A 144,179-nucleotide genomic window follows, 5' to 3' on the forward strand; every position below is an offset into this window, starting at 1 on the left:
TGGTTTTACGAGCAAAGAGACTGCTACCTATGACAAAGTCATTTTCCATTGTCTGTGAAGTCTCCGTTGTGGCTAATCTGCCCCACTCTTGCATTTAAGTTCCCCCATCAGAAGTGTGACATCATACCTTGGAATGTCATCAAGTACTGCTTGTAGAGAGCTTTAGAAGTTGTCTTTCGCTTCTTTTTCTGTGTTGTCAATTGGTTCATAAGCACTCACAAAGGAGACCTTCATGTACCAGGAGTTGAGTCTGGAAAACAGTAGACATTCGTTGATAGGCTTCCACTGAAGGATTGAATTGGCAAACTTCTAACTGATGAGAAGAGCTACTCCCTCGTGATGGTTTTTATCATTTAGTCCAGACCAAATAATGCCCTCCCCTGAGTTTAGTAGTCTCCGTTTTCCTGTTCCTTTTCACCTGACTTCACTCATGGACAGCAGTGATAAGTTGTGCTGTTTAGTCAAAAATCTACACCTATAAGAATTATATGATCTGAAGTACTAATGTTTTAAAAGAAATCATTAATTTGATATCATCTACGAGGGGTGATCAAAAAGTTCGCGAACTATCTCTATATTTAAAAAACCACAATTCAGATCAGAATGAAATTTGGCACATATATAGCTATACACAAGTTCTATAAATAGCAGATGTTAAATAATGTTTTGCTCAGTGTTTGTGACGTCACAGTGTGAAAATGACGTCAGTATATAGGTCACTTGTGACAAAAAATGGTTGACTCAGTCGTACTCGAGCAACGAACGGCTGTAAAGTTTAACGTATATCTCGTAAATTCCTTTGCAGTAGAACATGATAATTTGTACAAGGTTTATGAAGACAAAAGACTTACCAGAAGTTCAATCATTAATTGGATTGAATGTTTTAGTGAAGGCAGGGAGATGGTTAAAAATGATGTTTGTTCTGTTGCCCAGCGAAAGCAAGCCGGTAAAAAGATGTGTCCTTAGTTGAGCAATTTGTTTTAAAAGATCGGCAAATTACAGTAAGAAAAATAGTTGAATATCTGAGCAATAATATAATTATCAAATCCCTAAAATATCGTTTACTTTAGACTTTAAACATATGAGATATGAAAAAATGAAGGCGCCCATACTTTTTCCAGATTGGATAAACGACGCTCCCGAGACAGAGGACTCGGGTTGTGATGGTCGCCATGCTAATTCTGGGAAGGGATATCCTTATCCACTCATCCTATTGCCGAGACTAAGCCATTTCTGACAGATGATCTGTTCTTGTTATAAAAAATTACTTGCATGGTAAGAAATATAAGACTCGGAAAAATCTCTTAGCTTCTGTGAACAGATCTCTACGAAGCATGTCAAGTGACCGCCTGGATCACGTGATTCGCGCATGGGCAAAACGATGGCAGATATGCATTAAAATCGGAGAGGACTACTTTAAAAAATATTGAACACTAAAACTTAAACCTTATTTCTTTTAAGGAAGTAATTCAATTAGTTCGCGAACTTTTTGATCACCCCTCGTATTACAAAGCTATGACGTTACATGCACAACCACCTTTTGTTAGATATTGTCATAAATGGTAATAAATCAAATTCAAAACATCAAATTATCTCTGAGTGGGATATGACTCTAGCCTTAGTACATAAATCCTCGAACCGCTTAACTGCGTAACGCAGTGGAGTAGACTGTGACGTCATAGCTAGATATGACTCCTGTTCCAACGGGAAAAGAGCATTCGGCACACCTCGGCCAATTTGTACCTTATCGTTTGATGAAGGCAACGGAATCTTCCGAGGTTTGCCAAATAATAATAAAAAGATAAAAACGATAGAACCTCTAACGCATGTCTTGGTCACTGGTTTATACAAAAGTAAAAAAAGTTTCAAGGATGGCTAGATTGGTTATCCAATTGAAGAGACGTTTGGTAGACATAAGACAACAAACTGAAAAGTCAGGAGCTGGATGTCAGAAGAAAAGAGCACCGTTTAACTACGCATGTATTTGGGTTGGGAAATTGTGTATTTAAAAAAAAAAAAAGAATAACGCCATACACATGTATTTTGTTAACTCTTGTATGTGTGAGATAGATACCTGCCTGGGTAATTAACAGAAAATAAAATGCAGTGTCAAATTTATGGTTATGAACAAATTAACAAACACCAGGAACTACGTTTTGACATTGTCAGTGCAGCCGCCAACAGCCTTTTTTGTTAGATTCGTTTAACCAAGAGAAAAAAATGTTATTTATGCAGGTACTTTAATGAAATATTTTATGTACCATTCAAAAATTGTTGATTACTGTGCACGAGATTTTTTGACTTCAGAATATTAGCGAAAAAGAAATAGAAAATGTTTGTGTTTTCTGGGCAAACCTCGTAAATCATGACATTTAACAAAAGTTCCATGCTTTCATACTTTGAATCTATCAAGCCATCCACTTTTTTTTAGCTTTTGGCAAATAAATGGTCTTACAATTCTCGTATACATGCTGAGGTATATGTGGTTTGCATTTTTAAATAAATATGTTCTTGAAAGGGGCCTAGACATAGTTCCGTTGTTTGTATTTTAAATTTCTATGTTTAATCAAAAACTAAATTCAGTTTAATGAATTAAACTTACACAAATATTCTTAAAATTCAATGACAACGACATTCTTTTTTTACAAAATGTACATCATGACAAATATTTGATTTTGTAAACAGGCCATGGGCTGTTATTGTTAATGTTTACGTTTTACTGGGTGTGTTCCATTTGTTTACCCTGTACACATCACTGAGCACGAACTTACAATACTGGTGAGTTGGTTTTGCTTTCCCAAACTTGTTCTCTGAATTCCTTGATTATAGTTTTAATATTGTTTATTAATGCACAACATTTCTAATTTTCCTGAGTATTAAGAATAAAGTTTACTTCATGAAAGTGTAAGGTTATGTGTCAATCAAATGCGTCCCAAAATTCGTAGTTTTAATAATTTGCAGATGAAAGTTTTTAAACACGCTTCTATTATATTTCTGCGTGAAATGCCCTAGCAACATATAAATCATGATATTATACTGAAAATTTTAGAGAATATTTACTTCAAATTTGTGTCCCAGCCCCTTAAAAAAATGATAATCTTCTTGTCATTAAAATAGGGCCAAACCTCTTAATCTAAAACTCGATTTGACTGAGAAAGACATCTGAGGCTTTGACATATCAAGGGTAAAATACTTGAAAATAAGTGGTTGGGATTTCCAATTCACTTTAACATAATAATATTCTTGGTATTCAATAAGGTATTGGACATAATCAATCAATCAATCAAAGTTCAACTGTAATGTATTAAGAATAAGTAGCTACCAGATCTATTGTTTATGTTCATTTGACTGTAAAGTATTAATTTTGATTAAAGTACAGCTAAACCTCATTATATTAGTTCCAATGGGACCAAGAAAAAGTTTGAGATGTCCAAGGATTTGAGATATCAAGGGTAAATTACTTAGGGAATACTAGTATGTGTTTGGAACTTCCAAATCACTTCAACATGTATGTGGTTTTTGAGATATCAGTGTTTGAGATATCGAGGTTTGACTGTACAAGGAATACATCTGAAAAACACCGCTGCATATCTGAATTGGATTAGCTAGGAAATATTGCACTCTGTCCCCTTACTATAAACTCTGTCCCCTTACTATAATTCATTGAGACAAACTTTTTTATTTCTTATTTATGAGCTTTTTTATACAAGTAACAATGATAACAATGCTATGTTTAAATAAACATACTATGTGCACACGAGAAATAAGAAAGAGATCTACTTTGTTCCCTGATTAATAGTAAAATGTTGATGTTGTACAATAATATTGGATTCTTAAACAATGTAAGGAATGATTTCTAACATATATTGCATAATAAATAATAAAGTTTGTGAGATCTACATATGTACAAAAACTTAAATAAAACAAAAACTAACAAGAAAACAACTGTAAATTGGTCATCTTGAAAAAAAAATGCTTGAGATTCCTCTTTATCAATATAAATTTTCAACTGATCAAATACTGATCAGATTTGTATTGATTGACAAGATAAAACCAGCAAACCTCATTAAGGAAGAGGAAGGAAACTGACTGTAACAAAAGTTTCGAAAACAATTTTCTATTTCTTAAAAACATGTTCATTTTCTCCCTCGTCATTTTAGAAATATCATTTAAAAAAAAAATACTATGTCAGTGCTTGGTTTGGTATGTTTCCCAATATAAAAAAATTCCAGCATCCTTTGCCTCAAACAATCCTAGCATTCTTTGTCTCAAATAATCCCAGCATCCTTTGCCAGCTGATAAAACAAGCTGTCAGTTTTTTGTAGTAATGTCTGGGGACTATCAAATTCTCTTACTACACCCTGCTCCAGTACCATAATCCTAAACCAACCAAAATGCAAAGAATTAAATCAATATTCTTTTCTGATTATTACTAAGGAATGTTTCTTTATAAAAGAATTAAACCATGTTATAATATCAACAAAAGGTAAAATATTTAACAATAGGTAAAATATTTAACAAGAAACCCTGTGGCCACAATGCTCATCTGAATCACTTTGGCCCTGCTGTTCTTCATCAGTAAATGTTTTCCCTAATATACATGCATTCCTATGCAAAACTAGTCCTTACACATTATGGCCTCATACTTAAAATATTGTTATTCTAATTGAACAGTGAACGGATGGACAGATTGACAGACAACAGGTGATTAGAAAAGTTCACTTGAACCATCTGTTTAGGTGAGTTAAAATCAAAATATCCTAAAACGGTATTATGAAAGAAATCCTCAATCAAATTATCATTTGTTTGTTTTATTTTAAAAGTTGGGTTTTGAAACCATCGATATCACTTTGAACATAACAAAATGAGCATGCAAATTTATTAGTATAAATTTGAGTATTTATAACCTTTACAATTGTTGATTTTTTTCATGTTACTTTATACCTGTCATAATCTATTACTGTGTTCAGACGATGTGCTATGGTCAGAACTGTGCAATCACGGAACTCCTGTTTAACAGTATTCTGGATGAGTTCATCCGTTTTCATGTCAACTGCTGCTGTAGCTTCATCCAGAATGAGAATTTTGGTCTTGCGTAAGAGTGCTCGAGCTAAACAGAGAAGCTGCTTCTGTCCAACACTACAACCAATCAAATCCCAGAATAAACTTAAGTAATACATTGTTTCTCTTCATGAAATTCATTGTGAATTTGTTTCTTATAACTATTATGTTTCTTCTCTTAGCCCTATAAAAAACTTGCTATTTTTGAAAGCAGTAATTTTGAACATCAGCAGGCAACAGGAAATATATATAATAAAAGGGAGGATATCCATGAAAACTGCATGTATCATTGGAAAGTACGGAATATTGCCATTAAATTAAATGGTAATGTTAAATTATTTTATATTTTATTAATCCAACTTTTTAGATAAATGTATCATAAAAAATTCTCAATTAAATTTCTGGGAACACTATAATTTAAAAATTCTGAGACATAAAATTTAATTTTACATTTATTAAAATACAATTATTTATAAAACAAGATCAACGTTGTTGACAACATTTTTTCAATTTTTCTACACCTGAGATTTTGCCCCCCTTCTCCGCAGTCATACTCCAGGCCAGTGGGCAATGTCTGGACAAAGTCCTTCAGATGAGCATGCTCCAGGGCCTCCCACAAAGTCTGGTCAGTGTATCGACTCATCGGGTCCAAGTTCATTCTCAGGGTCCCAGAAAATAATACTGGGTCCTAACAGACCAAGCAGTGATTAGAAACATTTACTTGTAAGGTAAATTTACAAGAGGAAGAACAGAGACGTAAAGAATTATTACATAATATATATATATTTATAGCAAAACACTTAAACCAACTCATGCACTTATAATGAATTTAGGCTTATAGCGAGGTGATTTCCATTTCCTTTGGTTTTGAATAGTATTAAGAACTTAACGGATATAACGAATTACAATTAAAACAAAGCAAAATTGTCCTTCCCTGGCGATTTGCTATAAAAGTGTTTTACTGTATCTAATCAGCATAACAATTACAAAACACAAAAGTAAAGATCCCTAAAATCATTAGCTTGTACATAGTGTATGATTGGAAATATAAATACTTTTCTAAAACTAAAATAAGACGGTAGTCAAGAAGTACCTGTGGAAGTATGGTTAATCGTGACCTGGAGTCGTGCAAACCCATGTGAGAAAGATTTTCTTTATCAATGATAATAGAACCAGATGTTGGTTCAATTAACCGGAAAAGTGCCAAGGTCAAGGAAGACTTTCCGGCTCCTGTTCTTCCCACTATTCCAACCTACAGTCCAAAGAAAATGGCTAAACAATCAAACAACATGGCTAAACGATCAAACAACAAAAGCTAAACTTATTCTTAAAAAGTTTTTTTCTTAGAGTTGTTGATAATTTGCAAAACTTAATACAATTTCATTTTTAGGATAATTATAAATTTTGAATTATTTTCGGTTACTCTGTGAAATTGTTTCTTGATAGCTAGGGCCTTTTAGTCTGTTTTTATATTGGTAAAATTGACCTCTTTGTGTCTTTTCTTATTATTAATCTAAAATTTCTTAAAAATAAACCTTTTTTAAAATATAAAATCGTTTTCGTCAATTTACCCCATTATTAGAAATAAAAAGCAATATGTAGATTGAAGTAAAATATTACCTTTTCTGAGACATTGACCTTGAAATTGACATTTTTCAGTACCAGGTCAAGGCCACTTCTGTACCTAGTGGAGTAGTTTCTGAACTCCACAACACCTTTTGTCGGCCAATCATGTGAAGGTCGATGATAGGGATTTTCAAGGCCAGCCTGTATATCATAATCTTTTATCAACACTGATGCACATACAATATTCAAGTGAAAATCTGACTCCATGATTACAGTTGAAGTGAACTACAGATGAACTTTGGCTCAAAGTCAACAGGTTTATCTCAAATACCATGGATATGTTCAAGTGATTTCAAAGTCCCAACTACTCATTCTTTAAGTATTTTACCATGGATATCTCGAATCCTTGGATATTTTGATATTTTAAGTTTTTTCCTCGGTCCCATCGAGTTTAAGATAACGAGGTTTAACTGTATTTAGCCATAATGTACATTTGTGTATTCATTTTCACTCAATAGCTTTTACAGAAATGCCAAACAGAGAAGTATACAGTGTAGTTAAACTTTCCAAAATGATATGTATAGTGACTTGACTCAACAGTTTTGCATGCTCTGATTAATAAGGCTGTGACTTAACCTCGGTTGGTGTCTTGGTGTATTCCGATACCCTCTCCACGGCCACAATGTTAGTCTCCAGCTCCGAGAACATCCTCACTAGCCAGTTCAGATTCTCAGTGATCTATAGGTCAATTAATCAAAGTGTGCTACCAGTAAACTAAGAGAGCACTGTAAAAATATTTCAGTGTTATAGGATGGTCTCAGAAAAACCAAGCTCTTCTGGCCCTGACTTTTCTAATATCTCATCACAAAAAGTAGATATCATACATATTTCATTACCCTCAGAATAAGGTATTAATTTTCTGCATTCCGTACTATAGTAAAAGCTTCTTCATATGCATTCAGGGCTTTCAATGGGGGACGGGGGAGGGGGATTAAGGAAGCAATTTATCACTGTTTCAATGATCAAAATTTGTTGCTTTAAGTTTCACTAGTTAACAGATAGTCTTACCTGTAGAGCATAGGAAATAGAGAGTCCAACTATTCCTCCCGGTATCGTATCTCTGGCCAGAACAGCAAAAATGACTGCCGCCAGAACTACAAAATTTCCCAGGAGATCCAACCTGAATCCAAGCCACCTACAAAGAAAGTCTCCATATAACTTAGTCTCACAGCTTTATTGATGACACAACAAAGGATTTAATGCAATTTTCACAAATGACTCTTTCTTGGCACAGGGGGGAAGTGATGCAAAATAACAATATAAGTGGAATAAGCATTTTTAAAAATGGAACAATTAACATTTTTACACCAAGGATGCCATACTTAATATTTTGAGGATGTAACATAAGACATCCCTATTTAAATGTAAAAAAATTACTGACAAAATTGTTTTTAAAACTATTTTAATAACCAATGCTTTCAATAATGCTTCACCTATTAGCAGTGTTACTGGCAAAAGTGAACACCTGGTTTTTATCTACTCGTTTTTGGGACTCAAGAATAAACTCGTTCTGTAATCCAAAGGCTCGAATGACACTCGCTCCAGTGACGGTCTCACCAAAATGGCTGTAGATAGGAGAACGCGTCTTCGACTCTAATCGTTTTAGCTGACGGGAGGTTGCAATGTAAAATCTCTGCAAAATAAAAGTAGGGTTTATCGGTCTAAAAAAAAAAGCTCAAAGTATTATCTATATGAACATATAATTCAGCATTGGAGAAAATCACGAAAGTTTGTATTATGAAAGAAGGCAATGACTGTAGTGTTTGCACTCTGTTAACTGTATGAAGACTTATGAAGACAAAAATTGCTGCTTTACATGTATATAATTATATGTTTCTGGTTCTTGATGCCAAGAAAAGTATACCTGTGCAAGAAAATAAAGAATCCCCAAAGGCAGAATAACTGTCATAAATATGGGAGTACTGAATGAGATGACGATTAATGCTCCCAAAACCATCAAAACGCTGTCCACAAACATGAAAAATGTATTTGGCAACTCTCCATCAATGGTGCTGATGTCATCAGAGAATCTATTTACAATGCGACCCACAGGGGTCGTATCAAAGAAGGACATAGGTGAGCGCACAATGTTCAATAGCATTTTCTGGTGGAGAATCCTTGAGGCGATAACGTTGCGGACCACAGAGATGAACAACATGATTACTATGAATGCAACTGAAAAGATAAAACAAACCTCATTTCAAATACCACGTATCTCATAATTGTCTTTCAGAGATTTCAATGTTTTTATAAACAAGGACAATTTTTCACAGTTTTTGGTTACTATTGTCTATAATCTCAAATATTAATTCAAATATACACAAGACTGTAATTTTTTCAAGCAGATCGTCTTGCACAAAAATAAAGTTCATTACTTATATTGAAAGCATGTAAATTACTTGTATTCTAAAAACAAATTATATATATATAATCCCCCCCAAAAAACCAAATAAAATAGATAAAACATAATGATATCGAGAATACAATTACCCTGCACTGCTCCCAAGCCACCATAAATACCGAAGTAGAAGTCATTCCTCTCCCTGCGCATTGAACTGTTTCCGAGGACGGAGGAATTCTTGAGAGTGGCATTCTCTGTCCAGTAACTTACCCAAGTTGTGGAAAATATACTAACAGCAATAAACACAACATACAGTGCTAATATTAATACGAAATAAGGTGTTCCTAAGGCTCGAATGTACTCCAAGTACACACTTAGCTTAACCTGAAACAGAAATTTATTGGCATTTGAATTGACTATTTTACTGTCTATAGTTCTTAGCTTTTAAGTGAGTTCAAACATCTGTTCATTTTTCTGTTATTTTGACACTCTCTTAATATAAAATAGAGATAACTTTAACTACAATGCAGACAAATATAACATAATCAAATGGTCTGAGTAGAAAATCTGACACAGATTATAGTTAAAAATAAAACTTTATTAAAAATATCAAATCTAGCATTATCTCCCTTACAAAGGTTCATGCCTCATTAATTTGGGAGACGTTTGTCTCCAATTTTCATTTGTTTAAAAAAAAGACATTCCTTAATTTTGAGGGTATGATTTCTTGTAAAATCTTAATCTTCCCTACTTTATTAATATTCATATATAAAATCTTTATAGTTTTGATGAAATCATGAAAAGGAAATTGTGGTGTTACAGATATTATCCGTTCCGGTTCTGATTTTATAGTGTTTCAGATTATGTTTTGTGTACGTCCGAGAAGATCCCGCATTTTATTAACGAGAATTTTGCCTCTTATTTCATTGTTATTAGACAGTCCAAAGAGTAAGTTTTATGTGCAAAATGTATAACACTACTTAGTTATCAAATATGTAATATAAAGCCACACTAGTTGTCATCAAACAGTTTTTGCATATTTTAATGAAACATGAAATTGGAAAGCGCACATGGTCATGGCATTATGTGAAAACTGGATTAGATATTATCATCTGTATTATTTTGTTACATTTCCATGACCTTTACATGAAGTTACTTGTACTTATTAGTAAACTGATATATTCTACAATGAACATTTATCTGTGAACGTCATGTTTACTGTCGTAAATCCTTATTTTCTCGAAATTTTGAATTTTGGCATTATGTAAAACATGGAATGTTAGTTTGTAGCAACTTTGTCAATTTGATGTTTATAATTTTAAGTTGTTTGCCTCTAATTACCACTTTGTAAGATGACTTTTTTTTTTTTATTATTGTAGTCTCTTACCCTCTGAAGTAAATCTATGAATGAAGAGGCCAATAAACATCTTCAAAAATCTTTGGGACTGGTTTGTGCACAGAAATCATTATGAAATTTCATTTCCCCCCCACAGTTAGCAACTAGTCTTACACTGCCTATTTCAGCCTTTTCCTCTTCTATAAGTTTGTGGGTTTCTGTAGGTTTATTCTTTTTCTCCATTGTTTTGTCGTCATTCTGTGTCACACTTTGCTGACGTGTCACACTTCGCTGACGAATTAAAGTCGTCTTCTTACTTTCAGATTCTGACACTCTGATCAAATTTGAAAATTTCCATTAAAATTCTTCAATATTTTTTCCAACGTTCCTTTTTATTGTACAAAAGAAATAAACACTGGCTTTATAGAGGAGCAATGATTCTTATGTTTCAACTTAAATACTGATAAAGATTAAGTCCCCTGAATATCACCTGTCCTCACTGTCATCCTCCGACGTTACGGACGTCACAGATATCAGTCGTTGTAGGATTCTCTCCTTGGCTTCCTGAACTTTTCAATTAAAAATAAAATTATAGAATACTTTGTCAGCATAAATTATATTTTTTCAATCAGATGGTGTATTTTTGAGGAGTTGTTATTTTTCTAATATTTGATTCATGCACAGCATTGTTCAATAATTTTTGAAGGAGGAAGAATTCTTTCATAATTAAGTGGGTTCTGAAAATGTTCCAAAGAATAGTATTTTCTAAATATAAATTTAATTCTTTTAATCTGTATTCATAATATCTGGTGACAGGTCACTGGATCAGTAAATTACAGTGTACATGTACTATATGTTATATATGAATGGTTTGTAGTATTCGTTTACTGTGGGTAGTCATGGTAACAGAATGATGTGAGCCATTGTGTGACTAAGTAAAACCACAACACTGCTTTAAATTAAATATATATATATATATATATATATATATATATATATATATATATATATATATATATATATATATATATATATATATATATATATATATGGAAAAAATTGTTTTGTTATTCTTGTGTTTTGTTTAATTAATGACCACTTAAGGACTCCTATCAGACATATCTGAGCCCTCCGATTGAATATCTTAAGTGTTGAACTCACTAGTAAGAAAGCTAGAAAATTTTTGTCCTAGACTCTAATTTTTGAAAATACTGTATTTGTAAATCTAGTGTACTTGTAAGGCTTATTGTACCTAGGAAAATTATTTAGCACATGATTTATTGGTGACAAACAAAACAATAGGCCCATGGGCCACAATACTTACCTGAGTGATTTGACCCTGCTGTTGAGACTGCATCAGATTTTTTCCCAATATACAATGTACAACTGTATTCTAATGGAAAACTTTTGTGACCCCATCCCATATATTGATGTGCACAATTTACATCATACCCTGCCTCAGGAAGATTTCATTTCAATTTCATCTTTTCTGCCCAAGTGGCTTTTGAGATTTGTTCTATATATATCAGTGTAAAACTTTGATTCCCTATTGTGACCCCACCCTACCCTTCATGGGACATGATTTGAACAATTGACAATCTCACTACCTCAAAAGCTTTTACATTAGTTTCAGCTTTTCTGGTCCACTGATTCTTGAGAAGATTTTCTAGATTTTTCCCATATAGTTCAATGTAAAAATTTGATTCCCCATTGAGGCCCCAACCATCAGGGGGAGGGGGAGGGGGAAGAATTGATTAATTTAGAATCTACACTACCTTAGGAAGCTTCCACATAAGTTTCAGCTTTTTGAATCATTGGTTCTTGAAAAAAAGAATTTTTAATAAACCCACCTTATTTTTCCCTGTTCTTGATTATCTCCACTTGGAAGGAGGCTTGCCTCTTCATTTTAACAATTTAGAATTCCCTTTACCCAGGGATACTTTGCACAAGCTTTAATAAACAGTGACCAGTGGTTCTTGAGGAGTTGAAAAAGTGATAAGTGTACAGACAGACTGATGGTAGCCGGACAAGTAGTCAAAAAACACATTAGAGCTTTCAGCTCAGATGAGCTAAAAAGAAACTCAGCATACAATTATTGCCACCCTCATGCTACCCTTTAGATAGGGACAAGAGTGGAAACAAACAATTTACATACAGAAACCCAATTATGGCATTATTTCGATCAATACATTATAAGACAAAACAAGATGAATACTATCCCAGATTACACAAATCTAAATCGTAAGACACTCTCCATAAAAACCCACCTTCTTGATCCTCCTCTGTTTCCTCTTTCTCTTTGTCAGCAGTGAGGTACGTGCTGAGGAACTCGGCGAATGGTCCAGCATGGTCCACTAGCTCTTCATATGTCCCAACTTCTGATACACTGCCATTGACCAGCACTACAATCTTATCTACTTTTGGCAGCCAGTGTATTCCATGAGTGACCAATACTCTTGTCTACAAATATTGTAGTCATTTAATTGAAGGCAAATTTGTTTATAAGTATATACACAAATTTTAATAATGTGGTATTAAAATATTTCATATCTAAATATCTAAACATTTGATTCAGATGAAGAAATGTACACATAAATAAAGAAAAGAGTTAGAAACAATGAATATCTTGGAATAAAAATAAACAGACATATGTTACAAAATCTGGAGCACCAGGCAATACATGTATATTGCAAACCAACTTTTGTCATGTCTGAGTGCAAGAAGTATCTGTGTTTCACAAGTTCCTTTTTACTCACAAAAACTCCGTTCCGTGAAAAATCATTTAAATGTATTTACGTATAGTTGTGATCTTATTTGAAATACTTTCTCAATTTCAAAAATTAATAGTTGTTGATTAATTTTATAGAGACGAATTGCAAATAAAAGTTATTATGGCCCCGCAAGGATTTGCGGGTGCCCTATAGTAATCACTCTGTCTGTCTGTCTGTCTGTCATTCTTCCGTCCACAAATTTTCTTTTTTCTAATAACTTTTTTTGTAGTTGAACAATTAAGTTCAAATTTGATATGTTGGTTGAAGAGGCAGTAAGACATATTTTGATGCTCTCTGTCATCCAGTTTGGAGCTGGGGTGGTGGGGTAGATTCCTTAACTTTACATTAGAATGAATGCCAGGGCAAAGAGAGATAACTGCTGAGAATGTTCCTATTGTAAACTATGAAAGCTGCAACTAGTCCCGTGGGATTAATTAACTTTCCTCTTGAAGAAAATCCAAAGCTTTATCTGTTTCTGTCAAATTGAGATTAATTTACACCTCTGTCTGCAAATGAAGTTTGTTTTGAAGTTAATGTCAATTCTGAATGATGTTTACATTCTCTGAAATGTGGATTGAAATAATGTTCATACTTTATTTTGGTAAAATACACAATGAGTTATGATTTTATTGAATTCTAAAAACAAGATATACATAAAAATATGTTTTTTTTTTAAAATTTTTGTTTGTTTTTTTATTTATTTATTTTTTTTGCTGCCGTATGTAAATTCAAGAATACTATTAATTTTAACAGGTAGTCCTATAATAAATTCATTCTATCATTTCTAAAAAAGTTCTTATTGTAAACTTGGAAGAAAAGGATGAGAGAGCAGTACAATTAATCCCCTGGGATTAATAATCTTGTCTGGGGCAGAAAATTTTTCAGGCTTATCTTTATTTGTCACTTTAAGATAAATTAACCTTTGTCTGCAACTTTGTCTGCAACTGATGTTTGTTTTGAAGTTAAGGTCAAGCCTGGATGATATTTGCATTCACCAAAGGCTGGCATTTTATAAAACATTTTATAAAACACATACTTATTCTAATTTAAATATACATTTAATTGAGTTATGGATATGATGTTTTTACTGCCTTATGTAAATACAGGGATACTCTTTACAGGTTGTTGGATGAAATATATGGAGATAACGAACAGTATTCAAGCTCAAAAGTCCATTATACAATACAAAATAGGAGCAGAGCAAACACGGACCTCCAAACATCAGAGGTGGGATCAGGTGCTATGGAGGAGTGAGCATTACCTGCCGACCGGCCACACCCGCCGTGTGCTCCTTGTCATGATCGGGAAATAACGGAAAAATCCGTCGACAATTCAGTGTGTAAATAATGGCCTAACAATCAGTATGAAAAACGTCAGTCAGCACCTGACTCAATGATAAATTGTATTTGCTGACAAGGTCATTGTATCGACCATAGAACTTACGAAATGATGACTTTAAACGAGACAGCTGATATTCTTGCCTCATCAACTTATTTGTCAATAACTTACCTCGTTTTAGAAATTGTACATACGTAGAGCATGCTCTTGCGTATCGAATCAACTGAGAGATATATACCCCGTATGCAGGTGATGAAGGTATATTGCTGCATAAGTAAAGGAAGTTGACGATTGAAAAGTTAAAGTCATCACGTTTATCATAAAGCTTGGTTGTTAGATTACCATTAACGTCTTTTTCAAGTAAAATATCCAAATATGAAACAGATGTGTCAGACTCTGTGGTATCTTTTATCTCAAGTTCTCCAGGATATATCGTATCGACATAAGAATGAAAATAGCCATTGTTAATTGACAATACGTCGTCGATATATCTAAATGTCGAGTTGAACGCCACAGCAAGTGTTTTCTTCTTTTCACGTACAAGATTTTGGACAAATTCTGCTTCATACGAATACAAAAAAAGGTCTGCTAATAACGGGGCGCAATTGGTACCCATAGGAATTCCAATAGATTGTTGGAAGACCTGGTCTCCAAAAACCACATAGATATTGTCAATCAGAAACTCAAGCATCTTTTTAATGTCAACTTCAGAGTACTTGTGTGTACAATCAGAATGTTTTTTAACAAAATAATTTTGCAAATGACCAATGACAAGGTAAGTATATTTACGAGTTCCATTTTTATTGAAAAAGCAGCTGTCAATGATATCAAAAAGCATTGACTTTAATTTATCGTGGGGAATGGTTGTGTATAAAGTTGAAAAGTCGTAAGTTTTAAAGCTGTTGATCTTGGTAAAATCTTGTGATTTCAAATTTTCCAAAAGTTCCTTGGAATTTTTCAGTATCCACATCTGATTTACACCACTTCTCGAATATATTGTTGCCCAGTACTCTTGAAGTTTCTCCTTCACCACTGTTAATATCTTAGTGAGGAGTAAAGATAGAGGCTTGGTTGAACATTTACTGGAACCCGCTATGTATCTTTGTTTGTAAGGATTTTTATGAAGTTTTGGAATCCAATATAAATATGGTAATTCGAATTCATTTTGGTTGTTTGGAATATTAAAAATATTCAAAACTGACATATGATTTTGAAGAATTTCTTCCTTAGAAAGGGAACTATGAGTATAAGTTGGATTACCACTTGTAGAATTAAATCCAAGTTCCTCTAAAATACATTAAATATAATGGGCCTTACAAACAAAGACAATGTTGTTACCTGCTTTGTCAGCAGGGACCAGTACGTACTGATCATGTAATCTATCTAATTCTTTTTTCACTTCTGCATTATTGAATACAGAAGGATAGATGGTTTTCATATTGCCTCTCAATCTTTTAATACTTAGGAATTATCTTGAAATTTTATAAATAGAGTTGTTATTGCATATTCTTCTTCATATATTTTTTTAATTTTTGTAATCAATTAAAATTCTCATTCTGTAAGCTGCACCCTTATATTTCTACCCCTTGGCGGGGCCCTTGCTGACTGGTCAGTTTTCTAGTTAAGAATAATGGTTGCTGTACAATAATCTCTATTCATTCCTTTTTTGACAATTAATCTGACAATCTTCTTCTTGAGGCCCTCTTTAGTCTTTATGTTAACCTTATTTTGAAGCATTCCTGTATTTCCTATAACTTCATCAAACAAATGCTTGCCAACATGGGAATCTACAGCAGACAAAGGATCATCTAGGAGATAAATGTCTGTGTCATGGTATACAGCTCTGGCCAAACTCACTCTCTGCTTTTGTCCACCACTAAGGTTTACACCCTGAAGAAAATTCCAAATATTTTTCTTGCATCAAAATTAATCTGATTGCTTCACACAGGTAACTCATGAAACTTCTTACAACAGAGCTATATTTTGTATTTTGATGTCAAAAACAATATATAATTTTCTAAGATGTTCGAAGTCGCCCGCGTGGCACAGTGGTTAGAGCGTCTGCTCTAGAGTCGCGAGGTAAGGAGTTGATCCTTACGTCCGGGTTCGAATCCCACTGTGGGACGTGGAGACCGGTCCTTCGGATGAGACCGTATAAATCGAGGTCCCGTGTCGCAGTAGGTGTTGGCACGAAAAAGACCCCTCACTGCTCAATGACCGTAAGTGCCGAGCATTGGACAAAATTTGCAGCTCTCCACCGGCAAGTGGTGGCGTCTCCATATGAGTGAAAAATTCTCGAGAGCGACGTTTAACAACATACAAACAAACAAACAAAGATGTTCGAAAATGATCTGCAATATTATATTTCATGTCGAGTTAAAAATAAAAATTTTGATGAATATTACTGATGCTTTCCTTTTAATTAATCTGACAAAAAATATTTTTAAAGACATAAAACAGATCACCAACATTTTATATCTTTAAGTTTGCAACTTTAGGTACAGGCCCTATTGAATACCGTTCGGTATCCACACGTGAGAATCTTCCACAATTTCAACCTCAAGGTGTTGGTCTCCAGTTTTTCTTTGTTTTGTAAAGAATATTTTTGGAAACAGTTTGAATGATCAAAAGTCAACATAAAATTAGCTTCACAGAAAATTAACATACATTTTCTCCTATTTCTGTCTGGTCCCCAGATGGCAGTATATCAATGTCTGGCTGTAGAGCACACTCTTTGATAACTTTCTGGTAGAAAGCAGATCTCATTGGCCGACTGAATAAAATGTTGTCTTGCACACTGTTGTTCTGAATCCAGGCTTGTTGGGGAACATACGCCATAGTACCCTGTTGTAAAGAGGGTCATTAGTGTCTCTGTCAAACTTTTTTAACAATTTCCTGACTATAACAACATAAAACAAACTTTAAATTAGACCGAAAGACTTACATTTCATTTTGACATTTTATTGTATTTTTTTAAACATCAATCAAAAGAAGTACTGTTTTTATACTTTTTCTGCATACATTTTTGTACCTTTCTTTCAAACAGTTTTTAAATGTACCAGTATTTTTCATTTCTGTTCATGAATACAATTTACTTTACCCTGACGTTAATTTGACCTTTGACCTTGATCATTTCTCCCAACATGGCCGACAGTATGGATGACTTTCCTGATCCCACCTGTCCTACTATGGCCACTAAACTACCCTCCTCAACAGTCAGATCAATGCTAGAAAGCAACATTCAAAGATGACTATAGAAACACTTTCAAAAATAATATGCTGCATATTAAAAAAAATAAGAACTTTGATAGCAGTATTTGTACCTATTACATGTACATATATAAAGTGACAGCATTTTTAATCTTACTTTTTCAAGCATTCACCAACTTCAGGATCCCACATAAAGCTGCCTTGATTTATGACTATTGCATCATCTGAAACAAAACCCTAACCATATACATTTCATGTAAGACACACATTCAAATAATTAAAGTCTTCCGTCTTCAGTGTAAGACCTTGTTATTCTAAGCTAGGTTTCTTTTTCACTTTAATGGCTCATTTTTGCACATAATTATGACCATAGATGTCTCTCGATCTACTCTCCTTGAAAATTAGATGGATGACTTATTTTTTTGCTTTGCAACAAGCTTGTCTAGTTACATGATATATTTGTGTTTGCTTCAATGGTACTCTTAACAATACATGTATTATGATAAAAAAGGATACGTACCTCCAATACGACTGTGTGTTACACACTCAGGGTCCAGATCTGGATTGTTCAGGAAATTGTTCAGCCTATTGAGTGAGACAACAGCTTTCACCACCTCTGTCATTATGTATGGTGCCATATTCACAGCAAAACGTAGAATATTAAGCAAGGTAATTCCAACAAAGGCCACTTCCGGAGACAAGAAATGTGTGTCAATGGTATAAACATAAACACCGAATGTTAGCATTGAAACCTGGCAAAAAAGTCATTACCATGAAAGATAGCTAGAAAAATAGATGAAATTTGAACACATTAATTTTATCATAACTTCAACTTACTTAATATTTGCTACAAATTATTTTAGTGAGATTGTCATTTGGTATTTATATGCAAGGTATGATTTTCAAAAATTTGATTTTTGTTCTTTATAATCTTTACATATACAAAAACACAAGAATTAAATATTTGTGAGCAGGTGATCTCACATAATTGAAGGAAGATAAAGTTCTTGCAAATAAAAAGTAATTCAGATTTTAATGTGTGTTACTTAAATCATTGATTTAGGTACATGAATGTAAATATTGCAATTTACAGGTACGATAATATATTATTGAAGGATGTCGTGTTTACCATATATGGAGCCAATATCCATGACAAACTGAAGAAGAGACCAATCATGCTCTCCTTTTTTAAGATACTTAACTCCACATTACGAATTGCCTCTATCTTGTCTTTGAAGGACATTTCCCAGGCATATAATTTCAGAATCTATATAAAGAAAAAGGGTTAGGTTTAATTATATATATAATAACAGTACATGTTCTACATAATGTAAACCAATCCTACCAAAAAAAAAAAAAAAGAATATGACACATGCATCAGTGCTATCTTAATTAGGAATGACTAAATATTACGTACAGTGTACAGTGTTTATAATGAATATTAAAATTCAAATAAAGAATTAAAAAAAAGGTTGACAGGTTGTTTCTGTATTGATATTACATGTAAATGATGTATATTCTGTCAATACGAAATAAGTCATTGATTAAATGACTAACATGTCCTTACAGGACCAATACTGATGCTGGTAATAGACAGAACAAGTACACGACGTATACATCATTTAAAATCCTGTGGTGCACAAAATATTTAGTCAGATGAAACTTCCCTACCAGTAAATAAAAGAGACAATGAAAGCACAAGATGTAGATTACATGCAAACATCCATATGTGCCAGTTTAGTTTTAAATCACTTGCATGTATATAAATTTTAATACTACGTAATTAATCCCAAATAATTGTCTGATCAAAATGTAAAATGAGTGGTGCACAATGGCACTATGTAAAAAAAAGATTCTTTGAATGTCTCAGTAAATGTCATTTAGTGGTATAGGAAGAGTTGCGGATAAGAGATGGGTAGCCCCAATATTAGACAAAGAGTTGCCGTGTTTATGTTTTGCTATGGAAAACCCAAAATTCTGGCCAATCAAAATATAAAATAAGAGATGAACAATGGCACTATGCAATAAAGGTTCTGTGAAAGTCTAATTAAATTTCATTCATTGGTATAGGAGGATCTGTGGATAAGAAAATGGTACTCCTAATGTTATGGACGTATAGACACCCCCATCCTGATGTACCTCCTGCTTTTCAAGAGCGGATTGGGGTGGGGTGGGGGTGGGGGAGTATATAACAAGAGGCTCATGGGCCACAATGCTCACCTTGGTCAATATGGCCCTGTCGGTCTTCATCAGCAGATTTCTTCTTCTATATATTCATAAGTTAAACTTTGATCGCTCTCAGGTGTCATGTTTTGAACAAAAATGAATCTAAATTATCTGGGGATCCTTCCATATTCATGAATTTGTTGTTCTTGAGAACAGAATTTTAAAGACATGTGCCACCTTGACCTGGGGGTCATGATTTGAGCAAAATTGAATCTTACATTACCTGAGGATGCTTCCATATCAATGTGACTAGTCATGACCTTGCTGTTTTTGAGAAGATTTTCAAAGAATTTTTTCCGATATATTCCTATGTAAAACTTTGATCCCCAATTACAGCCCCACCCTACCCCAGGGATCATGATTTGAATAAACTTGAATCTACACTATACAACGAAGATTTCACACAAGTTTCAACTTTTCTGGCCTAATGGTTCTTAAGAAGAAGATTTTTGAAAAATAACACCAGATTTTCACCAATTCTTAATTATCTCTCTTAGAAGAGGATGTGGCCCTTCTTTTGAACAAACTTGAATATCCTTCACCCAAGGATGCTTTGTGGCAAGTTTTGTTGAATTTGGTCCAGTGATTCTTGAGAAATAGTTGAAAATGTCAAAAATTTTACAGACGGACAGACAGGCGGACAGACGGATGCCAGACAAAATGTGATTATGTCTCATGTGAGCTTAAAATGTTCAGACAGACATGCAGATATGGTGATTCTTGTACACCCTTAACAACTTTGTGTTGGGTTTGAAATGAAACACAAAGTCAAGTCTCACTAGTATTACCCCTGCTCTCACGTGAATTTGGAACAGATAGATGCATGGATAAACAGAAAGTTGATATCGATTCTTAAAAAAATGAATCCTATTATATGGCATTCCAAAACAAAGAGTGTGCTAACAAAAAAGAGTAGTTGCAAATCAAAAATGCGACAAAAATTTAACTGACAGACACACACACAAGGGTTAAACAGTATACTTCCCTCTCCTTCAGGGTGGGGTTATAATAATAATACCTTGATACCATTCAGAACTTCTGTCAGGAGTTTTATTCGATTGTCTTTTTCTTTCATCTTGGATTTCTGCAATGTCTGCATTTTACTCATGATGAATCCATTGAAAGGAAACAAAAGAATAATGAATCCTAGACCAGCAAACATGGCATATTTAAAAGTGTCATACAGGAAGTAGAGGGCGACACCTGTCTGAAGCAAAGATGACCAGACTAACCACAGATAAGGGATCAAATGTTGAATATTCTCTGTGTCCACTGACATCAAGTTAACAATTTCACCCACAGTTGAACCTTTCTTTGCTTCGTTGTTCATTGTTAAAGCCTAAATATTGAAGAAATCGGAAATTAGTACCCCATTAAAAAATTTTCTTGATTCTTTTAAACTCACTGCTTGTATAAGGAAAAAATAAAGCTAGATCCACTTCCTTCTTATTTGAACTGCCTTGGCATAGTAAAACTTTAAAAGTACAACTTCCTCTCACCCCACCCCACCCCGTACCCAAGCTTCGGGAACCACAGAAAGGACATACTTTAAAGTTTAAAACAGCGTTTAAAGAAATCTGCCATCTTGTAAAACATGCAACAAAAAGAGCTCCTTTGACCTTTTTATGCACAGCTGACACTAAACAAGCCCTGATTCTGAGTCCTAATGCCACACTCCAGTAGAATAGCTGATGGAAGAAAACAGACTGCAGAAGCACGGTCAGGAAAAAGCCGGCCGCCAACACATAGCCTTTCCAATCTTCCCTCCATGTGGTGTCAGTGGGGTCATTCTCAGAAAACTGGATTAGGTACCTGAAACAATAGACTACAATTTGACAATGAATCCATTTTTTAACACTGAAAACTCTCTTTTTTCATTGAGTCATATAAATTCTGATTACTGTTCAATCTACAAAGAGAAAATCACAAAGAATTTTTGGATTGGCTTCAAGTGTCCTAAATGAATTTTTCATATGATGATAAATTTCCACAGAAAAATTGTGACTGTGTACACAGTGTAAACTATCCCCACAAGAAAATAAGTACACCTCAGTATTACTGTTATGGGTGAATTTAAAAAAAAATTACCACCAAATTGAAATTTAAAAAAAAAATTCAACTACCCATAACATATTTTTCACTTATATCATCATATTGTAAATGCATTCTAGTTAAAACTCCCGAAGTTGCAATAGAATAGACAATTGGATAAAAAAGTTTCAGAATTTTTATTAATAAAACTTTATTTGAAAAAAGAAAATATAGAGGATATTCAATGTTTTGTAGATGAATATGGAATTTATTTCACGAGTTGGACAGGATGTTTTGATATTTTCACTCGTGCTTCGCACTCGCGAAAATATCAAAACATCCTGTCCCACTCGTGAAATAAATTCTATATTCATCTACAAAACATTGAATTTTCTGTTTATTACATTTTCTTAGATTTTCCCTTTGCCTCTGTGTGCCATAGGCTGTGACGTCATAGTTGAGCGGTTGAAACGTCATAGCCAAGAGATTGCGAGATTGAAAAACATTGTAAACATGAATTTTTAACGATATATTTGGAAAAACTTTGGCAGTTTAACTATTAGTCTCTGTTGGGATGGCTCATTAACTCTATCTTATAAAAGACCAAGGATTTTTTAAAAACACTCTTTGTGAAGGGAAAGAAAATCGTAACTTTTGGCGCACTTCTGACATTCTTACACTGTGAGAATACCATTTTTGATATCCTTTTACACTTTGTAAGAATATCACTTTTATTCAATAAATAATTTACAGTATTTCACTGTTGAAAATGTAATAAATCACTATATCCTAAAAGGCTCTCTAAAATACAAAAGAAATTATAGTGTTTTATGCTTCCAAATGGTATCAGGGATATAAATGATTAGATCTAAACCTTGATTAAGTTTCTTTTCTTATATATGTGGAAAAAAGTTAGCTCTTTGATTGTTATTTTACATTATCTTTTTCAATTCTGGTTTAAAAGGTTTTAATATGAAAGAAACATGATATCTCTCAGTTGATTCGATACGCAAGAGCATGCTCTACGTATGTACATTTTCTAAAACGAGGTAAATTATTGACAAATGAGTTGATGAAACAAGAATATCAGCTGTCTCGTTTAAAGTCATCATTTCGTAAGTTCTATGGTCGATACAATGACCTTGTCAGCAAATACAATTTATCATTGAGTCAAATGCTGACTGACGTTTTTCACACTTATAATTGTTAGGCCATTATTTACACACTGAATTGTCGACGGATTTTTCCGTTATTTCCCGACAATGACAAGGAGCACACGGCGGGTGTGACCGGTCGGCAGGGGATGCTCACTCCTCCATGGCACCTGATCCCACCTCTGATGTTTGGAGGTCCGTGTTTGCTCTGCTCCTATTTTGTATTGATTAATGGACTTTTGAGCTTGAATACTGTTCGTTATCTCCATATATTTCATGAAACAATAAAATTCCTCCCAAATCATTTTTGTCCATTTAAGTCAGTTCTTTAAATTAAAGCCAAAAGACAATTTTGACATGCAAGTTTTCTTACAAAAAATACTAGATTTTGAAGTGACCCTTTGTTACATTATTGTGTTGCACTCCTGACATCTGATATCCGATTTTATTTAACATTGTTTAAAAAAAATTATAACACACAATAACCCATTCTTAGTTTGTAAATCAGTTCGTTGTTTTGATATTTTTTATCATTTACGGCAAGTTTTTCATATTTTCAAGACTTCAGAACATGTTTTTTTGGAATGTGTAATATATATACAATATATTTAAAAATATACGTTAAGTGATGAAAACTATTCTCTGAATTAACTGTAAAATGTCTGTAATTAGTTGATAGACATAATGTTTTGAACATCAAATTGTATCAAACATTTTTTTCGATTTCTTTTTAATAAAGATAGATGAAGATCATTGATAATTATAAAAAAGTTTTGTTACACTCCTGACTGCAGTAAAATTAAAAATTAAAACCACGTAACACAAAAATTCACAAAGTGTTGGGAATATCTAGTGGTAAGGAAATTGTGCATTATTTACAGTCCAATAATTCATAATTAAAATACATGAAAATTATTTAAACTTGACTTTATATCTTGAATTATTCTCTATTTATGTAAAAAAAAAAACTAGCTAAAATATATATTCAGAAGATAAAATATATGTTATAGTATATTTTCCTTCCCAGGACAAACACTGTAAGCAACCAGAAACATTCTACACATCAATTTTTTCTTTATATTTATTTACATTTGATCAGCAATAATTCTATCATATTTGTTGCACTCCTTACCAAGAGCATGGGAGTCTTTAAAGTAGAATTGTGAAATGAAAATTATATTAGAAATTGTTCTGTTGTTTCAGTGACGTTGAGGTGGAATTACTTGAACTTTATAACAATTTTTCAGTGTGTTTATTTTTCACATTCTTAGAAAAAATCAAAGAAAAGATAAAAGACATCTGAATTGATAAAATTGAAAGAGAAGGATTTTCATCATAAAACTGTCAATAATTTAGTACTAAATTATTCAAATAGATCATTATTAATTAAAGAATATTTCTTAGCATGAGTAGAAGTCTTCTCATCATATAACTTGAATCTTTAAAAAAGTGTGTTGCACTCCGACCATAGAATTATAGATCTGAAACACAGGTATACCCTGTAATTGATAAATCTATATGGTAAAAATGTTCTCTGCATCTTTATTTGCCAAAATAAAATCAGAGAATCATATACTGATAAAAGTTTTTTCATGCTTGGGAACAAAACATCAAATGTTGCACTCCTGACATTATTGAGTATGCACAGATACTTGACTCTCATTAATGCTGCTTGTGATTTTTATAACATTTTTAAGTTTTTTAAAAATTGTATATCAGTTATTGTTTTACACTTTGAAAATTCTTTTTTTGACTTAATTGTCTTTCAGATTTTAAAAATGGATGTTTTTTTTGATAACACTACATTTTTTCTGTTGCACTCCTGACATGGTATAACATTTTTTTTCAACATCAGTCATGACCACAACTTGATCAAACAAAAGTTGCTACAGTCTACATTTAAAGCTCAATATTTCCAACATAAACCATTAGCATTTATTTCACAGATCTTTAAATAATACTGAATTATCAAAATGTCACAAAAAGGTGTTGCACTTTTGACATTTTTAGCATAATTTTTGGGCATATCTGTTTTTTGCGAATTGAGATATCACTGAGATATTTGGCAGGTATTTAGACACTCTCTAAAGACATATTCTTTGACAAAGAAATTTATTCTCATTGCCTGTACTTTTAGTGCAGGTCAAAAAAAATATGTGTTTGGTCATTTTTTTTAAATTACCCTTATGTGGGTCTTTTTTCTCCTTATTTACGCCATGTTGTAAAATTTCAGAGCCCTATGGGGTCTAATTTGTGTAAAAGGCAATAATTCTGTCAAAATTGAATTAATGCTAAATGAGGATATTTTCAAACCTTGTTTGGATTATACATATAATCATAAATGTCATATTTAGGTCCATAATCATCACTCAATAATAGATATTTTGTATACCAAGTAGGTTTTACGTGACTGATTACTTACTTCAAAAGTTGAGGAAGAACAAAAACAAGAATATCATAAAAGAGCTTGAAAATCTGTGCATGAAGCAGTTCCCATCCAAACGTTTTAAAGAGCACTTTTAACAGAGAGGGGCCTGGAACATTGGTTTCTTTCTTTGATTTTTCTGCTTCACTTTTAGGCAGAAGTGGTGATTTCTCTGACGTTTCCTCCTGTATGCTGGTATAGTGACTTGAATGCTGAGTCACAGTGGTGGGGCCTGACACAACAGAAACTGTCAGGGATTTTCTGGAAAGGGAGATAATTCTTATTAAATGTTAAATCCAAACTGTATGTAAATTTTAAATTGGCTGTTCTTCATGTACGACTCATTTCCTTTTTTGATATTTTTTTTCTATGCTTCATTTGAGTATAGAAGAGATTAAATCCTATTACGTGTCTTGCGTACATTTCTGAAATAAAATCTATGACCTCATTTTATAACAGATTTGCTCTTACTTATTTTTTTGTTCGTGAAATTTGTCCTTTTCTCTCTCCCATTTAGCCTCAAATCTCGGTATGACAGTTTTGGACTGTTCTCTTGGATTTAATAAAAAGATATCCTCTGTCACCGATGTTTTGTAGCCAGAAATCATCAAACTGTTAACACAAAAAAGAATGTGAAACTAAAAAAATTTAAAAAGATGAATTTGAAATTATTTCTAATATCTTAGGTGAATCTGAAATTACTGAATTTTCTTTCATTTTACTGTGACCTGTTTATCCACCAAAATGTTATTCGAGATAGAAATGACGCTCGTAGCTCTGGACATTCTTTCTGTAAAATAGAAGTAAAATAAGTGAGTCTGGTAGACTTATTTTTTTTCCACGTGGGATTGTTTTTGCCATGTACCTGATGTATGCAGTATGTCACAGATTTTTCATAGAAATTGTCACAGTGTACTTTAAAAAATACATGTAACATTAATGGTGATCATGACCGTCCTAGAAATCCATGTTAATTTTCTACTCATGGATTGAAAAGAAATTGCTGGTGACCCCATGGAAAAAAAAGTATGTTTTCAGTATGTAAAGTTAGTAATCTGCATTTAAATGTTGCTTTTTCATTTCATTATTACTCATTCATAATTATAAAATTCCTTGACATGAAATAACATGTACATGTATGTTTATATATGGGTCTCAAATAATTTTGACAAAGAAATCAATTTTTTTTTAAAACAAAGCTATGATGAATTGTACGAGTTCATTCTATATACATTATAATTCATTTATAATTATATAATTTAATTTAATACATCTTCACATTATCATAGTTTTATGAAATAAAACAGCATTTCTATATAATTCACTGCAAATGCCTTATATTATTATCGTAGGTAAAAGTGTACACTCCGCTTACAATACACGTACCTCTGTTTGAGGTTTGCTGGATTTGTCTGCTGTGCAGTAAAGGATCCCCTGAAGAATGGCCAGACCAAAATAAACATTAAAGACACTAAAACTCAAAGGCTTATCCTTGTATTCCTGTAATAAGGTAGAAAGACAGTGTTACAAGTCAAATACAGTGAGTATTTCTAACATACATGTACATGTATATGACTCTAAAGTTTGTAGAAATTGATTGTTAAGGAGCAAGTACTGTGAATTATTTGCAACAACTTTAATTTGTGATTTATCAGTTTGAAAATGGTTCACTCTAGTACTAATTGATGTAGAGAAGAAATACACTTAAATGAATCATTTGCAGCCACAAATATTCACAAGCTATAGATTGTGAAACTTGCTCGGAAATGTCTCGCAAATGAAAGTGTTAATTATATGTTTATATTCATAGCATATATAAAAGATTTACTGCACAAGTGGTTCACAGAGCATTTGGTGCAAACATGAATGTATAATTTCTATGTATAATATTGTACGTATTACATGTATATTTAAATTAAATCATATACTTCAGAAATGTCCATGCAATCTAACAATAAAGCAATAAAGGCACTAAATTATAAAATCTGCTAAAATATACATAAGACATGATACATATTCAATACAGAGAGTATTTACAATGCGTTTGCTATTATATGTATATTTTGTTACCTTTGTGTTGATCATATGGTAGAATGGAATAATACATGTAATAATATTAATGGTCCAATACATGAACAGCACCCCTGAAGTCACAAATCCTTTCTGTCTCTCTAGGAATATGTACAGCAAAACTAAAAGCTAAAACATCAAAAATTAAAAAAAACCTACTATATATGAACTTTAAAAAGCGGGCTTCAAATTTTAGCGGCTTTGGCGGGGAGAGCAATGCGCTAATTCATGAATACCGTTAATAAATCATTTATAAATACAATACTGTAAACCAACTTTTATTCGCGTCGAACTTTTATTCGCGATTCTTTAGTTTGACATCAATCTGCGACGATTAATTTTCGCGACTGAGGAATTATTCTATACAAATGCTAAGCAAAATAAATGGTTCGCGGCGATTAATATTCGCGAGTTAAAATAGGTTGCGAAACTCAAGAATATTTCTCGCACGCGAATAAAAGTTGGTTTACAGTATACGGCACGGACGTATGTAGCGCTAATTCATGATTACGCCAACCACTCATATCCACTGATTATGTTAAATTTTGAATCCGTCAATTTATGTACACATACAGTATATAGGAAAAGTAAACAAGGCATAATACAATCAGTCAAAAAATCAGTCCAAAGGTCACAAGAAGAATATCTTTTTCCATAAATTTATGCGATAATTTTAATGACAAGATTTTGAGGAAGCAATTTTCCCATGACAACGTTATGTTTTCCAGGTGTTTCAAATTTTTTTTTCAGCGTTTTTACTTACTTTGATTAATACAGCTTTGAAAACCTAATACGTTCTTTCACTGTAAAATTGCCACAAATTACTGGGACATCTACAAGCTTAGAGCAATGCAAAGACTTACCAGCGTAATTGCTTCTATACATGGCCCAATCAACCAGGCTTTCAAAAAAGAGTTTGATGCTGACCAATCATGAGTCGTTGATACTATTTCTATAATTACAGGGGTAAGGGAACATAGAGTTAAAACCTGAAAACCAAAAATATTCATAGTAATTATTCATAAAGTCAAACAAGACAGTTAATTAGTATGTTTCAAACAGAAATACAGTGTTTCTTATTTGTGGGCACTCTAATCTTTTTTTCTCAAATATTTATTAGAATTTAAAATTTCTACTTTGTTTTTCTTTTACTCACATGACACAATAATAATTATACTTTCAATTGATGATTTTAGTATCAATTTATCAAGACAAAATGTGCTGCTTGACTGCTTTATAACATCTTATTTGCTTAAAATGTACTTAATTTTAAAATCGAATTAAATCAAATTAAAAAAATCTAACTCACTGCTTTTGCGACAAACTTGAGAGTTATGGGGTTGGGACAGTCTTTTTGTATTGTCAAGTAATAGATATAAAAAGGGGAGGTAATCCACAGCCATCCACTGGCCACCCAGATCAACACAGTAAACTGAAAGCAGTCTGTGAATTCTGGCCAGCTGTTCCTCCATGTTAGGGTGGTATTCTGAAAAATACAAGAAAATTAAATAATAATTCAGCATGCTTTATAATGGATCCAATGAAATCAAGATCTAGCTAAATAATAATATGCCCAACTTATTAAGTTTATCATTATTTAAAAGATTGAGCGAGAAACATTTCTACAAATAAATTAAATATATTGGCACAGCTTGATGTTGATAGAAGAAAGAGTGAGCTGGTAGTTCACAGAAAAAAAATATAACCATTAATTGACAGGGTTGCAGTGGAGAGAAGCAAGTGACAGGAAGATTCTACTGATAAGCGTATTTAACCCTATACCTTGCAATGTACTGGAGTTGTCTATATACAAGAAAATTGGGCTAAGAATTTCTTGCAAGTCAAACCTTTTTCAAGATCCCTGCAGGTTTTTTTAATTCCATTTGCCCTGGGCTACTTTTTATGCCCCTGTACATATGTAATCAAAGATTGGGGGGCATAAAGTTTTTGCCCTGTCTGTCTGTTTGTCCGCAAAAACTTCAACCTTGCCCATCACTTTTTATTGGTTGGGGCTATGGCTTTCATATTTTATGTGTGTATTCCTTGTGACAAGACCTTTCTTTGTGTACATTCAAATCTGACCTTTTGTCCTTGGAGTTTGACCCACTTTTGCTAAATTTTATCAGACTTCAACCTTGGCCATAACTTTTCAATGGTTGGTGTTAGGGCTTTCATATTTAAGATTTATATATTTATTGACTCATGGCTGTCTTTACTGAAAACTTCAAGCAAAATATCTATATTTTCATTCCTCTGGCCTATTAAGCATGTTTCAAAGTTAAGATGCCAATAAAGTGTGCGTTGGGAGGGGGGGGGGGAGTATACGTACACAGACCCAAGTATTAACAGAATTTTTTACGGTGTAAATTTTACAATCTTAAATTAAAACAAGAAGGGGATCCTGTATCACCTGCATACCATGACCAGATATTTTTAAAATATTGCCCAATTATAGAATTATTCTAATACTTAGAGGATCAGCATCCATTTTTGAAAAATGGTTTAATTGTTACCAATTGTTATCTGAACTCGGAATACATTCGCTGAATTCACTGAACCATGTAGTATTTTGACATTATAATCTAAGCATATCTTGGATTTGTAGTTTTTGCAGTATTCAATGTATTAAATTATCATTGCACAAGTAAAAAATTATTAGTTCTCTAAATAATTATACTTAGGGCCTATACAAATGGTGCCTGTTTTGGACTGCGCAACAGTTGAAATTGAAACCCCGTAGCGGAGGTTGACAGTAGTTTTCTGAAGAGTGTCAATTTCAACTGCTACTCTCTAAAACAGACACTATTTATTTGATTATACTGAATGTCATATGATTTAGGACGTAAGCAAACAAATTCGGAAATCGTTTAGAAAAACTTTCGAACTCCCCGCTTCTATTATATTCTTCGAAAAGGATTTAACGACCTATTTAATTTTTTTTTGTGTTTGATACTCAGGGACTCCTTTATCATCGAAAGTTTCTATATTTTTGCACTTGCAAGCATTTTTCGTCTGTCGTTTTCAATCAAGGTACATTGGAGGCGAGCTTAGATTGACGTCAAGTTTATTTGGCTTCTTTCAAACGCACAACTGACGTTTTTGGAATTCTACGGCGAACCGTACGCGCATAATTTACACGCATGTGACATTATCGTCGTGTTCATCGATGTCAAGTGTGTTGCTAAGGCTTAGGGTAACATATACATTTATTGACTGCGTTCGAGGGCAACATGCGTTTTGCCGGACCCAAGAACCAAACTGTTTGCCTGAGGCCGTTAGGCCGAAGGCAAACAGTTTGGTTCGAGGGGTCGACAAAACGCATTTTGCCCGAGAACACAGTCAATAAATGTTTTGTTATACCTTTTACTTTTTATTTTGACATAACATGATGTAAATTTTGTTTACCCGCACTGCGGTTTCAACTTGGTCGATTCCGTAAAGTTCTGTCGAACTCCAATGAATGCAAATGAGATACAGCTGACCCCGCCCATACTGTGAAAAAGCGGTCCAACATCTTATCGACAGGTCCATTATCTCGCTCTGCGGTCAAACATTGATTTTTTTATGACCACTCAGTAAAACATTGGAAATGTTAGACTTTTTTTTGAGTATAGAATTATATAGGAAACAATTTTTAAAGGTTTAACAATACGAATTGTTAATTGAGGTTAAACCAATCAGATTTCAGTATTTAACATGAAAGTATAATAAAATACGATACTACAGATATACAGAATGAAAGATATGGAGATAACGAACAGTATTCAAGCTCGAAAGTCCATTAAGCAATATAAAATAGGAGCAGAGCAAACACGGACCTCCAAAACATCAGAATTGGGATCAGGTGCCATGGAAGAGTGAGCATCCCCTGCCGACCGGTCACACCCGCCGAGTGCTCCTTGTCATGATCGGGAAAATCCGTCGACAATTCCGTTGACAATTCCGTGTGTAAATAATAGTCTAACAATTAGTATGAAAAACGTCAGTCAGTATTTGACTCAATGATAAATTGTATGTATTTGCTGACAAGGCATTGTATCGACCATAGAACTTACGCAATGATGACTTGAAACGAGACTGCTGATATTCTTGTTTCATCAACTTGTTTGTCAATAATTTACGTCGTTTTAGAAATTGTATGTACGTAGAGCATGCTCTTGAGTATCGAATCAACTGAGAGATATAAACCCCGTATGTAGGTGATGAAAGTATATTGCTGCATAAGTAAGGGAAGTTGACGATTGAAAAGTTAATTAAAAGTCATCACGTTTATCATAAAGCTTGGTTGTTAGATTACCATTAACGTCTTTTTCAAGTAAAATATCCAAATATGAAACAGATGTGTCAGACTCTGTGGTATCTTTTATCTCAAGCTCATCAGGATATATCGTATCGACATAAGAATGGAAATAGCCATTGTTGATTGACAATACGTCGTCGATATATCTAAATGACGAGTTAAAGGCCACAGCAAGTGTTTTCTTCTTTTCACGTATAAGATTTTGGACAAATTCTGCTTCATATGAATACAAAAAAAAAGTTCTGCTAATAACGGGGCGCAATTGGTTATGTTTTTCTTTAATTGAACATTATCAAAATTTATAAATTTATTTAAATTTTTAAATAATGTGTGGAATTCAATTATATCACTTAATAACTTTGATATTCTGGAAGAACTCGTTCAAATAAAATATTGGCCTTCATTTCCTCTAATTATGACCTTATACCATGTATTGTAAACACTAGGAAATATTGTACATACTCAGTCTGGTGGAAAATAAATTTGAGCCAACATGTCCAAAATTTTCAATACATGTTCCAATATACTAGATTTTTTTTTATAGAAATGTGATACCAATTTTATCATTTCTAGGAAACACCATGTTGGCTTTAATGTTATGTGCAGTACATGTACATCATTTACAAAGTATCAAATCCTTATGTGTCAAATTAACCACAAAATTATAATGTACATGAGGCCTACATATTATCAAGGAAGTTTTTTTCTACTTTAAAATAACATCTGAGTGATATGACCATTCCATTGCAGAACAATTGAAAAGCATACACTGTACTGTACAAGATTTACATCAAAGAATGAATAAAAAAAACCCCGTAGATTTTCTTGTTCCTTGCAAAACATGAAAATTTAATCACTATTAGGTTACTTAGTATTTAGAACATGCATTTTACATGAACTAAATATTCCAATATCGATTTTGTCTAATGTCAATTAAGTAAGCCACATGTGAAAGTTTAAAAATACCGTCTGCTCCCTATACTATGTAATCATGTATACAGGTCTGCAGTTTATGGTGTTTGATCCACCCCACTTACCCATAAAACTGATCCATTGCAGAAATCCTCCATCCCAGCACTTTTTCATGTGTACATAAGAAAGCACTTGGTATGCAGATGAAACCCAGTACTACATATTGCACCATACAGACACAGCAAAACGTGTATCCGTTCCGCTACAGTTTTTCAGTATTACTCTCTCATCGCTAAGAAGACGAGTGATTCCCGTGTACTCTGGAAGACAGCATCCTTTACAATACGATGCTAGAGTTACCTGCCCTTAGTAAATGTGTTCGAACGCGCACTCATCAGTTTTTCGAAAGAAACACAACGAAATAATGCTGTCTATCACTGACATCTAAGTAAAGGATTTTTGTTTTATGCATATTTTAAGTGTCTTCATGGTGAAAAGTGTTGATGTACACTCTTAACGCACTTTGAAAATAGATTTCAACGTGCGTTAATTGATTTTGTCCTAAATTTACGGAAGCGTATTGCTGCCACGTAATATTTATTTCAAATTTGGTAATTCCGACTTTAAAATTCGTTTTTCTAACAGTTGGTAATTCCAACTTTAATCTTGGCTTTTCGAACTTTAACGTCTGTAATTCCAACTTTAATCTTAGCTTTTCCAACTTTAATTTGAGCTTTCTAGCCCTTTTCCTTAGCTTATTTCTTTATTTTGAATAAAAATTATTACCAACTTTATTAATGTAAAATACACTCAAATAGATTCGTGAGCAATTAATCTGCGTCGATTGTTTTTTTTACCTTGACCTTCCCTATGACCTTACATATAACTTCCAACTTTTAATTAAAAACCCTTGTATTTCTTTTGGTCCATCTTATATAATTATATTGAGAAGAACTTCATATAGTGTACAACTCCGTACATGACAGGATTTCAACCAAACCTGTTAATAAGAGATGAGACATATTTTGTTTTGTTTGAGAGAATAAGCTTATTAAACAAATGAGATCATTATTAGGTATTTGATATATAGGATGAATCAACACTATGTAACATGTACATGCTGCAAATACAACTGAACTAAATATATCAATTTTGTATATGAAAACACTATGAAATAATTCCCTCTATAATCATAATTTTATAATTAAATCGTTTCTTTCCATTGTAATTACATGTAAAAAGCATACATGTAGAAAGTATCTAAATATATCACATAGAGCCGTACAAAGATGGGAAAGTCAAGATAAAGTTGGAAAAGCCAACTTTAAAGATGGGAAAAAACGCCAAAATTAATGTTGGAATTACCAATTTTAAAGTTGGAAAAGCGAAGATTAAAGTTGGAATTACCAACTTCGAAGTTGGAAACTTGGAATTGCCAACTTTAAAGTTGGAAAAGCCAAGATTAAATCTGGAATTACAATTCTAATTTTAACGCACTTTGAAAAAAAATTTCAAAGTGCGAAATTTATTCCCACAGTGCACATGTCTACAGAAATCTACTGAATACGTACTTTTCCTTTCTATGGGAATTGGATTGCATAACACGTACGGGCTTCATTATTAAAATAATGCATTAAAGGGGAAGCATTATAGGTACACGTGGATTTCTGATATACTCTATTAAATATATTCCCCAGAAAAACTAAAACGGCGGTCAATGTAGACTACTGTGACTACAACTACAATGTAGTATTAAATAACTGGGGGAACAATTTTCACACTTTTTCCAAACATTGAAAATGTTCATTAAAAGGCATGTGCCCCTTTTGGTTAAAACACACATGTAGTCAGATCATTCCTTGATAGCGTATTAATAAAATATATTAGTGAGAAAAAGTTGGAACCTATCCCCACCCCCTCCACGAAATAGGTATTTCTACTTCGGATAATGGATGGATGATATATTTTTCTTGCCAATTTGTTTCTGGAAAGTTGTGAAGTGCCCCCCTCCCCTCCCCCAATCTTTTTTTCTTCTTCAAAAACCACGTATTACGTGCTTGTTTTGAAAATCAGTTCAATTGTGATTTTCTTTGAGAGTCTCATAGAATTATTAAGGTAAACGCCTAAAACAACACCGTTTATTCATAATTACACAAATATACCTGTTATCATACGTATGATGGCATATTTCCAGCCCCCCTCTTCCACTTGTCCGATAATTATGTCGACTTGTCAGATGTTTTTGTTAACTTTTCACTTATTCACGTTTAAAAATTCAACATCAAATGCGCCCATGCCCATTTTAGGCCATCAATGGACAGTATATTTTTCTGACAAGTCGACATAAGTATCTGACAAGTCAATATAAAGATCTGTCAAGTCAACATAAAGATATATTATCTGATAAGGCAACGTAATTTTCTGACAAGTCGACATAACATTCTATAATTCAACATCATTTTCTGACAAGTTTACAATAACTTCTGGCAAGCCGACTTATCAGAAAATTACGTCGACTTTTTAGATTATTAATGATATCGACTTGTCAGAAAATATACATGTATTTACTTGTCGGAAAATCATGTCGACTTGTCAGATGTAGATGTCAGTTTATAGTGGCGTTAACATGCTGTAATAACAATTAAGATACCAAGTTCCTGGTCGTACGGAAGCGCAAAGGTCTCTACACTTGTGTTATTTCTTGTATATGGTCCTATTTGTTATGGTCATATCAACATATGAAGTGTTTAAACTCCTTATTTAAACACAAATTATGGATTGTATTAAGTTGTTTGAATATAATTTAAGGCACCTTCCTTTACTTGATTATTTTATTGCTGTAAGTTAAATCGACTTAAAATGATATTGATTTGAAAATATCTATCAAAGCAAGAGATTATATTAAATCTATATAATAAAGTCGATATGTAATAATAAATATAGAGCAATATCGGTATAAATATATTAATATTTCCTGAAAAAAGTGAGAAAATATTATCAGAATTAACTTTGCGCGAGCGGGAATTCTTATTAAACGTCACTCGGAATTCGTAGACAGCACCAGTATCATGTGTTTGCTATCGTATACGATTATAGTGTGTTGCATATATTATTTATGAGATTCAGAAATGTTTTGAAGAAGAAGGATAGAGAGACATCAGCAGTTACTAGTACACAGTACTGTACTCTACTGTACATGTAGATTATAGGTGTAGACATAGGGGCTACTTGTCCCCCACCGACACTTTAAAAAAAATTCAATAATGGCAATATACAGAATTATGACCTTTGTAGCATAGGGACCATAAGAAAAATTTGGATTAATTGCCACTTTGTAGTGTAACAATTGAAACAACGTACCAATAGTTTATAGTTATAATTTTAGCTGCTTTAATAATTATTTAACTTTTAATCAAGAAACTTATTATTTGATACACCTTGAATTGTACTAATCTGATAAAAGTAAAGTTGATGTCACATACTGATAAAATTTAATAAGTATGCTCTGCATGTGTACACTTTCTAAAGGGAGGCAAGCTATTGACAAATAAGTTGAAAACACAATGATATCAACAGTCTCGTTTTAAGTCAACGTTTATCAAATTCTATGCTCGATACAATGACATTGTAAGCAAATACAGTCTATCGTTCAGTCAATTGTTGACATATGTTTTTCATACAAATTATCAGGCCATTATTTTCACCTGAATTCTGTTTGCCCGATCATGACAAGGCGGGCGTAAACAGGGGACAGGGGATCCTCCATGCTACCTGATCCCACCCCTGATGTTTTAGAGGTCCGTGTTTGCTCTGCTTCCAATTTGTATTGTTCCAATGAATTTTTGACCTTTGTTACCATTAGTTATCTTCATTATTCATTGGAATGTTTTGAGATGTGGAAATTTGGACGACACGTGCGCCATTGCCTTTTTTTCACCACTTACATAAAAATGTATCTTTAAAGAAATAGGATAAGATTAAAACATAAATTTGAAATCCCTTTGCTGAATTAAAATCAAGTAATATCATATTTCTTCCTTGGAACATGTTACATCTTTATTATTTGGTTGCATTTCAGGCTATAATTACTTTTATTTTTGAATTCATAACTTTATAAAATTTATTATTTTAATTATTTACTTGAAATACTTTGTTTTCATGGTAACGTATGTAAAAGTTGATTTCCAAAATATGTTTATCATGCATTTAAAACATCAGGCCTTTAATTTTTAGAAACAGTCATTGTCACTTTTTTGCATTGCTGCAAACATTAACCATATGCCTCTAAGTGTGTTAAAAACGCCATATTTCAAACTTAAAGGCATGTTGCAATAGTAGCCATATGACACAGCAACAATTTCCCCTGATTTGACTTAACGGTATCAAAGACTTTTATCATAGAGAGTTTGGAGAAATTCTGAGAATATGCGTGCAATAGCTCCTGTATAAAAGTTTAATTCATTACAAAGATACAGAGAATGCCTCTTTGATTGCCATGAATAGTTATATGTTACTAATTTTATTTCTAACTGACCTGCAACATTGATACTATAGGACCTTTCTTTTCTTTAAAACATGCGCGGATCTAGCGGGGAGTCAGGTCCTCCTCCAGGGATTTTAAGACTTTTCAAATTTGTATGGTAAAGCTGTAAGGAAAAGATGTTCTTATGACCTCACAGAAAACATAGACCCCCTGGTAAAATGGGAACGAGAGTCGAATCATTAATGTTAATACATATGAAGGAAAGCGGACCCCCCTCCCCCCCGAAAAAAGGAGAGTTTTTTGGGGGATTTAGACAAGTTGATTACGTTTTTTTCTTAAAGCTTCTGCATAAAAAGTAAAACATCTGAACAAAAGAATAAAATTCAGAGATTAACTTTTTTTTAGTGGAATGGAACCCCCACCCCACTCCCGAAAAAAAAAATCCTAGAAATTTAATAACACCTATTAGAAGAGATAAGATTGCAAGCCGTATTCTACAATGTACAAAACAAAAAGACATATCCCTGACCGGAAAGAACAGTGATAGAAGAATTTTTCCATATTATGTAATTTTTTCCTCGTGTCATTTCAACTAGCAGTCCCATGTTGAACTGTTGAACCTCATTTTATGTCCTATTGTATTCGTTTGTTTATCATTACAAGTAGGACGGAATGGGAAATCTTGTCTTACTTTTAATCCCCTTTGTAGGTAATTCTGAATTTCTTAATTAATTAACAATTTTGACGTTATCTTAATCCAAAAGTGTTTATTTGAAGTTTCATCACAATTGGACAGCACTTTAACCATGTTTGATGAAAAAAAAAGTTGTTTATCAACTGTTACCGAAAAGATGAAAACGTTGATTATGGAACGTCTGGACTGTCTTATCATGACAAATTTAAATTTATGATGTACATTTATCATTTTGTGATGTGCTTTTGTCATTATGTGGTGTGCATTTGTCATGATGTGATGCGTTTTTATTATTATGTGATGTGCTTTTTTCATTACGTATTGTGCATTTGTCATTATGTGATGTGATTTAGTCATTATGTGGTGTGCAGTTGTCATTATGTGATGTGTGTTTGTAATTAGTTGATGTGCATATTTCATAGGATCAGGTACTTTCAAAAGTCATTACGTCGTGTTCAAAAGTCTTTATATATGGTGCAAATATCTTTACGTGTAAAACCACATTCCATGATGACAAATGCAGATCCCATAATGACAAAAGCACATCACATACTGACAAAAGCACACCACATAATGACAAATGTAAAATGAAAAAAAAACCCACATCACACAGTGATAATTGCACATCATGAATATAATTTTGCTATGATAAGACAGTCCAGGCATTCCATAGTTGATCATAAATCATTTTTTGAAGTTTTTCTCAGTTCAGTTTTGCATTAGCAGCAGTTACTAGTTTCTTTCAAAATTACCTTTTTTAATGAATTTAGTACATTCCGAGTCGTTTTTCTTTCTTTAAGAGATAATTCTTATATTTCTCATGTATCACTTGATAAATAATTGTGTCTTTCATGTGCCTTGTCAGTGTTTAAATATTTCTATGTTCTTACATGATTACGATTACATAAAGATAGACCATTAAATTCCATTTATTTCATTTTGAAGGATTGTGTATATCTGCCCTGGCGGATGATGATCATGATGGTAGGTTATGGCGGAAATAATAAAATACTGTATTGCATCACAAATATAAATAACATTGTGTTTTCCAGGCAAAGTGCAGTTATAGAAAATTTGCTTCTTAAACTTTAATATATATATATCTTTTGCCATTATATGTACTTCAATTATAACCCAGCAGATACACAGCATTGAAAAAAAATTTGAATCAACGTTGATTATATAATTATGTTGACACAACGTTTAGTTAATGTAAGATTTTGAAAATTTGGTTCAACATTGACATCTTAACGATGATTCAATGTTGAAAATCAATGTTGATTAGACATTGAATAAAAGTTAATTCAACGTTTTTTTTTTTTTTTTTTTTTTTTTTTTTCGGGGGGGGGGGGTGTCATTTTTAATAAATCTTGGTGTAAGTCTTGGTGTTGGAGTCTTGGGAGTGGTGTTGGTCTTCGTGGGTGGTGTTGGACTCCTGGGGTGGTGTTGGTTCCTAATCAGTGTTCTCTCCTGGATTATGTTGGTCTTCTGAGTGGACAGAGTGGTCCGGCTTTTTAGTTGATTACCCCTGCAATGTATGATTTGATGTAATAAATATTTGTATAATGAAACTTTCAGTGAAAATTGACGAACACTAAAATAAACAAAATCTTGCGCTTATTCCAAATTACATGTATGAATAATCAATCCAAAGACAAATGTATTAAATATGAATTATTACATAAATACATATCTGCAAAAATTAGCCAACTATGCAATGGACTAGTCTTCAATGTGTGATCTTCATGGATTCTTTAAAGAAACTCGCGTCAGTTGAAATTCGAAAACATCCATAATCACGATCAATTAAAATAGATAACAAATCGAGTTATAATTTTTAAAACCTTAAAACAGTTGAATATATAAAATCTTTAAAATTCTCAAAACTTACCATCGTCGCAAACCACGGTTTTGAGTCCACAAGCTACTCTGTTATGGTCCGACAATGTTATAGTCCGACACTATTATAGTTCGAATTATTTATCATTGAAAAATAGGATTCCCGCTAGGCGAAGATCTGACGTTGAATCAATGTTGACAATTCAACTCAATTTGAATTCAATATTGAACCAACGTTACATTTTCAACGTTGAATCAATATTGAATCTAGATTTATCAACGTCTAAGCCCAACTTCAACACTAATATTAAACGTTAAAACAACATTATGTGCCTGCTGGGTATATTGATTGATTGTATGTTGTTTTACGTCCCATTCGAGAATTTTTCACTCATGTAGAGACGTCACCATATACCGGTGAAGGGCTTCAAATTTTGACCTTTACTCAGCACTCAGGGGCATTGAGCAATGAGGGATCTTTATCGTGCCAACGCCTGTCGTGACACAGGACCTCGAGTTTTAAGGTCTCATCCGAAGGACCCGCAACTTTCACTTCAAGTGCCGAGCGCATGGCGAAGGAACAGTTGCTACCCATTTTTTATCGACTTAGGTCAGTCGCGGCCGAGATTCGAACTCACGACCTCCCGATCACGGAGCGAGCGCTCTACCGACTGAGCTACTGTGAACGGTCCTGCTGGGTATAACTTCTACTTGTACGTCTCTTGTTTACCTGTAATCTTCTCTAGGATAAAAACCAATATTATGCTCTTAGAGTTGATAAACTGAGAAACGTTCTTCAATAATGCAGAGTTAGGTAGTAGAAATTATTTGAGGTGATAAGGTACAAGATGCTTCTCTGTTAAATTGAAGATTTATTCAATATTATAATTTTTCTGATTTTTTTTTTTTTCAAACAAACTTTTATAATGATTATTTAAAATAGGAAAGGTACACTTTTCTTAAATTTTCCGTGAGCAATGAAAATCTAAGATTGACAGGATTGTACTTGTACTTCGTGTTTATGTACAGCAAGCAAATTCTTCAAAAATGAAAAAAAGGTTCCATTTAATACATGTAAAAATCATTATGTAACAATTGTTATAATAAAATACCGGTTGCTAGGACAACTAAGAATTCTTCTCCCTAGGACATCATTTGAAAGAATAAGTGTATACATGTAAATATCTTAAATCTGATATACATTTTAGATTCTGGTTGTCTAGGTAACAGTCCCAAAAATCAGTAAGATCAGGGAAATAAAAATATATTTCAGAATTGTTTAATTTTGTGCATTGATTGTTACAATTTCAGACGAAAAACTTCTGAGCTAAACAATTTAGCATCGTACATTGTAAAATTGTGTTAATTTTGCAAATCAATTATTCTAATTTAACTAAAAATTCTACCAGATATATGACATCTCATAAAGTCTTAGATAATTGGGGACGATGCTAGAACAATTGGTAAAATTGATCCAGCTACAAACGTATGCAGGTCCGTCCTGTAGGATAAATGTTTGTTTTTGATGAAGTGACCATTATTTCGAACAGAATGTCACAGAAACTCAGATTGCATACATCACAGGTGCAGGGCTCACCAAACTCATTACTGCCGCCATAGAAGATGCCATTGCAAAGGTATTCTTTACATGTATAATCATATATTGTATCTGACTGGCCCAGTCAGGATATGTTTATCAGAGTTGTTTTGGCACTTTAGGCAATAAAAAATATATATACAGTTCAACTGTACGTAAGTCAAACCCATATCACACGTAATCTACAAAATCATTTTAACTCTGATTTACTCCTCTTAATTTCAAAATAGTCCTAGACCCAAGATCATGAAGCATGCTTAAACTTACTATGGAATATTTTTAATTCGTGGGGGTCAATGTTCGTGGGCAAGCAACAAATTGTTGGTTCATGGGTACGTAATTTCGTGGGTAACTCGTATATATAAGAAGAATCTATGAATAAATATGTTGACAAAAAATGGTTCGTGGGAATGTCAATTCGTGGATAAGGGTGACCTACCTACGAAATCCACGAACATTGGTCCCTCATTTTGAACGTCTTGATTTTCTAAATTATTTCAGCGAAATAAAGATTTTTTTACTTAAGCTGTTTCATGATCCTGGGCCCTGATATCCTGTAAATATTAGATGGGGATATTTTTTTGGAAATTGCACCGATATATGCTAATGATTTACTGTATATTATTTCAACAACTAATGATATGCATGGTCCTTTACATCCTCACAACGTCAGAGGTCCTGGGTGAACTCGTTGTCGTTGGACCCCTGACAATTTTCATTCGATATCTTGTGGGCTGACAGCAGCGACGTCTTTTGCAGAAAATTACAAATCTTGATTGTTTTTCTTACTTCTCAACCAATCACCTTAAGCCTTTTGGTGATAAAAAAATGCGTAATACGTGCATTTTTTGGTGTCAACTGATTCCTTTCTGTATACATTATCTGTCTACTTTAATTTGATTGGTGCTTCTCAATGAGAGAAGAAAGCCCGAAGATATCGAATAAAATTTGTCAGGGATCTAAAGGCAACGAGTTGACATAGGATCCTTGACATTGTGAGGATGACTGGGAAGGAACTAAATGCATACATTATGTATTAAGTTCTTAGTGATTTCGAACACACTGCATGAATAGCATTTTCAACCTTCATTTGGATGAATGCACATGTATGGAAGCCAAAATAAAACTACGTGTACTTTAGGTGTAAAATTTAATCTTCCAAGAAACATCTACAACAAAATACAAAATCTAATTTAAGGGCAGAGTTCTTTTATTCTTCTTAATTCCCTACGAAAATATCTTACTTTTTTAATCCACGTTATTCTGACCACATTATGTTTCTAAAATTGTCACCTTTCCAGATGTCACAACAACGACAACAGCAACAACAACAAGAATAGAAGGTAAAAATAAATAAATCATTCACTTGACTTACAGGTAAAGCTAAGTATACTATTTCTTAGATAAATTTCTTATATACATTGACTACTTCGATGTTTAGGTCACATGAGTCATTCAGGTGACCTATTGCTATCCGCTTTCGTCCGTCGTCGTGCGTTTTGTGTTAACATTTGAAAATTTTCAGCTTCTTTTCTGAAACCGCTAAACCAATTTCAGCCAATTTTAGCATATGGCATCTTTGGGTGAACAAAACAAACTTTATGAATTCAATGGTCCCTGCCCCCTGGGCCTGAGGGGTCGGGCTAAAACCATCAAAATTAATGCAATCTTTAAAAATCTTCTTCTTTACTCCTGGACATCTAGCAGTCAAACTGTTGGCATGATTGTAATAAGCATTGAGCCCTCTACCAAAATTGTTTTATACATGTACTTCTATGGATCCTTTACAGTGTTATGTAATACTCAGATGAACGTTAAGGCCCTTGGGCCTCTTGTTTTAAAAAGGAATCTTTAAAGGAATCTACACATGCCGGCAGGGAACTTGCATTAATATTGCTTATGCAATGTTCAAAGAATGGTTCATCTTATATATTTTCATACCCCCTGTAAACGAAGTTTGGGGGGATATAGGAATCACCTTGTCCGTCTGTCCGCTCGTCTGTGCAATCTTGTCCTGACCATAACTTTTTAATGGACAATCACTGGAAGGTCATACTTACTAAAGGGATTGCTTATGAGCCGACGGTGTTTCATGACTTTGACCCAAAATCATTCTGCAAGTTCAAGGTAACTGGCAGAAAAGTATAAAATTCTTGTCTTGGCTATAACTTTGCAATGGAGAATAACTGGAAGCTTATACTTGATACAATTGATGCTTATGATCAAAGAATTTGACTATCTTATAAACATGGTCATTCCATTAAGTTCAAGGTCACTGGCAGAAAAAGTATAAAATGTATGTCTCCAGACCATTACTTTGCAATGGAGAACCACTGGAAAGTCTTACTCGGTAAAGAAATTGACTATGACCCGAGGGTGTGTCATGTCCTTGCCCCAAGGTCATTCCGGCAAGTTCAAGGTCACTGGCAGAATAAGCATAAAATTCTTGTCTGGGCTATAACTTTGTAATGGAGAGTCTTACTTGGTATAGGAAGTGCATGTGACCCAAGGGTTTGTCATGACCTTAATCCTAGTGATTCCAGCAAGTTTCAGGTCACTGGCAGAAAAAGTATAAAATACTTATCTGCGCTATAACTTTGTGATGGAAAAAAACTAGAAGCTCATACTTAGTAAAAAGGATTGTCCTTCGGGTTTGTCATGATCTTGAGTAAAGGTCATTTAGGCAAGTATATAGCCACTGGCCAAAAATGTATAAACTTTTGTACGGGCAATAATTATTTTAATAGAAAATCACTAGAAGGTCACACTTGGTACAGGGATTGATTATTTGAGGGTGTATCGTGACTTTGACCCACAGTCATTCCAGCAAGTTCAAGGTCACTGGTATAAAAAGTGTAAAATTCATAACAGGTCTATGATTCTTTACTGGAGAAACATTGCATGTTCATATACACTGAAAGATTACTTAATGAAAAGAAGAAATGTCTTTTTTTTCTTTTTTTTATGAAATCAAGGTCTTTTTGGCAAGTTTAAGGTTACATTTACAAAATTTGATTGGGAAATTTAAAAAGATGCGGCGGGGGGAATTATTTTGTGAGCTCGCTCACAATACCTCTAATTTATTGGATATTTGCACATTTTCTAGTCTCTTCCATTCCACGTACAAATGTCACAACCTCATTAACAACCCTGGGGATGACAACAACAACGACAACAAATATAACGACAGAATCAACAACAGAAAAAGGAGGTAATGAAAAAATAACCTTTCTTGTAAGTTTCTGATAAAGTTAGGCTACAGGTTTTTTTTTATTTCTTGGTCTACGGATCCGCTGACCCAATTTTCGAGGAATTGGAAAAAAATAAAATGCAAATTTCTTATTGTTATTAATTCTGCCGACTTATTTCAACAAGGAAAATTGGGAAAAAAATATAAAGTACGTTTTTCAATTTTAGAAATGTTTTGTTTGTTTATATATTGTTAAACGTCCCTCTCGAGAATTTTTCACTCATATCGAGACGCCATCACTTGCCGGTGGAGAGCTGCAAATTTTGACTTATACTCGGCACTTAGGGCCATTGAGCAGTGAGGGATCTCTTTCGTGCCAGCACCTACTGCGATACGGGACCTCGGTTTATACGGTCTCATCCGAAGTACCTGTCTCCACGTCCCACAGTGGGATTCGAACCCGCGACGTAAGAATCAACTGATCTTACTAAAATTATTCAAAGAGGAAAATGTAATAAATGTTTCCCTGAAAAGCCTTTTGTACTGTGCAGTTCTTAAAATCTCAACAGGAATCAGCATGGGATCGTATCTTTTGAGCTATAAAAATAAGTGATGTTATAAAAAGATGCGGCGGGGGTATTATTTTGTGAGCTCGCTCACAATACCTCTAATTTATTGGATATTTGCACATCTTCTAGTCTCTTCCATTCCACATACAAATGTCACAACCTCATTAACAACAACCCCGGGGATGACTACAACAACGACAACAAATATAACGACAGAATCAACAACAGAAAAAGGAGGTAATGAAAAATTAACCTTTCGTGTACGTTTCTGATAAAGTTAGGCTACAATTTTTTTTATTTCTTGGTTTACGGATCCGCTGACCCAAATTTTCGAGGAATTGGAAAAAAATAAAATGCAAATTTCTTATTGTTTTTAATTCTGCCGACTTAATTCAACAACTTGATGCAAAATTGGAAAAAATATATATTTTTTCAATTTTACAAATGATCTTAATATTAAAATTATTTAAAGAGGAAATTTTAATAAATATTTCCCTGAAAAGCCGTTTGTACTGCAATCTTCTTAAAATCTCAACAGGAATCAGCATTGGATCGTATCTTTGAGCTATAAAAATAAGTGATGTAATACATCTGGGGGAGATGACTACCGATGTTTGTAAATAGTTATCAATTTACTTTCATGCAATTTTAGACACTATACTGTGCACTGATCATAAAATCAATAACAGTTATCATGACAGTTGATGAGTTGGTAATGAACTTAACTGTTCATCCTCACAAACAGTTCAGGGTTGGACTAATACCCCGAAACGCCTGAATTCCCTATCATCCATCTTTTTTCAATTTATATAATCGAGAAAACTTTTTCATTTATTTGTTTTAATTGTGCAGTAACACATACTATTGCTTCACTTAAGTATATTTAAGAAAATAAAATTGTTTAGAAAAATTGTTCATTATAAGATATATTTTCTTTACAAAGATCAATCATAAATGACTTAAATAATAAATGTTCATCAGTTTGATACATGTTGACCATATTCTACCCAGACTCTTAATTGGAATTGAATTACAAAATTTCATAAATTCATCTAACTTTTTTTGGTTTTTTTTTTGGGCTTTGTTTGGTTTGGAGACAAATTCTATCTATTATATATAAAGTGTTTAAAATGGAGGAACTTAGCTGTGGGAGTATACGCAAGACTCCCAGATTTTCAAAACTTCTCCCTAATTTTATTTGCTAGAAGAGAGAAGTGGAGTCTCCCCAGATTTTTACGCCAAGTTGGCCCCTGAAATTAAAGTTTATTTTTTATTCATATTTTTTTAAAACAGGAAACAAATGCTGTGAATGCATATATCATTCTCGTAGATGACAAGCCTGGTATATGCATCAGGAAAAGGAGGTGTCTGAATGAAATAATTACCCATAATATGATTTAGGATCGTTTTTGCTTCCTAACATTGTGTGCGTGTACCTGCATTTCTGTCATCAAAAACGAAAGCTTCATTTTATTTTTACTTTAATTTCTCCTGACCGACCTTGATTTTTAGAGAAAAAAAAATCTGTAAACCAAGAAATAAAAAAAAAACTGTGGCCTTAAGTTAAAATTCCATACACTTGTGTATCAATATTAAATTCTTCATTAGACAGTAAGAAATACGAAGGTACATGTATGATATGATATCATTGATTATATTTATATCTAAATTACATTTTTTTTTATAACAAAGGGAATTTTGTTTTACCACAATTCATGATATTGTCCTTGAATATCAGTTTCACAGTAACAAGCCATTTTTTACGTGCAAAATTATAAATAGCATGAAGAATAGGTATATGTAAAAAAAAAATGGCATGGGAAACCATTTATCAGAAAGAATGCTTCATTCCTGCAACATTACAAACTACAACTACAAATTAAATACATACTTATCTTGTAGTCTTTGGATATTTTTATTACCAGAGCTTCTAGCATTCCATTTAATTTCCTTACTGCATAGGCATCCAGTGCCCAACTTGTAATGAAGCGCTTGACTGTGTGTGGGACCAAGTCTGTTATCCAGAAGAAGACTGTATGATACGACATTATCCAGGAACGAACTTTACCACGCATTGTACTAGGGTAATATTTTATGAATATTGCCTATAATTAAGGTAAATAATTTAAATTACAAAGAAAACCCTTGACATTTTTGGCGTCTTCATAAGGTGTAAAGAGCTCTTGAGGGACTGACAATTTCAAATGGTATCCCCAGTTTCATGTCGATCTGACTAAAAATCAGATGTTTGATACTCTCCGAAATTTTGTACAAAGCAACTTTCGAAATTTCGGAGTGTATCAAACATCTGACGCTGGGGCCATAGATCTTAGACAAGCTCACTTTTGATCTTAGACTCACTTTTACAAAAGGAATTATTAGTGGAAGAGTGAAACTGAGTTAAAAGTGAGCTCATAAAAGTTTTATGGCCTCGGAGCCTAATTTTAATCTGATCGAGGTTTATGTCATATTTGCTTTATCACATTTTAAAACGTCAAGCATAATAACAAAACAAATATGTACACTGATTTTTGAAACATTATCTTTTCACATACCCCGCTATTATAATGTCAACAATTAACCATATGCGTATATGATATGAAGGAAAGTTAAGAGATCGACGTATGTTTTTAGAATTATTAGACATTTCTAGACCTGAGTATTTCTATGCTATACACAACTTTGAACAAAGCTAAATAAGTACATGTAAATGTAACATTTAATCTTATTTTTTGTAAGATTCATTTGAAATTAAAAAATAAATCCAAATGGCTCACTTACATACTGAAAAGGACAAGCATATAATAGATGTTTGGTGTTTTTGACAGAAAGAGGATTGCATTTTCATGAAGAAGTATCTAACGAAAGGCGAGATATTCTGCTGTGGTGATCGCCCTTGCCTGTATAGTTATCTGGGCATATAACACGATTATACATGTATAATAAAATTATGATGTCTGTTGTTATGCTTTATTAAGAAAAATGCACTTTATGAAAAGATATGCTTAATTATAAGCAACCGGTTCAGTTTTCTGAATCAAAAGTAATAGACATTCTCTATCATAGATAGCAGCTTTGGTAATATTTTAAACACGGTTGGTAGTTTATAAGTGATATCAAAAGAAGATTCTATTGAACTGGAATTATATGAAGCGAATCGAAATATTGGCAACAACAAAAATCTATGATGTAAGAATTAATAACGAGATGTTCTTCTTTTTCTCGCTTCTCAGGAAGCGGGAAGGCATATTATTAAGAGCTGATAAGGTCATTGTAACGACCAAAAAACTTGCGAAATGATCACTTCAAACGAGACTGTATATATTCTTGTTTCATCAACTTATTTATCAACGGCTTGTCCGTTTTAGAAATTGTTCTTTCGTAGAGCATGCTCTTGCGTATAGAATCAACTGAGAAACATAAAGCTCATATGCAGGTGATTAAGGTATATTGCTACATAAATAAGGGAAGTTAACGATTTAAAAGTTGAAGTCATCATGTTTATCATAAAGCTTGGTTGTTATGCTACCGTTAACGTCTTTTTCTAGTTAAATATCCAAATATGAAACAGATGCGTCAGACTCTGTGGTATCTTTTTATTTCAAGCTCATCAGGATATATCCAGTAGGCATATGAAAGGAAGTAACTACTGTTAATTGATAATACGTCGTCGATATATCTAAATGTCGAGCTGAAGGCCCCAACAAGTGTTTCTTTCTTCTTATGTAGAAGTTTTTGAATAAATTTTGCTTCATATGAATACAGAAATAGGTTTGCTAACAACGGGGTGCAATTGCTACCCATGGGAATTCCAATAGATTATTGGAAGACATGATCTCCAAAAGCTACATAGATATTGTCAGTCAGAAACTCAACTTAGAGTACTTTTGTGTGCTATCAAAATGTTTTTTAACAAAATAATTTTGCAAATGACCATTGAAACGGTAAGTATATTTACGAGTTACTTTTTTATTGAAAAAGCAACTGTCTATGATGTCAAAAAGCCTGGACTTTAATTTATCGTTGGGTGTAGTTGTATAAGGTGTTGAAAAGTCGTACGTTTTTATGTTATTGATTTTTGTAAAATTTTGTGATTTCAAATTTTGTAAAAGTTCTTTGGAGTTTTTAACTATCCATATCCGATTTACACCGCTTCTCAAATATACTGTTGTACAGTACTCCTAAAGTTTTTCCTTCACTGCTGTAAATAATTTAGTGAAAAGTAAAGAAAGAGGCTTTGTAAAATGTTTACAGGAACCAGGTATGTATCGTTCTTTCAGGGATTGATTGATTGATTGTATGTTGTTTAACGTCCCTCTCGAGAATTTTTCACTCAAATGGAGACGCCACCACTTGCCGGTGGAGAGCTGCAAATTTTGTCCTATGCTCTGCACTTACGGCCATTGAGCAGTGAGGGATCTTTTTTCGTGCCAACACCTACTGCGACACGGGACCTCGGTTTATACGGTCTCATCCGAAGGACCGGTCTCCACGTCCCACTGTGGGATTCGAACCCGCGACGTAAGGATCAACTCCTTACTCCACGACTCTATATTGCAGGGATAGTGTAATTGAAAATATTAATAGTAATTGACTGTAATTTATTACTAGCACAGTTTTTGAATTAATTGGAAGTAATTTGTAATTGATTATCTTTTTTAATTACTTGTAATTCAATTAATTAAACTTAAAAATACCATTTAATTTCAATTATTTTTCAATTTCATTTCAATTACGTTGCATAATACACATTTATGATTCAAAGTCGCCTAAACATCCTCATTTTACTGTCTTTTTTTCTCATAAAACATCCTAAATCCTTGAGTTATACAAAGTGTTAATATTTACATGCAAATAAAGAATTGGTTTCATATTAAAAGTCTAGTTTCCAAATTATTTATTTTCATAATGTAAATTTAGAATTTTATTTGTTTAGTGTTTCTATAAAATTTAGTTTTACCCTCCTTTTCAGCTATGAAACATTCAATTCTTTCTTATTTGATAAATATTGTCAAAGGATAGAGATAATTGCTCTCAAAATCACAACTGTAATTTGCAATCAAAACAAATGAACCCAACAAAGAGATATTCATTCCATGATTTGGATGATTAGCCAATAGAATTGATTATTTCAATTAAAATTGATCCATTAGCTTTAGAAAAGCAAAACTTTCGATTCAATAATTATTTAACACCTACACCAATTTTTAAGAATGAAATTTTGTATCTAAAAAAAGTTACCTACAAGTACAAATGTATTGGTTATGAAGTAAAAATGTACAATATCATTGACAATTTGGAATGTTCAGGTTACCTACAAATGAATAATTTTTTTTGGGGGGGCGGGGGGTTCAGTTGTGACTCATTTACTCTAAATACTCATTTTTAATCAAATGTCATATAAGGTATGCAATTTAATTCTGCAGGTTTTGTGTGGAGTAAACTACTCAAACTGATCAAGGATATTTCATAAATGTTTTGTAAATAAATTTAAAGTTAAAACACCACAAAGATACACAATGCCTAAGGTAAAATAAATTCATTTCTTGACATATTGTTTGTGCAGTGGTTCAGCTTATTCACGAACGTTCTGTATATTTATTTACAATGGTTATGAAATATACCAAAAAGGAAATAAATAAAATGTATTTTGTAATTTAATTAAATACTTTTGCAAAGTAATTGTAATTTAATTAATGACTTTTGAAAGTAATTGACCTCATCCTGGCCTGCTTTGTTTGTAAGGATTTTTATAGGGTTTTGGAATCCAGTATAGATATGGTAATTCAAATTTATTTTGATTATCGATATTATAAATATTTAAAACTGACATATGGTTTCGAAGAATTTCCTCCTGTATATGTACATTCCAAAACTTTTATGATTGATATTTATGAACAATTAACCTAACTTTCAATATTGACTACCACACTCTAACTGGATACAAGAAGCTACCAAGTATGTATTGCTATAAAGTTAACAAAATTGAACATTTTCCCTCCTTGGTAACCATAGCAATAGTGTCTTTTTCCATCAAACTTGATCAACATATGATATTTACCTTTAGTTCTATCATATAAGTCTAATTCAAGTTAAGACAAAATATGTTTCTTAATTGAAAGGTAACTAAATTCCTAAAGCAGCATAAAAAATCACTTTAAACCACTGCAATGATTTTCTACAAATTTTGTGGGATTAAACTGTGTCATTATGGCTACCGATGAAATTTCTTAAAGAATAATATTGCCAATAGCTTGATACAAGCAAATATTTTTATTGCTTTTCTTTTGTTGTTGATGAGTTTGATCATGTAACACCTGTCATTAGTGAATACTGAGCGATTTTCAGCAATTAAATTGTATTCAAAATATGCCCATGGTTACCAATTACATAGAGATATATTCTAAATTGTTTCTTTATAGCATAAGTGGCAGCATTGTGCAATGTTTTCGTTAGAGTAGTTTCTTTGTTATTCTTAGTCTTTAATAAGGCTTAATAAAGATTTAAAGTATCTGAATGTCTTAATGTCTCAAACTTTTCCGGCTTTTACCATGGCAACCAAGACACAAAGCAACAAAATTGTATTTGGTAAATATTTCTGGTGTAATAATGGGCAAAGTTTCATCAAAACGGTGACCATGCATGCCAAAAGAGTTTAAGTGGTTACTGAGAATAGCTCTTTACTCTTTATTCATGTTTTAAATAAAAAAGCCATGGAAATTATTAATTGAAAAGAAATCATCATGATGATGAAAGTATCATGTCTTAAGAGAAATCATGTTTCTGGAACATGCTCTCTTGGATGAGTACACTTCATAATGTAGATAAGACATTCACTGCCGGGATATCAGAGTTGAAATAAATGTCTTACTTTATATATATCATGGATCTCTTATGCTGTTTGATTGGACAACCCCGCGGTAAGCCTCATGGTGTCCTATTTAGACTATTTGGATATTAATACATGTAGGCTATAATGAAGAAGAAGCTGGTTTTTATTTTGATCTCCTTTGCAGGTAATACAAAATTTTGCACAATTCTTTTAAAGTTCTGTTTTGCGGAAAATTATTTCTGAATTTTGTCATTACTCAAAATTGTTATCAAATAATTGATGCAACAGCCTACACTTTCCTCTAGAAATAACAAACTAGTAGATTTTATCACCACCATTACGTCATAGTATATATTTCTGATATACATGTACTGAACTTTTATATCGACAGTGGTCATTTGGCCATTAAAACTTATATTCAAGTAATAGTATCATATATATCCTACACTATATTATTATCACTGATAATATAAAAGGTTACGTATACTTCTATCCGATAAAAGTACACCTACAACTTCACATCACTCTCTTTTTCTCTCCCTTAAAATCACACTAATAATAATCATGAGGATATTTATTCATATGTAATATTTTGTTTCATGTGGAAGGTTTGTGCCTTACGGCAATGGCGGACGATGATGATGATGATGATGATGATGATGATCACGGTAAGTTTGAAAAGGAATCTGATACCTAAAGTTTTTAATCTCTGATTGTAGTACTCATTTATTAAATTTTACCGTTAATATGTAATTAAACAGCTGACATGGTTAAATAATAGCTAAGCATTTAGCAGTTAATTTCTTTGCGCCTTCTCCCATCCTACATATATGAATAAAAAATAATCAATCACTCAAAGTTGCTTTTAAAATCAAGACATGTTAAGGCATGACGAAACGTTCCACAGTAATACTTAATTTGTGCATTGCTAGCTTAATAAGTTTTTCTCCCCCCTCCCCTAAAAAGAGGTACGTTATCATGCATTAAACAAGATTCATTTGAGAAACTTTAACCAAGAGATACCATATGGGGACATCAGTGTTTTACAAATATATCTGGTTTTACTATCATGTTAACATTGAATAATCTGCACATTCTGAGGATATTTAAGTATTTTAAAACGATTAATCATCGTCTTGTTTCTCTTGAGAGAAAGATTTTAAAATATTGTTTCTTTTATATTATAATTATCATATATGATCATCAGGTCCAGCTTAATCTCTTGCATTACCTATATACCTTGAATTAGCTATATATAGCTTTATTAAAGTTTTCAAAATAGCTTGATGGAGCTACATCACGGCCAGGAACACGTTAAGTTCCTAGACAGTACCGTTGTCAGAAACCTTTAAAGTTAAGCACTAAAACTGGTTCGTTGTCATGAACATACAGGTGAGGTTATGATAAAATCCGTCCGGTGTCATGACTTGAGAAGACAGGTTGTGAGAAGTTTTTCATTTTTCAAGTTAAATTTTCTATAACAATGTCTGAAATTGCAATGGGAAACAGGGCTGATACTTTATTTGGTGCTGTATGAATTTCAGCCGTTAAAAACAAGTAATAAAAGAGGAGTTTGCGTTGGCGATATTAAACCCTGTTGAAAACACATGTGGATTTTATTCATTTTCCTTCCGAGATGTTATATTTTTTGTAAATAGAATATAATATACACACCAATTGGTGCAGACAGTATCAAGATATGTTGTATGCCTTTACAGAAAAATTGAGAACAAATTAAAACTGAAAATTTTGATTTATTTAAATTTTTGTCCGTTGTCATGACAAGATACGAAAATTCAGTCCGTTGTCATCGGTCCGTTGTCGCTACTGTATTGTATACACTACGAAGGACAATCTTATGTTGTTTTAGGTATCGTTAAGCATGCCATCAAAAAGAGAGGTGTGACGGTACAAATTGTCGTTTTGTACATATTGTCGTCGGCGACAAAATGTACCTACCCTGACTGCACATATCGTTGTCCATCGATACATATTGTCGCCGACGACAATTTGTACCGAGACGAACCTTTTTCTTCCTCCTGCGTAATGGAAGACAAAATGTACAGTCAAGTATCGGCACGTTTTGTCGTCGACGACAATATGTACTGTGACTATTGGCACATTTTATCGCCGATGTGGTGTGTTGAATATTTACTACGGTCGTGAAGAGAGAGAGAGAGAGAGAGAGAGAGAGAGAGAGAGAGAGAGAGCTAGACAGACAAAAGGACAAAGTGTTTGGCTGATAAATAAGTAAACAAGTTGTATTTATTTAGCATTACTCGCAATACTGTAGGGAGAAATGGTGTTGCTCAGAAAACTGTGTCCAGCATTAGTTTACATGACTCTGATATGTCAAAATACCATAATTCTTGAGATATCTGAAAAATCAGTCTATTATTTATTCTCGTTATATATACATGGATATGAGATTGAAAGTTATTTGTTCAGTAGAATTGTTATCTGGAATTCATCTTTTTGCTTAATTCTCATACTTGTAAGTGCCTATATATTGGTGTAGGGGTTGACACATTTTTAGCTCACTGAGCTGATAGCTTCAGTGAGCTTTTCTGATCACATTTCTTGTGTCGTCCGTCTGTCTGTCTCTAAACTTTTCACATTTTCAGCTTCTTCTTAGGAACTACTGACTAATTTCATTTTCAACCAAACTTACCAGAAAGCAAATATGGATAAAGGGAGTCAAGTTTGTTCAAATTAATGGTCATGCCCTCTTTCAAGAAAGTACATGTATAGTTAAGAATTAATGAAAATTTAGTGACATCTTTAAATAATCTTCTCGAGAAGCATTGTGTCAGAAAAGTTGAAACTTATGTGAAAGCTTTATTATTAAGTGTAGATTCATTTTTATTCAGATCATGTCTGTGAAAGGGTGGGGCTACAATAGGTGAGCAAAGTTTTAATGAAATATCTAAGAATAATTCTTTCAAAATTTTCTTCTCAAGAACTTCTGGATCAGAAGAGATGATACTTATGTGAAAGTACATACATGTAGTATACTTTTAATTTTTTTAGATTCTGGCACGAAAAAGATCTCACACTTTTCAATGGCCCTGAGTTCCGAGAATAGGTCTAAATTTTTGGCCCTCCAACGGCAAGTGGTGATGTCTCCTTATGAGTGAAAAATTTTCTAGAGGGATATTAAAACAACAAACAAACATAAACAAAACCAAAATCATGACCCCCATAGGTAGGATGGGGCAACAATTGGTGATAAAAGTTTTCCGTTAGAATATACGGTATACTCTTTAAAAATCTTCTCAAGAACCAATGGCGGATCTATATCTAGCACTGGCGCATCCCACCCCCTCCCCAATCCCACCCTGCCCCCTCCGTTTGTTTTTTTTTTTTTTTTTTCCATTTTTCTTTGACTTTGTAAATTCTGATTTTTTAACCTGTATATACTCTCAATTTTGTCCACAGGTAAAATTTCATGATAAAATAATATACTTAACTTATACAGTAACACTCCTTCACACACAAACGATTTTATTTTTTGTTTGTCAAAAAAAAAAAAAAAAAAATCTGAACCACCCCCCTTTCCTCGTTCTGAAATTTTTGGATCAAATATTGCGAACAGCAGTAGGCCCGTGATTAGCGATGTTTATATGGAAGCATCCTCAGGTAGTGTAGATTCAAGTTTCTTTTAATCATGACCTGTGGGCCTAGGTTGGGGCCACAAAGGGCGATCAAAGTTTTACACGGGAATATATAGGAAAATTCTTTAAACTTTTTCTTCTCAACAACAGCAAAGCAATGATTAGTCATATCTATATGAAAACATTGCCATGCATTGTCAATCGACATGTACTGATGGACGGCAATATGCTCAGTGAGTGTTTGTACACATTGTCACCGGCGACAATATGAATAGGACGACAAAATGTACCGTCACAATCACATGAATCACGCTGCATGAAATAGCATACGTCAATGTGATTTACAAACCAATTACATTCACAAATCCACCAAAAACAAGAGGCCTATGGGCCACATCGCTCACCTGAGCACTTTGGTTCGGAAATAGCAGAAATCACTTAGGTATTCAAAAGTTTAAATATTAAAGTGGAGGGGGGGGGGGTATGATTTAGACAAACTTGAATCTACACCACCTAAAGATGCTTTTGAAGTAATATGACTGATAATGGCTTTGTTTTTTAAAGAAGAATTTTTTTTATTGATATATCCTTTATAATCCTTTGTTTAATTATGATCCCCTGTTTTGCTCCTCTGTTGGGTCATGATTTGAACAAATTTGAATCTACATTACCTGAGGATGCTTTTATTTTATTATGACCAATCAAATCTTTGTTGTTCTTGAGAAAAAGATTTTTTAATGATTTCCCCTATGTATTCCTATGTTAAACTTTGATTTGAATAAACTTGAATCTACACTACCTGAGGATGCTTCCATATAAATATGACCAATCATGGCTTTGCTGTTCTTGAGAAGATTTTAAAAGATTTTCCCTATGTTATCCTATGTAAAATTTTGATAGCCCACTGTGGCCCCATCCTACCCCCGGAGGTAATGATTTGAACAAACTTGAATCTACATTACCCGAGGATGTTTCCACATCAGTTGCATATTATCGACCGTTGTATTGCCCGATTTTTATCTCTCTTTTTTTCGTCGGCCGACCAATTTTATGCATGTCAATCGGGTCAAGTTATTTTTTTTTCGTCTGTGGCCGATTCAATTGAAGCACTCATTGAATAGTCCGTCCACCAACCTTCGATCATCGGCCGACCATCGGCATATAGTTTTTAAAGTCGGTCGTCAGTCGGTCGACATTTAGGAATTGGGTTTTCGTACAACTGTTGACCGAAGATGAAAATCAAACTGCAGCCTAGCGAACGATGATCGGGTGACGGTTGGCCAACTTATAAGTATTAATTTTTTACTTTTAAAAGTATCAGTGTTCCTAGGAATTAATATGACTACTCTGCGTCGCCCGATACTAGTGTCGGCCGATCATGTTTTTTTCAGGCGACGATACGAAAATAATCTGGTCGCCCGACCATCGGCTTAAATGTGACCTAAGCATAACATTTTAATTTTGTTATACTGATGATATACAAGGAATTGTATATGTTTACATACTAGCTAGGACGCAGGTTCCTAAGAGAAAATGAATTGAAAATAAAAACATCACAGAATAGTTAGCACGTTGGTGTGAGCTGCTTTAAGACGACCCCGAGATTCAAATATACATGTATTTGTAATATGCTTTGTTTTCTTTTAAATTAAGCATATATTTGATCATTTCTGTTGCATTTTATTGATTTACTTACATGTTAAGAAAAATGACACCGGATCAGATAAACTTAACATGTACTGACAACGGACTTTTTGCTTATAAACTGTGATTTCTTAAAACACGTTAGCTACAAAAGGCTGTCAGTTGCCTAATACATTGAAAATGAAGTTTCTCTTCATATTTTAGAATAAAGATACCATTTCGATGAATTAATTATAAGAAATATATAATTTTCCAGCTCATAATCATGGCTTCACACATGGGCATGTGATCGCCAACCAAAACTCCTCAAAATGTATTGTGGATATCAAATACATAAATCTTTATATGGAATACTGAATGTTGTATCTGTTTCCCAAAATACAAATTTATTCTTGGAATTTGTCAAAAACGTTAAAATTTAGGCATCATGCATAAATTCTTATATATATTGCATGACACCGGACGGATTTTATCATAACCTCACCTGTATGTTCATGACAACGAACCAGTTTTAGTGCTTAACTTTAAAGGTTTCTGACAACGGTACTGTCTAGGAACTTAACGTGTTCCTGGCCGTGTATATGCAGTTTTGCATAAAAATGTCTTTGGTAAAAATAGAGAAAAAGTCGCAAGTATTAGACTATTTATATATGTAATGTAGACTATCAAAAAAGTAACCCAAATCAAAGATGGTTCTAACATTGCAGCATTTAAATACTTTTATTTTTACTTTCATAGTAAATTTGTTTGGATAACTAAACACCCCTTGTGTGCGTTGAGGCATGGATAAGTATGACAACGGTACTGTCTAGGAACTTAACGTGTTCCTGGCCGTGTATATGCAGTTTTGCATAAAAATGTCTTTGGTAAAAATAGAGAAAAAGTCGCAAGTATTAGACTATTTATATATGTAATGTAGACTATCAAAAAAGTAACCCAAATCAAAGATGGTTCTAACATTGCAGCATTTAAATACTTTTATTTTTACTTTCATAGTAAATTTGTTTGGATAACTAAACACCCCTTGTGTGCGTTGAGGCATGGATAAGTATGAATGCTTCACATTTAACTAGAATTATTAGCATTACCAATCAATCAACTTGTTGACCAGAACTGACCTCCTTTCATTCAAGAAGTAACTGTGTGGTTACAAATCAGTTGCCTTATATAGCCCTATAAAATTTTTAGAACTCTGAGTACAAAGTCTCTCAAGATGACGCAATTTGAGGAAATTATATAGTTTTCAAAAGAGTTCTAGGTTGAATACTTTCAGTGTACCAAAATGCTACTTTTTGTACATACTGAAAAAATAAAATATTTAAGAAAAAAAGTGTGGTAAAATTGCTTGATCAAAGGGACACCGTGACGCACAAACGGGAAAATTGACAAACAAAAATTTTTTGCATGACCCGTGCATTTTTTTGTTCAATTCCTGAAAGTATTAGGTTTCAGAAAATTACAGGTTTCGGAACCTAAAAAATCTACCTTTATGGAAAAAAAAAAATTTTGTATGGCCCAACACAAAAATATTCCTTTACTTCTTCCTCCTTATAGTACGCGTGCGCAGAAAAGTTGAAGAAGTTACCATTGTCTCAAGCACCAAAAAATGATTGTCGGTACACCAAAATTTTTGAAACAATATTCAAAAAAAAAATTTTTAGCACATATTTCACACCTTTGCATGCTCCAATTCAATGTTGTTTACAAGTTTACGCTAAAAGTGGCGTGACCTTGACATGCACGGTAACAACGAAACGGTAGATACAACCTTGTTTTTCCGGCACTTATATTGTGCGGTCTTTTCTTGTTATGCAGTGCAGTTTAGTTGTCATATCTTCGCTGAAATCATAATTTTCATAAATCTTTCGCTTTATGATAGAGATATCTTACAAGAAACAAATGAATTTGACTGATTATGTAAGTTATTCTGAAGAGCTTAGTAAGCTATATAGCTAATTTAAGCTATATATTGATAAATCAATTAAGAGACTGTGCTGGACTTGATCGTATCATGCTACATGTAATACTTACATTGATCAGTGACATGTAAACAAAAGTTTCTTCAGTCTGTAATGACAGCAAAATGGCCATGGTGGTGATGTTAATGGAGTAATTTACACATACTAAATCACTGATTTTCATTCATTCGTTTCATTCATTTATTTATTTCGCTCACACCAACATCAGTAGTACATGAGGTACAGTATAGAAGTAAGTCGTCATAACTGTGAAAAAATAATAAATAAATACATGATACAAAGCATAAATGAAAGGCATATACATATATACAGAGTATAGCAAAAAACATACAATGAGAAAAGAAAAGAATGGGATGATGACATATAAATTGTGGAGGACAGACGGTGTCGTTTATATTATATACGAATATACAAAGCTTTTTTTTTTTTTTTTTTTTTTTTAAAGATTTTGAATTTTTGGTTGACATAATTTCAGAAAACTTACGGTAAGTGTATTTGGCGCTTTACAAAATCTGGGGTGTAAAAGATTCTTCCTGATGCTGTTCAATGTTTTACATTTATATATTTACATTTTACAAGTTTAAAAGCACCAATAATATACTTAATGTTTGAATTATTCGCTGCCCTATATCGTTACATTTTTATTAACGTCTCTGTAACTCATTGTGACCACAGGTACTTGTGGACAGGACCCCCCCCCCCCCCCCCCCGAATATATCTCACAAGTCAAAAAAATATTTTTATGTATTTTTTTTCATAAATTATTTTTCTAGTACACATTTACAATGTATTCCATAAGAAAAATCCAAAAAATAACGCAGAATTAACGTTTTACTAAAAAATCAAACCTGCGGTATTATAAAATAGAGAAGGTAAGTTACTTCCATCTGTTTACACTTGACCCCTCTTGGATATCAGGCCCGAAATATCATTTACCTAATATATGTCACCAAAATGTGTCATGATATCTTGTTTCGGTAGATATTTTTGTCTTTTATCGTGCTATTTAATTGCCCAGGCATTCCATAATAATCCGAGTATTCATCGTCAAACTTGAAAAATGCAACAAGATTTGGAAATGTTAAAGTAGAAATTACGGAAGTGATGCAAAAACGACACCTAGCGTGTAACTCTCGAGTTCCGAGTGTTATAGAACTAAGGGAAAAGTCAGAGGTCTACGAAAAAGTTCGGGAAAATTTTGATAAAGAAGTTGATTCATTAGAATTAAATTCTGCTTAAGATTTTCGAGATGAGCGAGGGTAGTCGTCAATATTCCCTTTTAAGGATGTTATCACTGATACCAAATAGCGGTTTAAAAACCACTCTTAAAAAATCACTCTTAAAAATTTTGTAAATTTGACGTTTTGATGAGTTATTTATATCACTGCGCCATTTTTGGATAAATTGGTCGCTTAATCTTTGCTTCACAGCATCAAGTACCCAATTCCTGCCACTGGAACTTTGTTCATACCAAATGTTTGAGAATCCACAACAGGTTAAAATTTTATAAATAAAATCCACCCATGGATTTTTTGGACCTCCTTAAAAATATTGAGACATAGATATTTATACAAAACACAATCTATTTTGTTTTCTGAAGAATTCGAGGCAAGTAATTTTAACCAGTAAGAGATCATTCTTGTAAAAACATTAATATACAATGGGAATCGCTCAGTCTCTCCATACACCATAAGGTGTACGGCTCTTTAAATGGAAAATATGTTTTATAAGTTTTAAATGTACCCGCTCAATGATGTCAAAGTTTTCATATCCCCAAATTTCTTTAAAACTTTTGAATCATTCATTCATTTATTTCATTTTAAACTTGTATGAATTAAACTTGTTAGAATAAACCTCTGTTCTTATTTCCTTCAGCCTAAGGACAGTTGATTTAATTTTTAAAGCGCTCGACTGACTTGGACTAAAACACGAAATACATGTACAACTTATCCAGAGCTAGATAAATATAAAATACATGGTTACTGTCTTGAAATATAAGCGATATTTGGGCGAGGGTAAGAAAACGTGATAGAGGGCGAGGCTTGCCGAACCCTCTATCACGTTTTCGACCCGAGCCCAAGTATCGCTTATATTTCAAGACAGTCTCCATGTATTTTGTTTATCCTGCAACACACTTTTACAGGACCTCCAAAACAGGCTTTTTTCAACCGATTTAGGTACATCTCTGCAGTTGAAACTAAGACGCCATGGCGTAAACATTGCAATATTCATGACGTCACAATGCTTTTAGAACGTTGGAATACGTGCACGAGGCTTTATCAGGGCATTGACCGAATAAAGCTTTGGTTTATTAGGTTACCTTTATAAGGTCAATACAAGGTGCTTCATCTTCCTTTTAATCAATTTCAACATTATTTCTAACAGGATGTCACAAGGACTCGGACTGCAGACATCATTCGTGCCACACTAATTACAGGCCGTTCTGCCATCACCATAAATGCCACTGTAAAGGTATATGTCTGATAGTGAAATGTCAGTGTAAAGGTATACGCGTATGTCTGATAGGGAAATATCAGTGTAAAGTTAAACGCGTGTGTCTGAAAGCGAAATGACAGTGTAAAGGTTTACGCGTATGTCTGATAGCGAAATGTCAGTGTAAAGGTATACACGTATGTCTGATAGCGAAATGTCAATGTAAAGTTATATGTATGATTGCAAAATGTCAATGGAAAGGTATATGTCTGATACCGAAATGTCAATGTAAAAGTATACGTCTGATAACGAAATGCTACTATAAAGGTATCTGTATGGTATCTGCCAATGTAAAAGTATCTGAATGGAATCTATATGAGTGAAATGCCACTGTAATTGCATAAAGGTGGTAGTGAAATGTTATTGTGAAAGTATAGCTATGTTCAACTAGTGCGTTCCTAAACCACCACTGTAAGATGTAAAAATCCGTGCTTATGAAGTGTTTATATGATTGTATGTACAATATCATACTAAATACTAATGAATCCTCATATGGTCTTTCAAAATTTTAATCATTTCAATGTTAAATTATGTTACATATTTTCAGTTAGGACATGGAAAAAAAAATTGAACAAGTGATTTATAATATAGAGTCAACATAATTTCAGCACATATGTAGAATCGAAGTTTGAAGCGATACCTTGCAGTATGATACAAATATCTTAAATGAAACACATGACTTCGACTCTTTCTGTAACTTTAAAGAAAAAAGGGGCTAATGCAAAAGCTTAAATAATGCAATTGTTTGTAGAGTAATTCAAAGGAAATTATACAGGTTACTAGTTTTTTTTTTATCTTGTAAGAATTTACTATACATTTTCACTGCAGCCTTGCCAACAACCACCAAGCCAACTACCATCCAGCAGTGTTCCAGAAGCACTGAATGTTCTGGTTGCCCGAATCAGAAAGTTGGACAATGTCATAATCACAGGTGTACCTGCATAGGTTTGTAGGTTTGTTTGTTTAACGTCCGTTCGAGAAGTTTTCGCTTATATTAAAACGCCGATGGAAGGCTGAAAATTTAGATTTGTTCTTCGCACTAATGGCCTTTGAGCTGTGAGGGATCTTTTTTTCGTGCTAGCACCTACTGCGACACAGGACCTTGGTTTATATGGTCTCAGTCAAGCATTGCATGTACGATATTTTGAATTTTTGACTTCCTTAGAAAATTTGGGGCCTATCAATGAATAGAGTCAAGGTCGATTCATTGTGTCACATTCTGGAATACGACTACATGAGGGTCGTTCAATGGGTAGTTCAAAAGGTCATCAAAAAATAAAATAATAAACACAAAATTCAGTTTCTTTATATATCTAGTAAGCCTTATAACTATTCCCTGTTAACATTTGTATATGTCTCAAGTCTCTTTATTCATAATTAGAACACCTCTGCATACTCTTTTTTGGGGGTAAACCAAAAAGGCACTGATGGATAGAACAAACCACGTCAGATCTTAAACGGTAGTGTCTTTGATGCTATTCTTACGTTTTTTGGTACAAGAAAATGACGGAAATCTATCCAATACGGGGTATGGCAAAACTCTGTAAATGTTCCTATCTTCAATTTTTCTTTTCTTCTCTAAGCCTATTTGCAGCAGCATGTCAGCTACAATAAAATCACCCTGGGTATTTGAACTTTCCTTGCAGAAAATATGATTATCTTTCCTCAATACGAAGGACATTTAAAAAGTTCTGAGAAATTTTTGATGAAAAATTTAATGTTTAATGGAAGTAAGTGAGTTTGAGATCATTGAAAAGATCAGAAAATATAAACACATACTGTGACGTAACTTTGTAAATTTTATGACCTAAAAACTCCGAAAATGACGCCAGAATCCTGCGTGTTTAGCTAACTGACCATAAAAGACATGCTTTCAGCAAAATTTTAACGCCAACTTTCATTCATTACTGTAGATTCCTTATTTTACGCGGGTACTTAATATCGCGAAATGGCCCTTAAACGTCAAATCGCAAGAACAATAATTCGGGAATGGATGGTTGATCAACTGATTTTACATGGATTTCAGCACAATAAAAATAAAAACGAGTAATTTTATTTCGCAAGAGATGGTTCTCGCGTAATTACGCGATAATTAATTCCTCGCGAATATTTAGGAATCTACAGTACTTGGGTGTCCGCAAACGGACACAATGGCCAGTTGGAAGAAAGTTTTCATACATGTAGACTAAAGTCTATCATTTGGAGTATTATTCAGGAGCTCTCGAGTTTCTAAGGTGGTTTAAGAGTGTGAAAGGCAAAGCATGTTATTATGGAAATTGCACGAAATATTTGGTAAAAAAACGTTGCTGTGAGAAAGTGACAAGGTTGACACTCACATAAGAATAGTGGGTGGTGTTGCAGAACATGCTGGAATTACTTCGTCAGATCTTGTAACCAGTTGCGGGAAAGATTAGAGCTAAGGAGAGGTTTTGCTAAGGGTGTTCCATATTTTCTCAGAAAATTCAAAATGGCGTCCATAACCTGAACAAATCTGAGGGAAGACTTTTGTAAGTTTTATTCAAAAACGGTAAAAGTCCTGTTACTTAACAAACATTTGTGGAAAACTGCTTTGCTACACTTCAGTTTTATACAGAATATGTTTTGTTTTATTAATACAGTGGAGAGCTTTACAATAGACCGAAAGTCCAGCTATATCAAATAAATAAATATTTTTTATGAATGTCTATGATAAGTAACCGGTCATAAACTGTGTTTATAAAAGAACAACCATAAAATGAAATATGGAATTGCTGATTTACAGTACCATTCTTACAGTGTTACTCTAGCTTCATGCAATCTTTCTTTGAAAAATCGTTTCAAAGCAGCCTTTGACAGCCCTTTCTAATGTGGGAAAAAAAATTGAAAAAGAAATTAAAAAAATAATCCCGCAACAATTCATTATACTAAACACATGGGATTCTGACGCGATTTTCAAAAAAAATGAACCGCGGTTTTCACATAAGCATTCATTTTCATCTTCTTGGCAGAGACCTTTTTTAAACAGTTTTCAGCTCAGTGAAGTGAATTTCTTTGCGAAGACAAAAGAAAAAAAGCGGTTTTTGGTGTTTATAGGAGTTCTTAAATAGAACTTTTCTAGTGTGAAAAAAAATTAAAATTAACTGCTTCAAACTTATTATGATATACCGTATGTTGTATTACTTATTGGACCACCTTCGTAGTCTGATACCCTTCCCAAAATTTTGTTCGTGCACTCTACATTGAGGACTGTGGAGTGTACACGAACGGAATTGTTGGAAGGGTACCAGACTAAACAAATTGTTTTGAATGAAATAAATGCTTTATACATAAAAAAAATTATAAAGAGTAACTATATTTTTATACATTTAGTGAAGAATAGTCATTTTAACACGATGAACTTAATTATCTGTTTTACATATACAATAATCATAATATTCATGAAAAAATATTCCTTTAACATTTCTGTATCAAAATGAAGAATTTATATTGCTGTGTGTTTTATATATTCTTTATAATATATACAATCAGGCGTATATAAACTTAAAATTTAATTAAAACAACCTTTAAACAACCACAATTTAAATCTCACATTTACACCGACTCATCATACGAATCGTTTCCGGTGAAGTTAGCAGCAAACACGAAGAACATCGATTTCCATGATTTTTTTAACGATGAAGGACGACATGATATAAATTCATCAGTTAAAACAGCCATTCCTTTAGTATCAAAGGTGAGTAAGTATTGATTGAAGAGTTTAAAACTGGTTTTAAAATGCAATAATTCATATTCTAATGACAGCAACATAGATCTACAAGGTTGAATATAATGTATAAGCCGTTATATATTAGACTGAAACTTGTTTAGCTTATAATTTTGTGTTGTTCTGAAGTGTTTAAATTTTGATAATCACCCCTAAGTAACATTCAAAGTAAAATCAAACTTGGCATAGTTATAGAGAGTAATTTTTTGCATAACACACTGAATTTTTAGGGTACTGGACCATAGTTTTCAGTACTTCGCTTTGATGACCCACTTGCAGTAAATCCAATCATGCATTGGGGAGAACAAGATGTTATTATGCCCCGCGAACAACTGCTTTCTATCTGTATGGGACAAAAACCTACAGATAGGGTAGTAAATATAGTGAATATTGCTGTACCATAAAATTGCTTGTAAACTTCTAACTGCATCTTTTCAGATTGCATTCACAAAAGTTTGTAAAATTTAATTCATAAACTATTAAACTACATGTATCACATTTACATATATTCGCTACATGTAATTTTACCAGGAAAGTTAAAATAATGTGTTAATTCTTTATATGTAAATTCACGTGTCCTATTTTGAAGTACATATTCAATTGTATGAACTGATTTTTTTTTTCCACATCATTTTTAGCTCTACTGATCAAAGACGAGAAGTGCTTATGCGATAGTAAGGTGTTCGTCGTCTTTCCTTCTGTCTGTCTGTCCGTCTGTTAACAATTTTTCAAAACGCTACTCCTCCTACAGTTTTGGGTCTGATTTCAATACAATTGGCACACAAGTAGAGAACACTAAGATACATAATTCTAAATATTGGTTTTTTATTTAAATGGATGGTATTGCCATGGTTACTAAAAATAGAAATTTCTGTGATTTTAATTTCAAAACGCTACTCCTTCTACACTTTTGGTATGATTGAAATATAATTTGGCGCACGAGTTGACTACACTAAGATAAATTATTCTATTTAACCCTTTTGGATTTTGATGAACGGTGTTGCCATGGCTAATTAATATAGAAATTTCTGTGAAAAAACTTTCAAAACACTACTCCTACAGTTTGATCTGATTTTAGTAGAAATTGGTATGTAGGTAGACTACATTGAGATATATAATTGTCTTTACCATTTTTTTAATGAATGATGTTGCTATGGTTACTAAAAATAGAAATTTCTGTAAAATTCTTTCAAAAGGCTACTCCTACAGTTTCATTCTCACTGTCTGATCGCAATAATTCTTGCCACAAAAAAAAGATTAAACAAAGGATATTCTTTTTATTGCTGTTTTAAAGTTTCAAGTCTAAGTGCTTCTTTTCTCTTTCTTTGTTAAAAATACAAACCAAAAGAGCTACAGTCCCGTCAGAGACTTCTGGTTTACAACAAGATAGAAGGTAGTAAGTTGAATACAGCCGTACATTGACCATGTCAACAAGTCTAAGGAGTTCCTCCAGTCTTTAAGAGAAGTAGCTGTTGATGAAAGAATGGTGGCCTCAAAGCAAAAGCGCTGTGGTTTTCAAGTCTGATTTAGAATTAAAGTTTTTAAATACTAGCACTACCATTACATAACGTCATTTTTATAATCAAGATTACGAGGTTTAATGATTGTTTTTATACTTCTTAGTCAGAGAAATCTTAAAAGAGAAAAAAATCGTGTCAAAGGGTATATTTTTCCAGTTAAATTACAGGTAGGGAAGAAAGTAAGATAAGTTGATTTTTATGGCATCAAAAATATGGATTGTATTTGTTCAAAAGAGAAATTTTATAGTGGTTATTATTATGTCATCTCTGTATCACTGTTCAGCCAGGACTTTTTGTGATTTTACATTGTAATTCAGATTAACTTGAGCGAGGAAAGAATTTTAAAAACCTTATTAGCCAGAGCTTACCAGAAATGTATGGGAGCTGTTGGTTTGTCAATTTAATACTTGGACTGGAGGAAAGTACTGCTTTCCCAATTTACTTGCTATCATATTTTTTCTCAACAAAGTAAAACCAGTTTACAAATTGTACTTTGAATAGCTTGATTTCTTCTTGAATAGTTTCCATTTTCAATAACTAGTATTGCTTGAAAGATTAGGTAAAGTGTTTCATATCAAATATGGCTAACAAATGCGTGGAACATAAATTAAATGAAAGGATTGTAATGAAAAAAGTATTTATTTGAAAAAGGGATTCCAAGTTACAAAACTTTTTTGCATTGTCCACATAGGATAAAGAGGTTTCTATAAGCTTATCAAATGTGAGAAACATTGTTTTAACAAGTGGCACAAAAAAGATATATGAAACCTGCAAAAAAAATGTATGATATTTCTTGTAAGGAAAGAAAATTATAAGTATTTTTCTATATTCTACTTGACAAAGAAAATTCTGTTGGTGTTTAAAATTGAAATGTACGTAGCTGTATTTTGTAATTTTTGAAAATATACTGATATTGCTAACATCATTTTTTTTTTACATATTGTTTTAATAGTGTGTGTCGTTGTGATTAAAATACATATAATCACAAGTTACATATTTTATTTAAGCTCACTTAATTTTAATATTTTTTGAATGATGCTAGTAACAAAGATATACATAATTATAATAAAAAATCATTCTTGTATTTTTTTGTGGATTTTGTCTTTCAGAATTTTATATTTGAGACTTTATTTGAATAATCATGTTATATGTCTATAAAAAACCAATCATATTTCCAAAAACGATTAACGGCCAACATTTTTGAGGCAAAAATATGATTCTTCGGGCGATAGTCGGCAGTTTATCGGGCCTTGTCTTGCCCGATTTTGACATCTTTTTTCGTACACCGACCAATTTTGTGGGCCAAGTTATATTTTTTCTGCGTAGGTGGCCGATTCCTTCAAATGAAGCAGTCGTTGAATAGTCCGTCGACCAACCTTCGATCATCGTCCGACCATCAGAAGACAGTTTATTAAGTCAGTCGATCGAGATTCAGGGATTCGGTTTTTGTAATACCTAGGTCACATTCAAGCCGATGGTCGGGCGACCAAATTTTTCTTGTATCATCGGCCGACACTGGTATCGGGCGACGCGGAACAGTCACATTAATTCCTAAGAACACTGATGATTTTCAAAAATTAAATAATTCTAAGTCGGCCAACAGTCTCTCGATCATCGTTCGCCAAAGCGCAATTTGATTTTCACCGTCGGCAGTCATTTACGAAAACCCAATTCCTAAATGTCGACCGACCGACGACCGACTTAACAAAAAGTCTGCTGATGGTCAGACGATGATCGAAGGTTGCTCGAAAGACTATTCAACGACTGCTTCAATTGAAGGAATCGGCCACCGACGCAGAAAAAATCACAACATGGACCGACAGACACAAATTGGTCGGCCGATGAAAAAAGAGGTCAAAATCGGGCAAGACAATGGCCGATGAACAGCCGACTCTTGCTCGAAGAATCCTATTTTTGCCCCCCAAAACGTCGGCCGTTGGTCGTTTTTAGACGGGGTAACGTGACCCCGTCTATAAGCAAAATGTCAGTTGAGACATCAAAACGGAAGTCTTGCGGAGTACACAGGAACTGAATCTACATGTACGCTTAATGAAAGAGTGCAGAAATTGTTTTGATTAAAATACAAACACTCTAGATCAAACCAAAGAGAGTGATATGAAGATTTTCTTACTCAAATTAAAGAAGCGTCTTGAAAATTTTAACATGAAAAAATAATAGTATACAAACTAATCGGCTGCATAATACAAGACTGCGTACGCATCATCGATTGTTTAATTCCGGAAATGTCATATAATTCCTACTGAAATTCGAACAATTCAAAAAGGTTTTTTGACTAGTGATTACTGATTAATTTATTATACAGTGTAATTGAAAAACGTAAGGATATATTTTTCACAGTTTTTAAAAAAAAAATATGTTAATATTATACAAAAACATTTAGTTGGTATCAAAGCCTTACAAAAAAAAATTCAACATGCAGTAATAAAATTTGTAGAATAATGAAGTTTATTATTTGACCCTGTCTATCAGTACTGTATCAGTAATCTGATTGAAAATGTGACTGGGGTTTAAATGTCGGCTGACGATGAAAATCAAACTGCGGCTCAGCAAACGAGTATCGGGCGACGGTTGGCCTACTTATAAAATTTTTAACTTTTAAAGGCATGGGTTTTCCTAGGAATCAATGTGAGTACTCTGCGACGCCTGACACTAGTGTCGGCCGAGAGCTTTATTAGCTGACGATACGAAAAAGAATTGGTCGCCCAAACATCGGCTTTTAATAAATGTGACCTAGGTATAAGTCGTAATAATTGCAGCACTTCAGAATTGATAAGTACTTGCAATTTAAGGCTGAATTTTGTATCTCCTAAAAATAGATTTAACAAGGTCAACATTTAAGACAATTTAGCTGCTGTTTATCCTCTTTAATATTATGACCCCATATCTGACTTTAAAATGTGATGGGATGCATAGATGTGTTTAAAATAAGCAAAAACCAAGAAATACTGCTCGAAAATGAAAAAAAAAACAACCCGTTACTGAGCAAACCCTTAAAATTCATCACATATATTAGCGGAATTGAAAGAATTTCAGATGATTAAGCTCAGTATAACGCTCTTTTGTGAGTATATTCAAAATTCCTTATTTCAACATACATTATTGCAATTCTTAAGCAAGAAGATTAAATTCAATAAAATTTAATACTTATTTCATCTTTGACCAGTATTCCCACAAGTAAGGGCAGTCGGAAGGTATCTGAATGGTCATTTAATATCATCTTAAAAAATTCCTACAAACTGGTATATATTATGTGAAATATCCTTTGTAACTAAAAAAGTTAAGAAATTACTTTTTAATGATATGTCAAAGATCTCAGATCTCTAGAGAAAGGGATAAAATACCTAATTATGTTCATCAGACGCAGAAAGTTCTATGGGTACTAAAATAGAATTCTCTGTGATTTCTTTTTTCAAAGGCTACTCCACCTACAGTTTAAGTCCGATATCGAGTCTAACTTTTATCATTATTACCTATGATGTTTAATTAATTAAGTCATAGAAAAGCATAATACTATATAATAATCTGTAGGAAAACCTTTCTTTTCTCAGCCTAATGCAACATTTATGAAAGCTTTCAATACAAAAAAAACTGAGCAATAATTTTTCTATTTTGTATTCGTACAGTATAAATGTAAAAAAAATGCTCCAAGTTTGCTCAAAATAAATAGTATAATATAAAATACAGGAATAAAAGATTTATACATCCACAGTTCCTCCTACAACGACATCGTCAACTTCAACATCAGTGTCAACCACAAAACAAACAACACCTAAGAGGACAACAACATTAACAACAACAACAACAACAACAACAACAACAACAGGCCCAACAACTACACATTTAGGTTTTCCAAACTTTTAAAGATATGTAACTTATAATAAGTATAGCATACGACTTATTACAATGAAAAACCACCAATGCTATGTTTCAGGAAATGAATAACCCCTCTTCTTTACAAAATATGGTACTTTAAAAAAACCCCGAAACAAACCAAAAAAATTGTAATTGCAAATTTCTTTTTACTTGAATGTGATTCAGTGTATATTCCTGCAATTATAGTAAGAATGCTAATTATAAGTAGTATATTGCCAGAATTATCAATAAAAATATACTTTAAAAGATATACGTATCTCAATATTATTTTAAAAAGTTGTGTTTAAATTTTTTTTCGTTTTCTTTTACTGATGCAGTTAGAAAGTGTCACACGTGTGGAAACGCTAATAACTCTTTGCCATGTGACACGAGGACCATCTACTTGGGTAATTTACAGAACTGTGCACCGGGCGAGGATTTCTGTATGACTGATATCGTCCACGATGGAAGTGCTTATCCTAAAACCTTTAAAAGGTATGTGGAAAATCTAAGTTATTTTCCCTTAGAATTAGCAAACTAATTCTCATTTGAAAGGAAATATCTCAGATATTTAAATATAGGTATCACCTGAATTGAAAAATCAAATCTCGCAGTTTTGACATGTTACGATTTTCGTCTACTAGATGCGTGTCGGAGCAGGAGTGTCGAAATAAATGGCTCCACCAGACGTCTGATTTAGACTACTGTCTGCACTACGGAAGTGTTCCTATGTCAGGACAGTACAGCTGCCATTTTTGTTGTGTAACAGATGGATGTAATGCCGGACAGGTTCCGGATAAATCCACCTATTATTCTAAAGCATGAAATCATTTATGAGAATAATAAACAGAATCGTACAATTTTCACATGAGTTCAATTAACAGAGACCCCGAAACGCTGAACTAATTCTAGACAATTTCTTAAATGTTCCATACCCAAATGACAGTTGAAAAGTATTTATCCCATAGACATATCATCTGAGTTTTCTCATGGTGTGTAAGACGTTTTTTGCATAAGAGGAACTAGAGATAGTGCTGTAAAACCCTGGAGCCCGTTTTACAAAAAATTTACGACTAAGACCAAAAAATTTAGTTGATTGTAAAATTTTGTAATATTGATGACTCTGTTTGAAATTTCTAGCAAAAAAATATACTGTAAGATTCTTTTTAAAAAGATTAAAACCATTTTCAAATAAATGTAAAATAGGAAGTAATAAGCATAGTTAAATTTTGGTCTTAGTCGTAAGTTCTTTTGTAAAACGGGCCACTGCTTATAAAAAGTCTATCTGAATGTTATTAAACCGGTTTCACTAAATATGCTTCCCTTCATTGAAATCCCATTAGTGACTGAGAAAATCTTAAAACAAAAACAAAAACAAATGGTAACTGAAAAGCACGTGTAACTTGTCATTTTAGACGGTCATTCAGATATTCTAACTAATTAAAGTTCGTTATTATTAAAGAAATTATGTAATTGACGATCCAGTCTACATAAAAGTAATTACAAAGCAAACAAATGATAGTAGAAAAAGAGTTATTATCCACTTGCAAAGGAGTTGCGGAGGGGAAATGGTAACGTGCTATGTGTGTGTGTGTGATAGTTTGTCCTGTATGGGAATAGGATGTGACGTAATTTTTATTTAATTAGAATTAGAAAAGTACACTCCAAGGAAAATATAAAAAGTAAAATTATTTTCCTTGCAAAAAAATCCCCTCGTAATCAAGTTGGATAGGATATAGTAACGCTCGTATGGGGGTGGGGGTGGGGGGTGGGAGGTGAGTGAAGGGGTGCATACTTACAAAAGTTAAGTAAGTAATACTTCATATCAGGATCGATATGCTCTTTTGCAAGGGGATGCTCCGCTTTGCGGTGCCATTGTAAATCTAGTTGTCCGTAGTGTTGAAATGTTTTCCTAGTTTGCTTTCATCTTCAGTTCTTAGTCTTTATGAAACTTGAATTTCATTTGGATTTGATCTTCCTCTTTTATATTTATACCCAGAGGTAGCAAATTTTCTTTAGAGAAGCCAAAGATGATCTTTTTTCGTGACCTGCTTAGTTTACTTCATGCAAAAAAATAAAAATAAAAATAAAAATAAAAAAATAAATAAAAAAAAAAAAATAAAAATAAAAAAAATTCACACTTTGAAAGTTTCATGTCTCACTGGAAAAGTGAATAAGCCATCCATATTTCATGATCTCTTTAAGGTCCTGAAATAAAAAAAAAAATAATTTTATAAATTTTTATGAATTGTTTCCAGAATATTTGTGCTGAAATTTACCCTTTCAATGATATAGGTCTTGATCATGAACTCCAGCACTTGTTATTATTTTAAACTGTGGTATATAATTCAGGTTATGATAAGGAGCACACATGTTTAATATCTTTAGCTCAAAAAGTAGATCAAAATCTATCCCCTACTCGTGATGATCAGCAAAGTCCCAGTTAATCAGTGTAAGTTTATCACAATGAGGAGGCATTAAAAAAAATCAAGGGTTATTTCAAATAAAATACCAACTGAGTGTGCTATGTAAAAATATGACATATTAATAAAAATTGTAACCTCTTATAAAGCAGAGAGAGAGAGAGAGAGAGAGAGAGAGAGAGAGAGAGAGAGAGAGAGTGTATGTATTCCAGACATGCCCACTTCCAAATACCAAGGTTCTATCTTGCCCTGTGTTTTATCCTTGGATCTACATTAACTGTAATCTTTAAGTTGTTGCAGATATCCTCAATTATAAATGATCAGGTGGATTTTGGAGAAGGGCTGATCCGCAGTATCAAGATCGAATTCTTCCTTGTCTAGGTTTTACTCTAATTTTACTTTCATCAATGGATATGTACTATCTTTGTTTCTGACGTTTTTCATGTGACCTATACGTTTTATTGTCATTAAAAGTTGCATGTCTAATGCCAGTAAGGATAGGTACTACCAAATATATTTCGAATGCTCCAGGTGATCTCTATTTTTTCGGATAAAAGATAAAATTTAAATACTAGAGAAGGCCTATTTTAAACTCTTATATTGACTAATCTTTCTCCATGGTTGGAATCTTTATTTGACCAAGAGGGTTTAAAAATTAAAAGGAACGATTAAAAAAAAGACTAGGGAGTGCTATTTTATAAATCGACGTTTCAATGGATACTAGTATATTAAGAGAATTAGCATTGTTAGATCTTTCAAAATCGTTTATCAAGTTTTGCAGACTAATCATAAATTGTACTCAAAATACTTTTAAACGAATAAAAAGTTTCCAGGGAAATAATGTCTATCTATTTGCCCTTATATAATATGATCTTTAATGATTGAAAAATAAAGGATACGAGTACAGAGTCAATTATAAGATATTTTTCTTTTTAAAATACTTAGAGGTTGTTAAATTGACATAATTATTCATAGCTTGCTAAAACAGAAAATAAGATTCATATGAGAAAATAAAGTACTCTCATTGCAGAGCATATTTCGAGATGAATACGCAATGGACACATCTGTTGTTTTTATTGGAAAAAATGAATACGAACAAAATGTGAAAAAATTTAGAGGAAGAAAGTTGATTGTTAGTATCGAAACTATGGGGATTGTACACAAGAAATATTCTTATCAGTAGGCATTTACTTGTTAGTAATTTTGGTCTCTTTGCACTTTGAACACTGATATATCACATTACCTCACTAGAAACTACACACATGATAATGTATTGCGTTTGGCAACAATGTAGAATGAACAATCAAGATCCGGGATAGGTATGCCGAGAGGTCGAGGTGAGAGAAATAAGGTCGATTGATAAGTATGTTAACGTGAGTACTTACATGTATATGTTCTTAAGTAATTCTAAAAAGAACAACATTAGCTGTATATGGCCACTCCACCGGTATATATTTTTAAAGGGGAATTAGCTGTCAAATGATGGCAAACATTTTATTTTCTAAACTGCAGTTGCATAGAAACATATATTAATGACCAAAGAGCACATTTAGTTCGTTTAGTTCGTACAAATATGTATTAGTCAAATAAACACTTACATGTACAGTGTTATATATATATATATATATATATATATATATATATATATATATATATATATATATATATATATATATATATATATAAGTATTGAATTATTATTTTTTGAAAGAGGTAGTCTCGTAACATGCAACGGTGTGTGCAAACAAATTGAGTAAAGCTAGCTGCTAATTTGTTTTCACACACTGTTGCAGATATATGACCCTACATAATTAAAAGAATAATAATTTAATTTACATTTTTTAACTCCCTGCATTGTCTGCAAATATAATTTTATATTTCAGATTAAAATCCCTGAATTAATTTATCCTTCATGTAAGTTACAATTAATGGAAGAGCCAATGCAACAGCTACTACCGTCAGACTGATCAAAGTGAACGTGAATTCTTATATTTCCTGCACTTGCACAACCCTCAACATTTGTGACTACAAACAAAAAAATGTAAGCAGTCATTGTTTTGTAAATTTAAACTTTGCTGACAGTCAATTCATTTGAAAACAAAATAGGTATACTAGCTCTTGTTTACGTAATAAAGAATTGTTCAGCTGTAAAATGAGACTTAATTGACAGCTGGCATCAAATCTAAAAAAAAATTACTTCTCATATTGATTGTATTTAAAAATTAGTGAAATTTTCACAGTTTGGAGAAGAAAATATTACAAAGTGATGTTGCCAACTAAATTAAATTTTACCGTTTTATTTTGGGAGTAAAGTCAGGCTAAGGTCTTTATCTTTTCCTTGACATTGAGGATAAAAAATTACTGTTATAAATCACTTACTCCTATTTTAAAAGTTAATTTTTTTTTTAATTTTCATATAAATATGTTACCACTTAGGTTTTATCAGATGATATTATCAAATTGAGAATTAATTAAAATGGATACTGGCAAACCTAAATTTCCTCTATTTCTCTTATATTTTAAGGGTACATTAGTTAGTTTTTATGGTTTGTATACTTATTTTTTTCTTATTTTCACATGTGGTGAAGTAGTCATATATAGATGCAAAATAATACAAAAAAAAAGTTTGACGGTTTAATAAGAGAGAAAAAAAAAACTTTTTACTGATTCTTTGCTCAAACCTGTTCTTAGATTGGAAGCTTTCTAAAGCTAACAAGACTGTAGTTTGTTGGGAATATCATATTTATTTGATATATTTTAAAACTTTAGTCCATAACTATCAATTCAGTTACATCAGCAATTTCCTTTAAGTCTTTAATTGTTTAAAATGTTAGCGAATTCATTATTTCTGTAATAATTTTTGAGAAACAGAAAAAGAGATTTTTACATATGAAAAGAACGCAGAACAGTTAAGGTGTCAAATGGAAATATCGGCGAATTTTTTAGATAGAAAATACATTCTTTACAAGGATGGGCATTTCTTTTTAGGACTTTACTATTTTCGGACAAATGCAATGTGGTTGAAAACTAAATGTTGAGGACGATTAGATTTCTTATTAAAACTTGTCACGTGATGTGGCAGTCACGTGATTTTAGCAAATATACCTGAAGTATTGAGGTCATCTATAAATTCTAATATTGCAAGGGCATAACCAAGTTAAAAATCTAAGTTTAACATATAATTATTTTCAGCACTCTTTGTAGTTTGTGAAAAGTGCTGCGAACCTATATAGATTCTACTATCTAATTGCTAAAATTACATTTGTTAGACCGTATTTTGAATATTTTGCTGGTCAAGTACATTAAATGAAGATATAATTAATTCATTTACAAGATTTCAACAGGTTCGCAGCACTTTTCAAATATCTTCATACTTCTTGAGTTTATGTGTAAAAGCTTGTCATAATTCATTGAGGGTATGCCCTTGCAATATATCGATTTATTAAGACCCTTCTATTACCCTTCAATGAAACTGCATACAAATATACGACAGTATCGCTTGTCTAGGGAATGTACGGGAAGTACATGAATAAAATCATAAAACAGACATCGCATCCAAGTTAATGGCTTCTTATATATCTACAATTTATATTTTATTTAATTATAAAATACATTTTTCATTGTATAAATATAACTTGATCCGCCTCTCACTGCATACAAACTGCGTCAAATTTTCCGATATGACGTCATATTGACAAGTGCATTGCGATCAGTGAATTGTTTACATATTGCTGTGTGGGATTTAACCAACGACAATAATGCATGCACTAGTTAGAATTGATGTAGTTTAAAGCTATTCATAAATTTATAATAGCAAATCATTTCATTTTGTGGTAATTTGAAGAACTTATATTTTTGTGTGATGTCATAGTAAGCATTTCCAGTATAAATTAGGCCCCGCCTCCTTACTGCAGCCTTAACTGTGCTGCGAAAAATATGATCTTTTAATTCCTTTATATCTAAAATTATTTATTTAAGCAAATATATTTTGAAAGGAAACCAGACAAAATCCTTTCATAAATGCATTTTGAAAGTCTAGAAATATTAAGATTGAAATCGTCGCGTTTCCCAGTTAATGACATATTTAATGTAAGAACCGATAACGTCAATGTAGGATGGTCTGTTATGCGGAATCTTTTTATTTGGGATGGGGGGATATCTGCACTATGGGAAAGGTTTTTGGTCTACAACATCGTACAATCTTTGTACCACTAGAAATAAATTAGAGAACTATACGTAATTTACTAGAAAAAGACATTAATGACAAACTCACGACAAAACATTATGATAAGCGTGATGACTTCAATTTTTCTATCGTCAACTTCCCTTATTTATGTACCAATATACCATTATCACTTGCATATGGAGTTAATGTCTCCCAGTTGATTCGATACGAAAGAGCATGCTCTACGTACGAAGAATGTCTAAAATGAATCAAGCTATTGACAAATAGGTTAATGTTAGAAGGATATCAACAGTCTCGTTTAAAGTCAAGATTTTGCAAATTCTATGGTCGATACAATAACCTTGTTATAAGCAGATACAATCTATCGTTAAATCGAATCTTGACTGACGTTTTCATATGAATTGTAAGGCCATTATTTTCACACTAAATTGTCTATGGATTTGTTCGTTTGCCCGATCATGACGAGCACATGGCGGATGTGACCGGTCGACAGGGGATGCTTACAACTCCTTGACACCTAGTCCCACCTCTGACCACTGAGGTCCTTTTTGCTCTGCTCCATATCTGTATTATTCAAATGGACTTCTGACCTTGCTTACTTTTCATTATCTTCATATTTTATGTTATAAAGGCATCTATCTCTCCTCTTCAAAGTCAAATTCTAAATTTTTATCAAAATGTTTTCAGATGTAAACATTGTGAAAATGAAATTATAATTGACATAAACGATAGTAGTACAAATATAAGTAAAAAGGTCCCTGGAAGGATTCTTTTGGAAAGAAATTCTCCATTTACAGATAAATCATTTTCCCTTGCACTCAATGAATTTATTCAGACACTCTCACTCTTGGATGCTCTTAGTAGCTATATGATACACCTCATAATAAAAATGACTTTAAGCATGAATTGCAAGGAAATTCTTGAAATTTACATGTAGTTATAAGAGTGTAAGCTGGAGGTGCAAATATACACCATATCATGCATCTACGTGCGCGTGCGTCTCATGATGACAATTCTGCACGGACCTGAAGATCAACGGATACTTCGATCGGGATCGAGAAATTCGAGTTTTGCATCTGCAAAAAGACACTCCAAGAAGAATGGCAGAATATTTCTTTCCCTCAAATCAAGAGACTGATGAACTCGTAGAATCCGAGCTGTAACTGATGTACATGACGACATTCGCTATTGAGCTTGGTGGTGGTGGTGGTGGTGGGGGGGGGGGAGGTTTAATGTTTACCAGTTATTTTCTAAGTTTATCTGATAACGTTCAAATGTTAGGTGTTAAACGTTTTTAATCAATTATCTCTTACTGTAAAAATCCCTGCTGTGTTGTGAATATCATGAAATAAAAAATATTTAAATGCTTGTTGCGTTTCTTTTGCTTGTCGGTGTATTTAACATATAAATACATATTTTACTTGTGAACACTATTTCTCTTAATTTATGAACAGCGTTCTCTTTAATTGTAGTGCCTTTCAAACTGTAGATAGTATAAGGAAGGGGTTAACCTTCCGAATTAACCTTACTTACAAAATCTCTATTTCTTACGACCTGTCAATCAATCGTTTGAAATAGATTACTATTAGACGGCAAACTATTGATACGATTGTTATCTTTGAAATTCAGATACTAGATTAATTTATAACAAGGCAATTCACATACCTTTATGTAACCTTAAATTTCTGATTTTTCCTTATTTTTGGAGCAGCAAAATAATGCGTGAATTTCTTCCGTCTTCAAATTGCTTGTTTAATTATCTCCTATCGCCGAAATATATTCCAGAAAGGACATATTTACCTGCTGTTATTTCTTATCATGACATTCTAAAGACCGTTGTCCTTAAAGAAACTTCTCTCTATTCACCAGCAATTTGATTTAATGCGGAATAAAATGAGAATTTGGATCGTTTTATTATTCCTTTGGGCAGGTAAATTTTAATCAATTTGTGAAAGGTTAATTTTTTTTTTTGGCATCAAACAGAACTGATGAAAGAAGTACTATTAAAGTTTACAGCAAAATAACCTGCACATTTTAATATTAAAATTTTAGAATGATTGTGATACTGTATATTGGTGTAACACTTAATAATTCAACTTTCTCAAATGATCAAGAGTTCTAGAATTTTAATATTTTTGTTCAAATTTGTAATTTTCCAAAACTCAAACTGATTTCATGTATTGAAATTTAATATTTTACTTCAAAAATCTAAACTTTCAAGTTTCCAAACAGGATGTAAAATTTTAAATTTTTAGATTGTTACCTAAAATATTCAAAATTCAAATTTCAAAGAACGATTTTTGTTTTTTCAACTTTTGGTATTTTAATTATCTTTCGTTTGTTCAGAAGATCTACGCTTAGCAATCTAAAATTCTGTATCATTTCTCGTCTTTTGATATTTTAAAAAGTACATGTACTTCAAATTTCTAAATTTCAACTTTCAAACATTTAAGATTTAGAATTTTTTATTCAAACATTCAAATTTTATATAACCAAAACACTTTTTACATTCTGAGTTTTTAAAATTTCACTTCAAATAACCAAAATATCAAATTTCCGAACCCGATTTGATTATTAAAACACGGTCAATATCAATTCAAAGCTCTAAAATCTGAAAGTCTCATTTACTTGTTGAAAACATTCTCGAGACATTGATCAAGGAAGTGAAAGTAGCGCTAGTCAACTCGTTCGAAAGTTATCGTGATATGACAAGTGTCTCAAAATCGTTTATTTTTGAACACAAATATATTATCTTTTTTATTCCAATACTTTTTAATTAAACTGTATTAATATTAAATATTTTTTTATGTTAAGCACGGACATTTTCTTTTTCTAAAAATTTAAACTTTGAACAATTTAAGGGAAGGATGCGTGTCCCCCAATCCATGAATGGGGTGCACTTACTTTTTGCACAAACGCTGCAATTAGTCCAACGCTATTAATTTCATGCAATTTTTCTCTGTATACACACAGTGCAATTCAATGCATACATGTACATTTCTTTTATATGTAATTTTCTCCAAAATTCTACATTTAAAACAAAGATGTTTTGAAGTTTGCATCCTAACATACAGTCAAGTCAAACTTACTAGAACCCTAAACTCTGCAATGGATAAATAACGAGATGGTGTTGAATAGTTTAGAGAAAACATTCCCTCCGAGGGCCTTCGGCCCTCGGAGGGGATGTTTTCTCTAAACCATTCCACACTATCGAGTTATTTATCTTACTTAAAAAACTTCCCCACTTTGGACCCCAAAGAAAAATTTATCCATTCATATATCCAACTTTGCTGTAATACAATAGGATGTACCCCATTTAAATATCCAATAGTTACACTATACAATAGCCTAATCGAACACCCCTTTTATTCATGGACTAGTGAGTATGAAACTGGTGCTAATGTCATTTCAAACCTTTCCATTGTACTGAATCGGAAGAAGAATTTTTTTGAACCCAAAGTAAATTAAATTTAGAGAGATTCAGTTAGTGTTTTGAATAGTTTTGACCTGGAAGCAGAAGAAAACTACACAATTTTGAAAACAAGTTGGACATTTATCATTACATATAAGATGAAAATTTGTTGAGGAAAAGTGTTGGAATAGTGGAGTTCCAGTCGGACATTACTAAAACAGATGAATAGATTGTAGGCGTTATGCAGAACCTGCTTTAAAAATAATCCATATCAAAATTTGCAAGAAAAACTGTGTCAAAAATAGATGGGCTATCAATTTATTTAATTATTTTGGGAGTTAGGCAGGGAAAGTATGAGAATGTATGAGAACAGAGAAGAACCTCGAATAATCTGAGGGAATTTGCCTATAACACCCCCCCCCCCCTGAAATAATATTTAGCAACAGGAAGTGATGTGGTTTAAGATTCAAGGTGGAACTATGTTTATAAGCGTTTCAAAAAGTGATGCTTTCAAAATTTAAAACCGGAAACATTTCTGTAAAAATGCCATCGGATAAGTTTTGGATATTTTATTGAAAACAAGATTCTAATAGTGTGCAAAATTCGGAGGAATTGTTAATTCATGTGCATTGGAAGTGGTATTTTTAACAAGATTCTAATGCTATGAAAAATGCAAAGTAATTGATTCCTTTTGCTTTGGAAATACCCTTTTTAACAAATAAATTCTATTAGTGTGGCAAATTCGGAGTAATTAATATTTTTCATGTGTATTGGAAATACATTTTTAAACGCTTTCTCTCTTTTGTTCATTGCTTAATTATGTTTTATGCACAGTTGAATATTTAATACCCAACTGATAGGCAACTGGATATTTGAATATCCAACTGATGGACAGTTGGACCTTTAAATATCCAACTAGTGATGGATGAATCGGTCAAATATAAACTAATAACAATGGGTGAGGTCATTGAAGTTTTTTCATAGTGAATCATAAGGCTTGTATGTATCACAGTGAAAAAACTCACCGTTTCAAATATATATATATATATATATATATATATATATATATATATATATATATATATATATATATATATATATATATATATATATATATATATATATATATATATATATATATATATTGGACTTCATCTTTCAATTTCTTATTTTTGTCAGATTTTAATTCTCAGGATATGATTAACGAATCTAATTGTTTATTTTAATTTACGAGTGACACTTTTCGGACAATTGATCTGTTACTATATCTCAAGAACTGTTATTTTTTTATAACAACATTGTGTAATTATCTGTTTTTCATGTTCAAACATCAAAGAGTCATTTAGTATATTTATTTTCTCCATACCTGTGAATCTTTCACTCATATTACTTAATGTCAACACCTGTCATTTATTTACTCTTTATGTTGATTCTTATAAATAGTCGTGTATAATTTCAATCCTTAGTCTGGAATAACCCTAAGCCAGTCTCGGCCACGTCCGACTCCCTAAGACTCTGAGTCCGAAGGCCACTTCAGACAATCCGACTCGATCACATTTAATATGTCTGTTGTTTCATGTAAATTGTTGCCATCGTTGAAACTCGCTTAATAAATACGGAATCCATCTTCATTTGTTTTATCTCTGGAATTGCATATTGGCTGACCTGCGGGAATACGGCACTCCTATACTTCGTTTTTACCTTACGGCCACCCAGCCCCACTACCTTAACATTGTATTCTGAACGCCAACATTCCCTCACCTCGTTCGTTCTGCAACCAACGGATGCACTTCCAGACGAATTCCTTGATAAGTGTTCTCCAAATACACTGTATGTCGCAACTTAAAAAGAACAGTTCAGTGGAAATGTTTAATCAGGCACGGATCAAGGGATTTTTCAAGAGGTGGGGGTGTTGTTCCACATCAACTCTAACGAATGTCAGACTCGGAAATTTTCTGACGAGCAAAATAAATAAATAAACACTTGCTCAAGCCTGAAGACACTTTCCCAGGATAATTTTCTCCGGATACATTGCTCTCCTCACCATTTTAAGAGGGATCCGTGCCTATGGCCATAAAGTTCATTCCATAAGATGACTGGCGATATTACAATCAAACTGAAGACTAATATTTATAATTAACATACATTTTCTTTATATACATTTTTTTTACTGCAAAAATGTAATTATGAATACCAGACGAAGAATATCGACTACTGATGCTCACCATCATCTTACCCAACAACTATTAATACCTATTTACATTCCACGTGTATTGCGCTTATAAAGTGTGAGGAAAGCTACGGTATTCAAAACACCATAACATGGACAGGGTGTCAAAAACTTAAGATATGCTTTTACTTTTGACGTAACAAGCGTTGAACGCCGTGCAACCGTGCAACGTCATAAGCAATAATCAAAACTCACGCGCATATTGAACCTAAGCTGTTGCAATGGCTCTTCCATTAATCGTAACTTACCCGAATGGTAATACAGGGATTTTGAAATATAATTCACATTTGCAGTCAAGGCAAGGAGTTAAAAACGTAAATATTAGCATTGATCATTATTTTTTGAAAGGTATAGTCTACAAATCTGCAACGGTGTGTGCAAACAAATTTTCATAACGTGCTACATTATGTAACGCGCGTTGCTCAATTCTCAATTCGTTTGCACACACCGTTGCAGTTATGAGACTATATCTTTCAAAAAATAATGATTCAATGCTTAAATATACCTGTTCCTCTGATCAATAACTTGCCAATGTAAAGAACACAAAACAATACAAACGGCACTTCTTAGCTTTTTAAATATAATTTTGCGGAATATGTCCAATAGACCGCTACACCCGCTGGGCGCGCTATTAATATTCCTTAATTACGAATTCATGCATCATATGTTAAGAACGAAAATTAATATTTCTGCTTCCAATATTATTTTTTTTATCGTCCTTCTGGATGTTATATATGTAAAATATGCTTTGGAGCGTTTGTAACACGTGACAATTCAACCGAGGGGCGAATATTGACTAGAGCTACTTTCACTTTCTTGATCAATGTTTCGAGAATGTTTTCACTCAGGTAGCTGAGACTTTTAGAATTTGAGAAGTTGAATTGATATCGACTGTGTTTCAAAAATCAAAACGGGTTTGGAAATTTGATATTTTGGATATTTGACGTAAAATTCTAAAAACTCAAAATCTAAAATGTGTTTTAGTTATTCAAAATTTGAATGTTTGAATCAAAATTCTAAATTTCTCTAAAAAACTAAAATATTTTGAAAGTTGAAATGTAGAAATTTGAAGTAAATTTTGAAAATATCAAAAGACGAAAAATGGTACTAAATTGAAGATTGTTGGGCGTACAACATTCTAAACAAATGATAGATTACAAAACTCGATAGTTTAAAATACAAAAAATGTTTTTGGAGATTTGAATTTTAAATATTAGGTAAAAATCTAAAATATTTAAACTTTTAAAACCTGTTTGAAAATTTGAAAGTTTAATTTTTGAACTAAAATATTAAATTTCAATAAACGAAATCAGTTTGAGTTTTTGAAATTCAGAAATTTGAACAAATATATCAAAATTCTAAAACTCTAAATCATTTTAGAAATTTGAATTGTTAAGTGTTACCTGGACCATTGTTAATTATAATATATAAGTTAGAAAATAACTATCTTCTCAATTGTTATTTGCGACCGTTAATGCTAACGAGTTTTACTTGCGAAGCGTCAGCGGAGCAGGTAAAACGGATATTTGCGACCGTTAATTCAGCATTAACGGTCGCAAATAACAATTAAGAAGATAGTTATTCCCATTCTAATGCAATTTATGTATTTTTTCTTATGTCAACGTCTTATTTTGTTGCGTTTTGTTATATGAAATACGTCATGAAGGGCTGTGTTTTTGCGTCATTCTATTATGACGTCGCAATCAAAAGCCTTCATTCTATCCAATCAAATTGCGATTTACAAAACAAATGCATTAGAATTGTTTTTGATGTAAGAAAAAATTATTGATAATTAGCTTAGATTATCCAAATCTTCAAATCTTTATTTACCTTTTCACTTAACTTCAAAGCAATTGAAATGAACCTTTAATTTGTATTTTTTTGTCCCTTCGATGAATTTATCAGACCTTATATATATATATATATATATATATATATATATATATATATATATATATATATATATATATATATATATATATATATATATATATATATATATATATATATATATATATATATATATATATATATATATGTATGTATGTATGTATGTATGTATGTATGTATGTATGTATAGACAAGACTTTTTCTTTAAGGAATGTGCACTAAGATTACAGCGGACGGTGAGGGTGAGGAAAAATCTCATGGTATGGTGCTGTTTATATACGTTTATTAAAAGAATTTTTTTAACAAAGAAAGTCCAGTTTAAGGAAAGAGCAGGCCTTGTAGTAACAAAAGTTATAAATATTTTAAATATTTTTTCACCTATTACGGTTACTGCAACATATCCATGTATAATAGTTCAATTAAAAAATATTGTTATGACAGATAGATGTCATCATGATCAAGACTGCATACACTACGATTGTGATGATGACAAGTCACCTTACTGTCATCACCATTACTCCCACCAAGGCGGTAGCTGTCAATGTAAAGGTATTTATCACATTTTGATAATACAGTAAAACCCGTGTTATAAAGAACTCGTTTATGAGGAAATCTCGTGAAAAGGAACTTTTTTTTTCCGTAGAAGACGTTTCACTTTGTTTTTTATACATATATATAGAAAAAAATAGGTTGTAAGATGGCAAAATTCAAGGTGCAAGTGACTTCCTTTTATCCGAGTTTTAGTGTATACTGACATTACAAATTGTATTATGTACGATAACTCCTAATCAGTTTAATTCATATTCTTGTCACAATGTATGAAGGTAATCTGAACTTGAATAAATCAATAAATTGTGATAACGATTAAAAAGTAAATGTTCTCTTTTAAGTTACAAAATATCATTTACTTTGACTTTCATAAGAAATGAAATAAGGAGATAACGAATAGTATTCAAGCTCAAAGTCCATTAAATCAATACAAATTGGGTGCAGATTAAACAGCGACCTCCAAAAACATTGGAAGTGAGATCAGCTGCCATGAGGGAGTGAGCATCCCCTGCCAACCGGTCACACCCGTTGTGTGCTCCTTGTCATGACTGGGAAATAATGAAAAAGTCCGTCGACAATACAGTGTGTAAATAATGGCCTAACAATTAGTATGAAAAACGTCAGAGCATAAGACTTAATGATAGACTCTATTTGCTTGACAAGGTCATTGTATCGGCCATAGAACGTACAAAATGATGACTTTAAGCAAGACTGTTGATATTCTTGTTATCAATGACTTACCTCGTTTTCGAAATTGTTCATGAGCATGCTCTTTCGTATCGAATCAACTGAGATATATACATCCCATATGCAGGTGATAAGGGTATATTGCTGCATAAGTAAGGGAAGTTGACGATTGAAACAATTTTTATATTGTTCAACTTTGTGATACTCTGTTCAACAGTCTTTGGCAGATGCATTTGTGCGTTTGCCTGATTTTTTTGCATTCTAATCCATTGGGCGCGTGTTTTCTGATCAAATTCAAATTGTGTTGACTATTTATTCAGAATTCATTAAACAGTAAATCAATATTAAGTATCGTAACCTTGTACATTGCATGTGCGTCCTTAAAAGAAGATATCTAATCTATTTCTTTAATTCCTTATTACAACTTGGAGCTAACACCAACGATAAGGTTGCTACTATTTGCAAGACCACGAGGTATTAAGTTGTGTGTTCTACTGTAGACAAGCCCTCTTGCCAAAGCCATTCTGATTGTTCTAGTTGCTCTGGTCAGCAGGTTAGCTACTGTAACCATAATCACCACTACTGTAGCTGTTCAGGTAAATAAATGCTTTTAAATGTATTTTTTTAAAATCCTTTTGAAAATAAAGCTAATATTGCACGATCATCCATGTACATGTACATATGTAATACATCCCCATTAAATAAAGTTGTATTAAAAAATAGGGGATGTAAAAGATCGCTTTTTTTAAACAATATAATTATATATTCAAACGAATTTTTTCAATATCCATGAATTCAATTTTTTTTATTATAGTGTGAAATTATACAATTGGCGTATTAAATTAATAAATCAAAAAAGTCTCCCTCTGTGTATGTGTTTTTGAAATTTATATAGTATAGTAGTTCCCTCGCGAATTTGATTCTCAAAAATAGTGCTTCGCTGCAGTCTTCGTCATAGTAAGATTTCGAGAGACGAAGAACCTTTTTTCTTTTTTTCTTTCTATCTTTTTTTTTTTTTTTTTTTTTTTTTTTTTTTTTTTTTTTTTTTTTACTATTTTTACTTTTCTTGACAATAGTTAAAATATTTTTTCTTTATGCACCTTGGATTTCCAGTTCCAATTTTCCTAAAATATTATATATAAATTTTAGTCCATGAAATTGCAATAATATATGTCAATCAAACTCGTTAAAAATTGGAAGTTTTCGTAACTTTCAAATAAAAAGATCCCATCTTAACAGGGTTTTTAATACTATATCGGTCAGAAATGCTCTTGCAATATCTACTGTAATTTTTGAAAATTACAAACATCAAATTTGTGTCATTGCTCTAGCTTCATCAATATTTCCACAACTATTTGGGGGATGCACTTTTAAACAATAGTCCTTATATTATATTTTTAAAGTTCTTGTTCAGTCCTTATATTTTTAAAGTGTATATATATATATATATATATATATATATATATATATATATATATATATATATATATATATATATATATATATATATATATATATATATATATATACTAATTTAGTTATCAAATATTTCAATAGAGTCGCTTCACTGTAATCATGACAACGACTGTGATGGGTATACGTGTGGTAGCAGCATGTATCCTACCTGTAGCGTTGTACATGGTCACCATCGATGTGTCTGTGCACGTAAGTAATTTTCAATTTAAAAAGCAGTAAAAGTATGAGACGTGCTAGAGTGTAAAAAAAAAAAAAAGAAATCATGATGCTTAAAACTAAACATTAACCATTAATAATTTGATAATGCTGTGTGCGAATAATTTGTAGATACTAGTATTTATATCTTACCTGTGCGTCTTTGCTTCTTTAATTTCTCGATAAAGTTTGAATAAAAGCATTTAAAAGAAAACATAAATCATATCTAATCAAAACACACTTTAAATTCCAATTCCTTAGCTTTAAACTAAATCAATCTACTTTAAGTCTGATGTAATATCCATTTGAAGTAGCAAGATAGTGCATTCCCGATTGTTGTTAGAATATTGGTGAAGATAGACTCTAAGTAAATAAAGCTTTTTTACTTCTAAGTATATGTTTATTTGAACAGTCAACATTTGAAGGGAGGAATGACCAATGGCTATGCTAATTTTGTATACCTACAATACTAAATATTTTTTAAGCTTTTTCATAGCTATTTCCAGTTCAGTTGAGACACCTGTATTCCTTTAAATGAAATAATAAATAGTGAGTTTTTGTTACATTGCATAAATTTATAGGAAGACAAGCTCGAAGAAAATGTTATAAGAACATATTGCATTCAAAGTGTGTTTATTTTAAATTCTTCATTTCATCATTAGCAGATTTATCTTTTTGAATGACCTAGGATCTCTCACTTAGGCGTTCAATTAAGCATATCTATGTACTTTTAAATGTTGCTATACCATGGCATTATCTCATTTTAAACTTAATACGTGTATTGTTGTAGTGATCATAAATGTATTAATATAATTTCACATTTTTCTAGATCAACCCGTCAAACATCCAGGTATCAGGGTTCGAAATTCACTATATACAACTCGCAAAACGCGAGTTAGAATTCCCAAATTGAGAGTTAAAAATTAGGTAACTCGCAAAAACTTGCGAGTTGATTTTTTTGCATTGAAACTGTAGCAAAATTATATAATATGACAGAACACAACGCTTTTGATTTAAATCAGTAATTTAAAAAAAAGGCACACTGTAGTTATATTTTGTGTATTGTACAGTAGTTACTTTTTCCTTAAGTTACATGTATTTAATTAATATAAATTTAACTTTATATGAAAATTGCGAGTAGTCTTATAAAATTGCGAGTTCACTTTCTTGGTACTCGCAATTATTTGCGAGTTGTAATTTTAGGGAGTTTCTAACCCTGGGTATGCATGTTTTCAAATAGTAGTTTTATAAAATTGTGAGATATATAATTACATGTACTTTGGGTAAATTTTTAGACCCATTGAAATTTATTACTTTATCATTTTGATATTTGATATCGATAACTAAAAATAACCACTTAGGTTTTTGCACTTGTATACAAAAATCTATTGTAGCAACGACTCAATCTGTTGGTGAGAATACATTTTTGATATTGAAATATGGAGAAATTCAAATCGTATTTTAACATTACTTGTCTACGATTTTTTTTTACATACATGTTATATCAGATGAATAGATGGACAATTTATTTTAGCTACGACACTGGCACCAGGTAAGAAATAGATTTCCATAAACTTTTTTTTTGGTTTAAAAACTATTTTAGACAAAAATTCAATGCAAAAATATAATTGCTTAAATTTCAATATCGTCAAACGGTGTATTTAAAGTTATATACATGAAATAGTATTTATTTTACATGTACTCTGTCTAAATGATAGTCAGATTTTAACATATAGTGCAGGAACCCAAAGCAAATGCACCAGCTTCTAGTCAAATCCCGACCACTTGTTAAAGCCCTTTCACAATTGGCACACGAGCACTTTACAACACCTTGCGATCGGAAAGTTTTAGCTTCGCACGAGCTCTCGCATACGTTGCACGATTTCTCGTATTCGTTGCATGCGTTTTAGTGGTCGCATCAAGTCTCTTCAAAATAGTGGACATGCACACTATTCAGACGCGACCGAATGCGATCCACATTTATTGCAATGCAACGCATGAAAATTAGTACGAACGTCTTACAACGTTTTGTTTACTCGCAAGAGTGATGCACGATTTTTAAAGGTCGTAAGATGAATCGCAGCTGTATATGCGTGTATTTAGCGTGTGTTTTGAGACTGTTGCTCAACGTGTCTCATGTAATCTTGCAATGTTTTACTATCATTGCACGATTTATCAGCTTCAGTTTTCCATGCTTATATACCCTGTATAAGCATCTCTGTTTCAGACCACAATTGACAATGGATGCTGCTGCACCAATACCTCCTCGCCGTCTGCTTGGTGTGCTGAATCTCCGAATACAACTCCACGAACTCCAGCAAAGACATATGGATGTGTTGGTGTTACTGATCCGTCGTCGATAAAGATATGAAAGACAAAGAAGACGTTGGTGGGTCAAGCCATGGATTGAGAGGAACGTGTTATTTGGCCAGTATCACACATTGATGACGGAAATAGAGAGAGAATGCCAGGGGGACTTAATGAACTACATGAGAATGCCACCAGTCATGTTTTACGAGCTACTGTAGCGCATTACTCCAAGAATCCAGAAAAGTCAACGTTACAGACGACCACTAGAACCTGGGCTAAAGCTGGCTATCACTCTCAGGTATATAGTGACAGGAAACAGCTACATGAACCTCCAGTATTCCTTCCGTGTTGCCCATAACACCATATCATTGTTCATCCCAGAGGTGTGCCAGACCATCATTGACGAGTATGAAGACGAAGTGTTTGCTTTTCCAACTAACCAAGATGAGTGGCGAGAAATGGCACAGAAATATGGTGAAAGATGGAATTTTCACCACACATGCGGAGCCGTGGACGGAAAACATGTTGCCATAAGAAACCCACGTCGGTCTGGTACCTTCTACTACAACTACAAAGGGTTTTTCAGCATTATCCTCCTGGCCTTGGTCGACGCCGAGTACAAGTTTCTCTGTGCCGACGTTGGTACTCAAGGCTCCTTATCAGACGCCCAGATCTTCAACAATGGCCCACTGAGAAATGGACTGGAAAATGACACTCTACGCCATCCAGATCCAGAGCCCCTGTCACATGATGACAGACCCATTCCGTACTTCTTAGTAGGAGACGACGCATTTCCCCTCAGGTCCTGGATGATGAAGTCCTACTCCAACCGCAACATGACTAACGAAGAAAGGATCTTTAACTATCGTCTGTCAAGGGCTCGTCGTGTGGTGGAGAACACCTTCGGCATCCTTGCACACCGCTGGAGATGCATGCTGGGCACGATGCAGCAGGATCCAGACCGGGCTAAGATCATCGTCATGGCAGCCATATGCCTGCACAACCTGATGAGACTCCGCTATCCTGGCTTGCAGAACAACGACCTGGATCAGGAAGATGAAGCTGGAAACCACATCCCCGGGGCATGGAGAAAAGACCGAGTTCTGCAAGATGTGGAAGCAGTTGGCAGAGGTAACTTGCCAAATCGGGAGGGCAAGAGAATCCGAACCTACCTCAAACATTACTACAACAGCAACGTTGGGAGCTTGCCGTGGCAGCAGAATATGATATAGACTGTGATATTGATCATGTACATGTATATATGTCGATATCTTCATGTAAAGATTTAAATTTGTACAGCAATAAACTATAAACTATACTTTTGATTTACTTGAACAGTATAAATAGGATATAGTTATCATTTAACTAGTTTTGGTCGAAAGTAAGTAGAGCACTAATATCACTAGAATTACTGTAACTTGCTCGGCATTAAAGGGGCTAGGCAAGGGCTGGTCGACTGGTGGTACAAAGTTACATAGCGTTCAGATCTGTACAGAGATCTTTATTGTTCAAAAGATATAGAGTTCTTTATTGTTACAGTTACAGAGTTTGTTTCATTGGTTTCTTTTTACAAATCTGTGGCTCATTGCTGCGTCCACCTTAGCCGTCAGGTCGACCGTCTGCCTGTCAGTCTTCTCCAGCACGTCAATAATTGCTGTATCCAAGTCTTTCTTCTTCCTCTGCTTCTTCCGGATGGGTGCCTTTGTAACCGAGGAGGAGGGCTCACTATCCTCGTCCTCATCATCAGCTGTTACTTGTCCGAGCTGGGATCCCTGTGGCCGGTGCACTATGTGCCTTGTCAGGAAGCCTAAGTTTCTTTCCACCCACTTCTGCCTGGCTGTAAGGTTGCATCTTTTCTGGCCACTCTTTTTTTTCTGGACCTTGCCCAGGATGGTCCGCTGGGATCTGTACCAGAGCCGAATGTCTGCCACTGAAAAGAAACAAATGCCAGAATTGGTTAACATTAACAATTCAAAATATTCAACAATAAAATATATCAAAATAAATCTATAAAATGTTCAATAATATTCTGATTTACCCACCAGTCAAATTCATAGCTGCTGCCTTTTCCTGAATTAGGCGATCCTTTTTCTTAGAGTTTTTAAAGTCACTCCGACTTTTATCATAGAAGCAGGGGGTTTCTTGATAAAAGTCTGCCATCTCTTGTTCCTGCTCTGGAGTCAGGTCCAAGGATTTCTGTTTGCTAAGATCCTCCTCATCCTCATCTTCACTGTACCCATCAGGCTCTAAAGGCTCAGCTGGTTAGTCTTGTGGCTCTTCCCCCTTGTCGGCAGGCTCAGGCGGATCATGAACAGGGCTCGGCTGCTGCGGCAGCTCCTGTGCCTCCTCCTCTTGGACCTTCTTTCTACGGTTCACCTTGGCTTTACCTGTAGCTTTTGTCATCTTCTTGGGCGGCATCTCTTGCATTCAACTGACGAGGGTTGGAAACGGGTGGTATATATACCCCTCTATGACTCGCGCGAGCCGAGCATTCGTACCATGGAACGCATGACCGCACGAGCGCCTTAGGTCCAATCGCATTGGTCCACGTTCAATCGTCCGATCACCTGATCGCTCGCGCGATCATTTCGCATTATCTTACAACACTCGCTTTCATTGTACAACAGACGCATATAGACGCAAGATATATCGCAAGATTTAATGCATAACGGTCGCTTTAGATCGTGCGAATTTCGTACGAATACTTTTTCATATGCGATTATTTCAGCAACAGTTTACGATGCAAATCAAAAATTTTCGGTCGCACGAATATTTTGTCCTTCTGCTCGTGCGTCAATTGTGAAAGGGCCTTTAAGCATAGTACATGCGAAACACAACACTATTGTGTTAATAAAATGGTGACTGTCATATATATATATATATATATATATATATATATATATATATATATATATATATATATATATATATATATATATATTGCAATGGAGATTGATGGGCGCTTCATTGTGGTCGGAACTTTTGAAAGACGAACTAATTATAATATTCGAAAAAATTGCTGATGACAAAACAAGTTGATTTTAAAATTGAATAACATAAGTACCACATGATCAAATGAAATGATATGGAACACATTCAATTGAAAAAGTAAATGACTGCCGTCATGAGAAAAGCGCCCTTAAGGTCAAAATTTCACAAATTGACTTTTTGTCAAATTCTGATAGCCTGACTCTTTCTGAATGCAAATATACATCAATTTTTAAAATATCTCACTTTATCAGTATTTTATGCGCATTTTAGTAAGGCCGCTTCAAAACAACGTTGACGTTACTTACTGAAAACGTAATGACGTCAAGTGCGTCAAATTCAGTTTCCAAACATTCTTTTAAAAACTACACTTTTTAAATTACCTCAATCGTTTTGACTCATATAAACTTGTGACTTTTTTCTACCAAGCAACTAGTATGTAATTATTCATGAGGGAAGTCACATACTATTTTCATACTATATTAGAGCAAGTCTAGCAATTTCGTAAAGGGTGGGGTAGGGGTCTAGACGGGATATAGGAACGGTTTTTATTCAGTCGAAAAATTAATACTTGTTGAATTCCACATCATAAGGTATTCTTTTTAAAATTCCTACTCTAGCTCAATTTATAAAAAATATAAAGCACTTATAATATTAAAATATGAAAAAATCTATATAGATATCCCAGAAGGGCACCTCGTGCAATTAAAGCGGGGCATCCCCTCGCGAAAGAGCACATCGAACCCGATATGAAAAAAAAATTCGGATATAAGCACGCATTCACTCACCCTCATACACGCACGTTTCTTTATCCCCTATAACTTTGTTACGAAGAGATAACACCTCATGTATTTTCTGTATCTCCAAAAATCTTCTAACAAGAAATTAATTCAGATACTCCATGATTTGTAAACCTTTTTTTTTTTTTTTTTTTTTTTTTTTTTTAATTTTCATTAAAAACAATCATAATTAATAAAAAAAAAACTGTTCACTACTTCCAAGGGGATTTTTTATTTAGCTTTTTCTTAATTCTTTAATAAAAATGATTAAAAAATTAAGTTTCAATTGTTTATACAATTCAATTTCTTCGCCTGTCTTAGTTATGGAGTAGAAACATAACAAAGAGGCACATAACGATGTCAAATAATTGTATTATGAACGTTTATTCTGTATACATGAAAATTTATAATTTTTTTGTCAACTACTTACTTTTTTCAGTAAATTACACTAAATCAAAAGCGGTTTAAAATGTTTCTGTCCTTTTTTTTAAAATTATTTTTGAGGCACCTGTGCCCTCGACACTACTGCTGTATCACTTGAACACAACAAGTGTCGTTAATCATTTCTTAAAAGGACCGCTAATCTAACCTGATATACATACAGACTAAACGGACTTTTCTGAGCTAAATGAAAAACAGTTGCTTTACAATTTTTATGAAATCTATTTGAAATTGAAACCGAATATCATGCGAGACTTAACAGGCCCGTAGAACGCGGGGAGGGGGGGGGCAATTTTTCCTCTTATACGTGCCCCCCCCCCCCATTTTTGTTGTTGTAAGGTGGAGCACTGGTAAATTCCAGGATTTGTACAGGTAAGTTTTTCCCTTTTCTCCGCTTGTCAGATAATTTTGGGAAGTCCCTCCCCCCAACTCCGGGGCTTTAGTCAGTATAGGTTTGTTTGTTTTTTGTTTGTTTGTTTGTTTGTTTTGTTTTGTTTTTTTTGTTCTGTTTTTTTGTTTTTTTGGCTTTTCAGATCTTTGGAGGAAGTTGCCCTCCCCCGACCACACCCCCCCCCCCGAACTTTTAAAACTAACTACGGACCTGCTTGAATATATGTATTTGAACATAATTAAGATCATCTATTCATCTTCCTCTGTGGCATCAGCTAACCTGACACCTAATCTTTTCATTTTTCGATGCGATGAAATGTACATAAAATTATATTCTTAAACAATAATTAAGTTATTGTTTCAAAAAATAACAATTTGTCAGAATCTCGAAATTAAAGAGCATTACTCTTATTTTTGCCTGTTACCACACGACTGAAATAGAAACTTTTTCTTTCTTTCTTTAAAATCAGAAAGTTGTGTGTGCTTGTTTAATATTTTTCCTTTAGTATCCCTACATCAACGGAACTTTCAAAAAATGTCGAGATATCCGGGGTATCGAGATATCAGAGCTGAGACTCGACGTTCAAGATTTCAACACGAAACGTGACTAATTTATTACGTACAGATGTACATGAATACAACAGTCCACGGGCACTTGACGTTTTTAACCTTTCTTTTCCTAAATAAAAAATTCTCCATACTGTTACATGTATAGTATGGAGAATTTTTCATTTATGAAAACAAAGGTTAAAAACGTCAAGTGCCTGTGCAACAGTCAGACAAAAAAAAAGCCTTTTTAAACATATTCTATGGTTATCAGAGTTTTTCCTCTCGAAACATCAGCAGTGTAAATTTTTTTTCATCTTTATCAAAATATAGATTTCTTTACTGTCTTTGTTGTCTTACGACTGGTGTGGTTGATGGTTTTGAAAGTTTTCTTAACATTTGAATTTGACACCCATAACCACTTGTTGCTAGTTCTTATTCCCCTACCAGAGATTTATTCTCAAAAGATGTCGTCTTATCGAAATTTGTCAGAAGTCTGTAATTTCTTAACAACTTAATCTATTGTTTAACCTGTTGTTTCTTCTGTTTCATAAATAGTTTTAATCCTAATATCATCGTGGATGTAATTGTTATTTTCTTCAACATTGATCATAATGCTTTTGGAAAAATTCCACATTAGCTGTATCTACATCCTAAATGTATTGCAATTCAATTTCAAGTCAGCTTTTATCGGAACAATCTAAGAAAATTGATACAATAGTCATTTTTATCAGGAACTATTTTTTATGTATTTATTTGATCATTTCAAAATGTTTTCATAATTTATTTTTTGCAAAATTTCCGTGGCATCCCCCTCTTCCGTTTTTTCCCCTTAGCATATTCTCTTGCAGTTAACTTAGCAAAGAAATATCTATATCGGGGCCAGTTGCCCCCCTCCCCCCCTCTCTCTCTCATTCGTCGCTGTAGTAGGAGGTTCGAATCTCCCATAATACCAGATACCTGTAATTTACCCCCCCCCCCCCAAAAAAAAAGGTAGGTTCTCTTTTTATAGACTGAACTTTTACCGATTGCTGTTTTATTAGGAGAATTTTTTTTTGCTTTTCAATGATCTGCGCCCCACCCCCTCCCCTCCTCCTCAAACACATTTGGATATCGACGCTTCACCCTGAGCTGGTGAGCTGGTCTAACTGCGCATATCGAAATTATTAACTATGGATCAATTAAAATGGTTAAGTACATTTTACATTAGGTGTTTTTAAGAACTAAATAGGTATACATGTACGTGCATTGCTCTCCCTCTCTCTCTGAAAAAAAAATATAACGTGTATGCAGAATACCATTTAATATTAAGACTTAGTCTACTTAATATGAGTCAAATTTAAACATTTGCAATTGCTCAGAAAACTTAAGCCATGCATCATATATGCTCATCGCTATAAATCGTCGTTAGCGTAATTATGTGATATCAATTAAATACCTAAACAGAATAATTAATAAATGCATGTACTAGTGTGTAATTATATTATTTATTAAAAATGTCCGCTTCAAATTTCATATGATTTAATGTTTTTCTTGTAACACCTGGAAATCCAATTTTATTTTTTGTTCACAAAACGCAGTCGGCAAAAATTACTTCCGTGTTTACAATACCGCGACTTTGACGTCGTTTTCTGCGCATTGTGACGTCAAAAGATAAGGGCCCTTTTCTCATGACGGCAGTCAAATGTTTTTAAAATGATTATGTTTTTATCTAAAATTTCTTTTTAAAAAATGTGACGATGAGCGAAAATATTTTTTGAAAAAGCCTCGTATATTCTTTACCCACTACTTTCATGTAATATACAGAGTATTGATCAAACGTATGTACACGATGTCCAAATAGAGCACGGTTTGATTTCCTAATTTCTAGAGAAAATTTGTAAGCTCTTACGTTTGGGGATTGAATTTACGATCTTTTGAACGTCAGTTACTGTTTCAGTCACAGCAACAGTTACAATTTAAATTATTTTTTAAAGTATATAAGTTATTTTTAAACGTTTTATTCAAAAGTTTACATAAACAACAAATAAACAGAAATAATCTCAAAAGAAATGATATCATTGACAATGACCTTTCAAAAAGAGATTCTCTTACAAACATTCGTATTAATCAAATAACCAAAGTTACATGAAGTGGTACCTTGGAGTCCTCAAATCGATATCAGGCTTGATAAAAAAATGTTGAAGAAACCTTTTCAAATTTAACGCTTGCAAATAGGTTTGGAGTGAATAATTTTATCTATAATCACTGTCATAACAAAAGCAATAGTGTTGTGTTTTGCATGTGCTATGCCAAAATAGACGTGAGGATTTGATACAGTGTAACTAACTGTACACCCGCCCCCGTGTCACTTTGCGTCAAACCTCGACTAAATTTAGGCATAGTGCATGCAAAATTACCTTATATAATGTAATAAAATAATATAAATGCAAATTTATGTATCATGATAGTTCAAAATTATTATATCGTATAAATCCTTTGTCAACATCTCGAGACACATTACCTATTTTTTTTTAATTTATTTTATCAAGTTAACCAGTCTATCACGCACTGTAATCTGCATTCTGATTGTACCAATCACATATGTTCCAATGAGGCACCAATTCCGTACTGCAAACACGATTATGTTTTATTTGTAATTGAATACGGGCGTCACTGTGACTGTACGGGTAAGAATAAACGTACGGAGTGCGCGTACAATGTTATCTAGAATGCATGATATTTTGTATTTTAAGTAAGTTATTTGGTTTCATGTCCCGGGTTTTTAAGTTCAATGTATACAAATTCTACATGAATCATTTACTTATAATATGCACATGAATAATTATGAAAAAGACTTAGAAATATAAATTGAATAGTGAAAAGATATTGATCAAACCACTGAATACTTTTATTGAATCTATAAGTGGCTGTTGATAGGGTAAATGGGAGATGGAAAAAAGGTAAGGGTAGATGTGAGAGAAATTAGGGTTGCGACGTGCAATAAAGAGAAGATGGGATCTAAAGGAATTGAGGAAGGAGTAGCAGGTGTGAAAATTAGAGAAAAAAGGGGTTGGGGGTTGGGGTGGAAGGAGAAATTTTATCATTGATGGGGGAGGGGGGTAAGAAAAAGTGATAATAGGAAAAGATCCCCTATCACCGCGCAAAAGTTACATGTATCAATAAAAAGAACATATATATAATTCAAGTCTTTCAGTTCATATGTACTTTTAGTTAGAATAAACTAATAAAATATATACTTGCATAATTAAATATTGCTATACAGGTTGTGTGGAAGATAAAGATTGTAACTGTTCAGCTGAAACAACACCTCACTGCGACCATTACCATTCCAACAGTTTCGGGTCTTGTCAATGTAATCTAACGATAAGTATGTAAAAATATTGGCCACTAATTAATATATACATAATGAGTTATTGGCATCACATATACCAGATGTTTTTTTTTAAAATCCATATCTAGAATTAGTTTATTTTATTTTTCTAATTTAGCCTTTTGAAGATACATGAATTGCTTAAATGACGAACATTTGAACACTAGTAAATAAAATGTATTTTACCGACTGGGGATCTGAAACTTGTAGATATTTTTCACTACTGTCAGGAAAAATACTGATTTTTTATTAACACAACTATAAAAACAAAAATGTCAGAGTGTTTTTATTTCCTGTTGATCTTTAAAACAATAACAGATCAATTCAAAGTCATGTTAAAAAGTTGGTGATATATTAAAGGACAGATATACTGCATTTGGACTAAGGCAGTATGTCAATCGACTTGTCTAAGGCTTTAAATCTACGTTCTTAAAATCAATCGACATCTGCATTGTCAAAAAGTGGCATTGAGGAGTAAGAACACACGGATGATTGCATAATAGAATGAATTCCGTTGAAAAAAAATTACAAACTTGTTAATTTAATACTTGATCCATGTTATTGCAACGTGGCAATAATATTTCTTAAATCATTTTCATCACTTCTCTTCATTTCATTTAAGGCAAGGGCCTAAGTGAATTTTTCTGATACTAGTACATGATTGTCAATCTTTATTTTGACTGTCTCTTCTGTCTGTCTCATTTGACGTCTGTACATTGTAAACTGCTAACATTTTCAAGTTCCTCTCCAGGGGGCCTATTTCACAAAATAACACAGCTAAGGCCAAAAATTTCTGCTGATTATTAAAATCCTGCATGTTTGAATTTGATTCCTTATATTTAATTATACAATAATTATATACAGAAATATCTTTTATTATGTAAGGAATCTACCAGTAACATGCATTTTTTATTCATCTGTTTATATCTTTATAGCTTCTACATCAAGAGAAAATAAGTATAGACTTGATAGAAATTGAGAACAAATTAATGATAAACTAAACTAGACTATTGGCGTGTTATATTATTTTCAAATAAAAAAAATGATAGGAATTTATAATACGAGGGTTGTCCCAGAAAAACGCGAACATTTTCAATATTTTTTGTTTCACTAATATTTTAAAGCTAAAAATTGGCATGCATTAAAATAATAATTTTATGAATAATTAACAGAAATTTCAGTAAAATATCTCTACGAAAAACATCATTCAAAATAGCTGCCGACTCAACATCGACGACGTAAAAAAGTAGCTCGAGAGTTTTTGAATTTGTTCACGAATCGTGCGTCTTTGAAAATTCGTTCGAAGCATAAATTCGATACAGCATTTTATTTTCTTTTAGTTACCGAGTTATCCATTTCACACGTACTACAGTTAAGAATAAATCAAGGAATAAATTCTTTTAATAGACAATTTCCTAACCCTATCATTAACCTAACTGCTCGAATACTTAATGGTGGTCTCCACGTATGACGTCCAGCTCTTTTCAGTTTGTCGTCATTTTTGTTGGTCTACCAAACGCTTTTTCCATCGGATAACCAGTTCATTCATCTTTAAACCACTTTTACTACGTACAAACCTGTAATCTTTACATGTATTTGTGTCGTTCCCTCGTTTCCGTATGAACGTCAAACCCCGATCCACACAACACTGAGTAATAATTTGGTGCTCCGCATTATCGCTCAACGTCGCAGTTTTTGGCAATATCTAATTAGTAGTGTTTGCGCATATAACATCATATTTTGTTATTTATGATGTCAGAGTACTGATCTTTTACGCACGAGTACTCTAGATCATAAAGTTTTTAAGGATATAATTTTTGGGACATTATATTTCCGTATAGCCTGGTAATAAAGAAATCATTGCTGTCAATGCTATTTTCGAAAGTCAAGAAATTGCCATGCGCCGATAACCAACATTTAACACCCTTTAAATGTTGTTTATAGATGCATATGGCATTGGAACCTTATATTATTTAGCCAAAATTACAAAAATATCATTTCCAATCATTATACCAAAAATGAATAATTTTAGTCAGGTAGTTTAAGAAATATTTAAAAAGTTCGCGTTTTTCAGGGACAACCCTCGTATGACTATGATTTATACACATTACAAAACACATATTTTTGTATTTGTAACACCAATTTTAATACATGAAGAAATCCATACAAGCTACCTATGCATGGAATAGCACTGAACGACCTATGAAAAAAATCAACGAACAATACAAATCTGTGAACAGGGCATAAAACATTGGCCCCCGGAAATTCCATAGGTGAGATTAGGTGCCTAGGAGGAATAAACATCCCTTTCGACCGGTCAACCTGCCGAGAGCCCTAAGTATTGATCAGGTAGATGGAATATTCCGTAGTCAAATTTAGTATAACAACAAAGGCCTAACAATTGGTATGAAAGAAACGTCTTCAAAAATACGACCTAATGATAGGTTATATTTGCTAACAAGGTCATTATTACAACCATAGAATTTTTGAAATGCTGACGTTAAACGAGGTTGTTGAAATCCCTTTAACATCAACGCGTCTGTCAGTAGCCTGTCTTGGTTTAAAATTGATCGTTCTCGGAGCATCAAATTTAGTATCGAAGATGTAGTAAGATATAAATCCTATTTGCAGATGATAGCGGAATATCATTATATTTAAACCCTATTTACAGAAAATAAAGAAATATTAGATGTGCTACATAAATAAGGAAAGGTGACGATATACATATTTGTAGTTTCTTTTATGTACATATGCATGTAAGTAACTGTAATCTATTAATATGTTTACAGGTTCAACAACTAATGGTAAGTTGCTCCGTGAACATTGTTTTCATTGCTAACCCTTTCTCCTCAGAAATAAAAACATTGTGCTTGGAATTTTATAAATTATTCTGAAAGCAAAGACTGATTAATCAAATAGTTCTAAAGGTACGAAAAACAATTTAAAATAATATGCATATATGTAATTGTTTTAATAATATATTTTGGATATGTTCTGATATAACTCTTTCGTCATATTCTTGAAAGGAAGTTCTCAGGGAAAATATATTTGTGTTTTTTCCTGATTTGGTTGACGTTTTTACATTTTCATTTGATAAAAAGATGAAATTTGGCAAATTGAATAGGAAATAATGGTATAAATTGTTATATAGATCTACATATTGGAATCTAAATTTTTTATGTAGATGACCACTATTGAATACTTCATTAGTCAGTGCATTTAAAAAAAAAAATGCAGGAAATTTGAAAACCTCTAAACGGAAGTAAAGGAAATTTTTTTACCCTAGTTTGATGCCTGGTCAAGTTATGAGCTTTTCCGTTTATATTCTAATTGTAAAAGATGCATTTAATATGTCTAGAGTTGGGGATAAAAATGTACGACTGAACAATATCTGAATATTTAAATGAAAGAGAAAGTATATGCTTAACAAAAAATGAATGTGATACCTGATGAGCGTGCAACTTCAAAAGAGCCATGTTAAAAAAATCATGTTAAAAAATTACCGTATGGCTGAAATTTGAAATTCAGGGGGAAACGTATATATTACCAAGTAGAGTACATTTTAACATAATGGATTGCAGTTCAAATCTATAGGAAATGAACGTGATAACTTCCGTTGATTATATAATATACATGTATTTAATTTTGTATATAAAATGATTAAAATATAGTATAGCCAGAAATGTTAGCATTATCAATGTAAAAAAAAAAAATGTTTTATATAAAGTTGTTTCTAAGCATTTTTCTACATCTCGTTTACTTAAAATGCAAATATTTTTCAAACTCTAAAATCAAACTAATAAAGGCTATGTCTATCAATTTACACACACACACACCCTCACACACACACACACACACACACAAATATTCGAGTAAAAATGTTGGACTATATTTATTGTTTCTTCAAAGCATACTTGTCAAAAGAATTGTGATTTCCAATTTTTTGCAGGGACAACAACTCTTGGTAAGTTCTTATTATACAAGGTGATTGATTATTGTTTAACATTTTATTTCAATGATAAATAACATTTGATTTTTGCTTTAAAGATACCTAGTAAGTTCTTTGCTTTTAAACTTCATAAGATAATTTAATATTTGTATTTTGTGTATCAAATGTAAAGTTTGTTAAGCGATATAACCTTGCTTTGGAGAGAGGAAGGGTGTATATATAAGCACTAAATTCTGTAAACTTTTAAAACAAAATGGTTTTGACGCATGCAAATCATAGTGATAGGTAGAAATAACTTTGTCTGGTATTTACTGTCTGTCTGTCAACCAATCTGTTAAAGTCTACATAATTTACATGTAAGTCTTAAAAACTAGGGATTTGATTAAAGGACGTATTCAGAATTTCAAAAGAATTGACCTCAAGAAGAAAATTTTCCCGAAAAAAAAATCACATTTCAAAACCAATGTTCATTGGCTATCTTCTACCGTACATATGTCTAAATTATTTTTGCATGTTGAGCCTAAGATGTCATACATGTGTGTGCAATTTTAAGGTATTCAATGTATAACGACCATATTTTTTACCTAATAAACGAATGGTCTTATATTTTTAATCATGGTAGCATTTTGAAGGTCTTATCAAATAAAAATACTCCACCAAAGGAATTTACAAAATTTTGATAATTGTCCAATTAATTGCGCCTTGAATTTTACATTGAAGTCTATGGGCAGCGCAGGTGTTTTCAAGATTTTGTTAAAGTAATTTGAACTTCATACATGTACAAATCTCTTGGTGAAAATATGCATAAACTCTCTTTTTATTAGAATCTTAAATAAAATTAAACATTTACCACAGATATTTTGACAAAATTAAAATTTTCTTCTTTCATCAAGGGCAGATACACTGTAACTCTTCAAAAACGTTTAAGGTGCAAAATGGTTGGCTTCTTGTATGTTAACAGTCATGTGAATTTGGTTCATTTCACTTTCATCTTTATTTAGCAATACATATTTAACTAGTTTAAAATGATTCAAAATTGTTCAATATCCTTTCATTATACATTGAATACCTTAAAATAGCACTCAAAATCAACTAAAACTACATTTTCTGCGTTAAATTAATGATTTTTGCGTGACTTTAACATGTATCCTAGAAGACCTTTAGGACAGTCCTGTCCCTAAATACAATTACAATATTTTGAAAGGATTTTATCTATGAAATAAAATGAAATAAGATTATTTTAAGGGGCACCCCTTCCCAGGGGTCGGGAAAAAAACCGTACAAAAAAGAAAGAGCCCCAATTTTTATTCAGTCTGGATCGTATTTATACTCAATTATTACATAGTCAGAATAGCTCAGCTAGATGGTTAGACCGCTGGCTGCCGAAGTTACTTTTTAGAGTATTGGTTGGAATCCACCTGGCGCCACACTATTACAGTTTAAAAAAACAAACAAACAAACAAACACCAGGGTTCTCCATGGGTCGTTTCACGTGTTAAATTCTTTAGCGCCCCAGTTAAAAAATGAGCGCCGTATTTCCGTCACAGTAAAATATTAGCGCCACAGTGAGATAGTCGTCGACCTTAAGGGTAAATTTATTAATTTCAAAAAGTACCTCCGATAATGTACTGTTTTTCTAAATGCTAAACCGTTATTTAACTCTAATCAGGGTCCGTTGTTTGGCGTGCACAATAAATTATCTTCTAGGACTCGCCGGATTGGGCCATCATTAAAAATATCTCTGTTTCCCCTAACCCGACCCTAAAATTTCAAGTTGAGTAGGTAGGTAGGCAAATTATTTTTTTCTGACAGCAGTTTTGAAAATACATTCTGAAAATTGAATAATATCTTTATAAATAAGAAAGAACAAAAGAAACCGATTTTTAAACCGAATATCTAATTCAGGAGCTTATTCTAAGTCACAGGTCCCGACGTGGGGCGTGGAAACTGGTCAGTCGAATGAGACCGTAAAAAACGTAGGGCCATGCAGTGTCGCAGTATACATGTAGATGTTGGCACAAAAAAGATCCCTTACTGATGCTTTATGATCAATGGCCATAAGTGCCGAGAAAATGTCTAAATTAGGAGCCTTCCACCAGGCAGGTGTTCAAATGTCGACCCAGCAATTTAAGGTATTTTAAAGCAAAGAAAAAACTTATTTTCAAGAGCCTAACTAAAGAAAAGAAAAATACACTGGACGTCTCAGGATGCCGTACGATAAGCCAACTTTTACACTATTTGAAAAGAGTGTACCTGTATAAACAATATTTAATTCAACCAAACCATATCTAAAATGATTAAAGTTTCATATACATGTATCTAATATTATAGTCACGAAGTTTACCCCATAAATAAAAGGAATGAAAAAACGACATCTGAATTATATTTATCAAGATGAAATAATTATACAAAGATATATTTACAACTCCTATGGTCCTATATAGTAAAAATAAAATCATACATGATGTGTTTATTAGATCGAAACGAATGAAATGCAGTGAAATTTATTGATATGCATACACAAGGTGGGCCCCTCATCTGCTCATGAGGCAGGTTTTGTCATGCTTACTACGTACGTTAATTTTAGAAGATACATTTGTAAATACCATCTTAACACTCCTTAGTCATGATACATTTAATACACGAAATGTTTCAAGAGTGTAGGATTCTAATAAGTTAAAGATATATATTAAGATTGATACATCGCCGTTGTTTTATAACACTAAATAACCCGTTGTGGGCGCCATTTACTGAGAGTAAAACAAAAGCCGCCGTTCTGATAAAAAACGAATTTTGATGAAATTGTGTTTTATAAAGTTGATAAACAATAAAAAATAAATATTTGAATAATCTTATTCAAAAAACTTTTCAGTCGGCACGATTTAAATCGGTCGGTCGCGTTAGGGGAAACAAACCTATTTTTTATTTTGGCCTTGTACGCATGAATAAAAAGAGACAAGTCATTTTTCACGCTTTCACGTTTTAATTGCAAATAAATTTTTAATATTAATTTTAAAATTAGTAAGTATTATTAAAGATATCTACATCTGTATAATTGCATTGGCACTGCGAGTCAAACGGCGTACAAGTGTGTATCGTAATCATGTATTTATGTATTTATGTAAATTAACGATAGATCATCAAATAGTATTTTATGACTCATACAGCTAAAAATGTTTTTTTTTTTAATTTTTCAAGTTTTAAGATACTTAAGTCAACGGAGACTAATATTTGCTATTATACATAGATGAAAGCATGATCTACCAGAAATTCCTCCGACAGTGTCCTGACACTGTAGGTACAGAAGGATAAAACAAACCTGTTTACTCCGCTATATAGTGCATTGCAACCGCAAAGTGAAAGTAGAGTAAATCGTTCTACTGGGAAGCCTTTAGAAAGGTAATATACAACTAACAGAAAATGCATTTCTTTAAAGAATAATCATCTGATGTTAGGAAAGATACAATAGGGAGTAAAGCAAGCAACATCGACTGTTATATTTTAAGGTATATGATGTAAGTTATGTGGTAATGAATTACGTTAGGTGACCCGTGGTCTCTCATGATAAACCACGTTACGCGACCGCATCAAAGTAACACACTAGCAAACCTCTGGTCTCCTTATTAATATGTCAGAGTAGGTGACATTTTGTCTCTGCATGAGCAGATCTACAGGGATTGGGGAGGTATTGAATCATGCCCTCCTTGGATTTTTCACTGATACTTTTAGATAATGGTATAATGATTTGATAATAAATTACGTTAGGTGATCTCTGGTCTCCCAAATTTTATATCATACTACAATAGGCGACCTTAGCAATATATTAACACTCTAGCGAATCCCCTGGCCCTATGTAGGTATATAATTTACATTTTGTAAACAAAATTATTTTTTTAAATCAGGTTAAAAAAACTTTAAACTTGTTTTAACTGGTACTAATATTTTCAGATTCTATTAGCAAATATTTGTCTATTTATAAGTACATGTACGTTTGTAGATGGGGATGGAGGTGGGGGATCACAGAACACTTATATATTGGAAACATTCTAATTTTTCTTTTATACCTTGTTAAATTCAATATCCATTAATTGTTTTGTAATTATCATTTAATTTATAGTTAAATTTGCCAAACAATTGATACCTTTTGTGTACAGCTAGTGATTCAGAAAAGTTATGTGTTTTTCATTTTATTCAGTAGTTGCCTCATGAATTCGGTCGTGCAAAGACCGCGAATAATATCAAATCGTCTTGCGCCACTGTTAAATTTTAAATGATGGAGAAATCTGGAACACTATTTTAAGGTCACCTAAGTCACTGAGGTGACCTATTTCTATCTGTTTTCATCCGTCGTCGTGCGTCGTGAGTTCTGCGATGTGCGTCGTCCGTTAACATTTGAACTTTTTTTAGCTTCTTCTCTGAAACCGCTGAACCAATTCCAACTAATTTTAGCATACAACAATTATAAGTGAAGGGGAGCAAAATTTGTGAATTTCGTGTTACCTGTACCCCTGGGGGATGGGGCTAAAACCATCAAAATTAGTGTTATCTTTTAAAATCTCCTTCTTCACTCCTGCACATCAAACAGTAGTACTGTTGTCATACTTGTAATAAGAATTGAGTCTTCTACGAAAATTGTGAAATTCATGGCCCAATGATCAGGGGTTCTGGTGCTAGGGTGGGGCTATTAGATCATATAGTGCATTACTTCTTTGAAAATCTTCCCTGCTCCTGGGTTAATTAAACAAACTATCTTAGTACATAGTTATGATGAGCAAGGACGCCTCTTCCAAAAATTGTGAAATTAATGGCCTCTGGGTCAGGGGTTCTTGTATAAGGGCAGGCTTCTATTGATTATACAGTAGAAATGCATGAATTCTTTGAAAATCTTCTCTGCTCCTGGGTATTATTTTAACAAACTAAATGCATGGTTATAATGAACAAGTATGCTTCTTCTAAAATTGTGAAATTCATGGTGAAAAGGGGGTATCTATTGTTTATATCGTGAAAATGCATAATTTCTTTGAAAATAATTTTTTTCTGCTCCTGGTAATTAAGCAAAGAAACTAAGTGAATAGTTATGATAAGCAAATTTGCTTCTTCCAGAATTGTGAGTTTCAAGGCCGCTGGGTCAAATGTTCTGGTGCACAATGAAAAGTAATGAAAAATACCCCCACCCCCAAAAAAGCTTTTCGAGATAACAAATTCAAAATGTGTTATCAATATAAATTAAGCTATATAGCAAAAGTCTATGAAAAGGTTCCACCATCTGACATACATGTACAACGTACATGCATTGATTAGAAATAAAATGATATAACTATGAGAAGTGAACTACTACATGTATTTAACCTGTTAGCTAATGTCATTGACCGGAACTGAAATCAATAAGATTTTTGTAAAGACTAAAACCAGTCCCTGCCCTGTAGGCTTGTGAGCCATTTATAACGAATTTATCCCTTCCTGATATTAATTGAATTGGATCCTCTTCAAAATTGTCTCTTTATTGGATTGTCCTTAATACTTTTACCATAAGGTATTGAAAGTAAGCAATCTGAGCATGCAAAAAAAAAAAACAACAAACAAACACACAAACAAACAAACAAAAAAAAAAGAAGAAAAAAAAGAAGATTTATTGTCTGTATACATGGCATTGAATTAAACTTGGAATTTTTTTCAAAATAACAATTTTTGCTTTAAGCCTTATAAACCAAAATTGCTCTTTATCAGCTAATAGACATTTCAATTTATGTGGCTTACCGACCATGCGACCTTGAATTTGACCTGTTGCTTTTGGAAGCTTTGGGAAAACCAATTGTTTCTTTATTAAAAGGCAATACATGTTAATTGAGATGTGATATTTTAGGGTTCTAATTAGTAGCTAAAGGATCTTAATTATATATGAGAATTCTATTCTCTTGGGTCTGTCTTTGATTTTATTTTTATTATAAGGTTAAATAATTTTATAGAAAACTTTCACATTTTTTTTTTTTTAAAATTGCACATTAAAGATAAAAGGAAGTTTAATTTTTGTGTAATTTTATCCGAAATGCTGCTGTTGCAGATGACACATTTCTTTCTTTCTTTCATTATTGATTATTATTGTTTAACGCCGAGTCCGCAATATTTCAGCCATGAAACACTTAGTTATGAAATGCAAATGTCTACATGCTTAACATAGAAATATGTTGTAGGCACAACAACTCATGGTAAGTTTTTTTTTATTCTATAGAATATCAATTTTCTATCCTTTTCTTAATAAACAAGCAGGCAGTTGTAAACTACCCCCCCCCCCAAAAAAAAAACCACCCCCAAAGATCAGTAAAATAGGTTAGACAAATGTCCTGGCAGTTAAAATTTGATTATAATCTGCCCTACAAGGCTACATGTTAGTTCACTAGTCTGAACAATAGACTTCGTGATTTCAAATGAATAACCTCTTCTATCTCATCATATAATATATAAAATTTTGGTGTGTATTTGTTTATACTTCTAACCTATTAATCGAGAATTTTTCAGTCATATGTAGACGCAACCATTGCCGGTGGAGGGCAAATTTATACCTATACTCAACACTGAGGGTCATTGAGCAGTGAGGGGTCTTTTTCGTGCCGACACCTACTGCGACACGGGGGCCTCGGTTTATACGGTCTCATTCGAAGGACCGATCTCAATGTCCCGAATTGGATTCGAACCCGCGACGTAAGGATCAGCTCCTTACTCCGCGACTCCAGAGCAGACGCATAAGGAATAATCTAATAACAGTTGAGAGTTGAGGAAAAAAGTTCCTCAACAGTTCTTGAGTGACAAACAGCATAAGTATATTATCAACAGAACAGCTATGGAATAGGGTAGAAGGCTAGAAAGTTATAAAGTTGCGATATGAAATATTCTAAGACAACAGTAACCTTGGAAATATTCTGCAATACAATAATCTGTTCTTGGTTATAAGATTTTTTTGGAGGTCTTTTTTTTTTAAAATCAAGTTGTGTGTGAATTGAAATTAAAATTGAAAAAAGAAAAAAAAATACCAATGATGTTAATATTTTTTTTTTATTTCAAAAGTTTTGATCTTTTTAAAAACATTTTTAAGTATTTTTTTTCACCATGCAAGTGGTTTCATCGACAATATCAGTCAACCCACCCACCATGACTCCGCTATCATCATCAGATTGTCATAATCATACTGACTGCAGTGAAAACATCTGTCCCTCTGAAAAACACCCTTACTGCAAAATCGATAGGGATTCCTCAATATGTCAATGCACAGGTAATATGTTGTATGTGTGTGTGTGTGAGGGTGTGTGTGTGTAGGTGTGTGGGTGGGTGGGTGGGTGAGTGTGTGGGTGGGTGGGTGTGAGGGAGGGTATATGTGAGGGAGTCAGGGAGGATGTGTTTGTGTGTGCGTATTTACAGCACTTTTAAATCATTCTCTTGCTTAAATAGTGAAGCTAGTGAAGCAAAAAAATGAGTCAATTTTCAAATTCCTTACTTCCAAAATGAGGTGCGAAAACGTGTAAAGTCCTACAAAAAATTCCTCCACAGAATCTGTGCCAAAGGGGTAGAGCTTTAATTGACGGGATATAGAATCTAAAGCAAAAAATAAATCATTTTTTCCAACAATGTTTAAATGTTGATAGTTTCATACAGAATTTATTCAGAAATATGAGAAAAATCCCTAAATACTGATAAATTTAAAATTGTCATTATCATGAAATAAGTCTGTTTTCTGCAAAAATAACATGCTACACAGTATCATTTTACAAAAAGAATTTCCATTTTAATTATCATTTGAACCATATCTCGATGACACGGGCATCATGTTTTTCCTGTACATGTATTTGCTGTCTTAAAAATATATATTAAGCAGGTAATGTTGTCTTTCAGTTTGCACGGAAGACAAGCACTGTTTTTGTCATCAAGGACTGGTTGGCAAATGTTACTTTGATTATGCAAACCAATCTCACAGTTGCGTATGTGGACTTATAACAGGTATTTCCTACATAGTTAAATACTTGTAACACGTAGAGCTTTCATTGCACATCTAAGTTGAATAAAGCAGTGAAGTGCTTTACGTTTTAGAATATTACGTCTCGTAATTCGAAAGCATTAAACATTGTGTCTTTCATCTACTCTTGCAAATCTTTGACACCTCCTAGTCTGAAAGGACATATGTTTCTCCCATTAGAAACTGCTATAACGCTTTTAGACAACTGCAAAAGCAATGGCGATGGAACAAATTTTTAACATTTACACTAAAACGATAATTTTATTTCATTATATTTAGAAAAAAATAAATGTATCATGTATTTAAATGTTTTATACAACATTAATGTGAATAATGTATTTCCATGTAAAATCCTGTTAATTTCTGCTGAATAGTTGCTAAACACACTAGCTATAGTTAGCTGAATATATGCTGACTCGAAACTAACTGATAAATTAGATGATTCTAGCCGGATTTACGAACAATCCTAAGATTTAGAGGAAGAAGATATACAAATATTTTATATCAGGATTTTTTTTGGAAATTTCATATTATATATTGAAGACTAAAATGTTCTTGTTTTCGGGAATGTTTCAGAATAACCTCCGAGGTGGAGGTATTAGTCGAACCTAATATTTCGAACTACATGTACATTTCGAGACCGGGAAGATTGCCCTGCATTATTTGTAACAACAACAAGAACTTTATTGCAGTTCTACTAACATTTCTAAAATAGGCCGATCGTCTATAAAGAAACGAATAAGGTCACCACGTTTTCGCTATTCTTTTAACACCCAAAGGGTCAACCTCCTTGCTTGCTTGTGAATCGATTGCAATGAAATACAGACGATTAGAGCTTACGTTAGATTAAAGACATCGTTCAATCATTTATAAATTCGTTTGCAACAGATACTGATTAATTTTTATGATTATATAATAGCAAAGTCTGTTGTCGATTTTATTGCGTTATCAGTAACGCCAGGGAACAACCCTTTGACTCTAAAATCATACATTTGTCTGATTTAGCAATTTGTCCTATATATTTTGAGCTCTAAGATGTTAAGCTTTAATATTAAGAATATTTAAAATAGCCTTCGAAAAATGGTATTCACCCTGCAGACCTTCTGTTTATGAGCTGGACTTTCACATGTAAAAAGAACCAGTTTTATACCTTTTTACCAATAATATGTCCCGGCTTTGTAAAGAAACTTTTTTTCGGTAGTGGATTTCTTTTCAATACGTTCTAGTTTTCATTACTTGTGCGATTTAGTTTTTACATTATTTCTGCACAGATATTTTTAAAAAAAATATGCATTCTTTATAGACCCCTGTTTACTTTCGTGTCTCGCATCAAAAAGAAATATGACTGTTGGAGTCTTCTGTAGGTTCGACAATTCCAAATAAGATGTTTAAGGGCTTTACATATGCTTTCACATTTTCTTACAGAGTTAAAAAAACTGGTTTTATAGAATACATTTACCTTATAAAAAAAATACTCTAGAAATTTTGTGAATAATTGCAATCATATTTAGTCAATCGGTTAAAATTTATAAGTAATTAAATAACAAATTAGCATGAAAGTTGATTAATTTTCAATAATTGAAATTTGTGTAACTTCAAACAATCCAGGAAGGTTTGTTAGATGCTTGGATTTTCCCCGGATATTTTGCGATCACGCTGTGTCTGATGCTAAAAAATTATTACTGTTTTTGAAGTCAATATTAAGATTTACTTTTCCAAGGAATACAGTATTCTCCGAGTCCAAAGGGAAAGATAATTATTGTATGTCGAATGTGTTAAATCGTAGAATTGACCCAATAGGGCAATTATTTATTGATTGCATAATTTTATTATACAAACTCGTTAAGCAAATGTCGCCTTCTTTAATGGTTGTTTCCGTATGCTAAAAGTCCTAGCTGTACATAGTGACATACGCGGAATTTTATTGGACGACAGAAATGAAAACAACCTATCGTATCAATTTAAATTATTCCGATCCAGTTTTGGTCAATTAGAGAAAAATATTCACATGAAAGATCGGATGTAGGCGAATATAACTTTTATGATTTTTAGAGTATAGGATTCCAACAATCACTGTTCATAGAGAAAGGGAATTCTGAATCATATTATAAAGTATAATTTTGTTTAAATGACTTTTGTGGGAGAGCGGAAGGGGTCTTTTGTATAAACATTTTTGCTCCTTTTATGTATACATGTAATTAAACATGTAAAATATCTTGCTTTAAAATATCTTTATTGAATTGTTTCTATTTCTTGCTTTCTGAACAGGAATTGTACATCTTTTAACCTAACATTAAAGTATAAAACAGGATGATTTTCCCTAATTAAAGAAAATCGAATGTACTTCATATAGGTTTCCAGCTATTGTTCCGAGAAGGTGTTAATATCAAAGAAATATCACTACACTTTCTTACAAATATAAACAACTATTTGTAATGATTTATGCAGTTAAGAAACATAAAAATAATTTGCCTTTGAACTTTTTTGAATACAAAATGTAATTTCAATTACATTCAGTCAGCTGGTTTCAGTTCATAATGTTCTGAAAATATCAAATCTGCCTGAACATTGATTAATTTTCATCTCCTAAAATTCTTTTTAACTGAAACAGTTCGAAGTATGTTTGTTTTCTATATATTCATAGGTTTTTAATTGTTAGATTTTCATTCGCTAAATATTTTGCATTCATTGTATTAAACAAAGGTTTTGCTTAATTAACAATATTTTTCTACTAAAGAGTGAAATGGAATATTTTGTATGACTACTAAATTTCAATGAACTCTTCAAAAAAAATCTGTTGTGATCACTTTGGCTGGTGTCCGTCTGTTTCTTCGTCTGATACAGCCGATTTTCCTTTGAACCACAAGAGATACAGATCTCATATTTTGCAGATGCATTACTTGATGTAAAGGTTTTTCTTGTAAACCACCAGGGTTACTGTTCTCGTGATCTTGAATTTGACCTATCAGTGTACCTACTTTTTAAAGATATTAACTTTGAAGGAATGGACTGTTATATTCAGCTTTTCAGGAAACCTAAGAATGAGACATGGTTAGGTAATCATTAAAAATATCTTTGTTTCCACTAACCCGACCCTAAAATCTCAAGTTGGTTAGGTACATGTAGGTAGGTTAATATTTTTTTTCTAACAGCAGCTTTGGAAATGCATTCTGAAATTTTATTGAAAAATACCTTTATGAATTAGAAAAGTACGAAAGAAAGAGATTTTTAAATAAAATATATCATACAAATGCAATTCCAAAAGCAAATTTTAAGGTTAATTAATTCACAGCTATAATTCAATAGAACTTGTGAAATATCTCACGCCGTGCAGTTTAAATTTATTGAAATCGAATATTTACAAATAGTCAAGATTCTCAGATACTCAGCGATCGGATATCAGAGTATATTTTTCAAACCTACTACCAGCTTCCAGTGCTTTCACAGGTAAAATACTCTTTCAAGGGTCTCGCGTGGCGCAGTGGTTCTAGATCACTTCGTTAAGGAGTCACGAATTTAAGTAAGGAAGTAATTTTAAATCACAGGTTCAAATCCCAATGCGGGACGTAGAGACAGGTCCTTCAAATGAGACCGTAAAAGTTTAGGTCCATGCTTTCACGAAAAAGGTCCCTCGCTGCTCAGTGGCCATAACTGCCGAGTACAAGTCAAAATTTGGAGCCCTCCATCAGACAAATATTAAATGTTTTCGTCTGAACAATTCTAAAAGGGATATAAAGCAAATTAACAACTAATATTCAAGAGCATAATTGTAGAAAAATACAGAGGACAATAAAAGGAATGAAGAAACAACGTTTGAATTATATTTTATCTGGATGAAATATGCAGACATATTTACAACTACTCCTGTGGTCAAATATAGTAAACATTAGAACAATGTGAACTGTATCTTAGATAAGAATTCAAATAAAATAAAATTCAGTGAAACTGATTGATGTGTACACAAGGTGAGCCCCGCATCTGCTCATGAGGTTGGCCTAACCAAGGTTACTTTAAGTTTAAAAGATACGTTTGTAAAATATCACAGAAACATTCTTAATTAGTTAGGGTATTTTTATCAACAAAATATTTCAAGAGTGTAGGATTCTAATAATCAAAGACAAATAATAAAGTTGATACAGTGTACGTTATTTCATAAAACGAACTAACCCTCTGTGATTACATGTTCATGATGCTTTTGAGCCATTTCGTTTCAAACAAATGCTTGAAAATCATAGTAGAATAAAATCAGCCGTTCTGGTGAAAACGGGTTTGGATGAAATTGCATTTAATGAAGCTGATAAACCAAAAAAAAAAAAAAATTCTTATTAAACAGGGTCGGTCGCGTAAGGGGGGAACAAAGGTGTGTTTTTTTTTTATTTTGGCCTTATTGATATTTTTTGTTCTGGATATTTGATATACAATATCTTTTCAAAAAGATTTATCTAATGTTAGATTGTTTGAATGAAAAGATATAACTTTGATATTTAGCATTCGTATTTCTTGTAAAAAAAAAACCCAAAAAACTTCTTTAAAGTATTATGCTTGCAACTTAGTAATTTCACACTTGGCCTTCCATAAATTCAACTTTGTCCTATATTTTTTGAGCTGTAAGGTGCCAAGCTATAACATTTAGCATAAAAAAAAAAAAAAAAAAAAAAAAAAAAAAAACGAGTTTCGACAAGTTAGATACTTACTTAACAGGTCAAATGCATTCCAATATTTTGTTACTCAAAGAGAATGTCATGATATGAGAAATTCGATATAACCAATATGCCTTTCACGGCAACTTATTTAATGCATTAAAGTGGTGTTTATAGCATTAAAAAGGCAAAAAAAAGGACTTTGTTTTTAGTCATGAAACATATGAAGGCAATGGACAAAATATTATTGCAGCACTTCATTGTGATTCAAATATTTTAATTGCTACAAGACCTTCAGAGATTAATGACCCTTTCTTGTCTTGACCTTGTTCTGTAAACATTTACATGTAGTACTACTAGTATAATAAAACTAAGATACAACCATGTTTTAAATAAAATTAAACCTCTTTTCAATTTTACTTATTAGAATAAAATCAAGTTTGAAACAATTATATTAAAGGATGGTATTTTAGGCGACATACGTATTCCTTAAAAAAAAATTAAGAAGTTAAGAAGTTGAAAATAACACAATAATAAAAAAAAATATTTTGGGAACATAAACTCGCAGTAAGTTTCTAATTTTTTAAATTATCCGGGCCATTTTTTTCCTTTTAAAACAAGCACACAATATTAAGCTATAACTGAAGAAATAAACTTGAACTTACTGTACATATAAACAATACACGTACCTGATGTTTCTATAATGTAAATTACAAGCTATATTCAGTTAGACGATTCGTTGAATAGTACAGTTTTGATATGTCTTTTTGGGAAAAAAGTAAATTTTTTTTAATTTGGGAGTAAACCTTACATTTTGAATGGTAGATAAAGGTCTAAAAATGTATATAAAATTAAATTTATCGATACACATATTCATTCCCGCCAGTGATTCCACAATCCACATCAGTCCAACCAAGCAGCGTGTCTGTCTTATCAACATCAGGTTGTCATAATCATGCCGACTGTAGTGGACACATCTGTCCCTCTGGTAAACACTCTTACTGCAAAATCGACAGATACTCTTCAATTTGTCACTGTGCAGGTAAGAGAGAGAGAGAGAGAGAGAGAGAGAGAGAGAGAGAGAGTGAGTGAGTTATTAACAGCAAATAGATTCTAAAGCAAAAAAAAAATTAAGCGATGTTTATGTAATGTTTAAATGCTGATCTTTTTTTTTTAGGATTTTATTCCGAAATATGAGAAAAATTCTTTGATACTGATAGAATTAAGATTGTTATTATCATGAAAAGTCTATTTTTGCGGAAAGTAACATGCCACAAAGTACATTTATCAGTTTACAAAGCAAACTTCCATGATTTTAATCTGAACAATTTTTCGAACAACTTGAAACATATCTTGATGACAAAGAAATCATGTTTTCCCAGTATATGCATTTGCTTATATTTAGAAATCAGGTAATGTTTTCTTTCAGTTTGCACTGAACACAGGCACTGTTTTTGTCCTCAAGGACTGGTTGGGCAATGTCACTTTGATTATATACATAATTCTTACAGCTGCGTATGTGGACTTATAATAGGTATTTCCATCATATGTTCTTGAAATGTTATCATAAAAGTATCTATCAATAGTTTTTAAGTAAAAGTAAGTGAAGAATGTTTAGAAAACAGTTTAATCAAAATCTTGCATTGTTTAAACACATTTTAAGTACATGTAAAGGACACGTATCGAGCTTTCTTTGCACGCCTAAGTTAAATCAAAACAGTTTAAGGACTCTCCATTTTACAATATAATCTATCTTAATTCAAAACTTTGTGAAATGAAGCATTTATAAATTGAAGAAAAATATTGCGTATTTCATCCTCTACTCTTGCAAATCTCAGTGACCCCTTCTAGCCCGAAAGGATATATGTTTCTCCCATTAAAAACTGTTGTAATTCTTTGAAAAATTGTAAAAGCACGACGATGAGAAAAAAATCAAGCATTTACCCTAAATTGATAGTCTTGTTTCATCTTATTTTTCTGATTGCAATATATGAAACTAACAATACCCTGTAATAATAATAATAATAATAATAAAAATAGACGTGTTCCTCTTAAACTGGTAAATATTGAAAACTTGACAACCGCAATTTTTATATTATTATGTATCTGGATGCCTTGGAAAACTGCAAGAAATTTCACTTCTCAAATCCTATCTAGGAGTTAGCTCCAATAGGCCCTAGCGAGAGTTTGCTCAATTTATCAAAGAAAATTAGCCTTTCGTAGTGCAAGTCAAAATGGGATTGTAATGATTGATTGGTTGTATGTTGTTTAACGTCCCATTCGAGAATTTTTCACTCCGATAGAGATGTCACGGTATGTCGGTGAAGGGGTTCAAATTAAGATCCATATTCGGCACTCAGGGCCATTGAACAGTGAAGGTATCTTTATCGTGTCAACGCCTGTCGTGACACGGAGCTTGGTTTTTGAGGTCTCATCCGAAAAAAAACCTTGACTTTCACATTTAATGCCTGGCGCTTGGCGAAGGAGCAGTCACTACCTATGTTTACGTCTTAGGTTTGACGTGGCGCGACGAACTAGAATTGAACCCAACCCTTCCGTTCACGAAGCGAACGCCTATCACTAATCTACCTTGACCGGTGTGATTTTATTGAAAAAGACATAAATGTTTCATTTTTTTCTGTGAAGTATGGTTATCAAAATAAACAGCTTACATAAAACAATAATTTACCTTTATACACACTTCAGACACAACCACGGCAGTGTCAACGACAAGAACAACAAAATCCACATCCGTACGGACAACGTCAACAACAACTAAATCTACGTCTGTTCCAACAATGTCAACACCGAAATCTACATCTATACTTAAAACACCAACAACAACAGCAACATCAACACTCCCTTTAACGTTCATCTCAAAATCCACTACAAGAAAGGCATCTACTGCATCCTCCTCAGATGTTTCTTCTCCATTTACATCAATTTCGACAACACAAACTGCATATTCTTCCACAAAATCAGGTGCAATGTAAAACTCTCTATACATCTATGACTGTAGTAGCCACCTTATTTCTTCCACATACAACCCAGCAAACTCGATGGCAAAAAAAAAAGTATTAAGAAAACACCTTATCAATGAAATAATAATAATCTTTCATTAAAAATACACATACTAAAGGTTATCATTGAAATAATTTAACTTTCATTGAAAATACACATATTTAAAGTTATCAATGAAATTATTTATCTTTCATTAAAATTACACATTAAAGAAAAAACTATCGAGAATGAGGAGAAGAATTTCATTAACTGATCAAGTAGAGTAGTGCTACTTTGGTGAATATTCAAGTAATATTGAATCCATCGTCTTGAGCAGACAAATTCGTCCATAAAAGGCTAAGGCTACTAGCAGATTACAGCTTGTGAGCTTTAATTGCGAAGGTGGAAGGAAAGTATATTGGCGATAATTTATAGGACCTCATATGACTAAGTATATCTCAAGTATTTACTTGACAAAGTCATGAATTTTTTTGTATATTTTGATGTTCTCTAGAACTAACTATAAAGACTTTTGTAAACAATTGTGTAAATTAGGAGGAGTAAATATATTGTTGCAATGGTTTTATAATGGTTTTAAGAAATAAATGTTTAGGTGCGTATTATCTATTTCAGTCATTTCCAATAAGATATTCGGTGGTTAAATAAAGGATATAATACACAACTTAGTATGATAAGAATTTGAAGAATAAAATTTACAAATGTGTAAACTCTACATTTATACTTTGTGAGAATATATCATTATAAAAATAATATTTTACCCATAGAAGCAGTTTTATCGACTGCGTAATGGTGACTTAATGGTGGCTTAAAAGTGGTTAAATGGTACAGTTCCTGAAACGTTCTACTTTCCCACTTGAACGGTGAGCGAACGCTGAACGAACGGTGAACGAACGCTGAACGAACGCAGAGCGAACGGTGAGTGAACGATGTGTGAACGCTGAACGCAACTTGGTGAACGATGTGTGAACGCTGAACGGTGAGCGAACGCAGAACGCGAACGGAGCGCAAACGCGAACGCAAAGTGAACGGTGAACGAACGGTGAACGCAAGATGAACGATATATTCGGAATGCCTCTGATATTTTCCTTGCATTGAAACTATTTTATTGTATTATAATGTCAGTTGCCAAATAAATAAATAAATAATAAATAAGTAAACCAATAAATGAATGAATAAATAAGTCAATAAAATAAATTCTCCAAAATTGTCGTAAGAAAGACGATGCATGCACATCAAGTTTTTAATCACATGATTTTTATCGCATTAATACATTGCAATTGTTGCCGAATGCTGAAGTATAAACAAATCAGAGAAAACTTCTGACTTATAAAATGAATTAAAGCGGTTGTAACATCCATTCATATATCTCCGTGTCAGGGCGATTTCGTGTAAAGTAATGAAAAAAAATTAATTACAAAGGTTAGTGGACGTTTTGCATCTATACGCTCGTATTTTAAATTTTTAAGACAATAATATATTACGTGTCATTCCTATTTTTCATGATGATTTATTCAGCAGACTTCTACATGTATATGCAGATGGCCGTGGTTATACTCGGACAAGATAATACAAAGATACATATTCATATTATTTGTTATAAATTCAATTTTCAGAACTTGATATTTATGTAATATGCTGTTATAGTTTTTATTAAACAGACAAATGAGAGAGAGAGAGAGAGAGAGAGAGAGAGAGAGAGAGATTCCGTTTTAGCCCCCCCCCCCCCCTTTCAGGCTTCACTAAATGTTTGTACCTTTATCAAACAAAACCTCTGAAATTTTTTTTCTAAATATATCAGACATGCAGTGAAAGTAACTTTTTTTAAATCAACAAATCATATCTATTTGTTTGACAGTCATACTCGTTTTTATTTTCCTGCTTCAAGTCCACACGAAGTCCACGTGCTTGTCCTGTCAATCAAAATCATTCGACACTGTGCAGGTGTGAAAGTTTCATCACATCGAAGACGAAGTGCGAGTATTTCCAACAAGTTATAACATTTATTTTTATCATTTCTAGATTTGATCCCAACATTTGAATAATAAATGAATAAAATACATTGGGCATTACTTGAATCTGAAACTCTCTATCAATTTCAAATACCACCGCCGACACGTGTACATGTTTTGTGACTTTTTTTTAGTACTAGTTTGTTTTGAGACTGAAATTTTTGTTCTAAAAAAGACCTTAATTTTTTTTTTAAAAATGTTAATTAAAATATTCTGGAAATACAGTACTGACTAAGTAACCAATCTAGGAGGGAAAGGGGGTGGGGGTGGATGGGTGGGTGGGTATTAATCATATCGAATGGCAAACATATAAAGTTACGGTGAAGAAAGATTTTTTTCTCTATAACTATAGACTTTACATATTATAGTAGAGAAAATTCTGCAGTGCAGTACATTTCAAATAAATATTTCCTTTAACCACACTATCAATTTAATTCGCTCCAAAGATAATAAATTAACAGGATATCCGCATTACTATGGATAACTCTCACAACTAGTTCTATCATATTTTCTGTAGTAATTGAAAAAAACGTGTTAGAAATAAATATTTTCGTAATTTTGCTGCGTATAATTTTTTGACTTAGATACATATGTAATTATATCACCATTAACGATTTGTCGTCTTTAACAAAATAACAAAATGTTGCAGTGCTTGAATTATTTGCACATTGCCCTTAGTTATATTTAATATTTCAGCATCGTTCTACATAGGTACAGAATGTGCTTATAACAACATTCATTTTCCAAAGTAATTTAATAAATAACCTTACAGCTAAGTTAAAATAATAAAAATATATATCATAGATATTTTTCAACATGAAATAATGATTCTTCAAACACGATATGTTAGTTATTAAATTAAAAAAACCTGTAACTCATTCCCTACAAAAAGATAAGTCCTTTCACTTCGGAGTTCCGAATGACAATGAAAACTGAACGATTGGTGAACGCTGAAAGCAAGGTGAACGCAAAGTGAACGGAACGAAGAGCGAACGGTGAACTCTTTGTGAACGGTGAACGCGAGCGCACGGTGAACGGTGAACGCAAAACTGTGAACGGAGAGCGAACGGTGAACGCACGGTGAACGAACGGTGAACGCACGCTGAATGAACGGTGAACGAACGGTGAGCGAACGGAAAAATGGGAAAGTAGAACGTTTCAGGGACTGTAGCTTACTGGAGTATGGACATTTAGCACCTATAAGTTTGGCTTAATGGTGACTTAAAGATTGTCTAGAAGCTACCATTAAGCACCTATAAGCTACCATTAAGGTACCTTTAAGCACCCATTAAGGACTTTGAAATGGCTTAATGGTAACTTAATGCTGATGTATTTATTACTTAAAGATAGCTTAAAGGTGCTTAATGGTGACTTAAAGATAATCATTAAGCCATCATTAAGGACTTATAAGCCACCATTAAGCCAAGCTTAAAAGAAGTGTTTCATCTTGTGCATGATACCTTACTTTATTATTTAAGGAGGACATCTACTTACATGTATATGTACATATATTGATATGGATTTGAGCCCGCCTCCCTTTATCGTGTGGTTTGCTTCCCAAACTTCACAGACTGTTTGTCAATCTTTACAATTTTTTAAGTTTTTATTTTGATAAGCAATAGAGCATTTACGAACACATTGTCAAATTACAGTGAAGACACTTATTACAGTATTCTTTTTGTTTGAACAAAGTTCAAATTGAAGATAGATTCACTCTCTTCTCACTAAGACTTTACTGTACATATGATAATTTGCAGAAGGAGAAAAATTAAGACAAAAATATCATCACCGCTCACGAATTACTAAGCGCATGTCACAAGTCTTAAATACGGATATAGAAACGTTGTTTGTCCATGCTATCGTTAGATACCATTTAATTTGGAAACATAAATTGAGTTACATGTATACGAAGAAAGTTTAATTGGAAAGTAATTAAACTAAACAGTTTTTAAACGTATGCACACTCTTAATTGGTTCATTCTTGATTCTTATACTTCAAGAGAGCTGTTTGGTTTGTGATGACGTTTTAAATCCTAATGATTGCAGTCTGTCTCAACAGTGCGACGGGGATCAGGTGAGTACTTTTATTTGTTTAAGGTGTAAGAGAAAGGGATTTGGTTAGATAGATGGAATGACTGATTCTTTGTCAATTAATCAATGTTTTGACATTAAAACGTAATAAATTTTTTCATCGTTCAAAAAAATAAAATAAAATAAAATAAAATTTAAAAATAATTACAATAAAAAGATATTAATGACAAACAATACATTAACGTAGTTTGAATCATATCGAGAATCTTGACTCTAACATAATTATTGTAAAAATTGTACTTAATATATGTAACTTTTTAATGTTCATTGAGTTTTATTGAAAATGTTCGTCAACAATACAGAATAATGAGTAACTGAAAACCAAGTATTATACGCGTACATTTTATCTCCGCGAGATTCGCGATCTACCCATGCTCGCGGATATCTATCAGATATTTATCATGCACGTAGTATAATGGGGGAGTGGGGCTGCCCCACCCCCACTTTTTTCCCCCAACATAACTTTGTACTGTTGAAAATGATCATTGAAACATATTCAGCACACTTTCAAAAAATTTCACTACTATTTAGTACATTTTTTATTAGTATACATAGCAGATTTCAGACAGATTTATGCTCAACTAAACGAAATATGCGATTTTATCCCCACTTTCGCCAATGAAATACACATAAATCAAACGATTTATAATTATTCTTTCTATTCAAATCTATCTATATATCAACAATCCACATTTCTAACAAAGTTCATTTCGAAATTCCGATTACTTTCCGAGATATGCTGAAATGAATTAAAAAATTGAATTATTTTATTTACTCAAAACTAGATTGGGCCTTTGATCAATAACACTAATTGTAAAGCAGGAACGACGGGACAATTTTTCCCGGATTTTATTCTATACCCTCTAAACTTTTGTTAATTAGCCCTCAACTCCCTCCCCCCCCCCCCCCCCCAAAAAAAAAAAAAAAAAAAAACGAATAAAAAACCTTTATCTGATTTGATCGTATGGTTTTACCAAGTTACCAACAAAATTTTTAGCGATTTAATTTTTAAAACTCTAAAAAGTATCCACGAGGGTTGTTCGGTAAAATCGTGAACATCGCATTTTTATCGAAAAATGATGCACACACTAAGTTGAAATTTTCAGCAACTGTCTATTTATCATATTCAAATACATATTAATATTGATGATAATTCTAGGCAAAAATAAGGATTTCATTATACTTGAATGTGCACAGGGTATGGTCATACGGCGCACGACCAAATATTCATAGTTGTATCAGGGGATGTGCGAGTATTATTTCCAAATAAAGGTACAAAATAGATAAGGTTGGGGTAAACAGTATCATATTTTTTTTTATTACCCATCAATTATGTTTGGAAAATTTCTAAGCATTACATGTAGCTTAATTTTTGGATAATTCCTGAACATTTGAATTGGGAAAGTGGTAAACGCAACACGAGAAGAAATGATGACGTAGAATGACATTACGGCGCACCGAACGAAGAGCAGTTCAATTTTATGTAGATTAAGTAATGACGCCTTTAGAGACTTAGATAACAGAAAATAACAATGTATAGAAATATATCACTAATACTTCAGTATATACAAGTGGATGGACATTTTTAAGTGGAAGCTATTTGATCGATTCCCCGGATAAAACAAAACATACAGACAATCAGCTACTGGCAATAAAGAAAGACGCCATCACTGCAGACCGTAGAAAAAAGACTGCCTATTTAGTTCAATGAAAGTGAGAGTACCTTCCATGACTTACTAAAACAAATCTAAAAAAGGTCCCATGTGTGTGCAGGATTGGTCCTTCGACTGATTATGGAGGATTAAAAAGGGAACTCAAGTGTGTACATCAGTATTATTCGCAGATTTTAAATGGGGTTTATCCAACTTTTTAAAGAAAAGATGAAGCATGACGTTGAAGGACAGACTTGTCACGTAGGCATATTTCATGAAGCACGCTAGCGCTTCATGAAAAATAAGGATACGTGCAAGTCTGTGTGATTTACACACCAATAATTTCACTGATGCATACTTTAATCCTCCATAAATAGTTGGTTAACCAATCTCACACATGCACATGGGACCTTCTGAATATCTGTAAGTTATGGACAGTACTCACACTACATTCAACTAAATAGTCAATCTTATTTCAACGATCTGCAGTGTTAGCGTCTTTCGCTTTTGCCAGTAGCGTTTTGTTCTACTTGTTCTTTTGTTCTTAAGGAATCGATGAAGAAGCTTACGATTAACCACATGATGATCTTTTTAAATATATATTTTGTCCTTCTATTGTAAAAAAAATTCCTTCTGTCATCATTCAAAGTATGCAAAGGGGTCATTACTAAATCTTCGTAAAATTGAACTGCTCTGCGTTGCGCCGTAACGTCATCAATCTTTTTTTTCGTGTATAGTGTTAAGTGTGAAAGACGAAGAGAAAAAAGAGAAAATGAAGCAAATGCCTTGAAATTTTCCAAATGACGAGTATATGATAGTGAATTAAAAATATGATAATTTGTACCCAGCCTTTTCTGCTTAATACTATAATTCATAAATAACAATCACGCATTTTCTAATGAAACCCTGATTTTTTGGTTGTGCGCCGTAGGACAATAACGTGTTCACTTTCAAGTAATATAAATCCTTTATTTTTGTCTATATTTAAATTATATTTAAATGTAAAAAATTCAGATGTACCCATATTTGATAGATAAACATTTGCTGAAAATTTTCAGTAAAATAAATCCGAAAGTTTTTTATAACCTTGTCTTACACTTTTAATGGAATTTCAGGTTAAATTAGCTGCTCAAAAAGGGTACTTTCGCATTCATATTATTGTTATCATCATTATTTGTGTTTAATTATTATGTTAAAATTGGCTGGTTTATAATGGTATATATGTATAGATAAATGTAATTTGTATCTCCAGAGTTTTCCGAATAAAACAGTCACCCTCTTAAATAATGTTATAATTCGAAGAATAAAATCTCGCAATATATGTTTTATACTAGTATCTTGTCCTCAGAAAACACAAACAAATTGTGTTGATCCCATTGAGGAAAACCTCGTTAGAGGAGTTTGTAATATTGTCCTCGGGAAACACAAACAACTTGTGTTGATCCCATTGAGGAAAACCTCGATAGAGGAGTTTGTAATGTTGTCCTCGGGAAACACAAACAACTTGTGTTGATCCCTATGAGGAAAACCTCGTTAAATGAGTTTTAATACAATATTGTCCTCGGGAAACACAAACAACTTGTGTTGATCCCAATGAGGAATAAACCTCGTTAGAGGAGTTTAAACCATATTGTCCTTAGGAAACACAAACAACTTGAGTTGATCCAAGAGAGGACAAATGAAAAATAAATAAATAAAAATATAAATAAATAAACATAAATAAACATAAATAATTAAATAAATAATTAAATTAAATAAATATTGCAACCAAGTAAGGAGATTATCTTGATTATCAACAACAAGCATAGTTTATATCAATTTCAGGACTGGAACATCATATCCAACTAAAATTACATACATTTTTTGTTTTTTGTTTTGAAAATTGTATATTCTAATACGTGCTCCTATAACCCCCCTTTTAATTATTATTATTTAATTTTTCATATATATATATATATATATATATATATATATATATATATATATATATATATATATATATATATATATATATATATATATATATATATATATATATATATATATACAGTACCAACCAGACCCAACCTGACACCTAAGCAGTCCCAGAAAGCAGTCCCCGGGACTGCATTGGGACCGCTCTGGGACTGCTGTGGGACTGCTCTGGGACCGCTGTGGGACTGCTCTGGGACTGCTGTGGGACAGCTCTAGAAAGCAGACCCAGCAGTCCCAGCAGTCCCTGGGACTGCTTTCTGGGACTGCTTTGTTCACTCATGCATGAAAAAGGTTCTGAGTGGCATGATAGCTCCGCCCCTTGTGTATTCTGAATTTGCAGGCTCCCTGTTGTTGTTTTGTTTACTTGAACGAGGGGTGTTTAAAATAAAGAATAAAAAAAAAAAAACAAAGAATTTCTTACAAAATTTTAATAAGTAGAGATAGATATTATATGTAATTACTAAATGTCTTCAGGGGCTGTAAATTTACACAATTGTAGTCTAGAATTAATTTAAAAAAATGAAAGTAGTTAAAAGGGAAGTCAGGAGATTACTTTTATCCCTTTAATTAAACTTTAATACAGGTGTTTGAAAATATATATATATATATATATATATATATATATATATATATATATATATATATATATATATATATATATATATATATATATATATATATATATATATATATATATATATATATATATATCTAGGCCTATTTAATCAATTAATGCTAATTTAAACTTTAATACATGTGTTTGAAAAAAAAATGTCTAGGCCTATTTAATCAATTAATGCTGTCAAGTTACATGTACGGTATGTACTCAAAGTTTGCATTAGCACTATTTAAAAAAAACAAAAAAAAAAAAAAAAACAAAAACAAACAAACTTGTCATTATTGTAAGATATTCAGAGGGACGTACTGTACTGGATTTCATTTCTAAATTGAAAAAGCTAAAACCATGCTTAAAAAAAGAGCATTCCGTGCTATTTTTTTACCGCCCTCAAATAAAACCTAATAATTTATTAAATGACCATGAAATAAAATTATTCTACCATTCTTCAGTCATTTAAACAATGTGAACAATCATTGGGGGGTTTATTTATGAATTTGTTTTTTTTTTTTATTTATAAACAAGTTATTAAAAAGAGTAAATTTATAAACATTTTGAAATATTGGGAATTGTGACTTATTTCTTTTTTGTTTTGTTTTGTGTTTTCCTGGCCGATTAATAAAAAGCAATACAAATGTATAAAATGGTGTCAACACTTGAGGTTTCAATCGCCTTCGGGCATGATTAGCAGAAAGCCAATGCATGGTATCAGTGTTACACATCACTGAACATGCTGGTCAACAATGACACTAATTTCAATCTATGTACTGCAAAAAAAATCTTCGTTTCAATAAATGTGTATAAATTTATTTCGGGATTAATTAATTTTGAGCATAATCTGAGGGTTCCATTCGTGTGATTTACAGATGTACACTCGAACGTTTATATAATGAATTAAAGTATTATTGTTTTCTGTTACATAGAGAATCTAGCGATAATTAAATTGGCAAGTCAGTGAATATAATCATGACTGAAATATAATACTCAAATAATTTTTCAAAAGCTCCAGTACTTAATATATATATTATAATTATAAGGTCTATTTAAAGCTAGTTCTGATAGAAAATAAATAACTCAAGTTTAATTTTCAGAATCTATCAAAAATAAATAAATATGGAAACCAGTATCAATCACAGTAAATTAAGAAATTGGTTTATTTTGGTGAAAAATTAATATACCACATAACTGTGTTTAAATATTCATGTTATTAATAAGTGTGAATGTCTTCTTTGTTCAATATTTATTATTTGATTCTATACGCGTTGTTTGATTTTCTTGACAGTTCAAAAAATGACTGTTGCATGAGAATTGATATTGCTCAGACAGAAATGGATCATCAATTTCAACTGCCTTTTATAGTTACATTGTTTATTGGTAATCTCATTTCTGAGAAAGCTCCGCCCATTAAATTAATTAACCCCGCCCACTGGGACTGCTGGGACTGCTTTCTGGGACCGCTGGGACTGCTTTCTGGGACCGCTGGGACTGCTCTGGGACCGCTGTGGGACTGCTCTGGGACCGCTGTGGGACTGCTCTGGGACTGCTTTAGCAGTCCCAGAGCAGTCCCAGAAAGCAGTCCCCGGGACTGCTCTGGGACTGCTTTGTGTCAGGTTGGGTCTGGTTGGTACTGTGTGTGTGTGTGTGTGTGTGTGTGTGTGTGTGTGTGTGTGTGTGTTATCTGCCTTTTGGATTTAATAATCTATATCAGAAAACGCTGAAACCTTGTACGCTTTAGATAGATTAGGAATGACATCAGCTGTTCAAAATGTTTTATCACTTCCGCGGTTACAGCAGTGCGGTCATATTGACCTACACATGTTGAACATACATGTACGTGGCAACAAAGGCTTCGACATAGATTATCGAAGCGGACCCCGTCTAATAGAAACTAAATTTTGCTTTGTGTTCATGAAAGCAAAATAAATAAAATTATTAATATTATTATAATTATTTAAGAATGTGTACAGGTAACATTTCCGGCAGTCAGCTCTACCATCGTTTCTATAATGGCGATAAGTTCGGTCAATTCTATCACTCTTTTTTTAATTCTACAGCATCGAGTTGCTCACGTATGCAAATAGTGTACAAGATAACAATGGAATTTGATAGCAAATATTACGAACATAGCAAAATATTACTTACTTAACCTTTAAGACATTGTTAATAAACTAAAACAATAAAATTGTATGGGAAGAAGATTGTGGTACCTTTCCGCTTAAAATAATTGGTTTGAACATATTTTATTGTATAAATAATATACAAATAGTTTGAACACAAGTTCTAACAACTTACGAGGTTCTCACCATAAATGGCTACAACTGTCAAATTCCATATATAGAAAACTAGAAACATGTCCATAGGACATGAATACCCCGCCGAGGGTATATTAGTAATGCAACATGAAAATTTGTATTAGTGTATGAAATTTGATGAGAATATCTTCAATAGTTTCTTTAAAATTGAAATTGAAATCTGAAAAGTTGGATATAGATGATAAATTTTTGCCAATTTATGTATAAGTGCATAAACTTATATAAATATATCTTAAATGGTTTCTTTAAAATTAAGCAAAATGCAAATCTAAGACAAGTGAGGTCAAGGTCACAGGAAAGTTCAACGTGAAATGTTTTTGATTCAGTTGAATACTTCTCACAAATACGTATCAGCATATTTAAGTTTGATAAAAATATTTTGAATGGTTTATTTAGAACTGAGGTAAATACTAATTTAAAATAAATAAGGTCAAGGTCAAAGGAAAGGTCAAGGTAAAAAATATTGATGCAGTTGCATAGCTTACATAAGTATGTATCAGCATATGAAGTTTGACACTTTTTTAAGAAAAGTGAGGTCAAGGTCAAAGAAATGGACAAGGTCAAAATATGTTGATGCAGTTGAATAGCTCTCATCAGTATTTATTAACATATGAAGTTTGATCTTTAAAACTGAGCTAAACACTAATTTAAGAAAAGTGAGATCAAGGTCAAAGGAAAGGTCAAGGTAAAAAAAATATTGATGCAGTTGAAAAGCTCTCATCAGTATGTATCAGCATATGAAGTTTGATAAAAATATCTGGAATGATTTCATTAAAACTGAGCTAAACACTAATTTAAGAAAAGTGAGGTCAAGGTCAAAGGAATGGTCAAGGTCAAAAAATGTTAATGCAATTGAATAGCTTACATCAGTATGTATCAACATATGAAGATTGATTACACTACCTTGAATGGTATCTTTAAAACTGAGCTAAACACTTATTTAAGACTAGTGAGGTCAAGGTCAAATGAGAGGTCAAGGTAAAAAAATGTTGATGCAGTTGCATAGCTCTCATCAATATCTATCAGCATATGAAGTTTGATAAAAATATCTTGGATAGTTTCTTTGAAACTGAGCTTTGAAAAGAGCTAGACGCAAAGTGTGACGGAAGGACGGAAGGACAGAAGGACGGAAGGAAGGAGGACGGACATGACAAACACTATATACCCCGGCCATATTCATGGCGGGGCATAAAAATATTGAGATACAAACATGTTTGTTTTAAACATACATTCATTACATGATAAATATATAACTAACTAGAGTTTTAGAGTAAGGCTGTAATAATTAATTGAATCTGCCAGAATTTTTGTACAGATTGAAAAATATATTTATTGATTTCAACATTTTGTGACTCATCTCCCCACAGAAGTAGGTGACAATCAATAATATTCAATTCAGTGTTTGGTTTATTAAGACACAGTAGTTTTCTAAATAGTTCCTCTCTAGCATGTTGATACTTATTACATACAAAGAAGAAATGATATGGGTCTTCTGGTGTACCACATGAACAATTAAGACTCTCAATAATGTTTCTTTTATAAAGATCATAATTTAAAATACAGTTGTGTCGTAGTTTAGTATGTATGATATTAAGTCGTCTGTTACCATAACAGAAATAAGGAGGGGGGTCTGCTGGTTTTTTATGTATACTGTTTTTAAAACTACTAAAAGTTGAGCTGTTTCTTGTGGTAATACTTAAACTATTCCATTGGTTTACTGTATCAGGAACAAAAGATTTCTTAAATATTTCGAGTCTGCATCTAGGAATAGTGTAGTCATCTCGATTACGTGTATTGTAATTTGATCCAACACTCCTTATTGAGGGAAAAATACTTTTTAAATAATCAGGTACCAAATTGTGATGTACTTTAAACATGGTATTTACTTTTCCTACTTTACGCCTCTCTGCGAGAGGTTCCCATCCTGTTTCTAAATATAATGCATCTCTTGAAGCAATAATGGGTAACCCTGTAATTATTCTCGCAAAATAAAGCTGCACCTTTTCTAATTTTTCAACATCTTGTAGAGAACATCCATCCCAACTACAGAACAATATTCAAGTAGTGGTCTAATAAAAGTTATGTACATTTTAGATAGTGTGTTTCTACCAATGTTATATTTTAGCTTTTTTAGGAGGCCTAATCTTTGGTAAGCCTGTTTAACTATATTGTCTATATGTTCAGACCAATTGAGATTTTGGCTCAATAGTAGTCCTAGATGTTTATAAGGGGTTATGTATTCTAATTTACATCGTTGAAATTGTAGTTAAGAAGATAATAATTAGATCTTAATGTAAAGAATAATGCTTTTGTTTTGGATGGGTTGAATTTCATAAGCCATTTGGAAGACCACCTATCAAGAATTATTTCTAAATCGTGATTCAAGATATATTCAATAGTTGCAACATTATATGAGGAACATTGCAACGAGTTGTCATCTGCAAACAATCTAAATAATGAAAACATGATTTCTGACACATCATTCACATAAATCAAAAAAAAAAAAAAAAAAAAAAAAAAAAAAAAAAAAAATAAAGGACCAAGAACTGATCCTTGTGGTACACCAGCATTAATGTTTCTACTAGACGAAAAAATATCTTTAAACATAACTTTCTGCCTTCTATTACATAAGTAACTCCCAAGCCAGGTAAGAATGTTACCACATAAACCGTACATGTGTATGTCTTTAATTTAAAAAGTAAACCTTTATGCCACACTCTGTCGAACGCTTTGGACAGATCGCAAAATACCATGCAACAAAATTTTCCTTCATCGATATTCTTAACAATGCTGTGATAAGTTTCAAGTAATTGGTAAACAGTTGAGTGATCTGGCAAAAAACACGCTTGAAATTTGTAAAATAAGTTATTTTGATGAAAGTAATTGTACACATGTTTAAATATAATTCTTTCCATAATTTTGCTAACGCAACTCAACAATGATACCGGTCTTTAATTAGTTGCTACAGAAGGATCATCTTTTTTAAACAATGGTAATACATGAACGAGTTTCCATTTATCTGGGAATACATTTTCTGCCAGCGACTTATTAAACAACAAACATAGCGGTCTAGAAACAGAATACATAGTAGATTTTAACATTTGGTGGCTTATTGCATCAGGACTTATTGCTTTATCAACAGGAATTATTGATATTATATCAATAATTTCTTGCTCAGTAATTAATATATCACTTAGTGTATCATTGCGTAAGTAATACAGTTCAGGTAATTGGTTATGTGAGTCATCCACATTAGATATAGAAGAAAAATACTTATTTATGCAAGTACACTGACAATAGTTTTGCTTCGTTTGATACTGCAAAAACAAAATGAAGATAGTTTGAATTGAAAACTGTCATTTATTTTAATCTAATAAATGACAAGACAAATCATGCAAAATACTGATTATGCAAAATGACAAGCATTACACAGTCATAAAAACATGTGCATAAAATTAACAAATACATTTTGTTAAGCCAAATATCATAGGTGGGGCATAAAAAATCGCCACCTTATTGTGTTCATAATGAAACAATGAACGCAATAAACCCCACCCAAAACTATTGTCTTCATTAAATTCAATACAAGGTAACATTCACATAATGAACCCAAATTACATTATTACATAAGTGATAAAATGATCCTCTTTTTTTTAAAAACTGTCAGAGGCCCTTGTCCCCATGACCAGACTGTTCATATTGATATAAAGTCAGAGGTCCTTGTCCCCATGACCAGAGTGTCATATTGATATAAAGTCAGAGGCCCTTGTCCTCATGACCAGACTGTTCATATTGATATAAAGACAGAGGCCTTTGTCCTTATGACTCGGTAATTATTCATGCAGGAAATAGTGACAAGCTCTCATGCAAAGCTACATTTGCCATTATGAAGTCAGAGGCCCATGTCCCCATGACCCAGTGTCAAGTGTTAAATGTCATTACACGAATCATCTATAGCAACATATGTTAAGCTTCATATATATAGACAGATTAACTGAAAGAGGAATTCCTGTTCAAAAACCTGCTGACCTTCGCCTAAAAAGCTTTCAAAGAAGTAAAGGGGTGAACTACCAATTTGTACTATTTGACAGAGGCCCCTGACCCCATGATCAAATTGATCTACATATGAAGCACAGGAATTCATATGTACTTCTTAAAAGCATCTGAATGCCATCTTCCCATTCGCTTGATTTTCTCCTCTGAAATCCCTATTGCTGCAGCACAGGTCGCAGCTCCTATTCGAAAACTGTGACCCTTATAATGACTCGTATTAAGCCCTGCCCATTTGAGTGACATTTGCCAAAAATTTGTAAAATGCTGTATTAGTAATCCATCGCCATTTGGATATGCAAACAAAGGACCTGGCGACTGGCCTCTAAGTTTAAGAAATAGCTGAATAGCCTGAACAGGACAAAATTGATCATCAGACTCGTTTCTTTAAGAATCAGTGTAGGGATGTGTTTGCCTGCACTATGCTTAAAATTATCCATTGTAATCTCGAGAGATTCACAAGAATTTAATTTACCCGAGACGAGTTTTACATTTGCAAGAGTCAATACATTTTTACCGTCTGTAGAAGACGAGACTGTAATTTCCCCAACCCTTAAAAAGGCATGAAAAGCCAGCAAATACATTGCTCTTAACATACTACATTGATAGGCTGAAATGCTTAACTTGTCCAGAGAAGTCACCAGCTGTTTCAGAATTGACGTTGTTATGGGCAATCTTGTGTCACTTCCTATAGCCTTTAGCTTTTGATATCCCAGCAGCATTTTGCGAATCACAAATTGCTGTGATGGATCTTCAAAACCTTGAACTTTGAAATTATAACTAAGAGCCGAAATGTAAGTTTTCAAGGTTGATGCTGCGATATTACTTTGAAAACAAAAAGCAATAAAATGTGCCAAATGCTCAGTAGTAGGAGGCAGTAAAGAGACATTAGGAAAGTAGGTTGACATAAAGTCAGAATAAAAACCAAAAGTGTTTTCATAAGCTGCCCTTGAATTAGGAGCGAGGGAATTCTCCAGAATGAATGCTGCTATATCTGTCAGAGTGTAAGCATTGTTGGGTGAACTGCTGATGGCACTGGGTCCATATTTGTACATAGGTCCTGAAACTCTCGGACCTGCAAGCGAGAAAGGCGATCAGCAGCAACATTTAGTACACCTGGGATATGTGTTGCTTTAAAAAGAATATTGTATTTTAATGTTTTAACTATAAAACGCCGCATTAACTTCATAATTATTGGGTCTGCTTAAGTTTGTTTATTAATGATGAATACTACTACAATATTATCTGAATAAAAAATAATACAGGAGTTCCGTAATTCAGATCCCCATAGTTCTAAAGTTATAACAATTGGAAGCAATTCTCTGACTGTTATGTGATATTGACACCACTCTTGTGGCCATTCCCCGAAGAACCACTTTGTTTTAAATGTACCCCCAAACCCTAGGTCACTTGCATCGGTAAACATAGATAGGGTTTCAGAGGCTTCCCACCTTTCATCTAATATCAATGACCGACCATTAAAACTATTGATGAATATAGACCAAGCTTCAAGATCAGCCCTTGCTTCTTTGTTTAATCTCCGTTTGAAGTGGGGGTAATTTTAAGCCTTTCGTAAGATCTATTAACCGTCTTAGAAAAGTGCGACCCGGTAGGACAGCAGCACAAGCTAAGTTCAGTAACCCAATAAAAGATTGTAATTCTTTCAAACTTACTCGTTTTCTGTGCTTAAACGAATCTAATGTATCCTTTAGCTTATCAAGTTTATCCCTTGGTAACCTTACTTCCATAGCCAGGGAGTCAACCTCTAGACCTAAAAAAGATATTGTTGTTGTGGGATACACTGTTTTCTCATCCTTGATTGGAATGCCGATATCATTACATAATTTAAGGAAGTTCTCTAAGGATTTCAAACAATTGTCAGAAGCTGGTCCCATAAAAAGAAAGTCATCCAAAACATGAACACAGTTAGACTGGTAATAGTATTCCATTATCCAATGCAATGAAGAACTAAATCTTTCAAATAGGTTGCACGAGTAACTTAGGCCCATTGGTAAGGTCTTGTCAAAATAAAACAACCCTCCAACACTAAAGCCCAGTAATTCATGGTCTGACGGATGAACTGGAATGATTTTTAAAGCATTTTCAATATCTGTCTTTGCGAACAAAACTCCCCTACCAAGTTGTTTTAATAATTTAGTCGCATCATCGATGGTTTGATATTGTACCGAACAAATATTCTGCGGGATCCCATCATTGATAGATTGACCCCCAGGATAAGATAAATGATGTATTACTCTAAATTCCCCTTCTTGTTTTTTGGGTACTAAACCTAATGGTGAACACTGAAAGTTTTTGAATGGAGCATTTTTAAAAGGTCCAGCTGCTCGACCACAACCAACCTCTTTATTTATCTTATCTTGAAGAATTAATGAATTTTGATCAGCTGATTTTAAGTTTTTGCAAAACCTCTGCTCACGAACACCTTTAAAACCCTCTGTAAAGCCATCAACTAAACATTTTCTGTCACTATTATTGTATTCTGAGAGCCAATGTTGTAACGGTTGAGGATTCACAAGGGTAACGATATCAAAGTGTTTATTTTGTAAGTTTAAGGGATGACTGCTTAATTTCTGATGTTCCGGTTTGGGAGGTTGATTTTTGCTTATTATTGTTTGCTGCATTGGGGAGTTTTGGGATTGATGGGCAAGTTTTTCTACTGTGATCTCCGCCACAGCGTTGGCATGTGTGGGAGAATCTACAGTCTTTTCTAGAACAAATTCCTTGTTCGGAGTTATTGAAGTTGTAACAAACGAGTTTATTGCTACCCGCCTTCCCTTTGTTACCCTGGAAGGGACGAAAACTAGATTTTTGTGCTACTCCTTTTAACTTTGATTGCAAACCAGATGCCAATGCTTCCTGATACAATTCTAAGTTTAACTGGTCCCATGGGAATTTAGCTGGAGATATCTCTATCCATTGCCGGAACGTTTTATCGTACTGAATAGCTGCTAACGCAGTAGACTGGTCAGCAAGCTTTTGAACAGTCGTTGCGTATTTCATTAGTTTTGTGACATCATTTGTATGCCTCTCGCAGAAAATACCTACAAAAATGTGGAAAGCTTTCAACCATTGAGAAATAGATTCAATTTTGAGAGGAGTTGATTTTTCTTTAACAAATGTTAGCCCATTGTCACCTACTTCAATTGAAAATTTGACTTCTTTTTCGCTTGGTTTTAGTAAGGTACCAAAGTCGACGTATTCATTTGCCCATATTTTAGATTTAACTTTTGAATCAATTCCCAGGGCTAGAGGCTTTGTAATACTCTCGGGGACGTCAGGGGAGGTGCTGTTAGAATTACCCAAATTAACAGTAGGTTCCGCAGCATTGACATTGACAGCTTCCTTCTCTTGCGTTGGCGGATTTTGCGTTGTAGCGCTGCCCGTCTGTTGTTGTCTGGAGAGTTCATCAATCATTGCCTTTGTAATACTAGGAATAGCTGCTTGAATGACGCTTTGGATTTTATCCTCAAAGCAGTCTTTGGACATTGCAGTTTGTTTTGGCGGAGGTTCAACTGACTCATTAGATTCTGTTGTCCTTCTCCGCTTTTTCTGCTGAGGAGGCATATGCATGTTCACTACCTTGAATAAAAATGCAATACTTAAGTCATATCATACAAATGACATGCTAGTTGTAAACTCAAATCAACTCCCACTCAGGATTCCTCGCCTGATTACGATACGCTTATTCTGTCACAATATAGATGTAATAAGCTCTCGTGTTAACCTGGCGATTAATAATGCCTGATAAGAAGATGAATGAGTGCCACATACATATCTATACTTATAGTCATAAAAGAAAGCACTTGTACTCAATTGAATTACAGCAGAGTTAACATATCACCACTCATTAAGCATATGTACAAGTGCTAGAGTAACTCAATTCATATTTGTATCAGAACCAGCGTACATTTTCATTTCACCCGAAAATAAAACATCATACACGTACAGTCATACAAATGCATTCTTTATATGCCATAGCACATTCCAAAACGTACGTGCAACATCATATGAGATGCATTAGTGTCAGCTCACTGTGCAAACTCATTGCTTCGGGAATGTACGTTTACAACTGTGCCAGCTGACAGTCCACTGGAACTGATACAAAATCACATGTTACCACTTGTAACAGTACAGGGTTTAATTAAACATATATTCCTCATGCAATGTTTTATGACATTTCGTAGAAGTGATATATCAAGTACAATATACAATCATTTAACGCAGTCATACTGATTGTCATATTCATGATTTAAAAAACCAGTGTCTGCTAACCGTATAGATAAGTTTAAGCATTACATACTATAATTCATAATTTTTGTATGAGATCATGGAGATATTAAATAAACTTATCTTCTTGTAGTTGGAAATGAACCTGAACGAAAAAGTGCTGCTAAAGTTGACATAGATTTCCATTTTACCCAATCCTTAATATTGACGAGCATATTTTAAACATTGGATCATCGCCCCACGTAAGTTTCTGTAGCAAATTGGCATGCCCCATTCATTGTTCAGATGGACTCCATCCCAAAATACTGTGCGCTCGCTGTTTTTGACACCTGTTAGATTCCAGTACTGCAAAAGGTTTTCCCCACCAGCTCCCTCTTCTAGGCTTTATTGAATTTTATGACTAATTCATTATAAATAGTTATATCTAAAAACCGTGCTCGATATCTCGGCATCAGCTGGCAAATAACAGTCTTTTTAATTTTAAATCAACTGGTAAATGTTTCCGCAATACAACAAAGACGTAAACATAATTCGTAAGCGTATGCCTCATCTGCTGTTGCTGTGTCCAAATCGTTACCGCCTAAATGTAAAATGAGAAAGTCTGGAGAAACTTGCCTAAGTTTTTGTTCTAACGCTTCCAAGTGTCAATTATTTGTAACTTTCCTCCGCTACCATAAAATGTAACACAAACATTTGGATTTAAATGTAAGTTCCGAAATTCTTGCTTTTGATTCACAAACTGCTCAAATCTTTTAACATTGAACTTCCAGCAATCAAAACCGACGCCATTTTGAATGTTTACCGCAATGCATTTTGGATGCTGGGGAATATATAAATAGCCACAAAGTTTACTGGGTCACTCATGGTTCTCAGACCGGCAAACTGGCGCGAAGCAAAACAAAGGAATTCAAGTCAACATACGTGTGCATTAACACATTTCCTTCAACTTCAGCTCCATTGTGATTTCCATGATATTCGCATGAAAAATAGGTGTTCATAGCAATGTATTTACTTTTTTCGTCAGTCAAATTAGGAATTAAGTTTCTCAAAATCCGCTTCTTTATACAGCCATACATTGCGCTGGTACGCATGATTAGTTTTGTAGTTCAAGGTAAGACACACATAAGTTGCTCTATGGTCGCTAAGATTCGCGCTTACATTTAAAGTTCCCGACTCTGTTACGTCTACGCTTTGTGTTGTAAATATTGGGTCAATGAGTGTTCGAGAGGAATTCGTGATTCTCGTTGGCTCGCTGATTCTGTTGATAAGATTACAATTGGATATTATATCATATATGATATGTGTGTGAGGAGTGCTTAGAAGATCAACATTTATATCGCCAACAATTATGATTTTGTCAGAAAGCTCACCTATTTTGTCTAAAGACCACGAAAAGTTTCTCCAAAAAGTGGAACCTGCGTGCGGAAGACGGTAGACACAACTTAAGAAAAGTTGAGAGGTAGGATTATCAATTTCTAACAAGATAGCTTCAATATTGCCAGGTTCAAGATCCATTCGTCTGTGAGCTCGAATATTATTACTTGTGTAAATAACGACTCCGCCTCCGAAAGAGTTTCGATCTTTGCGAAAAATGCAATTAAAACCGTATAAATAAATATCACTATTCAAAATGTTGTCGTCGAGATGTGTTTCAGTAAAGCACACAATATCAAATTCATTTACTATGGCTTAAAGTGGGTCAATTTTGTTCCTGAGACTTTAGGTGTAAAATGTCAAGGACACTGTCATAAATAGAGCTGGATTTGTTTCTATATCACCAGATATTGACAAAATAAAAGCAAAAAATTGCATGAAAAAAAAATTATGTGTATAGACAGAATGTTACCAAATAAAAACTTTTCAAAAGACATTTTCGAGTCACTTGTTGTAATTAGTTCAAAATATCACGCAGTGTAAGAAAAAACAAACATTGACGAGCAAGTTACACACCTACAGACAAAGTAAAAAGTTCCACCTGCGGCGCGATATTGCTCTATGCTGTTACCCATTGTCTATAATGTCAGGTCTAAGGACATTGAATTTGCCGCAAAACGGAAAATTATGTAGAAAATGTACACGATATGCATAAGGTCTAAGAGTTGATTTTGTTTGTTTGTAATAAATGTGTTAACATTTGTAGATATATAAAACTGTGGATGTGTTAAAAGCAGAAAATTGGAAACAAATAAACAGCATTTCACATACAAACAGAAAAAATATAAACAAAAACAAAAGAAAATCTACAATACAAATTTGATTGGGAAGCGACTCATCTACAAGTGAGTTCCCGAACAATATATGACAATATATATAAAATACATGGTTACTGTCTTGAAATATAAGCGATATTTGGGCGAGGGTAAGAAAACGTGATAGAGGGCGAGGCTTGCCGAGCCCTCTATCACGTTTTCAACCCGAGCCCAAATATCGCTTATATTTCAAGACATGCTCCATGTATTTTGTTTATCCTGCTACACATTTATAACCTTCAAAACGAACTGTTTTCAACCGATTTAGGTACATCTCTGCAGTTGAAACTAAGACGCCATGGCGTAAACATTGCAATATTCATGACGTCACAATGCTTTTAGAACGTTGGAATACATGCACGAGGCTTTATTAGGGCATCGACGGAATAAAGCTTTGGTTTATTAGGTTACCTTTATTAGGTCAATGCAGGGGGTGGTTGCAGGATAAATCAGGATATAAGACAACGTAACGACATGCAACATTCAAAACTGATATAATTATGTATACAAGGGTCCGTAATAAGTGAATTATATACTTTAAATTAACTGGGAGTGATATAGTTATATTTGTGAATTGCCCACGTATATCTGTAATTGCACTGATGAAATGTTTAATTCTATGATACAACGGGTTGATACATATCTAGGAACTGGCTGTATCGGCGGCTCTTGTGCTGTCCACCGGTTCGTCTTTATTATTTTTTACAACGTCGGAGAACGAGTTACGTTTGGTTTGATCACTGAAAGCTGGTTCGCTTGTTTCGTCCGTATCTGTTTCACAGTCACTGTTCACTTGTTCGTTAGTGTTAAGTGCGTCTAGGTCATCTTGTGACCTAATAGTCACTCTTTTGTCATCGTTTGTTTTGATGTAAATTTTGCCGTCCCTTTATTATCTGGTTTCGCAGCGCCTGTCTAGCTTTGGCATATAGGATTGCACGAAGCTGAGTAAGGGCTTCATTGATATAAATTTTGTAACCATTGTCTTGATTTGTGTTGAACCCTTTGAGGTTGGATTTGTTTTTGTAAATTGTAGCTTTGTCATTATACCGTACAAACCGAACTATGATATCCCTCGGTCTATCCTGGCATGGTGGGCCAAGTCGGTGGGAGGTACTGATTGCAAATTTGTCCAGTTTCTCGATACCTACTGGTAGTACTAATTTATTTGTTATGTTTGAAATGATTTCATCTGTGTTTTCATTGTCTCTCTCCGGAATTTCGGAAAATTTTAAACAGGTTTTTCTGGAATATTGTTCCAAATCATCGAGAAGAGATTCTAGATCTGTAGTTTTAGCCTTAAGTTCTTTAACTTCGGTTGATAATTCCTTGAGAATACAATTTTTTATTTCGGGTTTGTCCAGTATAATGCTTGTGGCCTGTTTAAGTAGTTCTTTGTTACCAGATAGATTGTCTAAAAGGTTACTGAGCCCAACCAGGTCTTGTGAAAGATCAGAGTCTTAATTTGAACTAGGTCTGAATCTTTTCGATGACTTAGGTTTATGTGATGACTCTTGAGTAGAGAACAGGATAGAAGCGGAAGGATCAGAATGAACATTTGATGATTTGTTACCTCTGTTACCTCTATTGCCTCTGTTTGAGCTTTTATTTGTTGTATAGCCTCTTCCACCCATCATTAATTTTCATAAGATACACTCAGATTTAACATAGAATCACACAGTCACAGATAGATTTGGGTTTGCTAACAAAACACAAGTAAACTCGTTTGTGTTTGTAAGCGATGATGCCGTTTGTTCTAGTAGTGAACTCTACTCAACTGTACTCAACGATGACCGATGACCATCTCAACAACATTTAGGCTTTAAAATACAAGTTTAAGATCTGTGCCTTGACGTTTCTGACCATATACAGTTACAAGATACATTTGTTACCTGTGACACTGATTCACTATGTAATCCATGATTTTCCTTTTGAAAAATTCACATATTTTACGGACCGACAAAAACTGTCGCCTACACCCTGTCGTCACGTGACCAGCTTAAAATAATTTGAAGCTATCCAAAGCACATGTACTTTTCACGGCGTCCTGAAAGAAAAGCGACGCTATCTGAACGATCGTGTCCAGATTTTTCCCGCGCACGATTTCCCTTGGGCATTTACCGAATGTTTTTATTTCCAAGAATCACTTGCATTTGCCTCTCCTAATTTGGCAACGCCAAAAAATGCCAAGGATAATGCAAGCGCGATAACTCTCTCTGTACGCAGTGCATTCCAATGTACATAAAATAATTTAAGTAAAACTTAAAATTCATATATTTAAATTTATAAAAAAAAAAATTCAGATGTTCCCAAATTTGATCAATAAACATTGCTGAAAAAATTCAATTTAGGGCGCTCATATTTTTTTTTTAAATAAAACACCTCGTCCGCGATTTTATCATATATCCGTCGTAAAATGATAATACTGGCGGAAATTAATCGTCGCGGATTACCTCTAAGTCGGCCATTCTCGAATAAAAAAAAACAATATATAAAGTATAATAATTGGTTTTCAGTAATTATTTTAATGTAAGCTTTCAGAATTACGATACTTTATGTAAATCAGTTTATCTCTTTAACAAAGGTATGTTACACCGAACAAGTGTATATCAACCAAGAAAAAAGATTCAGGATGGGGTGTGTACCTAGAAACGTAAGTTACTTATTTTAATGTATGTTGGAATGAATTCTAAAATCTTGAACGCTTTCGTTAAATAATTCTGTTTCAGTGAAAGACTATCATGGTCAGCTACTTGACTGTATAATATAACTCAATGGAGAATAAAATTACTAAACGTGCAAATGTGTATAATGGGTAAATTCTATTTTTGTCCACTTTACGTAAAATTGAGATCAATCAAAATCGAAAAACTAAAATAAAATTGGATAATAGTCCATTCAAGCAGAATGCAGTCAATTCCATTTTAATTGCAGAAATCAAAACAAGAAATGTTAGCGATTTATTTGAATGACTACATGGCAAATGTTCACTAAAACGGATAAAAATGTAACGTGTCTGTCCTTATGGCTTTCTGTCTTCTGTGATATCTTTTCCAAGAACCACTATTTTAAACCAATTTCAACAAAACTGGGCTCAGAGCATTCCTGTATAAAGAAAATTCATGTTTGTAAAGGTAAATTTTTCCCCCCAAAAGAACATAACTAAGAGGTATAGTTTAAAACAAGGAAGGATCGCACATATATAGACAAACATTTTGGCTGAGTGTCAATTCAATTCATTTTAAATAAAGGTCGCTGGGGCAAAAATATAGGGTCAAATCTTTTACGTCAAAATATGTACACATTCTTTTTTTAAATACTTTTTTCATAAACAGCAGGGTTACAGTTTGCCTTATTTCCTTTCTAGCTTGTAACACGAGATTTGATTACCTAGCAAACCAAGCAAAATCAATTTTGGAATTGATTTTAGCATATCTTGGACAATATATGGAATTTTGAAATGAACTTTAAAAGAAATGTAGATTGTTGAAATGGGAATAGATATGAATAGAAAATATAATTATAAATCATTTGATTTATGAGTATTTCATTCGCGAAAGTGGTTACCCTATGTGAGGAGTTCCATAACTTTATTTTTTTATACCCTCAGCTTTGTCATTCGAATAAAAGCGATCGTAAAGTCCTGAAAACCTGGATAAATAATAATATCAAATTGCAGGGCATCCTCTTATAGTATATTTCAGGTTTGTTGAAATCATGTCACTGGAAGATAAATTTTGGCAGACGAAATACTGCAAAAGCACTTATTTTTGTATGATCCTATTTCGGTGGTCAAAAGATAAAGTATCCCCTAGTCCCCAAACTCCGTCACCATAAGCGAAAAACACGCAGCGATACTGACTGAATAATTATTTTGATTTATTTCTTGTTTTCTATACTTAGTAATTGATCGAACTTAAACATTGTTTTTAGTACTAATAACAAAAGAGTTGCAGTTATTGAGCTTATTAAACACCACTAAATAGAACTTTATCACATCCGTGTTCATTACGTCCAATGGACCCTAACTCCGTCACCAGGACCCTCTACAATATGCCAATATATTAACACTTATTACGTAGATTTCAATGATGGTAACGATATCAGAGGTATTTTTTCGTGATTTTTAAATCATTTTTCTAATTTTGGTTAAATGTTTTATTTCAAGTTTCTAATCATTGGAACTGCAGAAGTCAGTGTCAAGTGATGGATATCTTCCCCAAACATGTAAAGAAAATGACAACACTGCATAATATTCCATATTACTTTTATTAGAAGAAATTTTTTTCCCCCAAAAAAAGCGCTTTTCTTCTTAATAAGTATAAGAATAATTCGGGAAATCAGTTATAAATGGACGAGAAATGTGTGTCAATGAATAAAACGTGACAAATTGAATGAAAGATGTTTTAACAAAATGAAATTTCAATTTTAAAAAAATGTATAAAGTCAACTTACAAGAGTTATCTTTCCTGATTCCCCCAGACTCAGGACATTTTGAACATATAATTTCTAAAATATATTATTTAAAGACTACCAGATAAAGAAAGTACATAAACCACCAAGAGTACTGTATTTTACGAGAGTCCGTTATGATTTTTTTCATGTAGATTTCAACTCGAAT

The 144,179-nt window shown here is 33.0% G+C and overlaps 3 protein-coding genes and 1 long non-coding RNA gene across 4 annotated transcripts; 3 read left to right on the top strand and 1 right to left on the bottom strand.

The window, feature by feature from the left end:
- Positions 1 to 4,155: 4,155 nt before the first annotated feature.
- On the bottom strand, positions 4,156 to 33,003 carry LOC133184283 (multidrug resistance-associated protein 1-like). The gene is made up of 29 exons (XM_061319274.1): positions 32,927 to 33,003; positions 28,899 to 29,075; positions 28,453 to 28,578; positions 27,590 to 27,718; positions 26,906 to 27,019; positions 26,248 to 26,309; positions 25,991 to 26,131; positions 25,517 to 25,780; positions 21,529 to 21,721; positions 20,928 to 21,248; positions 18,813 to 18,950; positions 18,204 to 18,435; positions 17,841 to 17,907; positions 17,574 to 17,700; positions 17,141 to 17,317; positions 16,196 to 16,363; positions 12,632 to 12,824; positions 10,855 to 10,933; positions 10,539 to 10,698; positions 9,178 to 9,412; positions 8,552 to 8,862; positions 8,121 to 8,320; positions 7,696 to 7,822; positions 7,264 to 7,365; positions 6,682 to 6,828; positions 6,155 to 6,313; positions 5,583 to 5,749; positions 4,945 to 5,139; positions 4,156 to 4,380 (listed from the first exon to the last, which is right to left on the bottom strand). Exons 1-29 carry the CDS (start codon positions 32,957 to 32,959, stop codon positions 4,269 to 4,271), a joined length of 4,656 nt encoding a protein of 1,551 aa, XP_061175258.1. The 5' UTR covers positions 32,960 to 33,003; the 3' UTR covers positions 4,156 to 4,268.
- Positions 33,004 to 52,630: 19,627 nt separating this feature from the next.
- On the top strand, positions 52,631 to 70,879 carry LOC133180961 (integumentary mucin C.1-like). The gene is made up of 4 exons (XM_061315441.1): positions 52,631 to 52,673; positions 61,628 to 61,714; positions 62,564 to 62,680; positions 70,728 to 70,879. The coding sequence occupies exons 1-4, from the start codon at positions 52,631 to 52,633 to the stop codon at positions 70,877 to 70,879; spliced, it is 399 nt and encodes a 132-aa protein (XP_061171425.1).
- Positions 70,880 to 71,203: 324 nt separating this feature from the next.
- On the top strand, positions 71,204 to 71,734 carry LOC133184290 (uncharacterized). Its single transcript, XR_009720807.1, has 2 exons — positions 71,204 to 71,365; positions 71,515 to 71,734. It is a non-coding gene; the product is annotated as an uncharacterized LOC133184290 (long non-coding RNA).
- An 18,817-nt stretch (positions 71,735 to 90,551) lies between these two features.
- Positions 90,552 to 91,460, top strand: LOC133181974 (uncharacterized). The gene has a single exon (XM_061316649.1). It carries the CDS (start codon positions 90,552 to 90,554, stop codon positions 91,458 to 91,460), a length of 909 nt encoding a protein of 302 aa, XP_061172633.1.
- The last annotated feature ends 52,719 nt before the right edge of the window (positions 91,461 to 144,179 follow it).

Source organism: Saccostrea echinata, unplaced genomic scaffold (genome assembly GCF_033153115.1).
Source record: "Saccostrea echinata isolate AGI-Se365-2 ecotype Australia unplaced genomic scaffold, CSIRO_AGI_Sech_v1 ptg000001l, whole genome shotgun sequence".
NCBI classification, from domain to species: domain Eukaryota; kingdom Metazoa; phylum Mollusca; class Bivalvia; order Ostreida; family Ostreidae; genus Saccostrea; species Saccostrea echinata.

What these genes read in the sequence shown, in the direction of transcription:
- LOC133184283 (XM_061319274.1), bottom strand. Translation starts at nt 32,959, where the DNA reads ATGGAGGATTTCTGCAATGGATCAGTTTTATGG. An exon ending in AAGTTCTGAATGGTATCAAG is followed by an intron (nt 18,951 to 20,927) that starts GTATTATTATTA and finishes TTCTTTATATAG; the next exon opens with ATTCTGAAATTATATGCCTG. An exon ending in GTTGGTGAATGCTTGAAAAA is followed by an intron (nt 17,701 to 17,840) that starts GTAAGATTAAAA and finishes GTTGCTTTCTAG; the next exon opens with CATTGATCTGACTGTTGAGG.
- LOC133180961 (XM_061315441.1), top strand. Translation starts at nt 52,631, where the DNA reads ATGGCGGACGATGATGATGATGATGATGATGATGATGATCACG. An exon ending in CCATAAATGCCACTGTAAAG is followed by an intron (nt 61,715 to 62,563) that starts GTATATGTCTGA and finishes TTTTCACTGCAG; the next exon opens with CCTTGCCAACAACCACCAAG. An exon ending in TCACAGGTGTACCTGCATAG is followed by an intron (nt 62,681 to 70,727) that starts GTTTGTAGGTTT and finishes ATACATCCACAG; the next exon opens with TTCCTCCTACAACGACATCG.
- LOC133181974 (XM_061316649.1), top strand. Translation starts at nt 90,552, where the DNA reads ATGAACCTCCAGTATTCCTTCCGTGTTGCCCATAACACCATATCATTG.